This window comes from Hyperoodon ampullatus (assembly GCF_949752795.1).
Source record: "Hyperoodon ampullatus genome assembly, chromosome: 1".
Lineage (NCBI taxonomy): Eukaryota > Metazoa > Chordata > Mammalia > Artiodactyla > Ziphiidae > Hyperoodon > Hyperoodon ampullatus.
The window spans coordinates 177,410,342-177,549,544 of record NC_136914.1 but is presented as its reverse complement, the minus strand read 5'-3'; the positions used below and the strand labels follow the sequence as shown (position 1 = coordinate 177,549,544).

The following is a 139,203-nucleotide window of genomic DNA, read 5'->3' as shown; positions in this document are numbered from 1 at the left end:
ATACTCATTCTAGAAAGGAGAAAATCGAGGCTCAGGGGAGCTAAGAGACTTGCCAAAGACCATTCAGGTAGAAGGTAATGGAGCCAGGATTTTACACTCAGAATTTGGGCCAGATAAGCCATATCACACAGATCCGGCCAAGATTATTGCTAATTCACTCATTCAGCACGAATCAGACATTAGGTATTTGCTGGGTGGTCCTAGGCGCTGGGGATATGAAATAAATAAAATAGTGCACATCCTTCAGCTGCTTACAGTCCATTGGGGGACCTTCATTAGGGTCTTCATTGGTTTGAACTGTCTCCCCCCAAAAGATAATCTTGAAGCCCTAAACCCCAGTGTCTGTGAATGTGACCTTCTTTGGGAATAGGGTCTGTGCAGATGTAATCAAGTTAAAATGAGCTCACTATTAGGGCAGGCCCTAATCCGGTATGGCTGGTGTCCTTAAGAGAGGGAAATTTAGACTCAGAGCCACACAGGGAGAAGGCCCCGTGAAGATGGAGGCCTTCTTCAAGGCCTCCATCTTGGAGTGATGCATCTCCAAGCCGAGGAACCATAAAGATTGCCTGCTGTCACCAGAAGCTGCGAGAGAGGCGTGGAACAGATTCTCCCTATGAGCTCTCAGAGGGAACCAACCTTGCCAACACCTTGCTTTAGGACTTCTAGCCTCCAGAACTGCGAGACAAGAATTTTCCATCGTTTCGAGCCACTCAGTTTTTAAGTCTTTGATACTTTGTTACAGCAGCCCCAGGAAACACATACAGTCACCCAGGGTCCTGTCCCTAGCAACTTACATTTATTTGAATCTCACCTAAGGTTGCTCTGCCTGTGGCCCCCCCCAGATCCCCCCACCACCAGGGACAGGTCTCTGCAGCCAGGGAGTCCCACCTTGCCCTTCCATCACACCTTGCAGGTGGGATCCTCTTAGCCACAGCTCCCTGCCCTCTTTGCCACAGGTGTGTGAAGCCACCAGGTCGTGCAGTGCCCATCTCCAGGACCCACCCTTTGTGGCAGCTCTTCCCTCCTCTGTCCTCTGAACACACTCTGGCCCCAGTGGCTGCCTGGGGCCCCACTGTTTGCTCTGGATGGGCAAGTGCCTGGAGGCAGCGGACAGCTAATACCAGGGTGTTGCCCTTCCTTTATATTCCAAGACTGTTCCGTTTCCAGGATACGGTCTTGTGATTTCTCCTTTGTGATGAATGTTGAAGCCGTGTCTCTATGTACTCTCTTAATAACTTGGTGAAGGCACACAGCCTTTGGTTGGCAAATGTGGCAGCGCTTTTATCTGACCAGCCCTCACCCACGCCTGTTCCTGCAAGTCAGGTAAGCAGCACAGATGTGGAAGAAGATGCAAGACAAGGCGAAATGAAGTCTGAATTAATCAACGATTTGCCTAGGGTAGAGATGAGCAACAATTTGGACCTTTTGCCTAGCATTTTAAGCAATGGCCCAACTTCCTCGAGTTGCCAACTGCCTCGCAGTGCCCACAGAACTCTTCTAATAAAAAGCATTCAGCTGCTGATGTGTTTGGAGGGCAAAATGCCAACTCATTAAAAATAGTGACGCTCCTAGTAACTAAAGCTTTCCCTGTGGGTGAACTTAAACTTTCCATACTCCCGAAGAAGGGGGTGATGGCAGTCATAATTACTCCCAAATGGGTGTTCTGTCACTACATCATCAACACCTCAAGACCAAGGCCCCATCTTGCTTTTTTTCTGGTATCTTTAAGAACATCTGGGCTTCCCTGGTGGCGCAGTGGTTGAGAGTCCGCCTGCCGATGCAGGGGACATGGGTTCGTGCCCCGGTCCGGGAAGATCCCACATGCCGCGGAGCGGCTGGGCCCGTGAGCCATGGCCGCTGAGCCTGTGCGTCCAGAGCCTGTGCTCTGCAACGGGGGAGGCCACAACAGTGAGAGGCCCGCGTACCACAAAAAAAAATAATAATAATAATAAAAAAAAAAAAAGAAAAGAACATCTAACAGGGGACTTCCCTGGTGACGCAGTGGTTGGGAGTCCTCCTGCCGATGCAGGGGACACAGGTTCGTGCCCCGGTCTGGGAAGATCCCACATGCCGCGGAGCGGCTGGGCCCGTGAGCCATGGCCGCTGAGCCTGTGTGTCCCGAGCCTGTGCTCTGCAACTGGAGAGGCCACAAAAGTGAGAGGCCCGCGTACCGCCAAAAAAAAAAAAAAAAAAAAGGACATCTAACAGAGTGGGTGCTTCTGGCCTGCTGGTAGGCCTGATTAAGTACAGAGATTTAATTTGGGCCATGGTATCCCCAGTATGCTTTTTTCGGGTATGGTGGTTAAGAATTTGGGATTTGGGGCTTGGCAGTCAGACTGCCTGGATTAGAATGCTAGCTGGCTGTGTGACTTTGGGAAAGTTTGTTAACCTCTCTGAGCTTCAGCCTCTCATCTGTTAAATAAGCTGTTAGAATGAGTCAATGAGATATGTACCTGAAGTGCTTAGCATTCAAGAAAATGACAGCCATTATTACTATTATTAACTAGTGACTGACAGAGCCGGGACTTACCCAGGCTTGTCTGGCTCCAGAGTCCCCACCATTGCCCATTTTGGGAACTCAGCGTGACTTCTACTGGATTGCTCTCCACCACAGGGTGGAAGTCATAATGATGGAGGACAAGCAGCCTCTTGCTGTAAGAGCCACACTGGTCGCTGGTTGTTGCTAAATCCCTTCCACAGATGGCTGGGCACATATGCCACCCATCAACTCACGACCGAGAACCCCCATCCTCCCACCCCAGTTGATGATCCAGAAATCTAGGGAATGTCCTTGCCTCTTTGGGGGGAAATGGTAGCTTTCCAGGGTCCTTTAGGTCTCTCTCTCCCCCAGGGCTTGTCAAAGGCCCATGGTGTAAGGACAGGAGCTCAAGGAGAGAAGACCACTTTAAGGTTCTGCTTAGCTCTCTGCCTCCCCAGATGGGCAGGTGCCCATGGTCTCTCAGATGCGGAAGCAAGGTTGCCAGTTATCCATCAGTATTAATCCCCTAGGACTGCTGTAATGTAGTACCCAAAGCTAGATGGCTTAAAGGAGAAATTTACTGTCTCACAGTTCTGGAGGCTAGAGTCCAGCACTGAGGTGCTGGCAGAGCCATGGTGATGACTCCAGGGGAGAACCCTTTCCTGCCTCTTTGAGCTTCTGCCATTTGCCAGCACTCCCTGGCCTCCTTTGCCTTGTAAATGAACCACTTCTGTCACATGACATCTTCTCCCTGGGTGTCCTCATGTGGTCTTTCCTCTGTGCATATCTGGACATGTGTCCAAATTTCCCTTTTTTTTTTTTTTTTTTTCTGCAGTACGCGGGCCTCTCACTGTCGCGGCCCCTCCCTTTGCGGAGCACAGGCTCCGGACACGCAGGCCCAGTGGCCACGGCTCACGGGCCCAGCCGCTCCGCGGCACGCGGGATCATCTTGAACCGGGGCACGAACCCGCGTCCCCTGCATCGGCAGGTGGACTCTCAACCACTGCGCCACCAGGGAAGCCCCAAATTTCCCATTTTTACAAGGACATCAGTGCTATTGGATCAGGGCCCACCCCAAAGACCCATTTTAACTGAATTACCTCTGTAAAGCCCCTGTTTCCAAATAAGGTCACATCCTGTGGTACTGGAGGTTAAGACTTCAGCATATCTTTTTTTGGGGGAGATTCAATTCAACTCATAACACCATCTGTGATGGTTAATTGTGTGTGTCAACTTGGTTAGGCCATGGTACCCAGATATCTGATCCAACATTATTCTAGATGTTTCTATGAAGTTATTTTTCCAGATGAGATTAACACTGAAATCAGGAGATTTTGAGTAAAGCAGGTTACCCTCCATCTGATCAGCTGAAGCCTTAATAGAAACAGACTGATCTCCCTGGAAGAAGAAGGTATTCTGCCAGCAGACCACCTCTGGACTCCAGCTGAAATCCTTCCCTGGATCTCCAGCCTTCTAGCCTACCCTGCAGATTTTGGACTGGCTGAGCCTCCACAATCATGTGAGTGAATTTCTTAAAACAAATTCTCTCTCTCTCTCTCTCTCTTGCACACCCAGTCCATATAGATATAGACATAGATAGAAATATATTTATACATGGTTTCTTTCTTCGAAGAGCCCTGACTAATGCACCATCCAAGGGTCCCCGTCCCCAGACCCCTTCCTCCTTAGGCCTCAGGATCTTGGCAGGGCTAGCAATGCCTCACCTAGACAGAGCTGAATACCTGAGACTGCCTTTCAACCCACTTCATTGTAAACAAACTATCAATCACCCACTGAACAAGCATTTCTGAGCCTTCAATCTTTATTATTCCCTTGACAAAGGAAGGTTGAACAGTTCAGTCTCAGTGTGAATTGCTGTAAGAGATGATGGGGAGGACTTCCCTGGTGGCGCAGTGGTTGAGAGTCCGCCTGCTGATGCAGGGGACACGGGTTCGTGCCCCGGTCCGGGAAGATCCAACATGCCGCGGAGTGGCTGGGCCCGTGAGCCATGGCCGCTGAGCCTGCGTGTCCGGAGCCTGTGCTCTGCAGTGGGAGAAGCCACAGCAGTGAGAGGCCCCGCATACCGCAAAAAAAAAAAAAGGATTGAGATCCACTCCGCTGTAAAGCAATTATACTCCAATAAAGATGCTAAAAAAAAAAAAAAGATTGAGATCCACAAAAGTGAAACCTAACTGTCCTTTAAAAAAAAAAAAAAGAGATGATGGGGAAGAAGGGAGAAGAAATTCCTTTGCTTCACAAGTTAATACAGTTCTAGAAGCTGCTGTTCTGTACAAGGAGTTAGAGCAGAATCACTCTTTTAAAACAATGCATGAAATGTTAAAGTCTGTTACATGGTTCATGGTCTGGTGACCTATTGCTGTATAACAAACCATTGAGAGGCTTAAAATTGTAACTCTTTTATTTGTTCAGGACTCTGAGGGTCAGCAGTTTGTGCTGGGCTCAATGAGGAGGTCATCTGGAGTCCCTGAGGCAGCTTCTGTCACCCGGCAGCATGACTGCGTTCAGGCTGCTGTAACAAAAATGTCATAGACTTTGTGGCTTAAACAACAGAAATGTGTTCCTCACCATTCTGAAGTCTAGGAAGTCCAAGATTAAGGTACCAGATGATTCAGTTCCTGGTGAGGACTCTCTAACTGGTTTGCAGGGGATGTCATCTCCCTGTGTCCTCTCATGTTAGAGACAGAGACCATCTCTCTCATGTCTCTTCTTATACGGTTATTAATCCCATTCATGAGGGCTCCACCCTCATGACCTAATTACCTTCCAAAGGTCACACCTTCAAATACCATCGCATTGGGGATTATGGCTTCAACATGTGAATTTGGAGGGACACAACTCCATAGCACTGGGACTAGATGGTCCAAGATGACCTCACTCACACATCTGACAATTGGTACTGGCTGTTGGCTGTACAATCGAAGTTCTCATCTTCAAGATGGCTAGCTGGGTCTTCCTTACCTGGTGGTCCTGGGCTCTAAGAAGGTGAGAGCAGAAGCTGCAAAGCCCTTTAAGGCCTAGGCTCAGGAGTCACCAAAACATCATTTCCATCGTATTCCTTTGGTCAAAGCAAGTTACAAAGCCTTCCTACGTTCAGGGCAAGGAGGAATAGACCCCACCATTCAATAGGAGATGGTTCAAAGTGACATTGCAAAGGGATGTGCATGCACTGATGTGAGGATTTATTGCAACCAATTTTGCAAACAATCTACAATGTTCACTGAGCAAATTAAGCTAGTGAATGTAAAGGACAAGTTCTTTCTGGAGGTGACAGCATGATACTGATCAGAGCCAGGGATCAGAGGGCCATCTCGGACATGCGAGGGCATGGCTATTTATTATGCCATTTGATTGAGAACCCGGCAGGGAAGGTTTCTGGACTCTGCCTGATTCAAAGTCTAGTCTATAAATTTTTTTCCTGTGAAATTAGATATTTGCCTCATCTCTGTTACAGCACAGCCAGAGGCATCTGGTTGGGTCAGCTAATGTATGTTCTTAGATTTTCCTTGGCAGAAATTAATTTTTTTTCTTAAGAATTTTTTTTTCTTTCTCCAAGGCTGAGTCTTTGGGTTAATACCAGGGATCCACAATTCATAAATTTGCTCCTCGTGGTTCATTGTTTCAAAATGAGACTTTTAATAGATTCCAAAGACTTAATAAGAGTGCTGCCTAGTCACATAATGAAGTTACGGTGCACATGGCTGACAGGTAGTAATTTATTATTATCCTTGTCCCTGATAAGAGTCGTGCCATGCACAGTGAGTACCTAATAAATATTAGCTATAACAACGTAAGCAATGGAAAAAGTTTGTCCCTTTGTGTTTCAACCAACCATTCACAATGCATTCTTCCATTACCATGGTGTCTATTTTCCGTTAATTTTATCAGTTATATGTAGAGAGGAACCAGAGCTGTGTGTCTTTATTACTGTTAGCTTAAATGTCCTAATTTATCCTGTCGCCGTGTTTCACTTAGCATAACAAGTCACAATATTTTTCTGTCCCTGCAGTGAAAGACTGCAGTAAGTTGATCTTGCTAACAAGAGATAATTATTAGCTTCCTCAGGAATGTTACTGTATATGCATTGCTAAGCATTCCAGGACGATTAATATTTCTGTGAATTTTGGACAAGATGAGGTAGCAGCACAGAGCAATAGGGCTGTCTGAATATTCTTCCTTTCTCCATTTGCCTCTCCATCACTGGTAATTTGTTAATGCTGCTTGTGTTTCGTCTGCAGTCATGCCGAGAATTAATGCACCCCTACTGACTAATACACCCAGTTCCAAAGAGAGAATGAGGCAAGTCAGAACCTTGGACGATCCCGGCAGTCACAAGATTTGCATTCAAGAGCAACTTCTTCGCAGGGTGATGCTTTTCTGAAAAGTTGGCCGTGAAATGGCAGTTTAAAATCATGGTTCATTGATGTTCAACGGTTTCTTCCTCAGATGAGCAGAGCTATTCTGGCACTTGGAATTGCACACTTTTTTGGCTTTTTTTTCTTATTTGTTTGTTTTTGTTGTTGTTGGGAGCAGACAGGGAAGGCAAGGGGATTTAAAATTCAGCAGAGGACCACTGAGAGTTAGAGACCGGTAGGACTGGGAAATCTTTGATTGTCAAGCTCAGGGTCCAAAAGAAATGGAAACCTTCTGAAATATCTGGGCCTAGTCATCCCTTGATTATATTAGACACCCTAACCAGACTGCATATGTGTGTGTGTATTGAAGACATTGCATCCTTTTAATACATTTCCAGTGAATTCTTCTATCTAGGAAAACTTTAGATAAACCACAAGTAGGCAATGTTGACATATCAACTTGAAATGGGAATTTGGCTCTCACTAGTAAACTTTTATGAACTATCTAGTTCAATCATGCATCGGTTCATTTAGTCAATCAACAAATAGTTATTGAAAGTCTCATGTGGGCCAGATGCATGGTGGGCTTTGGGAATACTGGAGGGGTTTGCATTCTAGAGGAGGAGAAAGACAAGCAGGCAGGCAGTTCCAATATGAGGGGATTTATGGGAGGGGTCAGCCCAGAGGGCTGTGTAGACACACACAGATGTCTCAGGCCCGATACAGGCAGGTCTGGGTGGGTCCATCTGGAGGAAGTGACCTCTCAGGTGAGGCAGAAGGTGTGATGAGAAGTGAGGCAGGAGGGATAAACAGCACCAGGTCTGTGGGATTTAGACCCATGTGATGGAGTTTGGCCAATGGGAGGCATGGACAGTTTGTTGTTGTTGTTGTTGTTGTTTTTGCGGTATGCGGGCCTCTCACTGTTGTGGCCTCTCCCGTTGCGGAACACAGGCTCCGGATGCGCAGGCCCAGCGGCCACGGCTCACAGGCCCAGCCACTCCGTGGCCTGTGGGATCTTCCCGGACCGGGACACACCTGTGTCCCCTGCATCGGCAGGTGGACTCTCAACCACTGTGCCACCAGGGAAGCTTGGCATGGACAGTTTTAAGAAAAGAAGTGACAAGATCAGGCTGAGGTTCTGAAGACTATTCTGCTTGCAGTGGGGAGGGTGGCGTAGAGAGGTGTCCTAGGCTGGGATGCCAAAGAGCTGAGCCTGAGACTGGCTTTCTGGGCAAGCAGCTTCTTGGGGGGAGTGCTTTCAGGTGAAACCCGACAAGATGTGCAGGAAGCACGAATAGGGCAGGCGGAGATGTGGTCTAGCCCCAGCCTGATCCCATGGGGAGCTCTGGGACGTGAGGGCCTTGTGCCCCGTTATCAGGCCGTCCTGGCTGTGGTCTGTCCCCAGAGGGGAGACAAAACCTCCCAGGCATTTCCAGGTGAAAATGCCTGGTGCTTTTCTCCCAGGGCAAGTCTCAGGAGAAGGGAGCAGCTGTGAGCTATTAGCAGCTCCCGGTCGGGGGACAGGGGTAGGGCACCAAGAGCACCTACTCCCAGAGGGAAGGAAGAGCCAGAGAGGGGGTCTTGACTTCTTCCAAGGGGGTAGATTTCAGCTTGTCGTTGCTGGAAAGGAAAGGGCAAATTGGTTCCTCTAATGGAAAATGCATTAGGCTTTCTAGAAGGAGCTGCTAAGCGAGGGGTGAGAACAGTGAGAGATTACCAGTGGTTTGTCTAAGAGCAAGACCAGAGAAGTGTATCATCAACTAGGAAGAAAAGAGACCCACAGTCCAGAATTAATCAGAGGTAGGGGGAGTGGGATTTGAGTAGCATTGCGGTACATGTCGGGCAAGGCAGTGACGGGGCTATGCCAACATTCTAAAAATAAATAATTCTCTCCTGTTTCTATCCGAGGTGCTCAAGGTAATTTGCAAACATTTACAGGCAAGTTTTCACCAGGCTGAACTGAAGGCAAAGCTCCCGTTGACTTCACAGGGAGCTCCCGGGGGGACAGGCAACAAGGTGAGGCTTCGGTTCTGGGTAATTAAGACTTACAGCACCCTTGTTAATGATGAAATCCCTGTGCGCGTCATTGAAATGCAGTAGGCTCCGAAGCCCTATGACCCCTCGCCGGCTGTGGCCATCAGAAGCCTACTGGAGCCATCATTAATTTTGCTCTCCTTCACTTTCTGAAATCAAAGGAGGACATCACTTTGATTAAGAGGAACAGTCACGTTACAGACAATCAGTGGAGTCAGCCTGCGTTGGTCAGTGTCCTTAGAGCCACTTACTGATGGTGGGGTTGATGCTCCCAAGGGGAATGTGAGTTCTGCGAGATAAGCTGAGAGCCCACTGTCACCTTCTGAGCAGGCAAAATTCTCCCCAGACCCCATCTGCACTGCTTCCTTAGTTTATTATTTTCTGTTTCCCTTCCTATCGCCATCTCTGAGACACAAAGGTGCTCATTGGTGGTCAAGCCTGGATAAGAAGAAATGTCTCTAGAACACTTCAACACCCTCCTCTGGATCAGGGTGGAGGAGGGATGGGTAAATGAATGAGCAGGTGTCTGTGGAGCTTCACCTCATGCAGGGTGCTGTGCTGGTAGCTAGGAAAGATACAAAGAATTCTGGAACACAATCCTGACCCTCAAAGAGCCTACAGTTTTGCAGAAGGGGTACATGTCTACCAGCCAGGGTTAGCAGCACAGCTTTAGAGGCAGACAACTTGGTTTTGAATCCTGGCTCTGCCACATGGGCTGTGTGACCTTAGGCAAGTTATACAACCTCTAAAGCCTCAGTTTTCTCCTCTGTAAGATGGGGATAACAATAATACCTACCTCGCAGGGTCCTTGTGAGGAATAAACATATTAACAAAAGGACTTAAACCATGATCATTACTCAATAAATGTGAGCAAAGCAACAGACACTTGTAGAGTATTCAGTGTGCTGAGCTTTTTATGCTCTATCTCATCTAATCTGCAAACAGCATGTGAGATGAGTACCATTGTTATCCCCATTCTACCAACAAGGAAGTGGAGGCTCAGAGAAGTTAAGTGACTTGTACAAAGCTACAAAGCTAGGAAGTGATGGAGGTGGGATTTGTACCCAGAGCCAAGGGTTCCTATCAGAAAATCCATGAGGGCTTTAGGTATGCAGAGAATGAAGAGCTCCCTGGGAACTGGGGCAGTCAAGGAAGGTTTCTGCTGAGTCTCGCATTTGCATGGAAGAGGTTCATTTATTTATTCAGCCAATATTTGTTGAACACATAATATGACTGGGCCCAGAGCTGGGGATCTCTTGAGTAATGCATGGTTTCTATTCACAGTTTAAAGGGGAGGAAGTACACCATCAAATGCTACAACAGCAAGGAGGGGGATCTGTAAAGGGTGCCTCTGAGCAGGACCTTGACGGGGGAGAGGGATGGAAAGACATGGAAGAAGGGAGCGGAACAGGAAAGAATTCCTAAGGAGGTGAAGGCTTATGGCACAGTATGAGCAAAGGCTCAGAGGGATGAAACAGCTCAAGGAACCCCAAGTATTTACATGGCTGAAGCCAAGGGTGAATGTGGATAGGAAGATAAGAAATAATTACAATAGCCAACATCCTTTGAATACTCATAGTGTGTTAAGTACTTTGCACTATCTCTTATTCTTTCCCTGAAGTATTTAGAAGAACTATGGGCCAAATCTAGTCCACCACCTGTTGTTTTTTTTTAGCCCACGAGCTAAGCATGCGTTTTCACAGATGAACATTTGCAAAAGATTTTGATGATAGGGAACCCTAACTTTGAACCTAATTAAGCAAAATACTATCTTTTCCCCCCCAATAGAATTCCATTGTTCTCCGTATTATTAAAATAGAAGATCTATATTATTTTAAAAAGTCCTCAATTATTATTATATTTTGAATTTTGTCAGTAGAATATGTTGTGGAAATTTGTTCTCTCTCTAGTTATATAAGTACCTATATCGTAGCCTTAATTTTGCATCTTCACCTACAAAACCGGAAATACTACCTGAGCCCTTTATGGGAAAAGCCTGCCAACCCCTGTCTTTCCAAATGCCCACGGGGCATCATTCTAACTTAAGGAGGTCTGGGGAAGAAGCAAAGGACCCGAGCCAGAGCAAGGGGAGAAGGAATGGAGAGGCTAAAACTGCCTGGATGCGGAGACAAGCAGGAAGGAGGAGACTCCCCTGGCTATCCTGATGCGTATGGACCTGGGCTCAGGGCTGGGACACAATAGGAGTAAGGCTTGTTTACCAGAAAAGAATTCCTGGCCAGGGGCATTGCATTTCCTGCTTGGATGACTGGGCATACTCCCAACGCTGCAGGAAATGCCAGAGGAAGTGCAGGTCTGGTGGGCTGATGGTGGGACACACAGGTGGAGCTGGAGATGGCTGGGGATAAATATGTGGAGATGTCCAGGAGGAGGGTGGGTCTCAGGAGCCAAAGGTAGAGTTGGGAGTCACTAGCAATGGAGGCTGAAGCCTCAGAGAGTCAGAATCCATGCATTAAGGGAAGAAATTATTTCTTCCGTCAAAAGGAGTTAAAAGGTTCTCAGAATGGGAGCGGGGAGAGAGCACTTACGCATCTTTGAAGCTCTGGGGTGGAGGGGGGTGTGGCCAAGTTCCTGGGTTCAGTGGATCTGGGAAAAGGAATCAAGGCTTTTTTTTTTTTTTTTTTTTTTTTAAAGAAGATGTTGGGGGTAGGAGTTTATTAATTTATTTATTTACTTTTGCTGTGTTGGGTCTTCGTTTCTGTGCGAGGGCTTTCTCTAGTTGTGGCAAGCGGGGGCCACTCTTCATCGAGGTGCATGGGCCTCTCACTATCGCAGCCTCTCTTGTTGCAGAGCACAGGCTCCAGACGTGCAGGCTCAGTAGTTGTGGCTCACGGGCCTAGTTGCTCCGCGCCATGTGGGATCCTCCCAGACCAGGGCTCGAACCCGTGTCCCCTGCATTAGCAGGCAGATTCTCAACCACTGCGCCACCAGGGAAGTCCAAGGCTATTTTTGAAATGGGTTATCCATGTCGGTATATGATATCTCTTCTCTCTCTCTCTCTCTCTCTCTCTCTCTCTCTCTCTCACACACACACACACACACACACACACACACACACACACACACACTCCAAAGGATCATAAAGGATATATTTTTAAAACTCCAGTATGTGCATTAATTTACACAGAATTATCTGATTGCTTCAGAGGCTGTTGACTTGAAGATGTCCAAGTAAGAGCAGAGGGGAAATGCCCAGTGTGATTGAGAACGCAAGGGGAATTTCCTTCCAGTGAACTTTCAGAAAAACAAAAGGAGTAGCAGCCTCTGATTACATAATTCCAACTTGGGAAAGTAAAAATCTTTGATCATCTATTTATGCTCTGCCAAACTCAGAGCCCAGAGGAAATCAGGCAAGCCGAAAAGAAACTGATTTCCACCGCTTTTCCTTTTCCTCTCTCTCGTTTCGTGGCCTCTCTAACCTTGCAGAGCTCGCCTGCGCGGGCTTCAGGCTGCCGTGGCGCTCCAGGCAGGGTGGATTCTTCACTGCAGCCAGAGCGGCTGGTGAGGGAGAGACTGGGATGAAGGGAGAGAGGTGAGGATGCCATCGCCTAACCGGGGGCAGGACCAAGTCAACCTGGTCAGGTGCGGGGATTCTCATAGACCTACTGTTTCCCTAAGAATTTTTGGGGCAAATAAGGGGAAAAATGTGAGGCTGTCTGAAGTTTTACAGGAAGTGAGGGTTTATTGAGGTGTGGGGTGTGCTCAGTCTTCGGAATTTTTGCCTTGGTTTTCCTTGGGGCCAGTCCTGGTCCATAAGGTGCCTGTGTGTAAGTTACGAAAAGATGACCCCCTGCCCCTGGCCCCCCACCCTGGGCAGCCCAAGGCTAGGACTAATGTCAGGGCAGCGTGAATAGCCTCCCACTTGCCCTCTTGGATGAGCCTGGGGGTAGAACACACCTGTACAACTGCCCTACCTGCACCCCCAGTCCTGTGTGCCCTATTCATTAATTTGCAGAAAAAGCAGCATCTGGAAAGTGGGTGCTGCAGAAAACCTGATGACATGGCAGGGTTCAACTAAGTACTTAATGTGTGTCCATCTCAAATACCAATTTGTCTTTCCCTTGGAAAAATAATGTAACAGTAGGCCTGGGGACACCTGGCATTTTATGGGCTCTCTTCTCCCCTGGATTTAACCCTATGAGGGATCATCCAGGAGGCACTTTGAGAAATTGCAGCCACACTTTGAGCTGCTAGGATTCCCCTGAATAAATGATCATTTTAGTGTTCTAAATGGAACTGGAGAGCAAATCAACAAGATCAACAAATCAACAAAATCCATTAAAAGAAGAAAAAATGGGGGCTTCCCTGGTGGCGCAGTGGTTGAGAGTCCGCCTGCTGATGCAGGGGACACGGATTCGTGCCCCGGTCCGGGAGGATCCCACATGCCGCGGAGCGGCTGGGCCCGTGAGCCGTGGCCGCTGAGCCTGCGCATCTGGAGCCTGTGCTCCGCGACGGAAGAGGCCACAACAGTGAGAGCCCCGCGTACTGCAAAAAAATAAATAAATAAAAATTAAAAAAAGAAGAAAAAATGCAACATGGTCCCATATCTAATACGAGAATGAGATTTTCATGAGATGTCTTTCAAAGAGAAAAATGCCTGTGCAGAAACACACAACAGCTGTATAAACTCAAACAATCATCTTTCCTGATTTGAAGGGAGTGTATAATGTAGGTGGAGGAGAGATTCGTATATTTACCTCTGAACCTGACTTGATTTTCATGACATTCAGTCATTTATGAACAGTTCCCAAGTGCCTTGTCAAAAAGAGTTGCTTATTAAGCCACTGAAAGTATAAAAATACAGACAATCTAAACTGTGAATCATTTCACGAACCCCTGGTGGCCCAGACTGGATTCTGCACTGAGTTAAACAGTTGTGCAAACATGAACTCACCTTCCTTTGCATGGCAGATCCACTCCTAACTCCAGGTGAAGGAAGTTTCACAAGGCAACACCGTGTCTGAAAGTGTTCACAACCAAGTGGGGAAGAAGCAAACAGATTTAAAAAATACTAGACGAGACAAGGTTAAACCATTAGAAATCAATTAGAAGGGATCACTCTGAAGTTGCACTGAAGAATAGATTATGTATAGAGTGTGCTGGGAACATAGAAGTGGTGGAAATTAACCCAACCTAGGGGGACTGGGGAAATGTCAAGACAGAGACATTTGAACGGTGTCTTGAAGGATGAATAAGAGTTTGCAAATGGCACGGGGAGTCTTCTCCGCAGAGTAACAGCATGGGCAAAGGTTGGGGGATGTGACTCTGCCCAGCTAATGAGGGATCAGGAAAAAGGTCTGCATGGCTGGACAGTGTGGTGTATGTGAAAATGATGAAGGATGAAGCTGGAAAAGAAGGCAGGGTGGCTGGGCCAGGCTCCATGTGAATATGAGCCCTGAAGATTTTCAGGCTGAGAAAGGCACAGATGGGTGTTTTAGATGGTTTCTTCTGATGGCCTTTGATCTGCAGAGCAGAGCCTCTCAGTGAGATCCGCCTTAAGGTGATATACGGTGTTGTTTTATTCACTGATTCAGAAAATGAATCCACTTCCTAAAGTTCTTTGTTTATTCCCAGGGGGATGTTTATACCCTAGAACAGGGGTCTACAAACTATGGCCCACCAGCCATATCTGGCCCACCACCTGTTTTTGTAAATAAAGTTTTATTAGAACACAGCCTCATCATTTCATTCAGTGCTCTCTATGGCTGTTTTCCCACTATGGTTGATTTCAAAGCAGAGTTGAGTAGTTGCAACAGAGACTATGATTTGCAAGGTCTGAAATATTCATGATTTGGTGCTTTACAGAAAAAGTGTGCTGACCCCTGTCCTTTGGTTCTCCAAAGACTTTGCCAAATTTCCCATCAGACCAGAAACTTCAGAGATCACCATGAAGGTTTGCCTCATTACCTTATGTACTGCTTACCTCCGCCTTTATCAAGTGGCCAAGTTTGACTGTGCTCTTCAAGTCAGTAGCAGGAAACAGAGTGGAGAGTCACATACAAAAGAGGCAGCAAAACACTGAGCACCAGGAGCCAGGCAAGTCTGGTCAAACCACTCCATGTCTTCTCATCAGGAGTCCCTGAGTATGAGTCAGCAGCCTGCTAAGTATATTGTTTGAATCAGAGTTCAAAAACCTCCCACCACGTCCTTATAGATAGGGCAGAACTGATTAGGTGGTTATGTTGATGGTCAAACAATGGCCCAAAACACACAGATGAAAAGGCTGACATCAATCGTGGAGATCTCTAACAAGTACACACAAGACTTTGGACCCAACTCCTGTCCTGCTTAGCATTTTTACTGGCACGAATAAATCAGAAGCCATGTTATCAATGTGAAGCTTGCCCATAGCTGGGGGATGGGGAACAGCTAATAACTGGCATCGATATGTTGGCATCACTGTTCCAAAAAATTCTTTATAAGCTAGAGCAGTGACCAAAATGTGCTTCCCTAAGGGAGAAATGTGAGGCTCCTAAGGGTCCACCCCTAACATTCCAGGGCCCTGGGGTGAGAGTACAAATGAAGACCAGCATACCATATATCCAAATATTTAGAAGTTATAAATCAGTCTAACAAGCTTCTAGACAAAATATGTTCTATCTTCCTACCTTAACACCACCTAGAAGCCTAGATTCAAATTCAGATTCTCTGAGTCCTCAGAGTCTTAATGCTGGAATCATGGCAGCATGGGAGAGCCAGCCCTAGTCCCCCAGGTCCCAGCTCTTAACCCACCTTTCTATTTTCTGATCTCACTTAAACTCCTCAGCAACTTCTCTCCAGTTGTTTCCTCTTTACTGTCTCATTTGTTATAGCTGTCATTTGGTGCCATTTATCTGGCTCTACCCTCTGACTTCTATACTTAAACCCAATTCTTCTTGCATTGTGGATTAATCTGTTTCCAGTCTCTTCAGGTAACCCTGGTCTAGTGCTTACATTTGGCAGTCCCCAGGTGACAGTGTCCCTGATGGACTTCCCCCTAAGGCTAGGAAACAGAACCTGGCCAATTCCCATCTACCTTCCAGCTCCCAGGTCTTCTACGATAACCCCTCTCCCTTGCCAATACCTCTTGAACTTAATCACAAAGGATGAATACATACTTCAGCAAATTGGAGGCCCTGGGGATGGGAGGTAGTCCCACCCACAAGCAATATATTTCTCTGAAAGCTAGTGTTTTTATTTTCAAAGGGTCACATGTTTTAAGAAAAAAGTCTTAATCGTAGGAATATGATTAAATTAAATATGTATAACATACATTTCAGAAAGTACACAAAACATAAATAGACAGCTTAATGAGTTATCACAAGGGGTATGACCACCAGGTAAACAAATGCCCCCAGAAGACCCCCTACCCCTTTGTGCCTCACTATCTTCACCCTAAAGGAAACCAACTACTATTGTTGGTTTTGCCTATTTGGGGATTTTATGTAAATGGAATCGAACACTATTTATTCCTTTGTATGTGGCTTTTTCACTCAACGTGAGATTCATCTACGATGCTTTGTGTAGTTCTAGTTCACGCACTTTCATTGCCATGTGTACATTATGTGAGTATTCCACAATGTATTTGTATATGTCATGATTGATAGGTTGGTTATTATGACTAATACTTCCGTGAACATTCTTGTAAATATCTGTTGGTGCACCTGAGCACGAATTTGGGATTGTATATATCTAGAAATGGACTTCTGGATGGTGAGTTTTGCATATTTCAACTTAGTCAATACTCCCAAACAGTTTTCCAGAGTGACTGAACCCATCTGTACGCCCACCTTCAGTCTGTGAGAGTTCTTGTGACTCCACATTTTCATAGGTTTTTTAAAAAAAATTATTCCTCATGATATAGCCATGTTTGTTTCCATGTTGAAAAATGTTATACCTTTTTTGCCAAAAAGGGAAGATGACCCTTCCGGAAGATGTACCAAGTTAATTCTGTGGCTTCACCTGTCCCAAAGTGAAGAAGCTCAACCAAACTGACCTCTTGGAGATTCTTTATCCAGAGTCATGATCTTCTAGCCTTTCACCAAACTGTTTCATATTCAGGGACCAGCTTCCTTCCTTTGTCAGTGAAGAGGATCCACTGCTGATCTTTAGTTTATTTTTCCGAGACAGTACTTATCTGAATAATCTTATTTTGATCACACGTTCATCTATTTGTCACTTAGATTTGCCTCTAAGTCCTTTCAAGGAAACGGACCATATACTTCCTTAATACATACCTCCATTACCTGCAAGAATTCTTGGGACCCCATGGGGAGCAGTCAGGATTTGCTAATGGACTGCCTGGCTCAGTGTAGCTTAAATAAGGTAGTTTAAGTGATTTAATGAGTGGCTGTCACTGACAAGGCATTTGGGGACTGTGCATAAAATGACACAATAATTTATAAATAAAGCTTTGCTCAGAGACTAATACACAGAACTGCCTTCCACATACACCTCACTCTTTATCCTAGAGGAAACAATTCTTTCTTTGGTCAAGTGCCGTTTGTTTTCATTGATAAAAATAAGTAAATCCACATTCCCTTCTCCTGCCTTGTTTGAATGCTTACAAAATCAGGAATCATATATAATATTCATTTCAGCAATGAATATGCAGAAAGTTCTGCATCTCTTTATTTAGGGATTTTAAACATTGCAGTCATGTTCATCATGGTGACTGTAGGCTTTTATATCTAAGACAGACTCATTTCTCAAAGTTGTATTTAAATATCTCACATGGTACTGTTGGCCTCTTGGGTATTGCACAACATACAACTGAAGAAGGAAGGTTAACAAAGCAAAAAAAAAAGAAAAAAGTAAAGGAATGGTGCAGCTATGGATATTTCACTTTTAGGAAGCAGCAGGATCAGGGAAGAGAAGAGGAGAATTCTAGGGGAGCCAACTTTGCAATGAGAATCTGGATGTTGGCTTCATTTTAAAGCACAGTGTGGGAGTTGTTCTCTAACTCAATGACGCTCTAAGTGAGGTATACAATTTTTTCTCAGTTGTTTTGTAGGCAAGTTTTCTCTTCTGCTCCTTGCAATAATCTAAATACCAAATACTGACAATCCAGATGGTTACCTGGACCTAAGCACACACACAGTTTCACACCTATGGCTTTGCTGCTGATTGTACATTTTAGGATAGTTTCATTCATTCATTCATTTGTTGTTTCATTCATTTGTCCATTTGTTTAATTAAATAGTCAAGCAACAAATACTTCCCCAGCATCTATGATATGCCAAGTGTTGTGCTTGGTGCTCAGAGTACAATGATGTGTCCTAGCCAGACATTAGTCAAATAATTACACAAAGAGTTGTAAAACTGCATCAGTGAGCGCTCTGAAGGAAGAGCAAGGTACAGTGGAAATGTGTGTTAGAGGGATTTGACTTACGGAGGTCTGGGAAGAGTTCTTACAGAAGTGATAGGTTGAGCTGATGTTGGTTAAATGAGCAAGTAAATTAACTAAGTAAAGAGGGGGGAGTGGAGGGGAGCTTGAGGAAATGAGAACACCTTGTGCAAAGGCCCTGTGGTGGGACAGTATGCCTTACGTGAGGATTAGAATGAAGGCCAGTGTGGCAGGAGTGGAGAGAGCAAACGGAGTGGGTAGGACCTTGTGGGCTCTAAAGGAGTTTTGTCCTTATCTTTTTTAAAAAATTAGTTAATTAATTAATTAATTAATTTTTGTCTGCGTTGGGTCTTCGTTGCTGTGCGCGGGCTTTCTCTAGTTGCGGCAAGCAGGGGCTATTCTTTGTTGCGGTGCACAGACTTCTCATGGCGGTGGTTTCTCTTGTTGCGGAGCACCGGCTCTAGGCACACGGGCTTCAGTAGTTGTGCCACGCGGGCTCAGTAGTTGTGGCTCGCGGGCTTTGTTGCTCCATAGCATGTGGGATCTTCCCGGACCAGGGCTCGAACCCATGTTCCCTGCATTGGCAGGAGGATTCTTAACCACTGCGCTACCAGGGAAGTCCCCTTTGTCCTTATCTTAAGAGCAAAGTTGACACATGGAGAAGAATAGGCGGAGGACAGGAAGAGATTCGATTTCACAGTGTGAGTTGTGGGACTCAGAGGCATGTGAGGAAGAGGGTTTTTGAACTTCTTGTTCTTGCCTTACACAGTCCTTGGGCATCAACTTGATTCAATTGCAGGTGTCCCCTGACAGCTGTTAGCTGTCAGGCAGGCTGGTCTCCCAGGTCTGAGCGGATAATAGGGAGGATGATCAGGGGTGGTGGAGGGATATGCTCCAGTGGTCCGGATCTGCTCCCTCTACACACAAGGAGCCATTTGGGCAGGAAGCCTGTGCTTACTGCTGGAAGATCGGAACCTGTTGAGCTGTAACAGTCTGACAGGGAAGCCCAGTTTCAACTTGAATAGAACACAAGGCACCCAACCAACTGACATAATCTCTCCCCTGAAAGGTAATGTGTGGCCTTTGTGTGCTGAAGCTTCCATTTACAACTGAGATTAAATGTAGACAAATTCACAATATAACCGTTCTTGACCCCATTTATAATGCTAATCATAATTTACATCATAAATGGCATTTTCAGACTCCAGTATTCAACATCTGGAGATGCAAAAGATCTGGAAAAGTATTCTAAAGCAGAGCATGCTAAGACACAATAATAACAATAAGAATTCAGGCAGAATTCTGGGCGGGGGAAGAAAGGGGAGGGGCACCTACTTCCTGGGTGTTGAATGTGATTGTCAAAAAGCAGAGTTTCTCAACCTCGGCGCCGTTGACATTTGGGGCTGGATCACACTTTGCTGTGGGGCTGTCCTGTGCACTGTCACACGTTTGCTAGCATCCCTGGCCTCCACCCACTAGATGCCAACAGCAAAACATCCCCCGTTCCGGCTTGTGATAAGCTAAGCTGTCTCCAGACACTGCCATATGTCCCCTGGGGGGTAAAGTCCACCCACCGTCCCCACTTTTTTTTTTTTTTTTTGCGGTACGCGGGCCTCTCACTGTTGTGGCCTCTCCCGTTGCGGAGCACAGGCTCCAGACCGCAGGCCCAGTGGCCATGGCTCACGGACCCAGCCACTCCACGGCATGTGGGATCTTCCCAGACCGGGGCACGAACCCGTGTCCCCTGCATCGGCAGGAGGACTCTCAACCACTGCGCCACCAGGGAAGCCCCGTCCCCACTTCTGAACCACTCTACTAGAGGACCCATAATTAATACACTGGTATAGAGGCTTTTGTGAGATAAGAATACTCATTGCCAATAATCTGAAGATTTTTTCATCTAACAATGTTTACACTTTTCTATAGACTGTGCCCGGAAGATTTTCAATGTGAAATCAGTTTTACTTCTCAAACAATTTAGACATATAGCATGTATATGAAAATGACTGTACTTGAAACTCCCAGCTAAGGGGCAAATGCCTTTCCATTCATTGAGGGAAGTTGAGCTTTTGATTCTGTAAGTCCACTTTTTAATTTTAAGTCGGGAGTACAAAAACACCTGTGCCATTTCTTCCTTTGTAGAGGAAAAACAGCAACAAAAAAGAACCAGTTGTTCACTTTCTGTGCTCTTGAAACTTTAAATATTTCTCCCCATCTCAGTTTTGGTGGGAGATGGGAGAATATTAAAAGCTGTGATACCATCATTTGGATGCTTACCCATAGTCTGGAGGAACTGGAAAAGCGTTGTAAAATTTCCCAAGAGAGTGAAGTGCCCTGACAGGGGTCCAGCGCTCCCTGTCCTTTGCTGGAACAGACATCACTGTCCAGCTGGGACTGCCGCAACCAGGAAGATTGAAGATGTTTGGCTTTCAGCCTCTTTACTGTGCTGTACGTGAGTGACCTTGAAAATTGGTTAAATCTCCTTGGATCTCCACTGTCCTTTTTCCGAGAATAAAAATAAAAGCAGCGACTGAATTTCTCATCCCAGTGTTGTGAGTTTTAATATTACAGTTGGGGGATCTGGTATTATCATTTAAGGAATGTTACTTCCCACCTTGATGCTGCCGGGGCTTTCCCCTTATTTTGCCTATTTTTGTTAAATTGGTTAGGTAGGCAGATGTTTCTTTTATATAACTGGAGATGCAGGATTTAGAAATGTCATGGAAGTACCTGTCAACCACCCTAAATTTAAATCTGGTGAGTTGAGATTAGATATAGACAAATATAAACTTGTTTCATGTATTTATAAAATACATAGATTATATAAACATATATACAAAAGAAGTTTAAATTTGTCTCTAATATATAGTTGTTTGCTTTCTATATGTAATATACAAAATAGATTCAAACTGTATTATGTATATAGCAAATATCCTTGAATAGATTCCTAGTGTAAATGATAATAAAATATTACCTAAAATATTAATAATGCCTTAATAATACACCTTAATAATACCTTAATGGCTTACATGATTTGAAAAGGCTTTTGGTACTTTAGATTAGAAGTTATAAGCTATATCTACTGAAAATGTGACTAGAGTTAGTAAAATTTAGCTGGTCTGAATATCAGAAAGCGCTAGACAAAAGTCACCCCAGGCAGGCTTCATGTTTATCTTGGGGAAGAAGAATTTATCTACAGCTCCTGAAAGAATACAGAGACAGGGCTTGTTTGGTTTGGTTCTGTGGTCTGTGCTGCTGGAAGGAGGAGGGTTAGGCAGGAAGATGTTGGTCCATTTATATAAAGGCTGAAGACTGCTCCCTGAGGTTGAAATTCACCACATAAACTAGGGTGAGTCCAGGGGGAAAGCAAGTAATAAAAGTGAGACCAACATTGGGACTTCTCTGGTGGCACAGTGGTTAAGAATCCGCCTGCCAACGCAGGGCACACGGGTTCGAGCCCTGGTCCGGGAAGATCCCACATACCGTGGAGCAACTAAGCCCGTGCTCCACAGCTACTGAGCCTGCGCTCTAAAGCCCGCGAGCCACAACTATTGAGCCCATGTGCCACAACCACTGAAGCCCGTGTGCCTAGGGCTGGTGCTCCGCAACAAGAGAAGCCACTGCAGTGAGAAGGCCGCGTACCGCAACAAAGAGTAGCCCCTGCTCGCTGCAACTAGAGAAAGCCCGTGCGCAGCAACGAAGTCCCAACGTAGCCAAAAATAAGTAAATAAATAATAAAATAAAATTCTTAAAAACAAAAAAAGTGAGACCAACATCTTTGCAACTGGAGCATGATGTTGGAACATGCCAGGGGCAGCAGCATGGGATGTTTGTCTAAGGAAGAGGGTGGGAGGGAGAGACCTGTGAGGTTTTTATTCCTGATGCTCAGAAGTGTGTGCCCTGAACAGTAGACTTCATCTCTGTCCAAAATGATACAAATGACCCCACATCTGTGTAGTTTGCAAAGCACTTCTCAGCCACCATTTCATTTACCCCTCAGAACAATCCTGAGAGCGCCTGGCATCATTTTCAATGGATAAAGCCTGCTCAGAAGGGCGAAGGGACTTGCTCAAATGTCCTTGACTGGGAATTGGTGGAGAACAAATTCTATCCCACACACCAAGGAAAACAAATCCCCTTTTTAAAAAAGGTAAAATAAAATAAAAATTGAAAGCAGTCAGGATTCCAGGTGGGGTTGGGGATCAAGAGGATGGTTGTCTTTGTTGTTGTTGTTGTTGTTTTTCTTGCAGTACACGGGCCTCTCACTGTTGTGGTCTCTCCCGTTGCGGAGCACAGGCTCCAGACGCGCAGGCTCAGTGGCCATGGCTCACTGGGCCCAGCTGCTCCACGCCATGTGGGATCTTCCCGGACCAGGGCACGAACCCGTGTCCCCTGCATCGGCAGGCGGACTCTCAACCACTGCGCCACCAGGGAAGCCCTAGAGGTATATTTTTTAATGTGTGTCCAGTCAACAGTAGAGTGAGGATACAATTTTAGGAACTCAAAATATGTTTAAACACAACCTAGTAAATGTTATGGCTCATCATTTGGTGTTTGGCCTTTGCAGTTTCATTTTATTTAATGCCATATTCGATGTTCTTGATTTGAAATATTTACTTTTATTTTCGTTTTGAAAGCAGTATTTTTTTTAATGTTCTCCATTTGACTTTCTTCTAATAACAGCCTCTCCCCAAAAATACAGGATTTCTCTAGTAATTTATGTCTATTTATGTGTCTGTCTGCCTGTCTGTCTGTCCTTCTAGCATCATTGATCTACATAAACAAAAGCTGCTTAATCTGGAAGGTGCTAGGACAGACCACCGGAGTATCAGCCCCCAGAAGAAGTCTTGTGCTCTGTGGCCTCTGCTGAGTACCACGTGGATTTGCCTTTTCAAAGCGAGACATCTGGCCATCACTCACCAACCCGCTTGGCCTTTCCTGGAGTAATTTTATTGTCTCTCCACTTCACTCAGATTTGAGAGAGTTAATTATTTAATGTGTTTGCAAAGCACTTTGGGTTCCCTAGAGAAAGTGTGCCACATAAATATATATAAATGAATAATTAACTAAAGTTTAAGCAGATTACTTGGTGAGTTCTTCCTTACCTGCCCCATTTTTCTAATGAGGTATTTTGAATTTCCAGTCTGGGTTTGGTTTCTTGACCCTCCTTCACGGCACCTTCTCTTTCTCCTCTTCTTAATTTCCTTCTGTTTAATTCCTTTTCCCTTCTGCCAGTTCTATCAGTGCCTACCAGATTTTGCGGCCACTCAGTCAATCACAATGATTTAGTGCCTGATCTATAGGTAAAAGCCTTCATTAACTTCAACGGGGAGTCATAAGCTCCTCAGAACTCTAGGGTGAGATTAGTAATTAGATAATGATTCTAAGGCACTGTGAAAATGAGGAACCAGCCTCCTGAGGTGGCGATCAGTAGTCGAGAAAACCTTGTTTACTGACCCCTTTTCCCTGATCCGTTTCAAGTAAAACGAGATCCCTGATACTCTAAAAATTAATAGAAATCAAATCAAATCCCTCCTACAGCCTCTGCTCCTCTCAGGGACTAAAACAAAACGAGGAGATTGCAATTTAAGAGCACAGTTTGGCGGTTCGTTGGATTCTCTTTGAGGGAACAATGGACTAATTTAGATGGGGTCTAAAGGGGCGACATCATTGCTTATTGAATGTTGACGTCCAAATCCTAGTTATTCTTTTACCAGAGATTAAAAGGAATTAGGGAAGAGTTCACGTGCATCCTGCTAAACCTGACCCACTTTATTTACACTGTAATCTTACTTCAGAGCACGAGAGGTAAAATGAGATCTCTTATCAATTAATAGCTGAAGAAAAATTTAGATTTCAAGTTCATTGTAAGAGCTATTTATTCCAAAGCACTACAGAAATGAAGAGGCACTCTCTGTTATGCTGCGGGGAGGTGGGAGAGGAAGTGCTGAAGAGAATTTTCTTCTATCCACAGTTTGAATTACTGTGCAATCTTGGATTTTCTAGTAACCTGTGTTAAAGCCCTGGGGCTAAAACAGACCCATAATGGATCTATTTCTGAATTGTTCAGCAGTACTGGAGTTTAAAACAGCAGTCTTGGTACATGCGTGTAATGAGGCCGGTGCTTCCTTCTGCATCCAGGAGGGCACTGGTCACAGCGCTGCACGACCTCTCAAAGTACGGAGGAGACCCAGCTCTTCCTCAGTCCACTTCCAGAACTCTCCAAGGCAGCCAGCCTTATCCTGAGCAGACACAGAAGTTGCTTTAGGGATATAAGATAAAGGATCGGCAAAAGACTCTGTCCTTGGACTCTGCCCTTGCCTTCAAATCTCCCCGCCCTGCTTGGCCTACACCGCCCCCATCCCACATTTCACGCTCAGAAATTCCCTTCTCTGGGTGAAGGCATTGCTCCACATTCAAATACCTCTGGGAAGTATAACGCATTCTCTTTACCAGTCATTAATTTAGTGTTCATTCGACAGACAGTTGTTTGTTGAAGTTATTCATAACATGAATTAGTCAGAGTCAGGGAGTGCAAAGATGTGGTGGAGTCCAAGGCTGCCTTTCTGCCGGTGGCAAGACCCCTCTGAACCTTAGCGGGCACACCTGGAAAAACAGGAAGATGGATCAGGAGATCTCCCAAGTCACTTCCAGTGCCAGCACTGTCTACCTCTCAGCCAGCTGTGGGAACAGGCACACACCAGGTGGGTGGGGGGTGGCTGAGAGAGCCTGAGACACACGGGACCGTACATGGGAATTCCTCAGATGTCTCAAGGGCTCTGATTGGCTCTGTGTTAACCTATAGCCTTGTGTCTGGGTTCCAGAGCTCAGCACAGAGACTGGTACACAGTAGGGACCCAATGACATTGGATTAAAAAAATAAGAAAAATGATAACACCTGGATGTTAGTTTTCTAGGGCTGCTGGAACGTGTCACAAACTGGGTGGCTTGAAACAACAGATATTTATTGTCTTACTGTTCCAGAAGGTAGAAGTCCAAAATCAGCGTACTGGCAAAGCCATGCTCCCTTTGAAGCCTCTAGACAAGGGTCTTTCCTTGCCTCTTCCAGTTTCTGGTAGTCCCAGTCCTTCCTTGGCTCATGGCAGAAAAACTCCAATCTCTGCCTCTGTCTTCACATGGCCATCTTCCCTCTGTGTCTTCACGTTGCCATCCCTCTGTGCATGCCTACGTCCAAATTTCCATCTTCTTGTAAAGACAGCTGTCATGTTGGATTAGGGCCCATCCTATGATCTCACCTTAACTTGATTATATCTGCAAAGACCTTATTTTCAAATAAAGTCATATTGGCAAGTACCAGGGATTAGGACTCCAGCCTATCTTTTCAGAGGACACAGTTCAACCCATAACCACTTACTCCACAGGACTGTTGACACAATGAACTGAAACACATGTATGAAATGTATTAATGATTAGAAAGTGTTTATGCAAATGTAGGATAAGGAACTCAGCTGTGATTTGAGTCTGGCGCCTTCTCCCAACCATTAGGCTATCCACAAAGAGTTTCAACATAAGGACACTGAAATCCAACTGTGAAGACAAATGAAGGGGAAGAGTATAGAAAACGAGGTCAAGGGCCCAAAAGACAAGATTCGCTACCTTACAGGGCTGCCTGGGCCTAGTTCAGGTCCCAAGTGAGTGAGGTCACTTCAAATACCCCACCTGCTAACCCAGACTTCCCAGAATGTTCCGGGCGTTGATTGCCTGCTGGTCCCATTTGTCAAGTCCACACTGGAGAGAATGGAAATCACTGATTCACACTCATCTCCAGTCTTATCATAGACTTGGAAGGTCACTTAATGAAGAAAAGCTTTAATAAGCACGAGTAAGGCATTAAACATTGCACTATTCAGAAGATAGATATGGTTCCTGACCTTCCAGAGCACAGGTTCTAAAGGACACAAGGCACAAGCACATGTATATATTTTATGTATTTTTTTTTTCCTTCCCTTTTTGGAGGGTTAGCACCAGGGAAGCACTGCATTCTAGCTGATTAGGAACCACAAGTCTAAATTTCAATTCTGGGCTGAATAGTAATTTTTCCTGAAGGTTTGAATAAATCATCTAATCTTCTTCAGTTTCAACTATTTTCAGCATTTCTATTTTAATCATTAATTTTGGCTGCTTAGGACCCCGGAGTCACCGAGCCCGTTTGTGACTGAATTTGGGATGGGGATGAGGCAGGAGGCAGAAGATGAACTGAGAATCAAACAGGAGAAAATGGGTTTGAGTTCCATTCTGAAAGATTTGGGCCAGATGCAAGGGACATTTTTTCGTTAATGACAACTGCAATTCTTCTGTCTGCTCTAGCAAGGCAGATCATAGAATTTGCGCAACTGTAATTTTGGTACAGGTAGGAGAGATTCTCATGTAAGGAAGATAGTTTAATTTTCATTATGATTTGACTGCAAGGAGATGGGTCAGATGAACTATCCATTCAAGTAAATCATAGTACCTCAAGACAATAAGAAGTGCGTATAATCCACCCTGCTCCCTTTTTGCTTTGAATGCCAGGAAGCTCAAAGCCAACTATACTGTTCAGTTAAAACATTAAAATTAGCCTAGGGCACTGTTTTAGTTATCTATTGCGTTGAACAAACAACCCCCAAACTTAGTGACTCAAAACTATTTTTATCTTTCATGGTTCAGTGAGTTGACAGGACTCAGCTGGGCAGCTCTTGCTTGGAGATGCTTATGCAGTTTCAGCCTGATGGTGGCTGGAGTTGGAGTTATCTAAAAGCTCAACTGGGGTAAGCATGCAAGACAGTTTGCTCATTCACAGGTGTGTCACTTGGGCTGAGAGGGCCGGAATGACTGGAGGCTGGCTGTCTCTCTCCCTCCAGATGGCTAGCTTGGGCTTTCTCACATCATGCCAGTGGTCGCAGTTCACACATGGCCACTGGCTTCCCCCAGAGGTCATACTGGGGGGATTTATTCCTCCCCTGCAAGGTTATAATGGGAGATGTGGTCCCTGGGTGGGGTCATCTTTGGAGACATGTTACCACAGCTATTTATTAACCTTTTATTATTTTTCATGGTCTTATCAGGGATGTACCTTTCTTTGTGAGCCTTTTTTTTTTTTTTTTGAAGCAGGCGAGCATGAATAATATCTATATGATGCTTTACTCTGGTCTAGGGCTTGATAACTGACAATGCACCCACCTGTGCTACATTACCTGGCCTTCATGACACCATGTAAATGGGCAGATCCAGTGACTTTATCCTTATTTTTACAGACGTGGAGATGGTTTCAAAAAGGATTAGTGATTTGCCCAACATCACACAGCTGGAAGTGGTGGGACAGCACAGCTGGACAGTGGTGTCTGAGATGTCAATCTATGTCCTCAAGCACTGGGTGAAGCCAAGACAGAGCCCTAAGCCTGAAACTCAGGTGTGACTCCCCAACACGCTGCACAACACCTGCTTGCCTCTCCGTCACCCATTCCCAGCAGGAATTTAGTGCAGTGGTGCGAGCATGAGTCCCTGAGCAAAACTGAATCCAAACTGGCTCTGCTGCTTCCTAGCTGTGGAGCTGGGATCTTTCAGACGACCCAGCTTCTTCATCTGTAAAATGAGGTTGTTGATGATGCTGGTGCTTATTTCCTCTCAGGGCTGTCATGAGGATTAAATGAATTAATGCATCAAAGTCATACTTGATAAGAACTTTAAAAAGAAATCTCTCAGTGAAAAACTGTAGAGATAAGTAGCTATTAAGAAGACTCTGGTCTAGTTTTCTCTTCTTTATGCTTTTCTTGATTTTATATGGACCATACTAAGCGCCCCAGCTGATACTGACATTTTACTTTGCTGGATATTGCATATTATCAGATAGACTAAAAGCCCTAAGTCAATGTTATTGCCTGACTGAGTATCACGATTTCAGCTGCAAGATGTAGTTATAAAATATTGTCAGGACTTGTCGACACAAGCTGTTTTCCCCAAGCGTTAGTGTGCACTCACTTTCCCTCTGCAGTTATTTACACTGACATTCTCTCCTTTGGTGCCCAGTGGCTCTCTCCTCTCACTCTCCATCCCAAGCAGATCTGCACATTCACACCCAGCTTCTCTCCACTCTGCTGCTTTCCACACACATGTTCTTCTCAACACACTCAGTCAAAGACATCCTTGCACCTATGGACCTTCTGCATCCCAGGGCACCTTCCTTCCTCATACCCCCAGTGTACAAATATTTCTGTGCTCACTGAGCCTGAAATGTCCCCTCCATCCCAGGTCCCCCCAGGGATATGCTGGAGAGGATTTGCAGCCATGCCACACAGGGCAGGATGCAGACCTATGTATGAGTGAGGAAGCTCTGGACACTTGGCTGCACCTGTCCAGGGATGTTTGGCCCACACAGCTCTTCATCAGTGGCCAGAGAGTGGATTTCCCTACTGCCCACCTGGACACTGCACAGACATCCTGGGCGCAGTCCAGAGAGTAGATGACAGCTGCTGCTTAAGGGGACAAGTGTTCCCGACCCAGGAGGGAGGAGGCTTGGCTAAGGGAAGCTGCCTGTTTTTCCTAGCTCAGGGTTGGGGGAACATTGAGCTGAATATGCACCTATTCAGAAGGGCAAAGAGCCAAAAATAACTAGGAGCAACAGCATTTCATCTGACAGGCCCAGAAATAGAGCTCATTTCAGAGCTACAGACCGAGTGATTCCAAGACCTTCACCATCCCCATAGAAATACACCTTCAAATTCCCACAGAAAAATTCTGAGGTGACACACAAAATACCATCCCCTCTTCACTACAGCTTCTCAGAGTGAGGGCTCTGGGGCCCATAGGAAGAGAATCTGCAGAGTCAAAGACCTGAGGCTTGAAAGACAAGGTCTGGAGACCAAGACGTGAGGATGCTATCTGGTGGAATGTTCTAAGGTAGGAAGTAATTGATCAATATGGAGATTGCAAAACAGGAAGAACAGAGATAGAAAAGGGATGTAGGGAAGGTAAAGAATAGGTGTTATGAGAAAAACAGAAGTACTGAACATTAAGAACAGTGTGCAGTGGACTTCCCCGGCAGTCCAGTGGTTAAGACTCCACCTTCCAATGCAGTGGGTGCAGGTTCAACTCCTGGTCGAGGAATTAAGATCCCACGTGTCTTGCGGTGAGTATGTCGCCTTCTATTTTCTTCTCTTCTATTTTGATGTAAAAGGCAAATGTCACAGTTCAGTCTATATTCTGAATATCAGAAATTGCAGGAAGGAAGTTGGGGATGGAAGAGAGGAGAGGCTGCAGGATTCCAGAGACCCCTGATTGTGGGGAAAAACTGTGTTCTATTGGAAGAAGATTGGGGGAAGAGTAATGAATAAGAAAGGAAAAGGAGGAAGGAAGATAAAAAGGGACAGGAGAGGGAGGATGGAAGAAAAATTGAAAAAGGAAGATGAGGGGTTCAATTTTATTTAGCGAATTTGTCTAGGAACTTTCTATACAAGGCATGAAGGCATTACACAGAGCTGACTAAGAAACAATCCCTGTTTGTAAGGAGCTTATAGTCTATCTGAGGAGGAGAACTGGCCAGCAAACCAGCTACAAAATAAATAAAGCAGGATTAGATGGCTACAGGCAATGCTTGATGGGGCAGAGAGAAATGACCAATTGAGTTTTTCTTTTTCATATGTATATAGTTTTATTTAGTGGCTTTTTAAAATTGAAGTATAGTTGATCTACAGTATTGTGTTCGTTTCAGGTATACAGCAAAGTGATTCAGTTGTATATATACATATTTTTTCAGATTATTTTTCATTAAAGATTATTACAAGATATTGAAGTTTGTAATTGAGGTCATGAGGGGAGCTCCCTGGAGCTGGGGGCCCTAGGTTTGTGCAAGGCCTCCTGCAGGGCCTCTCCGCCACCTCTGTAACCCCTAGGTCAGCTCTCTCTGTAAGAGCAGATCTCTTGACCCGACACATCCTTAATATTTAGAAATGTGGTTTCCAAGTGCCCAGCAACGGGCAGCACTGATCTGAAGGTAAGTTGCTACTCGTCCACAGCAAAATAAGACCAAGACAAGTTAGGAGTTTTTCACAAGCAAATGATATTCAATTTAAAGGACTGTCTTTTATTATGATGTTAGGTCTTTCCTAACTTTTTGCTGGTAAAAATGCCCTGTCTTTTTAATGAAATAATGTTGATAGAAGATTGTGTATTGGGGGGTTGTTTTTTGTTGGTTGGTTTGGCTTAAATATTTTTACTTGGCAAGTTAATAGTTGGCCAACTGCATTGGTCCCTGAGATTTTTCTCATCTCCAACCATTTCAGAGTCTGAGAACTACTGGCCTCGGATGTTATTCAGTGCCCAGCCAGGCAAGCAGCTTCTCCTCAGCCCCTTTCCCTCTAGGTCCCTGGGTGCTCCTCCACGGAGCTTAGATAAGCGAGGCCGCCATCCTCCTTCCAGACTCCATGGCCTTTGTCCTTTCCCGTGTTCAGGTGTGGCATCATTTACCTTTCACTGTCTCTTTAGAGGGGACATGATGAACTGACTTATACTTCAGCAGTAATGAGCAATATACTCTCCCCAGGGGCCTTCACATTTCAGTGGAGTATTAAAGCTTAACTCAAACCAATGAATTGTAACAGTGGAATTTTAAGCCCTTCCACAGGACAATGGAAAAGGGGGCTGTTTTTAAATAAAGGCCCTCTGAAATCAGACCACACCCTTCAAATTACCGACACAAACATCTAGAGAGAAGGCAAGGGCAATAACGGATTCTGTCTTCTGGATCAAAATTTCACACTCCACTGTGAGTAGAAATTCTGACCTTCTCTTCCTCTACCCTTCTGCAATACAGAATTAGTCAATCCCATCACCCCCTGCCCTGGGCCACAGAGCAAGATGAAAGTAACTTTTAAAGGATGGAATTGTGTTTTGGTGAGTTTTCTGCATGACTGATGCTCCTCAGGATTCTCAGGGTCTGGGGTGGTGCCAGATGCACAGTAGGAACACAGTAGAAGATGAATAAGTGAGACATTGGCTATACCAGGTTAAAAATAGCCCAAGCCCCTAGTGGGTGCCTCCACATTGACTATAGTTAGGTAAATTCAAACCCTTAAAGCTCACAGGCTTGAAAACTCCAATTCCGTAAATCCTGAATACAAACAACCTGAGGGACTCAGTTCTCTGAAGACCAGCCCAAACCGGGTGCAGTGAAGGAGGAGAGAAAATCCAGAGGAAGGCCCAGGAAGACAGGTGGAAACCCCAGAAACACTGTGAAGTCCTGTTCTCTCTGGAACAGTTTTCCTTCCACACACATTAAAAAGTATAGTCTACCATACTGATAGAAAAAATATGGACATGATCTAGGACAAAGCCACCAAATCTTTTATCCCCTTGGACACTCAGTAGAATAAATGGAATGGTTTTCTACATCACACAGGAGAATTTTAAGAGCTTTGGGTCTGTGGAAGTGGGACAAGGCATTGTCAAAGAAACCCTCAAATTCTTTAATGTGGTGGCCTGTGGATGAGAGAGGAGCAGAGTGACCCTTTCTTATCAGCCGGTGGTTCTGGAAATGGGGTCTCTGGACTGGCAGCAGCATCACCTCCCAGCTTGTTAGCAAGGCAGATTCTCAAGCCCCACCCAGGACCAACTGAAGCTGCAATTCTAGCCCAGCAATGTGTGTTTTAACAAGCCCTCCTGGTGACTGGGATGCACGCTGAAGTTTGAGAACAGTTGACATAAGTCATGAATTTGCAGCCAGGAGCCTGACCCAGGGCCACAGTCCTTAGGTGACCTAGAAAAAGTAAGGGATGACTCAGCTGAGGTGCTGAGTGTAGCCAGGGCTGTACTGAGATGGCTGAGGGCATATCCAGGCACGGGCGATTCCAAAGCTGTTCTAACCCCACCCTGGGCATCCTATCTTCACCACCAGCCTCTCCTGACACCTGTCGGGACTTGACCTGCTATGGTGGCACCTCCACTGGGAAAGGGCTGTATCCTCTCAGACTCCCAATCTTTTATTAGTTCCAATCCGCACAAATCCACCAGTGCCAAAGGGAAGCTTCTGAGAACTTTCGAAGGTGGGTTAACTGTTTCAGAGCAGCCGCGGGCCCAAGCAATTATCTGAGTCGCTAGACACAGCCACTCTCTTTCCAGAGTGCCAGGGCTGGCGCGAGCTGGGAATCCCTCTGTCCAGCCGGGCCACTCGTCCTGGCGGCAGAATCCGGGTCGCCGAGCAGCCAGTCCCAACCTGTGTCCCCAAGGCCGAGGATGTGCCTGAATTTTCTTTTCTTTCTTTCTTTCTTTCTTTTTTTTTTTTTAAAGCTGTTTGTACACTTCAAGAGCCTCACCCCTTTCACTTGGGGCTTGAGCACAACTGAATTGGCCTAATTAATTCATTTTCTTTTCGGTCCAAAGTGGAAGCCAGGACACAGGGATGCAAATCAAATACAAACGCGATTTGGGCGCCGATACTCTGGACAATTAAAACAAAGAGCTCGGCGGCAGTGGCGCCGGCCCGGCACAAAACCCTCGGGAAGCATCCAGAACGTGCCGCGAACCAGCCGGCAGGGTGCGGCGCAACTCGGGCTAAAACGGTGCCCGCAGGGAGGAGGCCCCGCGCCTGCAGGTGGACAGGTGGAGGTCGGTAGGGGTCAAAATCCACCCTTAAAGACTGGAAGCTGGGCCACTGCGTAGCGCGACTCCACGGGGGCACACTCGCACTGCGCCCGACGGGAATGGCGCCCTCGCCAAAAAAGCAACCAAACAAAAACCCATTGCACGGGCGGGAACTAGGCTGTAGGACCCGCCAAAGGAGTGGGTGGGAGAGAGAGGATGCGCAAGAGAGGAATAGAATGAGAAGAGGAGGGAGTGGAGAGAGGAAACGGATTGAGAGAGAAGGAAGCAAGTGAAAAAAGAAAAAAGAGGGGGTTAGGAAGAGAGAGGTGAGAGTGAGAGAATTGTAGAGAAGGAAAAAAGGGAAGCGGAGGGCGGGGAGAGGGATCGCGGAGAGAAAGGGCGCGGAAGGGGGGTGGGGAAGGAAGAGGAAAGGAAAGAAAGGGAAAGGGGGTCTGTCCGGGAGCGGGGGGGCGGCGGCCAGGGGGCGGGGCCCGGGTCAGTCCCCACCTGCGTGGGCGCCTGCTGCCCGCCGGGGTGGAAGCCTGGAGGCCGGAGGGAGCGGCCGGGAGGCGGGCTGGGCCGGGAGCGGAGGGGAGGGAGGGGACGGGGACTGGGAGGCTGGGAGGAGCTGGCGCTCGGCTGGGGCTGCGGGGGCGGCGACGGCGGGAGCGGCAGTGGAGGCGGCGGCGGCGGCTGCAGGTGGCCCCGCGCGCAGCGGCCGGCCCGGCCGGGGGCGGGCGGGAAGGTGGCGCCTTGGGCGGGGGCCGGTCTCTGCACCAGGTGACCTGTTCCGGCCCGGATCCGGGCGGCCTCGCCATGCAGCGGCGAGGCGCCGGGCTCGGGTGTCCACGGCGGCAGCAGCAGCAACAACCCCTGCCGCTCGCGGCCGGCCCCCGGGCCGCAGCCATGGCCCCCCCGAGCGGCGGCGTCCCCCCGGGCCTCGGCGGGCGCCCTGTCTGCGCGCTGCTCCTGCTCTGCTACCTGGTGAGCGCCGGACCCTGCCCGGGTCCTCCCCTCCGCGCGGGGCCCCGGGGACGCGGGTGGGGGCGGCCGGGGGCGGCCGGGGACCTCCACCTCGCGGGCAGGTGCGGCACGGCTAGTTTTGTCTCTTCCTCGCCGCCGCACCCTGGGCGCTCCCGGCACCTGGGACGGGTACCCGGGGCGCGGAGAGCGGTGCGTGGACCGGAGTTGCGGCGCTGCGCTCTCGCCGGGGTCCCTTCCTCTCCCTCCGAGACCCGCTCCAGACCCGGGTCAGGTTCCCCTCGACACCCAGTCCTGTTCCCCACTCCACCTGGGAGCCTCGCCACCCCGCGTTTTCTCCCTCCCCGCTGCGCACAGCTCTCCAGCTCCCTCCCTGCCGGTCCTGGGCGTCCCTCACAATCTTCTCAAGGTTCCTTTCCTTCCCGTGCCCAACTTCGCCTCTTTCTCTCTGCGAATGCCACCCGCCTCGCCCCTCCTCTTAGTTTCCACCCGGTCCTCATGGCCCGGACCGTTTTGTGCGGACGCACCCGGCGATGAACCTCGTATTTGCAGCGCTCTTCAACTCCTCCATGGTCCCTCCAGCCAAGTTGCGGCTGCCAGAAAGAAATCTAGTTCTTTGTAACACGCTTACCGCCGGAGTGGGGACTTTAGCTGCGTCTTGAACATTGTCATTTCAGAGAACGCGTTTGGCTCATGCGTGTCCGTTTACAATTTGCACACTTCCTGGCTTTTGTTTTAGTCATCAACTAAATGGCAGTAACGTATTTTTCAAAACCAACTCATTTAAAATACCAGACTAATTTAGACCCTCGGAACAAGGTGGGGGAATATTCCCCAGTTCCTTTGCTGGCTTGCTCTTTTCTGCTTTGAATTCTCCTAAACAACAGTAAATTTACAGGAGTTGACACCCTTTCTGTCCAGCCTACCTTATGTTCCAGGGTCCTGCAGAAACCTTGGGTTATCTCGCCATATATTACTGTAAATAAATGAAATGGAAAATGCTGAATCATGAAACTGATGTAATAGGAAATTCACAGAATGCTGGAAAAAAAAAAAATTGAGTAGTGTCATTGTCCAGAATTCTTTTCATTTATGTGGCATTGCCATTATTTGGAGACTTTCTTCTTGGAGGCAAAAAACTGCTTAGGAGACACTGGCAGGATTTAGAATTTGATTCCAAAGAAAGTTGCCACTCAGCCCAAGTTTCTTTTGATACCCTTTACTTGTTGAATGTTTCATTTCTTGAAGCAAGAGGATGTAAAAATGCAAATTGTAATTCTGCCTTTTCATCTACCTGTTGAGCAATCCATGCTTTTCCTCATATTGTAAAATAAGCCAGTATCAGATTTTGTGGTTGGCTTTAGTTCATATTTTTGTAAGAAGTTGTCAGTTAACATGAATGGTTTTTTTCACCCAGGAGATATTATTATTTAATATTTATGCCACAGGGTTACAACACACAGGCTCATAAATAAAACTGCCATAACAGATGACAGGGTTGCAGTTTAAACAGATGATTCCCATCCACAAGGCACTGGTTACCCACAGAGGCAGAAATGATGTAGTAGAGCAGTGTGTGAAACATTAATGTGCAACTGGTCAGGAAAGTTCCACGTGGAAATACCAAGACCTGGCAAGCAGAGACTGCTTCTTGACAGTTACAAGAAATCAGAGAAACAAGAGCAATAAAGGTCTAAGTGGTCCACAGGAGCAAAGACAGATGATGGAGAAAGTATGAAAGTGCTGTATGGGGTTTCCCTGGTGGTGCAGTGGTTAAGAATCCGCCTGCCAATGCAGGGAACGCGGATTTGAGCCCTAGTCTGGGAGGATCCCACATGCCGCGGAGCAACTGGGCCGGTGAACCACAGCTGCTGAGCCTGCGCTCTAGAGCCCACGTGCCACAACTACTGAAGCCCGCGCGCCTAGAGCCCATGCTCCGCAACAAGAGAAGCCACCGCAATGAGAAGCCCGTGCACCGCAGCGAAAAGTAGCTCCCGCTCACCGCAACTGGAGAGAGCCTGCGTGCAGCAATGAGGACCCAACGCAGTCAAAAGTAAAATAAATAAAATTTAAAAAAAATAAATTTATAAAATTTCTGTATGGACCAAGGGGGATTTGAGACAACAGATCACAGAGAGGAGGAAAATGATGCTATGGACAGACTATGGTGAGTTAGTGGTGAGGTAGGGCTCCAAAAAGAGAGATTATAGAAAATACTGTAATGTGGAAAATAACTAGAGCATGGATGAATGTCTTGGCAGACAAGGAAGGGATGGATTTTGGAACTACCATGGAGAGGGAAATGTCAGTGCTTCCTGAGTATGTGTGTTTCCTTCAGATGGGCTTCAGATATGTTACTGTTAAAAACAAAAAACAAAAAAAAACAACAATTTGAATAAACAAGAAAACCATTTTTCAACTGAATGAGAAAGTTTTGCAAAACCCAGGGAAGCAAAACTGTGACTTGGAAGGTGGGCTTCACCTTTTGTTCTAAAGGTCTAGCCATTGGTAGGGATTTTGCTCGAGAGGTATGTGCTACCAGAGAAACTGCTGAAAGGTAAGCCTTCTTGACCTTGGAGAAATTCAGTTGCAAATTGGGGAAAATGTAAAACAGCTGCATGAACACATGAAAAACAAACTACTGAGAAAAATGCATAAGTGTGTGTCTTGTACATCAAGGAATACTTCCTAGAGAAAGTGCTTGGTCAGGGCAGGGGGGTGGACAGATAGAGGGTAGAAGTCGAGCAGAATAGCTAAGCAGGACCTCAGGAACAGGTAGACACTAGAGGAAGAAAGCTATCCCATAATTTGGAAACCTAAATAATAGTAATAATAGTTTGCATTGTGCTAGGTTATTTATATGCATTATCCAATATATATATATATATATATATTTTTTTTTTTTTGCGGTAGGCGGGCCTCTCACTGTTGCGGCCCCTCCCGCTGCGGAGCACAGGCTCCGGACGCGCAGGCTCAGCGACCATGGCTCACGGGCCCAGCCGCTCCACGGCATGTGGGATCTTCCCGGACTGGGGCACGAGCTCGTGTCCCCTGCATCAGCAGGCGGACTCTCAACCACTGCGCCACCAGGGAAGCCCCCAATATTAATCTTAACCATAACCTTGTGAGGTAGGAGCTAGTATGATCCCCATTCAGATGAGTTAACTGAGGCTCAGAGAGGTTAAGTTAGTTGTACTAGGCCACACAGGTAGTCCAGGTTTGAAACCCAATTCTGTCTCCTTCCAGAGCCCCAGTTCTAGCCATTCATTGCCTTCTGGATTTTGCTGCTTGTAACCCATTCCCCTTATTCATAGATGTATGGGCCATTAGCAAAGTTCTCAAAATTAGCAGCTTCTGTGAAATTGACCAGGATGTGAGGTCATGTCTAAAGTAGCCTAAAATATACAAAGCAGGAAGCCCAGGCCACAGAGTAGAAGCAGGATGTTAAAGAGGGGGAAAAAAAAAATAAGTAAAGCCAGAAGATATTTGCCATCACAATGGAGAGGTAAAGGATGGGGTTCTTGTATAATCCAGAGGCAGCTGGCAGAGTTTAGCACTTGAGTTTGTGTGAGCATGTGTCCAAGAGTATAGCCAAGTGTGCCTTGGAATGTATTACAAAGACAAATTGTCTGTGATTTGGGGACTGACTCCTGTTTTGTGTTATCCCTACCTATTTGCTGGTTCACAAGGGCTGGAGGTTGAGAGAGGCCTTCTAGACAGATGCCTTTAAGCCCCTGCCACCCTGATGGAGAACAGGGTCCTGAGGTGATGGCACATTCCTGCTCCATTGGCTGGGACAGAATAACCTTCCGTAGCAGCCCAAGAACAGCTCTGTGACTGTAGCTAGGATACTGCCAAAGCATGAATAATTGTGACGAGGCCTGAAAGATAAGTCACGGAACGATGCCAAGCAGATTTCTGAAAAGATGATCCCTGGTTCCAGCAGCTGCCCCCCAAATTCTGAAGTCACCAAAGGTCAAGATGCAGAGAGCCTCCTCAGAGAGGATGGGGCCTTGAAAGCAAAAGGTCACGGAAACCGCTTCCACTGAAGTTATGGGTGCTGAGTGGTGGGGTCCATGCTGGTCTTTCTCTGCTTCAGAGACCCCCTAGCCATTCTCGTCCATCGTTAACTCTTACCTTCCACCAGACTTGGCTAGAACAGCCTGAGACTGCCCAGCTCCATTTGTGACAATGGCACTTGGAGAAGGCAATTCTGTCTCTTCCGAACTCTGGTCTCGAAGTATAATTTTTTCCTAAAATGAGAAAATAAATCTCAAAATGGCTGGTATTGGTGTCAGCTGTAGAGCTGAAATATTCCGAGTGGACATTTGCACTTGTGAGACAACCAGAAGACAAAGAAACAAGAGGGCATTAGCGGCACAGATGTGTGTGGGGCTCATTGGCAGACAGTGGCTGTGACAGAGTCTTGTACAGAATTCTCTGTAAGCGACCACAGACCATCAGTTATCCATCCAGAAGTGTTCATTAACTCCTTGCTTTGTGTAACACAGGACCTAGGAACTTCAAAACGAGGTATAGAGATCTTCAATTATCCAGTTTGTGCAAGAATTATTATGGATATTTGAAATACAGAGACCCAACCTCTAACTTCACATCAGCCAATAGCTTCCACATTCATTCCAACCAGAGTCCCTAAAATCTCCCAACTGGCGGTGTTTGCCTCTTGCCTTCTCTTCCTTCCAGCTGCCTGTTGGCAAAAGTGTGGGAGCCATCAATTGGCTGAACGGGGCAGCTGGAAGGCAGGTAGAAGAGAAGGCGTAAAGAGGCCAGGCAATTCACGGAGAAGTTGGATAGACTGGAGTAGACCATAAATAGCCTGAAGTGAATTCAGTTACCCTGTTTATTGGCTCATCCCATTCCCTGGAGAAAGGAACGGAGGGGCACGAGGGCGTGCGGGATGTGAGGAATTGCTGAGGAGCTTCTGCTTTGGTGGCTTGTCATTTGCCCCCCAGCCTCACCCGAAGAAGGGCTGAACCAAGCTGGGGAGTCGGCTCAGTGCAGCGTGTGTGTTTGTAAGATAACATCTACCCTCCCGAGACGTAATGCATGGTGATCTGATGTGATTTTAGCCCCTCACCCCACACTTTCAAGACGGGAGTGAGCAAAGTCCCAAGATTTCCCCACCTGTAACCAGAAGGTAGTGACGGGTGTAGAAGTGGATGAGTTGAGGGCATCATTTTGGGTGTTTCTGGAAGGCAGCAGGCACACCATCACCAGCTGTGGAGTCAGCAGCTATGGATTTGAATTTTGGTTCTGCTTTTTTAGTAGCTGGTTGATCTTGTGCAAGTTACTCACCCTCTCTGAATCCATTTCATTTCCTCAGCTGTTAACTGGAATGCTGTGTGCCTCAGAGAGCTGTTGTGAGGTTAGAGGGGAGAAGTTCTATGAAATTCAGTGTGAGAGGATGAGGTTAGAAGTGAATGAGAAGACTTACTGCGTTTGTCCCCGTGCCTAGCACATAGTAGGTACTCAATGAAATTAAACTGCACCAAACTTGGTTACCCTCTCATAATTTGTGTTAGCAAGAAATAGCATATCAGGGCTTCCCTGGTGGCGCAGTGGTTGAGAGCCCGCCTGCCAATGCAGGGGACACGGATTCGTGCCCCGGTCCGGGAAGATCCCACATGCCGCGGAGCGGCTGGGCCCGTGAGCCATGGCCGTTGAGCCTGCGCGTCCAGAGCCTGTGCTCCGCAACGGGAGAGGCCACAACAGCGCGAGGCCCACATACCGCAAAAAAAAAAAAAAAAGAAATAGCATATCAAACAGTATTAAAAGGGGGAGAGGATCCAACACAGCAAAGAGTGTTGATCATTATTGCAATGGTGTTTCTCTAGCCAGCTCTCAGGTTTGGGAAGGCACACGGGTTGGCTGGGAAATGTTTCCCAAGGCTCATCTTGACCTCGAAGTCCATATTGATGTCATCACTCATTCTGCTTAATTGCATGCTTTGTTGACATAAACAGAATTTTTGCTTATTTCTAGTTGGCAGAAATCGGAAACGTAGGCCTCTTAAGCCAATACAATTACCTTTTGACCTATGGAAAGTTTGATCCAGCCAGTTTGGAGAGAGGGTGCTCAAAAGCCAAGGTTTCCTTAGGTGACTGTGGCATGGCAGAATGGACAAGGATGAGAAAAATAGTCAATTATTGTTTGCAATCAGACATACCCACATGCACACGTAAGTGTAAATGGACTTCCCATAGACAAGTGACGTGAGTTAAGATTTTCTGATGTCTCTGTTTCCTTAAATAAGTGGATCATATAGAGAAAAGAGCCAAGTTTTCTCACATCTTTGGAACAAGGGAAGGTTATTTGAATAGCGTTTCCTCTTACTGATTTTTAAAGGAATGAGATGGACTCATCCTAAAAAAAGTTCAGGTGGTTTTGATAGATTATTTTTTCCATCCAGAAGATACATTAAGTTCATCTGTTTCTTGATTCCCAGGCTGAACGGAATGCATTTAGAGTTCCAATTTTGGGTCTTTTATCAGGAACACACACGAAATGACACATTTCTGTCTTGTTTTTTTTAAAAAATGACAAAACATACACAATTACACAAAGGCAAAGGAATCTATGTTTTGTGACTGTGTGGGATGTTGTCAAATTTGACTTTGATTAGGGCTTCATTCTGGTATAAACAGATGTTTGAGGGCTCAGGCATCTTTCAGAGCCCAGCTCCATTGTGTGCGGAGTGGACCAGCAGCTTCCGAGGTGAAACATCTATGTGGTTGCCTAAATGGCATAATTTGAGGGGCACAGAGGTGCCCTTTACACTGCAACTATCTTGCTTACAGCTGCAGTACACTTGGCCTTTTTTGTTAAAGGCATTATCTCCATCAGGCTGGCCTAGAAATGCAGATATGTGACATTACCACAGTGTTTTTCATTATCACATTAACATGGGTGAACTCGCCAGATGAGCACGAGTCCAACAGGGGGTGGAGGAGCAGGAAATTTAAATTTTTTATTTTATATTTTTTGGTGTGGGGAAATGGAAAAGTTCTAGAATGTAGGGCCGTTGTCTGAAAGGGAGAAGTCCACCCTAAAGGGACAAGGTGGGTGCAAGTGCCACCTTCTCTGACCTCACAGTCCCCCGGGTCAACTCTGACCCCCATGGGCCCAGTGAAATGTTCTTTGGAAGGAGATTAATGAGGCTGGATGAAAAACAGAGGAGTGCCAACCCCCATCCCCCCACCCGCCCCAAAGAACTTGTGAATGTCAGGAAAGTTTGGTGGGGACTTAAGATTGGATCGAGGGCTTTGGTTTATATGCAGGTGCCCCCAGCGCTGTGGGGCAGTTGATCTGAGTTGGACCACTGAGGCACCTGGTAGAAATGTCCACACCTGGTACTTATTTCAGCAAAAAACCCTTAGCCAAACTCTACAATGTGCCGAGCTCTATCTTATAAGCCGGGGACGTAACAATGAACAAGACATGGACTCTGACTTTATAATTTCTAAACAAAGGAACGTTTGGGTAATTTTTAGCTTATGTTAATGCAACCTGGCATGTGAAAATGCCTATGAAGTTTGGACACGTGTCATGCCCGTAGCTGAAACTCTTCATTGCCTTATTTTCCTGGCAGGAAATAGCTCATAACACACGCATAACTTGAGCCAGGAAATCAGCTTCAGCTTAATCAATATTTAGAATGTGATGTGTCTCTAATCGGTGTTGGTTTTGTACATAACAGAGGTAGCCACGACTCATGGTGTAGCAGCTGCCCGCTGGGTCTGCTCCAATCCACGAGATGCCAGCTTCCTGTGTTACATAGGTGCCCATGAGAAGGAAGATTGCAAAACCTTCCTGAGGGATTTAGACCAGGCTCCTCAAATCACATACAGTAACTCTGAGGTCCTCTTTGGGGCTGGCATACCCCCATCATATAAGAACATCACCCTATCCCTGAAGTTGCTCTTCTCTTGTTCCCCAGCTGTCACTAATGTTTCTCTCACTTCTTTAAACATCTATTTCAGTCCATGAAATTCTCGTTGTTGTTGCTGTTGTTGTTTTTGTCTGCGCCAAGTGGCTTGCAGGATCTTAGTTCCCCCACCAGGGATGGAATCTGTGCTCCCTGCAGTGGAAGCGCAGGGTCTTAACCACTGGACCACCAGGGAAGACCCGTCAGACCATGAAATTCTACCTCTTTTCCTAGCCTAGCTCCAACTTCTCATCCTACTTAGATCTTTATTGAAAGAAACATTAACAAGGTGTCAACATACCCATGAGGGGCCCTTGGCAAAATAGAAAATCAAGCCCCATCAACCACATGTATAGGAAATGACGCCTGATTGGGTTATTCATCTTATTTCTCCTATGTGATTATTCCTTTAAAAAGTATATCTTTTGTCACTCTGTGTTCTTTAAAACTCTATAGCACTTTAAGTGGTCTTCTAATTCAGCTGATTATTGTATGATCTTGTCATCTTTCCAAATGGCTGTAATCCAAAATAATGACGAGAACACATTTTCATAAAAATGACAAAATAAATAATATCTAATAATACAAAAACTCTATCTAGAATAAAAGCTTGATAGTCTGTAACAGTGATCTTCAAACTATGGCCCCCGGGCCAATCCAGCCAGCTACATTTTTCTGTAAACAAGGTTGCACTGGACCACAGCCATGCTCACTGGCTTGTGTGTTGTCAATGTCTGCTTTCTTGATACCACAGTAGATGGACATCAAGCAGCTGAAAAACCCAAAATAATTACCATATGGCCCTTTCTTACAGGAAAAGTATCTGACCTCAGATCTAGAATAGCACCATTGGATAGAAATATGTGAGCCACAAATTCGAGCCACATATGTAATTTCACATTTTCTAGTAGCCACACTAAACAAGTAAACAGAAACAGGTCAAATTAATTTTAGTAATGTATTTTATTGAACTCACTGTATCTTAATCTTATCATTTCAACATGTAATCAGTATAAAAATTATTAATGAGATTTTTTTTATCCTTTTTTGTGTTCAGTCTTTGAAATCCATTGTATCTTTTACACTCACAGCACATCTCGGTTCAAGTGCTTAGTATGACTTGTGGCCACCATATCAGATAGCATACATCTAGGACCTGTCAACCTGGAATTTACTTTTACTTCACTTGAGACTCTGAAGCCAGTGAAAACAAAATGATCTTCATATGAGTATATGGAGATTTCCTTAAAAACAGAATTTCAAGAGAAGGTCCTGGAGAGAATACACTGTCAGGTGTCCCATACCTTCTTCATTCTCATCTGTCACCACCCATCTCCACAATGATGAGCCTGGAGTCTGGAAATCTGTGGGTCACCAAGCAAAAGTGAAACTATATTTAGCATGATGCTGTGCTTATTAACGTGGAAAAGTGGGCTGGGGCATTTTTAGCAATAAGATGTAAATGAATTAACTGCACTTTCCAATGAAATTTAAGGAAATCAAACAGCTCTGTTTAAAAGAGGTTTTCACTGGAGTTCCTAGCATCAGCAAAAAAAACGTGATTTAAAAAAATTGAAGTGGGAGAACAGGGCCTGGGTGAGGTATTAAGGTATACATGAAAAGAACGAGGAAGAGGTTTTAAGTCATTCTTTGAGAAGGGACACAATGTGATATTTAATATACCACAGCATATCCTGGACTCTGTTCCCTATTGTCTCACTAAATAAGCAAATGTCTCCTTCCGGGGAGCTGAGAAAGGGAAGCCTTGGGGGCTTTTGGACTGAGGAGCGCAGGTCACCCATGGGCACCACTCTGGTCCAGCTCCCATCAGCACCAGCAGTCTCTGGCTTCGGCTAAACGCTGCTATGGGCTTAATAGCTCGATTTGAATCTTGAGGAGGCGGCCACGTCTCGGCACATCTGGCCAAATGAATAAACCATTGCTTGTGGACAAATGCTGGCTGTATCTCTCTTCATATGAAAGCAGAATCAGCCTGGAGTTCCCAGGCAGCCATGGAACGGCAAATCTTTGGTTTCATGGTGTGTGCTGTGGGGTGGAGAATGTCGGAGTGGGCATGAGGAAAAGCAGCCAGGCTTCCGGGCCGGCCTCTGCTAAACCTGCAGCTGCGGGATGTTGGAGAACACACCCTCGGGGTTGCCATGTCCTCATCTGAAAACCGGGGTGGTCTGGCTTATCACCAAGGGCTTGTGACCCTCATATTCCCATGTCCTTTTGTGTCTTTATTTACCCCCCTTCTGTCCCCTGGCCAAACCCGGCTGCTTGCTAGACCCCCAGGACAGCTACCTGTCCCTCCTTTCATGTCTCTACTTAAGCTGTTCACACCACTTGCAGTGACCTGTGACCTCCCTTTGCCTCTCTACCTAAAGAGCTTCTCTTCATCCATCGAAGCCCAACTGAAATGCCATTTCCTCCATAAAGCCTTTCCCAGAGCCCCCAGTCAGAATTACTGTCATTTGGTGCTGTGTTCCCTTAGGGTTTGCATTTAGTTTGACTGGAGTTCAGGCCATGTTCTGCCATGTGTCTGCTATCTGTAAACATGATTCTCTGATTCCAGACGTCGCATGTTACTCACCTTTGCCCCTCCTACAGCCCTAAGCCAGAATTGAAGAAAGAGGTCCCTATTTCTTCCTTCTTTGGAGAAGACCACAGTGACCTTTTTCTTTAAACTTGTGGTTAAAATATTCATAGCATAACATTTACCACTTTAGCTATTTTTAAATTTATAGTTCGGTGCAGGTAAGTACTTTCACAGGGTTGTGCGTCCATCACCAGAACTCTTTTCACCTTGTGGAACTGAAACTGTTCTCATTAAACCACAGCTCCCCATTTCCCCTCCCCACCAAGCCCTGGTAACCACCATTCTACTTTCTGTCTATGAATCTGACTACTCTTGGAACCTCATATACGTGGAATCAGACAGTATTCTTTCTTTTGTGACTTTCATTTCACTTAGCATAATGTCCTCAAAGTTCATTCATATTATAGCATGTGTCAGAATTTCCTTCCTTTTTAAGGCTGAATAATACTCCATTGTGTGTATATACCACATTTTGTTTATCTGTTCATCCATCAGTGAACAGTTGTGTTGTTTCCACCTTTTAACTATTATGAATAATGCTGCTGTGAACCTGGTGTATGTCTATGAACATATCTCTTCCAAGCCCTGCTTTCAACTTAGATATAGACCCAGAAGTGGAATTGCTGGGTCATATGACAATTTTGTGCTTAATTTTTTAGGAACTGCAGTACTGCCTTCCACAGTGGCTGCACCATTTTACATTCCCACCAGCGATACACAAGGGTTCCAAATTTCTCTGCATCCTCTCGAACACTTGTGGTTTTCTTTTTTTAAAAAAATAGTAGCCATTCTACTGGGTGTAAATTGGTCCAAAGTAACATTTTTGCTATTGTGTTATGGATGTCTAAATCTCAAAGTCACATTTAGAACAGCTCTTAGCATCCATCCATCCATGCCTCATGATCAAAACATTGCCTTAATTTCAGGACCAAACTTTCCAGATTTCTTCTGGAAGGAAAGTCCACACTTGAGAGCGCTTCATCATCTAAAGAACTAGATAACTAACACAACATTGTAAATCAACTATACTTCAATATAAAATAAAAATTAAAAAATGAAGAACTAGATAAATAAAAATGCAGCTAAAATCTCTCTTGGCACCTGTGGCGCCATCCATGGTGAAAGAATCAGACAGCACGGTTTGTGGTCCAAGCCTGCCTGTGTGTGATTTGGAGCAATAGAAACCTCTTGCTGGCCCATTCATCATGCATGCTTGTCCTAGCTCAGAACTTATGGAGAAAAAGCACCCCAGCTGGCATCCCTGATATGTGTTCTCTCCGGTGCACTTTGAACTCTTCTCCCATCCTTTGATTTGGGTGCATTTGACCACCATTTGAAGTCAGGACAATAGTTTGGAAATGTCTGGGGCTGGATTGCCTCTTTTTCACTTTAAGGCACGTTCACTGCTCCTGGATTTGTTGTGAACTAGCTCCATCATTTGGAAACCAACTCTGGAATGTTTGCCACGTAGATTTGAAAGTCCCATCTTGATGAGCAGATGCTACTGAGTCTGGAGAGAGAGTTTAATGTGGCCTAATTTTCATTTGTGTGTATGTTGGTTTTTCTCCAATTATTCGGTAGTGCTTTCGACATCTTTTATCTTCCACTTTCATTGCATTATGTAAATGGATATTTTTTTCTTCCAGGAAAATAATGATTCACCTATCTGTTAATATGATCATTTTTAAGCTTTCTCTATTTTTTTTTTCTTTTCAGAATTTTGTACCATCTTTGGGTAGGCAGACTTCCCTGACGACGTCAGTGATACCCAGAGCTGAGCAGAGCGTGGCTTACAAAGACTTTATTTATTTCACTGTCTTTGAAGGAAATGTTCGCAACGTTTCTGAAGTCTCGGTGGAGTATTTATGCTCTCAGCCTTGTGTTGTCAATTTGGAAGCAGTGGTTTCATCTGAGTTCAGAAGTAGCATTCCCGTGTACAAAAAAAGGTGGAAGAATGAGAAACATCTTCACACCAGCAGGACACAAATAGTACATGTGAAATTTCCAAGCATCATGGTTTATAGAGATGATTATTTCATCAGACACTCCATTTCGGTATCTGTGGTGATACTACGCGCCTGGATTACTCACCGATATAGCGGTGGAGACTTGAATGTTAAATGGGAGGAAAACTTGCTACATGCTGTAGCAAAGAATTATACCCTGCTGAAGACCATCCCACCTTTTGAACGCCCTTTCAAAGATCATCAGGTGTGCCTTGAGTGGAACATGGGTTATATTTGGAACCTTCGAGCAAACAAGATTCCCCAGTGTCCTCTCGAGAATGGTAGGTCGTTTGCCTTGCTAGGAACCTAATTCTCATTTTTTTTTCAGACGGCTTGGATCATAAGAGGAGGGCAGGGGAAAATTCTTGTATTAGTGGTGGGGGACAAAGCAAATGGAATCTATAATTTTGGACTTTGGGGACAAAAGAGGAAAAGTGAAAAGGTGTTGAGACAGAGTAGCAGAGACTAGGATTGAACAGGGAGTTGAGAGAGGGACAAAGAACCATGGAAAGGGGAACCTTGAGAGGCTTGGATCTGCTTTACATTGGAAAGGAGCTTTAGTGCCACTGAAATGAGGATCAGGAGAATCTTCCTCCCCGTCTCCCTCAAAAATCCCACATGTGTCAGTTTTTGTGCAGCATTGGCTTTTCAGCCAAGCCTACCTGGGTTCAACTCCTGGCTTTGCCACTTTCTGCCAGTGTAACTTACAGAGTCTCAGTTTTCTCATCTGTAAAATGGGGGTAATAAATAACAATTCCCTCAGGGCAGTATTGTGAGAATTAAATGAAATGTGCTCAGCACAATAATCAGCACTCAGTAAAAAATAGTAGCCATAGTGATGATAGAATGCAAACTCTGTATTTTATCCTAAATGTCACAGGGTCACAGCCACTGAAGGATCAATAGAAGAGGCTCCTGTGCCCTTTCTCAGCCTCTTTTAAGCACTGGGGTTGGAGCTCTCTGGCTGCGTGCATTTAGAAGAAGGGGGCTGAAGTTCTCTCCACTGTTGCACAGGCACCTTGCTGTATGGATGCTGAGCGCCTGCCAGCTCCTCTCCATATCCTGCAACGGAAGACCTATCCAGGCATGCTCCCAGGCACCCGCCTGGAGTCGGGAAGTGTTTCCTAAAGTGGGAGCCTAAGACCACCTGCAACAGAATCACCAGGGCTCTTGTTGCAAATGCAGATTTCCAGTCCTCATCTATTTCCTGCTCAGCCAGGATCTGTGGGGCGCAGGGCCCTAGAATCCACATTTTAAATACATTCCCATGACTGATGCACCTTAAAGCTTGAGAACCTCTAGAGCAGGGATAGAGCTGGTGGGACTTTGAGTTGCAGTGGCTGGACCCCCAGGCAGGCTTGGTGGGTGGAGGAAATCCACAGGCCTGTGACAGCAGACCCAGGGATGTGCCTGACACCTCTTAGTCTCCAAGAGGAATGGTTTGGAGCAAGGCGACTTAAGGACACAGTGAGAACACTGGCAGTGAGTATTTCCTGGGGCTACCCCCAAACACCCCTGCATATAATGAAAACTGAAAGGGCCAGAGCCCACTTGCTGTAGAACCAACACATTTGGCATTAAAAACAACAAAACAAAACAACAACAACAAAAAAAACCCTCTTCATTTTGAAATAATTAGAGATTTGTAAGAAGTTGTAAAAATGGGAGAGAGTCTCCTGTATCCTTCCGCCAGCTTCCCCTAATTGTGACATCTTCCATAACTATAGTACAATGTCAAAACCAGGAAACTGACGTTGATCTAATACTCTTAACTAGACTGCAGACCTTATTCAGCTTACACTGGTTTTTACGTGCATTTTTGTGTGTGCGTAGTTCTAGACAATTTCATCCTACATTTTATTTTAATAGCTCTCTTCTGTGTCTGGCTTATGTTTGTGCAGTGCTTTACATACAGAAATATCTAGAAGAAGAAGACAAATTCCCTTTCTGTGTGTGTGTCTGCACATTGGGGGTAGGGTGGGGTGGGGAGTTAAGCCTCTGAAATCGTCGAGCTGCATGCGTTTTGAAGATCAGTGTGCATCCCTCTTCCAGGCAGAACCCCATGCTAGTATCCATCTGGAATGCCTTCCGCAGGGATATCTAATTTGTTAAGGAGAAGGAAGCATGGGGCACACGCAGCCACAGTTTTGCTTTGCCTCCGATTGATTTTGTCAGGGCTTAATGATTCCATTTCATGTTTGGCAAATCACATATTTCTCATTGAAGAATGACTGAATTATAAGCTGGAAGTTTTCAAATGAAGTCATTTATGAACCGGTTGAGTACTTAGGGCTCCTGAACATACCCTTAAACTGTGAAACGTCTTTTCTTTTCTTTTGTTGTTCCTTCCCCTATTCACAGGGCTCAGGAACAGCACAGAGGGATTTTTTTCTCCCAGCCTCCTTCAGACCATTACTTTTGGGGTGAGAACCAGTCTAATAATGCAGAGGAAAACCTTTTCTAAGAGTCAAAGTCACTGGAAATAGGCGTGGGGAGCTTCATCCACCCTCAAAACCAACTGTTTGTATGGCTAAGAAAAGGGGAGCACTTCCCCTCCCTCTCTTAAAAAGACAAATCAAAGAGTGTCTGCAGCAGCCCTGTCAAAGTGTCCACGACCTTTGCTCTTGATATTGTCTGCATGATGGAAGGGGGCCAGGTCTCTGGCTTGTTCCCAGCAGGGGCTTCTTTATTCGGCTCTTGAAGAACAAGAGTCTAGTGGGAACAACAAGGTGGCATCAGGGCGCCACGGGGGAGCTTTCAGGCCTGGCCTTGTCACAGTCTGCAGCCAGCCCTGGTGTGGGGTGGAGGGAGACATTTTCTGTGTCAAGTGCCTGATGTCATACAAGAGGTCTGCGTCTGAACTAAGTACCCCCTGACTCGCTTGCCTTTTCTTTTTTTCTTTATAAAGAGAGAGCCCAGTCCCCACGCACCGATGTTCTGTGAGTGTGGTTGCAGTGCCCCTCCATCAAAGCCTTAGCTTCGGCTCCCAGGGCCTGAGCTGTGTGTGCCCAGACACTCTGCCGCTTACCTCCTGGGCTGGGACTGTGCCAGGCCGGGCCGGTGGGCTGATTGTCGGTGGAGGTGCAGCGGCTTCTGTCCCGCCCCGCTGAGTAAACCTACCCCAGATCAGAAGCCGGCAGCCTTTCAGGACACGTGCGTGCCAAGGCTCGGCCACGTGCCCTTCTGATGCACCTGTTCCTGCTGCATCCTGGGCGTGTGGGCCATTGGCGGCTAGGTCCACCCTGCCTGAGGCCACTTATTGTCCATTCCCTTGGGGGAGGGCACCGGCCATTAGCTGCTGCCCCTCACCAGCCACACGTGTGCCTGACTCACCCAGAGAAAGAAATCAACCACACAGGCCGGTAGCTCTAGGGGCGCACCTGCACTTGACGTCCTATTTTGACAGGTCAGCTAGCCCTGCTGCCTCTATCTTCGGCCCATCACTGCATATTCAGTAGCTTCTCACCAGTGTTTGCTGTCATCCTAGTCTAAGCCATCACCGTCCCTGTCTGGACTCCGTCCATAAGCTGCAAATGGCCTCCCCACTTGCCCTCGTTCCTCACAGGGCAGCCGGTGCAAGCAGCTCACCGCACCCCCTGCAGGCGGCTCCTCCCATCACATCAGGAAGGGTCAGCCATGTCCCTTAGCGTGGCCTGTGGAATCTGTCCCTGTCCCCTTGCTGGCCTCATCTCCTGCCACGCTCACCCTTGCCCACCCGTCCCAGCCACACAGACCTGCTTGCTTCTCCCTTGATGTACCAAGTTCGCTCCCATTTTCGGACATCTGCATTACTGTCCCCTCCATCTAAGATGCTACTTCCCCGGATCACTACATGGCTTGCTCTCTTATCTCATTCCTACCTCTGCACAAATGTCGTCTCATCCGGGACAGCTTCCTTGACCACCTTATCTAAGGCGGCAGCCCCACCCCTGTTACTCCCGTCCCATCGATATCCACCTTTTATTTCCTTCACAGCCTTGGCACCGCTGGACCTTGTAATTAAATATATGTAATGGCTTATTTGCCTGTTGAGTGTCTCCATACTAGAACACAGGCTCCATAAGTCCCGCTTTGTCTGGTTCCAGTGCCCAGCGCGACGCCCTGCACACAGCAGGCTCGCGGTGACTGTTTGTTGATTGAGTGTTGAATGCTGTCAGCCAAAGGGCAAGGACCCTTTCTCTCTTAGCGGATGTGTGACCATCACACTGTGACAGCACCCTCACACGGCTATCGTAGGGAGCATGTGGGGATGGGCGGCAGCCCCGAGCCTTCCCTAGGGCCAGCACACTCTGAGGCTTCCCGGGTGGAGCCCATTTGGGCTGAGCTGGTTAAAGCTGCAGTGATTCTCCTTTGCAACCACACATGAGCTTACCTGCACCCTGCACATGCCCTCTAGTTTGAGTCTGTGATCTCCCACCCCTATGCCTCGGTAAAGAAGCTTCTTTTACAGGCAGCTGCCGTCCCTGGCTGCCCCCCAACACTCTCCCACCCCCAGTGCCATCTTTCATGTCTTCCTGGCAAAATTATACTCATATTTCAGTAGCCAGCTCAAATTTCCCCTCCTTCCCCCAAAGCACTTTTCTTTTCTTTTGATTCCTACATCAGAAATTAACTTTCTACCCTCCAGCCTCCCCTAGTTCTCTGTGGGTACCCACCACCTCCTTATGATGTGTATCATGTTCAGTTCAATAAAGATTGATTGAACACCTATCATGTACCAATTTCTTTACTAAGTCTGGAGCCTCAAAGATGCAGACATGGTCCCTCTCTTCAAGGTGGTTTTACAGGAAGTAAACACAGCTACCAATCATAATAGCTACTTTCCCTTACTGAGCACTTGCTATGTGCCAGGAACTGGGCTAAGTGCTTTGTGCGAGTGTCTAATTTAATCCGCCCAGTGCTCTACTGTCGTCATTTACAGAGGAGGAAACTGACTCAGAGAGGTAGAGTAATTTGTCTAAGGTCACACAGCTAATAATGGAGCTAGGACTTGAACCCAGGTCGTTTGGTTCCCAAACACCATGCTTAACCATTAAGCTATACTGCCAGATGACATCATGAAGCTATTTACTTATTTAAGTCACTTATTCATTGAAAAAAGTTACTGAGCAGTCTGCGTGTTAGGCACTTTGCTAGGGTTCTTCACAGAGGAAGTGCCAATTGAACAGAAACTTGAAGGAGGAATAGAGTTTTCACTGTCAGAAAAGGAATAAAGGAAAGGCATCCAGGCAGAAGGGAAAAAAAGAGGAGGCAACGCCGACTGATGGGGGAGTGGGGACGAGCCTACATCCCTTGGTGTGAGGGATGGCAAATGAGTTTCATCTTGCACGCCAGCTCAGAGCGATGGGGGTGGCTACCTAGAGCACAGTGCTGAGAGGGATTCTGAGGCCGAGTCTGTGCTTAGTGAGAAAGAGTGCCATGTGGATTGATTACCGATGTCTGCCACAGGTGAAGTGTAGAGTAGCAGCCCTTGAGCTATTATTTGTTCAGGTAAGAGTCTCAAGTGTGAGATAAGCAATTCAGGAAATAAGACTGGGAAGGCAGGTTGGGGCCACACTTTGGAGGTGCTGAAATGCCAGGGTTAGGTGCAGTAAGCATTCTGTCCTACTACTTATATGAACATTTTCTGACGTTCCCTCTTGAGTCAGAAACTGGGGAACCTGGAAGTTTCCTTCTTCTCCACTCTCTTTTCACTAACAATTCATTCTCATTTTCAGGTCCAAGAGATTGGAAGTGGAATTTCTTATAACAAAATTCCTTTACAACAAAATCATAGAAGACTAAGTCAAATTTTGGAGACAGACTTTACATGTCTCTGTGAAAATATCAGCTTATTCAGTGAGACAATTCAAGTTAATGACATGATAATACTTTCTGTAACTATAAGAACTACCCATTTGATACTTCTGGAAAAAAAAGACACAGTTCTTTACTTACCCCAGTTAATCACTGTAGACTGGATTTTTCAGTAATAGTGCTAATGAGTACCTAGCATCTACATTGCCCTTTATGATTTTTGAACCACTTTTCTTATGCAGAATGTCTCATTTAACCCTTAGTAGCCCCAGGGAAGGACAGTATTCTCATTCTCTCCTTACAGAGGGGAACACTGAGGCTCAGGGAATTTGTTAATGGAGTCCCAGTTCTTGATTCTTTCAACTTTGCTAAGCCACCTCTCTGAAATATGCTAATACAGTCCTAACCCAGCTTCTAAATGAGAAGGAATACACTTTTTTATAAGTTGAATTTTCACTGACATGGATCACCCTGTATTCCTCACCCACTGGACTTTGCCTCTTTGAAGTGGATTGAACCACCACAGCGCCCAGCACGGGGAGACCTCTGCATGTGGCTGGCTCCTACCCGCTTGCACGGAAATGCTCAGAGATGTTGTTCTCTTCCCTTGTAGCCAAAAAAGTAATACATGTACCTGGAGGAAAGTTCAGAGAGCATAAAAGGGTTTTAGGGAAGAGTAAATTCCCACCCACCCTATTCTTTTGGTCCTATTTCTAGAAGCAAACTCAATAACACTAGTTTCTGTGTCTCCTTCCAGAAATGTTCTCTGCCCATATAAGCATTAGGTTGATAGCCCCTTCTCTTCATACACACGTTGGAGGATACTATAGACTCGGCCCTGCGTTCATTAACAATACGGCAGAGATTTTTCTATGTCAGTACTTGCTACATGACCCCATTCTTTTCAGTAGCTTCTTAGCATTGTGTTGCCTGACACTTCATAATTTATTTACCCTGTCCCCTGCTGATGGTCATGCAGGTCATTTCTAGTCTTTTACCATTAACAACAAGGTTTCTCCAAGCATCCTTGTACATGCATCTTTGTACACACAAACAAATATTTTTGGAGGATAAATTACTGGGAGTGGAATTTATTTATTCTTAAGACTCCTATTATTGAGTATGTTACAGACTTCCTTAGTCACTCACTTCACTACGTAGTATCCTTTGGGGTGGAAGTTCTGACCTAAATCATACTTGCTAGAAGGTAGAGTTTTTGCTCTCAGGCTTTGGCTTTGAGGAAAATAAAACTCCAGATCACCTCTGCCTGTTTAGTGTCCTGCATTTGGAAAGCAGATTGAGTTATCGACATTCCAACTTTACTTCTCTGGGTGGGAAAATCTTAGCTTCTTTTCCTCCAGGTTCCCCTTACAAACTTTTAGCCACAGTTATTCCTTGCCTCAAGACTATCTCTAACTTCCCCACAAAGGGACTGAGGGTCTCAGCTGCATCATTGTGATGTATTTGAAGCTCATCCTGAATAGGGCTTTGTTATGTAGAAACGGGCCCTTCCCCAGAGCAGGTGTCCTGTCAGGGCTCTGATCACTATGCTGAACTGGAGAATGGGCTATGTAAGCACACCCCACCAGCCACTCCACTCAGGGTGATACTCAAAATACTTAACAAATAGTATGAGCTGGGGGCCCCAGTCAGGCTCCCCCGGGCGCTGGCCCTGGTGCTGAAACAGGATGGTGCTGGAGACCCTTGCTGAGCCAGGTTCTACTCTGAAAGAGAAGCCAGCGTGGGTGGGTAGTGGGTGGGGGCTTTGGAGGTTCAAGGCAACACCAATCATCTAACCAATACACTGACATGTTTCAGTACTTCAACAACTAGTACAGCCGCTCAGGGGCATGCCAGCTGAACACCAGTCCTAGCTCTCTCTGTGAGGACTTGTGAGATGTGATGTGGTTTAATAAAAAGCTCATTGTTTTGCAGTGGCAGACCAGGTTTGAGTCATACCTGGGTCTCTTATTAGTTATACAACCTTCAACAAGACACTAACCCTTTTCTTGTCGCCAAATGAAGGAGTTTGCACCATGTTATATCTAATGCCTCTTTTTGCTCTAGAATCTGAGGAAATAAAAGAAGCAAAATGACCAAGAGGGTAGGTTTCAAACCTGAACTGTTTTCCTGACATTTTGTGTTTATGTCATAATGATGCCTTTTCCCTACTTAACTTCCTCGTTCAAGATTAGCCAGAGAAATGGATCTGGGGGAAGGACCTGAAAAAAGAGAGACTTAATTTTTGGCTTGGGCAGCATGGGGCACATTATAAAATTATGGAACGTGTTGGGTGAAAGACAGGTTCAAACTCTGACTTGGCCACAACTATGTTCATTGGATCATTCATCCATTCATTCATTCACTCCCTAAATATTTATGGAGCCTCTATCAAGTGTTGGCCACTATTCTGGCTGAGGATGGAATAATGAATGAAGTAAAGTGCATGCTCTCTTGGAGCTTACATTCTATGTAAGTGAGCCATTTAACCTGTTTGGGCCCAAGTTCTGGACTTAAGTGTTCCTACCTGTAAATTCTTTAAGTTTTTTTTTTTTTTTTTTTTTTTTTTGCGGTACGCGGGCCTCTCACTGTTGTGGCCTCTCCCGTTGCGGAACACAGGCTTCGGACGTGCAGGCTCAGCGGCCATAGCTCACGGGCCCAGCCGCTCCACGGCACGTGGGATCTTCCCGGACCGGGGCACGAACCTGTGTCCCCTGCATCGACAGGCGGGCTCTCAACCACTGTGCCACCAGGGAAGCCCCTACCTGTAAGTTCTTTAATGGGGCATGGCACTGGTACTGTTACTTCCCATTCTGGTGCCTATGACAGCCATCACTAATCAGTTATAGCACTCCAAGCAGCCAGTCAGTTACTAGAAAATGTTATCCTGGGCTAGATGAATTCTGAAGTCCTTCCCTGCACCAAAATTTCATTCATATTAGTTATTTCTAATGAAAAGGAAAGACAGTATTATACTGAGGGAAAATTGTAATGGAACTCCAAATCAAAGAACTATTAAAGCTACTGATTTTACAAGAGAACCACCATCACTTTGGTTTGGTTGGATACAAAAGATATGTGTTTATAAAAATTATTTTAGATCTTTGTGTCTTAGATTTTCCCTCCACAGTCTTTTGCTGCAAGTTCTCCTATTCAGCTAGCTTTTCTTTGATCACTGGATAAAGGAATGGCTCATTAACATTCACTTTTAACTCCCTTCACTTTGGAAAACTCCTTATGAAGCCTCCTTTTACTGGAGTCAGGTTGGGCAGAATCAAATCCTGTTCATTTTGATAAATGTTTCTACTATACACTAGATAACTCAACAGCAATCACTAGCAGAAGGCTTCCCAGGGGGCTAACATGACCGTCTGGTCTCTTACGTTCCACTCGACATGGTGGAAGCCAACCAAGGTTGGCTGATATCAACCTCTTGGTGAATTTTTTCCTTGGATTCTGAAGACACCCTTGTAGTATTTCCATTTCTGATCCCCTCTCTCCACTCCCGTAACTAACCAGCAAGTCCAGTGTGCGCAAATTGAGCTCAAATTGCAAAGAAATAAGGTTTGAAGTATTTTTGTTGGAATTGATAACTCCACCCTTTTGGATTTCCAAATGCACCTCTGAGACTTTGAAAACATTGCTCTTATGATTTCCAAGTTGTAATGAACCAGAGGTACCTCTTTATATAATAAAACATTTTTCCCCATTGAGGAATGAGAGCTGGGGTGTCCAATATCCCAGGCTGAGGCTCCTGTAATTTCTTCCAATATTGGCATTCGGTAACTTGCGCAGAAGTCAACTCTAGGAAGCCCAGGAAAATAGATTATTTCCACCATTTAATTATGGGTATTTAAACCAAGGAACATTTTAAGAAAGAAAAAGGTGATCTTTATTTCTAGGTTGTATTGGTGAATTTTTTTCTTTGAAGGGGGGTGGGGTATTGGAAATAAAAAAATCCATATTAGCCTTGTAGGCATTAAATATAGATGAAATAACTCAGTTTTCCCTTTCAGATTTGTTACGGATGCTCCTCTTTTCTAGAACCACAGAATTCTCACACATTTGCAAAATAAAGTGGAAGCCTCCCTAGTTTTAAGGAGTATGGTTAGTAATATTTGCATAGGGTAACATGTTGAGGTTATGTGGAAAGTCTGCACGGACGGAAAAAAAAAAACTGTGTAATTTTAAGTGCATAGATTCTGAAACCAGACTGCTCGAGTTTGAATCCGAGCTCCACCTCTTATTATTCAACCTTCTCTAAGGCTCAGTTTAAAGGGGGACAATAATAGAATCTATCTCATAAATTGTGAAATTAAGCAAGATTATTCCTGAAATGTGCTTAGCATGTTGCCTGGCATATTCTAAGTGTTAAATAAATGTTAGTATTTTAGCAGCTGTGCATCTATTTCCTCATCTATAGACGGGGGATAATAATGAGGATTAAATGAATTTATATATAAATATATATACATATATTTTTATACAGTAGTGTGGACCATAGTGAGTGCTACTGAAGTGTTAACTGTTATTATTATTACATAAATTCAAAATGCTTTTCTTAGCATTAGAAGGGCAGGATGTAAAATGGTTAAGCACATAGACCCTGAGCTGGAAACTTGAAATTTCGCTCTACTACTTATTAGGTCTGTTACCTTAGGCAAGTTATTTTACCTCTCTATACCTCGGGCTTTTCATCTGTAGAATGGGACTAAGAAAGAATCTCCTTTATAGCGTTGCTATGAACACAAATTGAGATAGCTCTGTAAAGTGCTTCTCAGCTGGCTGGCATATATTCAGTGTGCAATAAATGTTTGCTAATATTTTCAGACTCTTCATTTAAATGTTTGATGGGAGCTAGGCAGTGGGTTCCAGGAAGAATGTGATGTTGGAAGCAGTGTTTTTCTGGAAATAATTAAAAGGCAGCCATCTTGCTGTTTACAGATGTGGTCACCCTCCTGGGCTTTCTCTTTGCCTCCAGTGGAGAAAACACAGGCATTGTGAAGAAGTTCCTGAGATTTCGGAATCGAGAGCTAGAGGCCACCCGACGCCAGCGGATAGATTACCCAGTGTAAGAAGAGGCCGGTGATGGGGGCCGGTGGGGCGGTAGTGCTCTTTTTATCTGAGGACCAGAGCAGGCTAGTGGAGCCAGTTAGGTAGACCTACCTTTGTAATATGCTTTGGAAAAATGGTGAGATCTACATAGCTTAGGTAGAATTTGTGGACCTGAGAACCTCAAAGAATTCTGAAATTATTCTTGCATTTAGCAATCAATCCTCGCTTGACCTTGTATGTTGGTCCTGGGAATGACCCAAGTAGGTGAGTCAGGTGTTGGAGCCTGAGGCTTTGCAAGGTGTCAGGTGCAGCCAGCCACAGTCCTGCCAGATTGCAGCCTTCACTTTGCCTTTTCTGTCTTGGAAGATTGGATGAGCTGCTTGAAATCTCACAACTTCTGATCTCCTCCACTGATTTCAGCAAAACCCAGATATATTTTTTTCCTTCTGCTGAATTGAAGATGCTGAAAATTGTTCGTGGTTTACCTCAGACTGGATGGATTTAGCAGAGTGATTTAATTCTTCCCATGCTGCTGGCTGTAGAAAGATCTTGAGTCACTTTACTAAGCGTATGTTCTTGCTAAGCTTCCTTGTAATAACTAATCTTCATGAGCTTGCTCAGCTGGGTGGGTCAGGAGGGAGCTGTGTGGTACCATCTGTTTGCATATCTTACCACCGATTTGAAGGCCAGTTTATAAAGCCCAGAATATTCTAAAGGTCTTGTTGGGTTGAGTCTCCAAAGAACCTGGGGCCGCTGCCACTTTAACCCAAACTGTGAATTGGTTACTGGGGGTAATGGAGAACATTCTCTGTACAGGTTTTGACCTTGATTCATGTTTCACATGCAAAATGCATGACTCCCAGCTTATCTTTGAACTACTGGTCACTAGCCCAATGTGTGGCATCAAGCAAATGTTCTAACAGCAAATATTTGCTGAATGATTGGTGGATCACATAGCTTGGCTAAATGTGTCCTAGTTAAGTTGACCATTGTTATTTTATCCTCACTCCACAAATCACAGATGGATAATATTTTTTCAACTAAAATAACCCTAGCCCAGAAATGGAACAATTAGAGTAGTTGTTCCACATTGGTCAGCCAGAACTGTGATACTGAATAACCTAATATGGGCATTAAAATTGTATCTGTGTGTCCTGATTAGCATATAGTGATGCCATTTGCAAATTATGGCATTTTTTCTGCCTTAGGGCTTTTATCTTTGAAAGAAACAAAATTGCTCAAAAAGCCCTAATTATGTTTTTTTTTTTAAGTCATTGAAATTAGAACAGCTTCTTATCAAGTCACCTCTTATTAAAATCCAGATTTTTATTCTGTGTCTGGCTTTATAAGCCTTAATCAAGGATTCAAATGGTGGGCCTGTGTGAAGCTCAGAAAAGGCACAGGAAGAGTTTTTGGTGCAAGGTACAATGTCTGCTAGTTTTGTACAGCGACGCTTAGTTAACCCCCGTCTTTTGCAGTTACTATAACTACCTCCTTTGTCTCAAAAATCAAGCTTTGCAAGCTGATCTCCCATGATAAACACGAAGGCAAATTCATCCCTTCATTGGAAAGAAAGCAATTCACTCCGTCATTGTTAACTGTAATTACCTGCTCTTGGATGATATCAATCTGCAGAAGTTTTTTTCTCCTCACTCTTATAGGTTTACTGTTTCACTGTGGCTTTATTTACTGCATTATTGCAAGGCCAATCTCTGTGGGATTCTGTATTTTGTTGATTCTAATGAGATGTACGGCACGCCTTCTGTATTTCTTACTGAAGAGGGTGAGTATGAAACAGAACCTTTAGAACGATAGTGTAGTTTTCTTATGCTCTGTCTACTGGCAGATACGTCTGTCTAGAATAAGGAATGTTGTTAACGTGGCAATTCAATGAGAATGATGGTTTCCAAATATGGGATTCAAGTTAAACTTTTTTTCTGGAAGCTTAAAACAAACATATACAGATGAATGCACATATGTGTTTTGTTTGTTTTGCTTTGCTTTGCTTTTATTTAAAGGAAGAAGGAAGGTGATCTAGTCTTATAGCTGTTTAGGACAGTCGCCGAAAAGATATAGCCACTTCATTCACTCCTAAGGATTTTCTGTCATTTTCACAAGCTTGCATTTTCCTTTTAGGCCACTTGCATATTCAAATGCATCTTGTCAAAGGAGAAGACCTTGCTGTAAAAACGAAATTCACCATACCCTTGAAAGAGTGGTTTCGCCTGGATATCTCTTTTAATGGTGGCCAGGTACTGAAAGCTCGCTCCACCGTGATTCATATCAGCATCATCACTTAGCTTTAAACATTGCTGTAAAGTCAGGGAGCTAGGAAATCTGCAAAAACAAATTTGTGGTATCTGATAAACTTTTACAACCATAACACTTTTTTAATCAAATTTTTATAGTTGGAAATTTAAATCATAAGAATTCTATCCCATTTAATTAACTTTTAAAGTGCTTCTTTCAACTCTATTGTGAATGAGTAAATAATATAGCCAGCTACATAACCACAATTATCTGAGCAATTGAAGCCTTTTCTCCTAGCGAGATAGGCTTTGGGGAGATAAATGTTAAGACAGCCTTGGCCATATTTATATAGTGTTATCAAATCTACAACTTTTTTACAGGAAATTTATTTGTTAGTTCAGCCAAGAAATGGTTTGACTATTTTGGGCAGTTAAAACAATTGCTTATGCTTGGCATTAAACCGACAAATAACCAACAAACCTAAGTGATAATTCTGGTGAGATGGAGGTTCTTTAACTACTTTGTACTATAAAACACTGCACATAATAGTTTCAAGCTTTCATAACACAGATTTTATGGATTATGGCACCAGCAGTGTGGATGTTTGTCAGCTTGCCTTCTGACGGTAAATCTTGGAGGAAGATTCCTGCAGCCACTAATGCATTGTGTATGATAAAAAAACTCTCTGGTATGACACATGTTCTGTGATCATTGTTAATTAGTGACATAGTGACATTGCTATAATTGAAGATAATTCCATTTCTTCAAATATACGATGTCAGTATGCTACTCCTTTCTGGTTACTTTATTTTCTCATCAGCTTTTCTTATTGATTTGTAACTTTCCGATAATAAAACTGGAAAAGACATTTTGCTTGTCTTGTGTATTAGATAATACACAGACTTCCCTTGGCGGTTAGGTCTATCACATTTCCTTTTTCTGAAGAGAAAAGAAATCAAGTCAGTCCTTGTAGCTTTCCTGAGAAGAGTCTGTAAGATGTTAGCTGGCAGTTTTTGTATGTTTGTTTCCTTAATTCTGTTAGGTGACATTGCTGTGGTCCATGTTTTAGCTTCTCATTTGCATGAGGATTATGGTGGCATAGCTTGGTTGCTGCTTTCTCTTAAGGTCAGCTCAGTACCATGTGTCACTTGGGTATCAAATCATGAGAGCAAATAACAGATCTTATTTTGCACCAGCTGTATGCAAGGCACTATGCTCAAGGAGCTTACAGACTATTTATAGAAGTCACATTAAGCAGGTGAAGGGGTGTCATAAGGCGAGCTTAATTGCCAAATGATTCGTATTGATTCACAGAAGAGAGACAGCACTTCACCACTCAGGGGAGGTTTCGTAAAGAAGGTTCCTACGAATGGGCAGAGTTTAAATGGAGAAGCAAGGAGGGGGTACTTTAGCACATCATTGGAGGTTGGCAGTTAAACAAGTTTGGAGTAGAAATTCGATGCCTATAGAATGCTAATAGAAAAAAAATGTCTTTAGGGCTAGAATGTGCGAATCTTGAATATCATGGAATTTAAATTTCTAGTTGCAAGGCAGCACAACATCATCGAAGCTTTCGGAGCAGAAGAGTAAATCAAAGTAGTTCTTTAATTAAAGAGACGAATTTAACGGCAGAGTACATGATCAAGTAAAACAGGAGAGAAGAATTAGGAAGACCAGATGCAGTGGAAAGAAAAAAGAAGTAGATTTTTTTTAGTAAACTTTTGCCATTTGCCCTTTCGTCTTTCCATCCCATCTGGTCTCTCTGATCACATAGGTTCCAAAATAGTACTTATTGTTTTTCTACACAAAATCCAGCTCTGTGGTGAGACTACTATATTCATTGCTTTGACTAAATGGACACATTGGCTTAAAGTAAATGGTTGGTTTAGAGAAACAACTGGTCTGAGTCATTTTCTTCGCTGAACCAACATGTTCTATATGGCTGAATTGGGTTGGATTTTATGGGTTAGCTTTTCTTTCATAGACATGGTGTTGGAGCCACATCTTTGACAATCTAGTTAAGCCAGAATGTGTTTTCTGAACACTGGTTCTGCGCTAGCACTGGAGGGAATAAAGGGAGTCCCTTAACCCCAGAGGCTTATGTTGTAGTCCCAGACACGAGAAGAATACACGACAGCTAACAACATTTGCGATGAAGACATTGTCACCATTGAAATGACAGCGACAATTCTCAGTGCTGAGGGAGAGAGGTTGGGAAGCCACAGTGCGTGAAGAACATTCATCCCCTGTCTTGTTTTTCCCCCAAGGCTCTCCTGGAATCAAAGACAAATTCCAAGAACTCCTTGTAATATCTTACACATTTCCTTGTCTTTTTATGCAACAAGTTTTCAAGCACGAATACACCAAATGAACCTTTGGCTGGTAGTGTGGAAGTGTCTACAACCCACTGGGGGAAACTGCACTATAGACGTTTTTATCACATTAAGTCATTTGGAGGGACTTTCCTGGCGGTCCAGTGGTTAAGACTCAGAGCTTCCACTGCAGGGGGCATGGGTTCGATCCCTGGTCGGGAACTAAAATTCCACATGCCGTACAGTGTGGCCAAAAAAAATTTTTTTAATAAATAAATAAAAATAAAATGACCGAAATACTTCTTTAAAAAAAAGTCAGGACTTCCCTTGTGATGCAGTGGTTAAGAATCCTCCTGCCAATGCTGGAGACACGGGTTCGAGCCCTGGTCCGGGAAGATCCCACAAGCCGCAGAGCAACTAAGCCCGTGCGCCACAACTACTGAGCCTGCGTTCTAGAGCCCACGTGCCACAACTACTGAGTCCCTGTGCCACAGCTACTGAAGCCCTCATGCCTAGAGCCCGTGCTCCACAACAAGAGAAACCACTGTTCGCCGTGACTAGATAAAGCCTACTCAGCAATGAAGACCCAATTCAGCCCAAAATAAATAAATAAATTTATTTTTAAAAAAGTCATTTGGAGAAATTAAATGTCTTAAGTCTCAAAATATACACAGGGCTAGTAAACTGCTCCTTTTATTTTTTGCAGAAACTGATCAGGTGAAAGACTATGAAGCCTATTTTACGAATAACTCATATCCAGGACTGTATTTATGATGTGGGGTCTTGAGGCATAACTGATCCTTGTGTATCTCTCCCAACATAGATAGTAGTAACCACCAGCACTGGACAGGATTTGAAAGACTACCATAATCAGACCATTAAGTAAGTGTGATTTTTCTTTTGATTCAAAATTTGCTGGATGAGGATTAAGGAACCTTCATATGTTAGCCCTTAACCCTGAAGTTATTCCCACCCTGTCTGATTCAGTTTTTTCAAGCATGGACTGTGGCTAGTCTGCCCTGTAGCTAATCTTTGTACTATTTTTTTTCTTTTTTAAATGTACAAAAACTCTCCATGTTTTCCCCACAACCTTTTTTTTTTTCCAAGCAAGAGAAACTAGTTCTTTCTCCAGATCTCACTGTAAATTCTTCCTTTCATGACACTTTATAATTTGTTTTCTTTGAAAATTATCTTCTACAAAGGATTCGGAAAAATAAAAGTATTAATGTTGCTTATTGAGAGGGTTTGGTAAGTTTGGCCTAGTATAAAACATAAAAGCAGACAGCCTTCATATTTATGTTTATAATGTAAATTTGAAACGTATGCAACTATTGATATTGGGATAACTTTTCAATCTTATATAACGATTCTCTACAAGAGTTACAGAAACTGAGAATTGGGTCTTTTTCCTCATTTGTCATATATTTTTAATTTGCTTCTACATCCCTGTTTAAGAGTGGGTCATATAGTGTCAGAAACGTGGGGCATGAGCTCTTCTTTAGGAACTTGGGATATCTCATCACAGCTAGATTTTATATATATATCAATATATATAATGTATATGTATATGTGTAAATTCAAATGCTTAAGAATAAGTAAAGAACAGAAACAAAAATTAGCAGCTTCATATGTATAATTAAAAAAAAATATATCAGGGAACTTCCCTGGCAGTCCAGTGGTTAGGACTCCACACATCCAGTGCAGGGGGCACGGGGTCAATTCCTGGTCGGGGAACTAAGACCCCGCATGCTGCACGGTGCGGCCAAAACCAAAAAAGTATAAAAAAAAAAATGTATCAGGACTGTTGGGGACTTTGGCTGGAGGATGGGGGGAGGTTCATTCCTTCATCCTTTAGTCATTTCACTACGCTCAGCCAAAAACCATCTCTCCAAACAGGCTACATTCACTCAGTCTCCACACAATCCAAATTTTCTTGGAAACCAATTATTAAAGAAAGGAAAGCAAAGAGGGGTGATGACAGCAGAGTAGGGGACATACACTCTACTTTTTTTTTTTCCCCACCATTTCTGTTTACATTTAAGTCAAACAATTTCTTTTAGGCTCTGGGCACATAGAACAATTCTTATTTTCATGACTGGATTAAAGGATTAGAGTTATAGCGAAAGGCTAAAGCAGTGTTATTCCTTAGCCTGCAAAGAGAAAGTCAGGGAGTGACTTGATAGCTATATTGAAGCATAGAGACTGAGGCCTTAGAACAGAGCAGAAGCCTTAAGTGCACCAGGTGGATTTAGACCAGTGAGGAAGAATTCAACAGATATGTGTTTTGTTATATAACCAGCGGCCATGGGATCTGCTATGAAGAGTTTGAGAATAGGAAAGGCCTGAGAGTTTGCTTTGGAGAAACAGCTGATGTGTGGCCCCTTTAGAAATCTCTTCGAGTGCCTGTTCTGCCCCAGAAATTAAGGGTTTGCATTTCAGGATGTGCGGTCTAAAATAATACCTGCCCTTTCTCCCCTGACACCCACATGCAACCTCAGACACTTTTGACAACCGATTGAATTTCATAAGCTTTTTTTCATTTTCTATGTCAGGGTTTCCTTTCCTCTTAAATCCCAGAAATGTAGATGCTGACACAAGCGGAGTGAATCACAGTAAGATCCAGGGCATATAGGTGAGGCAAGGGAGGCACCTTCCACATAAAATGTAAGGAGACACCAACAAAACTTAGTAATTATATTAGTTTGCCAAGGCTGCTGGAACACAGTACCACAAACTGAGTGACTTAAACAACAGAAATGTATTGCCTCGCAGTTCTAGAGGCTAGAGGTCCTAGAGCAAGGTGTCAGCAGAGCTATGCTCCCTCTGACGGCTCTAGGGAAAGATCTGTTCTAAGCTTCTCTCCAGCTTCTAATAGTTCCTTGGCTTGTGGCAGCATAATGCCAAACTTCACGTGGCATTTTCCCTGTGTGAGTGTCTGTCTTTGTCCAAATTTCCCTTTTTTATAAGGATACCAGTCATATTGGATTAAGGGCCCACCCCATTCCAGTATGATCTCATCTTAACTAATTATATCTGCAATGACCCTATATCCAAATAAGGTCACATTCTGCTGTACTGGGGGTTCAGACTTAAACATATGAATTTTGGGGGGGACACAATTCAGCTCATAACGATAGTCATGATAAATAACATTTAATACAGTATTTTTAAAAATCAAGATTAATGTAAAGAATCCATGATGAACAAAATTACAAAATTTTAAGTAAAGACGGAGTCAGTATGATCATGTAAGATTCCAGAATTCAGGACTGATTTTCAGGTACATACCAATTCAACATCCTGGTGAAAGCTTTGAAATGATTCCTTACCTGGTAATACGAGCAGTCCCCAGGCCCAAGACGTCCCCTTACCACTGTCTCAGCTGCCCTTCCCCTACTCCTGGGACCCCCTCCATCAATAGAACAACTAAAGAATTAATGTTGGGCCCACCTGGGATTCCAGTGGTTAGGTATTAGGAATCTCATTCACCAGAGAGATTTCAGAATGGGCCAGGTAGTAAACTAAACATCAATTTTTATTTTATTTATTTATTTTTTTGCGGTACGCGGGCCTCTCACTGTTGTGGCCTCTCCCATTGCGGAGCACAGGCTCTGGACGCCCAGGCTCAGCAGCCATGGCTCACGGGCCCAGCCGCTCCGCGGCATGTGGGATCCTCCCGGACTGGGGCACGAACCCGTATCCCCTGCATCGGCAGGTGGACTCGCAACCACTGCGCCACCAGGGAAGCCCTAAACATCAAATATTGTAGATGGTTATAGGTGTTCCAAGGAAAGCCTCTTAATCCTCCTTTTTATTTGTTCTTGTAAAGTAAACATAATGATAGCTGTTATCCCGCAAAAGTGGTGTACGAAGATCAGTGATTAAGTGCTCAGAAGTTCACTGCTGCACCGCATGAAAGCCTGCAGTAACAACTGCAGACTTGTCTAGTGTCGAATTCATTCATCTGTCCATCCATCCATCCATCCATCCAGTATATATTCATTCACCCAACACATTTACCACATGCCTGACAACGTGCTGGACTCTGGGAATAAAACGATGAAAAACAAGAATACAGTCCATCCCTGCCTTCATGGAACTAAAAAATCTAGTGGGGGGAAGACAGATCTTAAACAAATACATTCACAAATAAATTTAAAATTACAGATTGTGATGAATGCAGGGAAGGAAATAAATAGGTTGGCTTGAGAGGATCCCAAAGGAGCCAGAATTTAGACCAGGCCCTGAGGAAGTGACACTTAAGATGAGAATTACTTTAAGGGGTAGGAGGGACAGCTATTTTGAGGCTTTAAATTCCCCTGCTAAAGAACCCATGAGCAGGGACTTTCCTGGTGGTCCAGGGGTTAAGACTCCGCGCTTCCACTGCAGGGGGCCCGGGTTTGGCTCCTGGTCAGGGAACTAAGATCCCACATGTCCCTGCCATGTGTTGTGGCCAAAAAAAAAGAACCCATGAGCCAAAACTGTTCCCCAATTCTGAGTGAGGCCTAGTTAAAGACAGAGGCAGGCAATCCTTCCCCGCTGCTGGGTCCTCCACAGTAATAAACCGGGGCACTCTCCCACATCCAGATAAGAATAAAGATAGTTTGCCAGCTTGTCTGAGGCTTGCGGGAAGGACCAGCTTGGGCTTTTGAACTGTCTAGCTCAGCTTTTATGTCAGCAAAATTGATGACCATCAAACAACGCACAGTGCAAGGAATCTCTTGCAGTCTTGGTGCAGCCACTGTGAATTTTAGAGGAGAAAAATGTGGAGGCACCGATGTGGAGGGAGACTGAGCTGGAGAGATCTGTTAGTTGTATTATAATGATGGTAAAAAATTGCAATCTAGTACCATAGGGACCAAGTAATTTATTGATTAGTTGAGAATTCAGTTAAAGCAAAGATCCATAAAAAGAAGTGTGTAAATATTTTAATTTAAAATATGGAAATGTACATTAATTTGCCAGTCTTTCTAGCTAGAGCCTTGCCTTTGAGTATGGGTCTACTGATTGGAGTTCCCTGTGATCTTTCTTGCATAAACAGTACCCAATTTCTGTTTCTCCCAAATGAAAAGAAAACAAAGACACTTGTGAAACTATCAGAGCCCAAAATCCATCTAGATTTCTTCAGTTTCTTTTTCCAGCTGTCCTAATTCCACAACAATTTTTTTAGTAACCATTCTTTACTGAGTCTACCGAAAATATTCAACTTAATTTTTAAAGAATGAACATCTCTTTCTTCTCCATCCCTATTTTATTGGATCACATAAGATTGAATTACATTGTATGGTTACAATGACCATACAGTTGGCAATTGACAGGTTTGGGAGCAAACACATCTTCCGTCAGCATGCAACTCAAAGCATGGCAGCAGGGACTTCTCTGGTGGCGCAGTGGTTAAGAATCCGCCTGCCAATACAGGGGACACAGGTTCGATCCCTGGTCCAGGAAGATCCCACATGCCACACAGCAACTAAGCCCTTGCGCCACAACTACTGAAGCCCACGTGCCTAGAGCCCATGCTCAGCAACAAGAGAAGCCACCACAATGAGAAGCCCGCATGCTGCAACGAATACCCAATGCAGCCAAAAATAAATAAATAAATTTAATTTAAAAAAGTGGCAGCAAAAGTCCAAGTTGGACTAGGTCAATAATAATAACTGTAGTTAACAGCTATGGTGCCTGCTATGGTGCCTACCATGTGCCAGGCACTGTTCTAAATGCTTTGTTTAAATATTAAATAAATTTTCCCAACAACCCTGTAGATAGGTACTATTTTTATCTCCATTTAAAAATGAGAAGACAGGGAATTCCCTGTCGGTCCAGTGGTTAAGACTGTGTGCTGCCACTGCAAGGGGCCCGGGTTCGATCCCTGGTTGAGGAACTAAGATCCCACAAGCCATATGGTGCAGCCAAAAAATAAAAAAACATTTTTTTCAAATTAAAAAAAAAAATGAGAAGAAGCCTCCAGAGAGGAACCTCCAGCTGGCAAACATCCAGCGTGTTGTAGGGATGAGCCGTGAGGTGAGCTGGTGAGTTGATTGAGCAGAGTTCTATTATGAGAGCTTCTATGGCAGAAGCATTGCATTGTGTCCCCTGAGTGCTGGGTAATACCTCATGAGAGTAGTTGGAATGTTCAAATCTTTCGAAGGTCTTGAAAAATTTAATCAATTCACAGCTCTCAGAGATAATAACTTTGTGGTCCCACGTTAAAAAAAAAGAGAAGAGACCATCAACTTCTTAGTGCCCTTCAAGCCTGAGATTCCAGAGAAAGAAATAGCAGGAAATAATGCATTTCTTTTCCATGTTAGTTGCCTTTGTAGAAAGCTGATTTCTAAGTGTTCCCTCTTGCCACCATCGGTTGATGTTGTCAGAGTGCCCATTTCTTCACCTTTTTGTCTTCCTTCCAGCTGGGAGCACCTGCCCAGGGTTGGGTTTCTGCCTAACAGCCCATCCTCTCTCCTGGGATGATCCCAGGTTGCCTGGCTTCTCTGACCCAACCACTGGTGGCTGCTCTGTCCCGTCCGTGTCACCCTGGTCCATTGCTCTTGAGGCTGCCGGGCTCCTGGCGGCCTGCCTGACATGCTGTGTTCTTCCCTTCTGCTGCCATCTGCCCTCTGTGCTCCCTGGCTCTTTTTGTCTTTGCCTGGCTTCTCACTTGATGCCTATCTTGATCCCTCCTTGCTGTTCACATATGCTCTGATGGCACCTTGTCCACCCATTCCTATTTTACTTTCTAAATAGGTAATAAATGCACATGGTATAAAAAACCAAAACAATGTGAAAAGGTCTACAGTTAGATGTCTTGCTTCCAGCTCTGCCTCCATCCACTCAATCCCCTAACCTCCATGCCATGTGGAAAGACTTTTATTAGTTTCTTATATATACCTCCAGAGTCTTTTTTAATGCAAATACAAAAAAAATCCATTCTCCTCTTTCTTGGATAAAAATATATTTATTGTTCTGCTCGTTCATTTTTATTTTTTCACTGAACAATGTATTTTAGAGATTATTCCAGGTCAGTACACAGAGCCCTTTGTCCTTTTTTAAGCTGTGTAGATGTCCAGGGCCCATTGGATGGATGTGGGTACCAGTCCTCACTGACAGACACCTAAACTTTTTCAGTCTTTGGTGGATATAAATAATGCTGCCAGGAACAACTTGTGCATTTTATTCATGCTGACCCATTTTTTCCCTCCATTTTCCTTCCTGATCCTTTAAGTCTTTCAGGACAAAGTGGACTTCCAACAAATCACCTGTGCTGACCGCTTATCTTTGGCCAAGCCCTTTGACCTTGCTGTGGCCTCCTTCTCCTAACTCTGAATTTGACCTCAGTTCTTATCTAATAGGGTATGTTTTTATTTTCCTCCACATCCACCTTCTATCTACTCAACAAGTTTTCTTTTTTTCCTTTTAGAGCAAAATACTTCCAATTAAGATCAGCAATTCCAAATAATTCCAATGATGCTAAACAATTTCACCAATATCAAAAGGCAGCACGTATTAAGTACTTATGGTGGAATTTAGGATTACCAGAGGGGAAGGGTAGGAAGGTAGTTAGGGAGTTTGGGATTGACATGTACACACTGCTATCTTTAAAATGGATAACCAACAAGGACCTACTATGTAACACAGGGACCTCTGCTCAATATTCTGTAACAACCGGGAGAAGAATTTGAAAAAGAATAGATACATGTATATGTATAACTGAATCACTTTGTTGTACACCTGAAATGAACACAATATTGTTAATCAACTATACTCCAATATAAAATAAAAAGTCAAATAAAAAATAAATAAAAAGGAAAAAAAGGTACTTATGGTGGGCCAGGTGCTGCTAGATGCTGTACTTCTTTACTTAATCCTCTTATCAATCCAGTAAGAGAGGAATTCTCATTTTACTAATAAGAAGACTCAGTCTCAGAGAGGTTAAGCAACTGGTCCAAAGTCACACAGCTGGTAAATAGCAGGGTTGGGATCCTAGCCCAAGTCTGCCTGACCCCACCATGGTCTCATCTTCTAGAACTAGAGTGAAGGGTTTGCGGAAATTTGGAGTTCTAAGTCAAGGAGAAAGAGTCTTTAAAAAAAAAATCTGTTCAAACCCAGAACTCTTTTAACCCTTTGTTCTTCTCTAGCTTCCGAGAGGATTTCCATTATAATGACACTGCTGGGTACTTCATTATTGGAGGGAGCAGGTATGTGGCCGGCATTGAAGGGTTTTTTGGACCCCTGAAGTACTATCGCCTCCATGCTCTGCACCCTGCACAGGTGAGCCCAGGGGACCAAGGAGTTTTCGAATGCTTATGGGTAATGGGCATGTGGGTCAGGACTGTGGAACCAGTCCAGTGTAAACAAAAGATTTATCTAAGCCGGACCTCACATCGGCTCTGTCACCAAACATAAGTAATATTGAGGCTTCCCCCTCCACCCTGCAAACGTGATAATAGATTTTTGTTAAGGTTTGGTTCATTTAGTACTCATAAAATGGAAACCATTTACTTCCTCCGTTTTAATAACTAGTAGCTTAATTATAGAGTCGATTTTTATCAGGCTGTTGCCTATCCAGTGATTAAGCTAATGAAAGGAGAGAGTCTTAGCTATTTGGTAAAGCTTCTTTTATATGCTATTATTTAAAGTATCAGAGAGGAGACAGTCCAGCAAATAGGACTCTTGGTTCTGCTTACTGCTCTCTCCAGAAACGTGGGCCTTTGGCTCACACTGGGTGGGTGGGCTGCAGTGGTGGAGATCATAGAGGGCTTTGTAGTCAGCACTGAATTCTCAAGTCCAAAACCCACCCACAAATGAATGGAATTGTCGGAGTCTCCAGGCCAGCTCCAGCAGAGCTGGCGGGTATTAGAGGGGGGCTGCCCCATGAGGGAACCTTCACCCTGGTTGCTTTTTGTGCCTTGGTAAGGAGATCACCGGATACCTAAAAAAGGAACGTTCTTTCATTCCTGTGACCTTGTGGGATTTGTTCTGGGAAAAGCAGGAGTCACTAGGCAAAGTCAATTCAGAAAAATGGGGCACCTTGTTACCCATAGGTCATCTTAGAACCCCTGTTGAGATACCTCTATAAGAGGAAAAAAATGAAATTCTTTTATTCATGTGTGCAGCCAATACTTATTAAGCACCTACTATGTGCCAGGCTCTGTGCAAGATGCTGAGGTGTCCAAGATGAATTAAGGTGGTGGCTTTCAAACTTTTTTTTGAAGGTGGTCCACAGTAAGAACTCTATTTAATAGCATGAGCAGTACGTACATAAGCATATATAATACACATATACATACATACACACATAATATATGCATACATATATATATATATATATATATATAAAACACAAAACTGAAATAAGAATTTTACTAACGATATAGATCCTTGCTATGTTCAGTGTACTCTGATGTTCTGTGTTCTGCTCTATAAAAAACAAAATCACTGCTGGTTACAAACCACTGAAATAATTTCACAACCCTCCAATGGGTCATAACCCGTATTTTGAAAACCACTGAATTGAGATCAGGTCTCTGATCTTGAGGAGCTCCTTGCCTGGGTCTTAAACAGATAAGTCATGAAAGAATGGGGTACATGCTTTAATAAAGATGTGAGCACTGTGTCTGGCAGTGCCGAGGTGCGGTCCTCTGCATCGGTACATGTATGGGGGGGGGTAGGCTGTTAGGGAGGCTGCCCTGAAGGGATGACCTTGGATCTGGCTCTTGGAGGTTGAGTAGGAGCCTTCTAAACAGAAGAAAAGGAGAGGAGGCTTCCAGGCAGCAGGTGCAGCACTGGTAGACTTGGGGTCCTTTGGGAACTCAGCGGAGATAAATGTCATTTTCTGGGGATAGCACATAGCGGCGGGGAAGGGAAGAGGATGAAGGCCTGGTCTCTGGGAAATCCTAACACTTAAGAAGCTCTGCAGAGGAGAAGATGCCACAAAAAGAAGCTAGAGGGAAGCAGTCAGAGCTGGCGTGTCCTTGAATTACTAGTAACACCCTTCCTTTGAGAATCCAAAGCAGATGATCTGTGTACAGACAAGCCACCTGGTGCTATCAGTGGGAGAAGGAAATCCACCTGAACATAGCCTCATGGGTACCCATGGGTGTTTGATGACAATTGTTGTTCATTCTGTTTTCTTGCCCTCTTGTAGATTTTCAATCCCCTACTTGAGAAGCAACTTGCTGAACATATCAAGTTATATTATGAAAGGTGTGCAGAGGTTCAAGAAATAGTATCTGTGTACACATCCACGGTACAGCAGGGGGACAGGAGACAAGAAGCATGTAAGTATTGAACTTCAGGAGAGCGATTTTTAGCTCCAGGCATTTGTAGCAGCATGCTTGGCTTCTTTCACGAAGGGGTTGGAATAGAACATATGTGACTTGACCAATGGGGGCAAGTATGGCCTCCCCAGATGGATGCAAATGATAGTGTGCCTTCCCAAATTGCATTATTCCCATCCATAATGGGATCTTAGGCCAGTCTAAGAAAATAAAAATGAATTGGAAAATAAATTAATCATTAAAAATGTTTCCCCGTCGGTGCACTTTTGTCTTGGACCATTAATATCTGAATATTAGCCTTCAGAAATGTTGAACAATGGCTTTGTTGTTTGGGGCTGGGTTTTATTTTTCAAATCTTTGAAATTGACTCATTCTGGAAGACATTGGTAACTTTTCAACAGAAGGAATGAATTTCAAATAGACTGCTTCCGTGCCTGCCCGTATTTACAGACATCCTTTCATTCATACGGAGTGTGTATCTGTTATAAAACTCATCCCGTCTTGTCTTCCAATGTTCCAGCACTTATAAATTTCTCTAGCTATAGATCTTCTTGCATGATATGGTGGCACTAGAGTTAGTCACATATGTTCTTTCTGGAAGAGAAATTCCTGTGGGGCCTTTGCCATCAGCAAAAGTAAATCAAGTATTTCAGTCCTGCCTAAATAATCTCAACATCTCCAGAGCCGAGCTTCCCATTTCAGACCATGGAGGAATGGATACATGTTGAACATACCCCATTCTGATAGGGTTCACATCAAATGGTCATAGGAAGTGATTAGAGATGGTGATAGGTAAGTGTAGAAAGGCAGCACTTCTGCAATTTAATTTAAGAATAGGCTATACTAGTCTCCCAGCTGCTGCTCTCATCACTGAATCATCCAGAAAATATGATGCAGTCAGAAGAGGGGAAGATATATAGGAATAGTAATGTCCCAAACAGGAAAGAAACTGATTTTGAAAGCTGATGTAATTTCAGGAGAGATACCCAGAGTCAGAAGGCCGGTCTTGCATGCTGATCTGTTTGGGGGCATTGGGAAGATTCTCCTAACATCTTCTACTGCCTTTCCTCCCTGGGGGGGTCCCTGTGCTTTGTTGACTCACACTGCCAAGAAAATGGCCTAGATATTGTCCTCCTGGGGACCAGTCCGAGGCCATCTGCTCATTCTGTAGAATTATTCAACAGCCTTCAGCAACTTTGGCACATTTCCCTTGGACTTGGCTTTGAATTTGTGACCTCGAGGCAGAGGCATTGTAGCCAATTTCAAATCCCGGATGCACCCAAACCAACATCCAGTAATGCTAAGTCTGACCTCTTATTTCTAGTTCCCCATAGAGGAAGGGAGTTAGAGAGGCAAGGCTTCCCTCTAATGGTATCCTGTGCTTCCCTTTCCTGTAGGCGACCTCCGGAATTCCTACCTGGACTTGAAGCTCAGGTACGGGCGGCCCTCGATGTGCAGAGCCCTCCTCTGGGAGAAGGAGCTGAAAGCCAAGCACCAAAGCTTGTTCCAGGCCTTGCTGGAGATGGGTCTGGTGACAGGTAATTGAGTCTGTGCCTCGCTCGCCTTTGGACGCTGGTTAGGAAGGTCCCTGTTTTTCTGCTTTCCCTCACCCTCTTTAGTGATTTATGCCTTGAAGTTATTTTTAACCCTAGTGTTCTAGCTTAATTTCAAATTTAAATTCTGCCCTTAATGTGTCCACCACTCAATGTATCTGTGCACATTTTCAACCCTAAATACAAAAACTTAAATTTAGGAATCACTTGAGCAATTCTTTATTTAAAGCCAAGGCCACAAACAAGCTGCTGACAGCCAGAGATGGCCCCCAAATGTGGTTGCTTTGGCATACACATTGTTGTCAATTAAAAAAAAATTAGTTACAGGGATCTAAAAACTTCCATGAAAATGCAAATTTCTAGCTTTTCTCAGAAGATCCAAAGATCTGGCGACACCGGGCCTCCGTTCCTGAGTGGCAGCAATCCCAGAGGTGTGTGGTTGGGACAGGCAGGCTCTGTCCATCCACACCCCTTCCTGCCTCTGGTTGAGCACCTCCTGCCGACTTCAGTCATGGATCTTACCTGCCTGGGCCCTCGGGCCCTTGAACTTGAGACCTTTGATTTGAAGTACATTTTAAGCAGCATCTCAGGAATCTGTGTATATTTTGCAAATGTGTCCAGCTTAAGTCCATTGTGATTTAGGTTTGCATAGTAATTAAGTACATACTGTAAGACTACAAGGAATCTTGAAACAGTGTCTGTTAGGAAGAGAAGAGAAGCTGGAGGTGTTCAGCCTGGGGGAGGGAATGAGAAGGAGGGTAATGAGAACTATCTTAGCGGTCAGCGGCAGCCCATGGTATTCCTGGGCGTATGACCAAACCCTTGGGTCAAGGCAATGCAGAAACTGACTGCTGCTGCATATAAGAACTTCCTAAAAATGGCAGTGTCCAGTGGGATAGACTCTCTTTGCAGATAGTGATTCACCCTCACCCCATCTTGAAAGAATTCAAGCCATACAAGATATTTCCTCTTTGGTTCATTTGATATTTGCTGAGTGACTGCTCAGTTACTTGGCTGGACTTCAGAGGTAAGTAAAATAGTACAAGGTTTCTCTCTGCCCTTGAGGGACCGAATTGAAAGGAAAGAAAAATGGTAATGTATTTTTAAAAATAAAAGCTATGGGAGTAATTGGCAAAGGCACAAAGAAGGGAGTGGTCAGTTCTACTTGGAAGTCTAGGGTGCTCCAGGAAGGCTTCCTGGAGGAGGTGACACTGGGATTGATTCTTGAAGGGTCAACTGATGTTTGCCAGATAAGCAAGGTGGGGGTAGGTATTGCAGGCAGAGTAGAGGCAGAGGGATGGGAACAGCATGTCATTTTTAATGACATGAAAGGAATTTGGGAAGCAGGAGAAGGCCTGGAGAGTGGTTATTCTTTTTTTTTTAATTGTTTGTTTATTGAAGTAAAATTGATCTACAATGTTGTGTTAGTTTCAGGTATACAGCACAGTGATTCAGTTATATATATATATATTTATTTTTTTTCAGATTCTTTTCTGTTATAGGTTATTTCAAGATATTGAATATAGTTTCCTACGCTATATAGTAGGTCCTTGTTGGTTATCTATTTTACTTATAGTAGTGTGTATATGTTAATCCCAAACTCCTAATTTATCCCACCCCTTCCTTTCCCCTTCGATAACCCTAAGTTTATTTTCTATGTCTGTGGGTCTATTTCTGTTTTGTAAATAAGTTCATTTCTATCTTTTTTTTTAAGATTCCACATATAAGCGATATCATATATTTGTCTTTCTCTGTCTGGCTTACTTCACTTAGTATGATAATCTCTAGGTCCATCCATGTTGCTGCAAATGGCATTATTTTTTTTCTTTTTTTATGGCTGAGTAGTATTCCAGTGTGTATAGATACCACATCTTCTTTATCCATTCATCTGTCGATGGACATTTAGGTTGCTTCCATGTCTTGGCTATTGTAAATAGTGCTGCAGTGAACATTGGGGTGCACGTATCTTTTTGAATTATGGTTTTCTCCAGATATATGCCCAGGAGTGGGGTTGCAGGACCATATGGTAGTTCTATTTTTAGTTCTTAAGGACCCTCCATACTGTTCTCATAGTGGCTGCACCAATTTACATTCCCACCAACAACATGGGAGGGCTTCTTACTAGAGCTTAGACTCCATCCTAACAAGTTGGAGCTTTACCTTGTAGGTGACGGGGACCTGTTGAAGGGTTTCAAGCAGGGGCTAGAGGCGTGATCAGATCTGGGTTTTTGAGGTCACTCTTGTCAGCAGTGGGAGACTGAGGGAGGTAAACTAGAGTGCTGTGGAGCTGGAAGCAGGGGGGCCACTGCATGGCCCGGGGAGGAGAGGATGGAGGCCCGAATGAGACAGAGTGATGTAGATGGAGCCAAAGGATATAAGGGGTTGGCTCTGAGGGACTTCATCACTGCCTGGATCCGGGAAAGGGAGGCCATGTGGAGTCAGGTGTCAGCATAGCCTCTGCAGCCAAGTGACCTGATTCTGATATTAACTTAGCACTTACTAGCTGTGTGATCTTGGGCAAGCCACTTCATTTCACTGAGCCTCAGTTTCCTCATCTGCAAAATGGGGATGACAATAGTCCCTCTCTTCTAGTGTTGGGTTAAGGAATTGACCCTTAGAAGAGTATGGGCACTTAGTAAACTCTATGTAAACAGCGTTTCTCAATCTTAGCACTACTGACATTTTGGATAATTCATTGTTGTGAAGGATCTGTCCTGTGTATTGTAGGATGTTTAGCTGCATTTCTGGTCTCTACCCACTAGATACCAGCAGGACTCTGTCCCCTCCCATAAACCTCCACCCAAGGGTGACAACTAAAAATGTCTCCAGATATTGTCAAGTGTCCCCAGGGAGGTCAAATTGCCCCCGGTGGAGAATCACTGCTGTGTAAGTGTTACACTATTACTACCAGGCAGAGACAATTTCTGGGTTTTCGTGGGCCCTCTGGGAGGTGGTTGAACTGCCCCCTGAGACAGGTGAACGGAAGAGGGTGATGCATGTTGGAAAGTGTAGGCTAAACGGGCAAAGACCACATCACCTCAAAACTGGCTTTATGAGATTTCAGATATATTTAAATATAGTTTTATTGATTAGGAACAGGAGTGAATCATTTTCACAAAACATTCTTTTTCAAGCAAATACTCTCAATAAAGAATGTTTTTGCGTTATTTTTACTGCTCAGGAGTTTCTTTTAAAGAATGCAGAATGGGGCTTCCCTGGTGGCACAGTGGTTGAGAGTCCGCCTGCCGATGCAGGAGACACAGGTTTGTGCCCCGGTCCGGGAGGATCCCTCATGCTGTGGAGCACCTGGGCCCGTGGGCCATGGCCGCTGGGCCTGCGCGTCCGGAGCCTGTGCTCCGCGGTGGGGGGGCCGCGGCAGTGAGAAGCCCGCGTACCGCAAAACAAAAAATGCAGAATGATTTTATTCTCTGTGGAGGCCTAGAAAGGGAGCTAATTAACCCACATCATGAACCCCCAAACCTTGAGACTTGATGGGCTGCAGTGCTGGGGAGTTGTCACACTGCAGCATAGACACGTGTCCACCTGCCCTCGGTCAGGCTTCCGGGGCCCCATGCCTGGGGGGAGGGGAGCACAAAGCCAGATTTGCCGCTTTAGGGCCCACTGCTGGTGCCCGAGCAGCCGGTCAGGTCCTTCTGGTGCCAAGTCGGCTTAGATCAGCGCCAGGGAGCATACACGGAGGGGCCCCTATCTGCCTGGGCATGCAGCCACCTGCATCCCGCCTCTCCCTGCCATTTCCTGGGGCCCAGAAGCAGGTGGGGAGGGAGGGTAGTCAGGGTAGGCAAATCTCCAGAACCAACCTCAGGCTCCCATTCTGCCTTCACCCCCTATTTTTCTAGTTCACGTTGTCCCATCCATAGGGACTGGGGGCCTCCTGCAGGGGTAGGGCTTACACCCATTTAAATTCATCTCTACCTGGCACACTGCCCTTGCTTGGGGCCATCATAGTTAACTAGATAATCTCTGTGGTTAACCCTGGAGAGAGATTGGTGTCAGATATTGTGCCCAGTTTCTAACAATCCTGAGAGAAGTGCAGAAAATTTGATTTTGTAAATTGAGGGGGAAAAAAATTACATTATTTACATATCTTTACTCTGGTCTCCTATAAAAAGAAGAGTAGTCAGACTGGTGTGACTATGTATCTATTCCTGGTTCCTCACATAACTTTTGATCCAAGTTTATCCTGCTGTGAGTGTCTAGCTGGCTTTGCAGCGCTTTGGACAACTCTAGTCAATAGGAACTATGTTTGCATCGTGTTTTCTGCTGCTGGCCTGAGCTGTTTGGTCCTGTTGACCAGTAGACTTTACTAGAACATCCTCATCATGTTACATTTCTTGTATCTGAGATAAGCTACAAGAACAGACTCAAGGATCAGATGTTGGCTGCTTAGAATTCTTGCTGTAGGAACTGAGTAGGTGCAGTAACAGAGATAAGGAATGAAACCGTGTGAGTAGCTTAAGTCACTCGTATCACAACCTTCCATTCATTCATTCACTAGACAAGTATTGACCAAGTGGCCCAGGATAGGACAAAGATGAGGCCATGTTTTGAATGAGAGTGACTTAGGTTAAGTGCAAAGCATTAGGAAAAATGCTCCCGTAGCTCCCACAAAGGGAATTAATTGGTGGAATTATTTTTTTCCTGGCATTAAAAAAATATATACGACAGCATGAGACAATGGCCTGTAATTTCGGGTTCTTTGCGACAGACTCACCCTTTTCTTGGCAGCCTCTCCTCACATATACAGCCAACTCTACTGCCAGGCTGCTGCACGTGCACGCTTCAGACGGCAGCGTTTTCCCCCGACACTGTGTGAGTTTAGATGGATCATCTGCTCTCCCTCTGAGCCAACGATGTTCTTCAAAGGAGCCATGAGAACGGTGCAGGGAGTGCAGAGTCGGAAGCTTACAACCAGTAGGAGTGTCCTCTGCATTCCGCCCAGTGAGGTCAGGAGTGGTCACCACCTTCTAGTTGTTCCCAAAAGATTGAGCTCTATTTTTCTACTGCAAAAGAGAATCCCCAAATATTTACACCCACCCTCTGTAAGGACTGTAATTTTTTTAAAAATTTGTGGTAAAATGCACATAATTTAGAATTCTCCATCATCACCATTTTTAGGTGTACCCTTCAGTAGCATTAAGTACGTTCACATTGTTGCACAACAGATTCTAGAACTTTCTTATCTTGCAAAACTGAAACTCTGTACTCATTAAACCACAACTCCCCACCCTGCCCCTGCCCCCACCCCCAGTCCCTAGTGACCACCATTCTACTTTCTGTGTCTATGAACTTGACTCTTCTAGATACCTGATATGAGTGCAATCATACAGTATTTGTCTTTGCATGACTGGCTTATCTCGCTTAGCATAAGGTCCTCAAGGTTCATCCATGTTATAGCATCTGTCAGAATCTCCTTCCGCTTTAAGGCTGAATAATATTCCATTGTGTGTCTATACCACATTTTGTTTATTCATTCATTTGTTGATGGACACTTGGGTTGCTTCCCCCTCTTGGCTATTGTGAATAGTGCTGGTTTGAACGTGGTGTACAAGTATCTCTTTAGGACTCGGCTTTCAGTTCTTTTGGCTGTATACTCAGAGGTGGGCTTGCTGGATCATACAGTAATTCTATGTTTAATCTTTTGAGGAACCATTATCCTGTTTTCCATAGGGGCTGCACCATCTTACATTCCCGTCAACAGCATACAAGTGTTCCAATTTCTCCACATTCTCACCAACACTTGTGATTTTCTGGGTTTTTGATAATAGCCATCCTTATGGGTATGACGGGTAATTTATGTTTGTAACTTATATACCGGGGAAAGTCTGGTTTCATAGGAATGAAGAATGTAATGCTCTCATAAAGTGACAGTGTCTACGAAAGAGCTTCACAGACAGAAAGGTACCCTATGGATATGAGAGATAGAGTCGCCCGGATAGGGCTCGTCTCATCTGCCTTGACTTACAGCACTTTGATCCTATGGGTGTCTCCATTACTCGCTTGATTGCAAGCTTGTTGAGGGTAATGCGAGAGGTATAAGTATCCCACTATGCTTCCTATTCCTTCACAGTGTCTGCAACGGTGCTGGGCATACGTTAGCTGCTTAGTTATCAATCTTTCTTCCATATGACCCTATACAGTGCATTTATGCCCCCCTCCCCTCAAAGAACACACCTCAGCCACCCATGCTCTTCAATTTGCCTGCCTTGCAAGCAGCCTTCAAGTCCCAGCTCAAACACTGCCTGCTCACATCGTCTTTCCTGTCCCCCCAGGCAGTCAGCTCCATCTCCCCTGCCACCCTTGCCATTTTGTAGGTGTCCCCTTATCAGTACCTGTCTTACCACATTACAATATTGATTTGCCTGTCTGATTCCACAGTGGAGCTCAGACGTCTTCAAAGACAGCAACAGAATCTAGGTTTTCTTTGAAGACCCTCAATAAGTATTTGTTGAGCCACTGAACACGCTCCAGATGAATAAGTTATCTCATTGGAAATACTAAAAACGTCTTTTTGGGTCTGTGAATCAGTGAAGGAACAAGGAGTTTAACTTCCAGGAGATACAAATTCAAGGTCTGCGCTAGCTAAGCCATAGCACCAATCCAGACCGATGGAGTCTGTGGGCTTATTTGCCTTTCCTCCACATTTTTTTCACTTCTCTCACGCTTCCTTAGCCTGCTTCTCCCTCAGAAGCTGCTGTCCTGGCTCTGAAGACACCTTTGCAAATACAGTCCTGGTGCCAGGTCAGCCAGGATGCTGTCTCTCAACTCTCCCCTGACAACAAAAGTGGTCCAGGGGCTTCCCTGGTGGTGCAGTGGTTAAGAATCTGCCTGCCAATGCAAGGGACATGGGTTCGAGCCCTGGCCTGGGAAGATCCCACATGCCGCGGAGCAACTAAGCCCGTGCGCCACAACTACTGAGCCTGAGCTCTAGAGCCCGCGAGCCACAACTACTGAGCCCGCGTGCCTAGAGCCCATGCTCCGCAACAAGAGAAGCCACCACAATGAGAAGCCCACGCACCGTAACGGCAACAAAGAGTAGCCCCCACGCACCGTAACGGCAACAAAGAGTAGCCCCCACTCGCTGCAACTAGAGAAAGCCTGCGTGCACCAACAAAGACCCAAACTCAGCCAAAAATAAATAAATAAGATAAATAAATTTATAAAAATAAATAAATAAGTAAAGACATCAGTGCTCTTGGGGCACCCAGCTGCAGCGCACACAGATGTAGCAACCAACCCTTCCTGCCACGGCTCTGCATCCTGATTTCCTCGAGTGGCCCAGGAATGCTCCTGTGATGCTCTGTCCTGAAGTTCACTGCTGTCCAGGCTCTGGGGGGCATCTGACACAAGACCCCATGTTCAAGACTTCGGGGGGGGGAGGGTGGGAAGGAGACGCAAGAGGGAGGGGATATGGAAACATATGTATATGTATAACTGATTCATTATGTTATAAAGCAGAAACTAACACACCATTGTTAAGCAATTATACTCCAATAAAGATGTAAAAAAAAAAAAAAAAGACTTCAGGGGGACCATTCTGCTTGGTCAACCTCTGTGTTGTTTCCTGGGGAAACTCTAGTTCTTTAGGAAAATGGCTCTTGTCAGAGCATAGAAATTGCCCTATTTGCATTGGGGCTTTTTCTAATGCTAGGCTGGTAGTATTTTAGTATGCATGCCTTTTCATCCTTTAAGAAGTATACTGGCTGTTTCTTTTTACTCTCCTCTCACACCTTTCTTGACAAAATGGAGCGCTTTCAATTCAAAAACCCTCTGAATGGGGCTCTGGCATCAGGGAAGAGAAACGGTGAGAACCAGCTGGTAAGAGGTGGCAGGAATGGCAGAGCTAGGTGGGGCTCCAGGCCAGAGAGCTGGTATGGCAGGAAGGAACAAGGAAGGACACAATGGCCCACGTGCAGGGGGTCTCGAAGGTAGGGAGCCCCAGGGAAGCGTGACAGGTGAGTGGACCAGCACACCCTCCAGACATTTGCCCTGAGGCCAGAACTGTTTATTTCCTTTCTTCCTTTCATGCTGGACTGGGCACCTCTGAGCCCATGGTAGCTGATGACTGTGGCTACAGAAAGTCCAAGGTCTGCCAGCAAATGGTTCTCGGGAGGAAGCCAGGTCTGAGGCTGGGCTCCCCTCCCAGGGCTGACACCATCTGCATTGTTCCTTCAGGGCCACAGCCTGACTCCTGCCCCAGGCTTCAGAGAGCAGAGTGCAGGGGACAAGGTTCCTCTACACAATATGCAGACAGGTGCTGGCTGCACTATCGTCCCTCTAGCTTGTTTCTAACTCTTCTTATTTTTGCCAACAATTGCAATGTTTATTTGGAGACTAAAACGCAGAGCATGAAAATGGTAGAAACACAATGGGGTTATTTACTAACGCCAGGATCCTGTGTCCTTTAAGAGCTATGTTCACTGTTGTTCATTAAAGGACCTTTATCTTATTTTTTTTTTAATTTAAGAAAGCATCTTTATAGTTAAAAAAAAAATCCACGGAGAGAGAGAAAGAGGGAAAGGGAAGGAGGGAGGGGGCGAGGAGGAGGGAGGGAGAGAAGTTACATGTATAAAACCAGACAATGTGCACAGGACAGAAAAGTACAAGTAGTTTACTTTTGAGAGAGAAATAGGCCACTTCTTTGAGTCTCGGGAGCCCAGTGGAGCTCATCAAATGAGAATGCAAATGAAGGATGTGCTGTGTTTTTTTAAATCAGTAAACTTGGTGAAGATCTTTCCTTTTCTGGGTAAATGATATTTTCTCCTTTCACATTTTTTTCCCTTTTCAAACTTCTTCCCTGGATGCATTACACCTTTTGGAAGCTTGAAACTAAAAATAACTTTCCTGTTGTTGTCTCATTCCCCCCATAAGGAATAAGTCTGCCTTTCTTCTCCCAAATTCTCCATCAGAGGCAGCTCTGGTTCCTTCAGTAGGTGACTACCTTCTCATTTTCTGCTTTTTGCCTCTTTTAATGATGAGTGTGGGCTTCCCTGGTGGCGCAGTGGTTAAGAATCCGCCTGCCAATGCAGGGGACACAGGTTTGAGCCCTGGTCCGGGAAGATCCCACATGCGGCAGAGCAACTAAGCCCGTGCACCACAACTACTGAGCCTGCATGCCACAACTACTGAAGCCAGTGTGCCCAGAGCCTGTGCTCCACAACAAAAGAAGCCACCACAATGAGAAGTTCGCACACCACAACGAAGAGTAGCCACTGCTCGCCGCAACTAGAGAAAGCCCGCTCTCAGCAACGAAAACCCAATGCAGCCAAAAATTAAACAAAACAAAACAAAACAAAACAAAACCAATGATGAGCGCACAAATGGTGACCTTGTGGTATTGCTGGAAAAAGGAAAAAAGAGCAAAATAAACGACACTGTGCTACTCAGGGAGATTAAGAGTTAATGGTGGTGGTGCCTTTGTTTCCTTAGCTTCTGGTGTAGGAAGAAAGAAAAATGGGAAAATGGCTCCTACTTCTATTTTGTTTGTTTGTTTTTCATTACTCCATTGATCTCCATAAATAAGGCATGTTTTTTAGTTATAGATCTACTAGAAAAAATGCATATGCTAAACCTGTTGGGTGAAATTAATAGTTTCATTAAATGGATTTTTCAATTGCCAGTTTTACAATACCACCAGTGACATCAGAGCTTTGATTTTGTGCCACATTTGGAATTCAAACTTTAAAGAATGTGCAAAATGAGTGGTTTTCCTTTAGAAGTATTATTATTTTATTATTATACTCACTAGTGCAGAAAATTGTCTAGATTCTTTTGCAGAGAAAATACTGATTGGTAATGTCTGGGGGGAGTTAAGAATTTTAATACGTAAAAGAAATAATGAAGGTTTTTCAACCTGCCTCCGTTTCAGTCTGCAAAGTTTTCTTGTGTGTTTGCTAAGGATATGAACTTTGTGAAGGATCGCCCTCCTGATCCTTATTCTCCTGCAGTCCCAGCGATCTGGGCGATCACAGTAATGATTGCTTGGATTCTGTGCCAGAGGTCAGCAGGGCAAGTGTTTCATTTGGACGTGCATTTGGCTTGGAGTCTCTTTTCTCCTCTGAGCCCCCAAAGCCCATGTCTGTGGGTACTCAGGCAAAACTCATCATATTAGATATTTTTCTAATGCCTATTTTATTTTATTTTTTGTGTGAAATGGCTTTTTTTTTAATTAATTTTTATTGTAGTATAGTTGCTTTACAATGTTGTGTTAGCTTCTACTGCACAGCAAGATGAATCTGGCAGAGCAGGTAAGGCTGGAATGAATCGTTAACAAATTGTCAATGTTGCTTTGCTCAGAGTGTGCACAGAGGGGTATCGGAGATGAGTATGTATTTAAAAGTAAATATATGAATAAGTAAGAGTAGGATTTACTTTGCAACTCCATCTGAGTACTGCAGTACATACCAAATCTAGCAGAGAAAGTTCTTATCCTATCTAATGGTTGGGTAGGATGGAATTTTCCTCTCAGCTATGCAAAGGGAGAATCCAAAAGGAGATCCCCGGCCTCCTGGTGGAAAAGAGGGTTATTATTCAGATACATCCCAACAGATGAGCAGAGGGAAATGCTCGAGGATGTTCATTGCTGTGTTGCTGGTTATAGCAAAAGCAGTGGAAGCAACCCAAGAGTCTAAAAATAGAGAACCGGTTGGAAGAACGGCACTGCTATAGAATGCAATACTATTGAAACTTTAGGAAGAATGAGCTTCTGAGTGCTGTGGACAGGCATTCGTGGTATGTGGTTAATTTAAAAAAGAAAGTTGACAGATAAACGATTTACTGTCTAGCATAGGGAACTATACTCAATATCTTGTAATAACCTATAAAGGAAAAGAATCTGAAAAAGAATCTGTATATATGAGTCATTTTGCTCTACACCTGAAACTAACACAATATTTTAAATCAAATATAGTTTGATAAAAAATTACACTCATAAGGGAAAAAAAGTTGAGAGTCCAAACCTATAGGGGCTTTTTGGAAAGAAAATGTATATGTATATAGGCAGATAGATGTGTAATGAATTATTGTCTATGCCAAGGAAAAGTCTGGAAGTATATACACCAAGCTTTCAACAGTTTATCTTCACTATTAAAGAAGATTTGGGAGAGAGAGGACTTCTGTTTTTGTTTTATACAAATCTATATTATTTGATTTTTTTTTTTTTAACAACAGGCAGCTATTTCTTTAGGGATTAAAAACAAAACAGAGGAGCAAACTCCATGTGTTTAGTTAAGGTGTTGTTTTTAGCACCTACCTCTTGGGATGGAGAGTAAGTAAAAGCAGATCCAAGCTGCTGCCTCTCAGAAACCTGGAGAGGGCGGAGGTGAGGGGTTCCAGGAGCCAGGAGATGGGACTGCCTTAGCGCTGGGTGAGGGGGTAGGTGGGCTCCTTTTCCACAGCTCAGCAAGTGAAGGCATGTGCCCCCCTACCAGGGGCAGCCAGCCTGCCTGTGCGCCCAAAGGGATAGGCATTAGCTCATAATCCATGGTTTGGGTTTCACAGTTTCATCCGTGGATTCCACTGGCTTCTGTATTGATGCCTTGGAAGAGGTATCAACCTCTGCCGAGGAATTGCCCTTAAATCCAATCTCAAATCCTCTCATTGAGAGTTTTCCCGCATTGGAAACTCACCTCTGTTCATTCCTTGATGGAGCGCTGATAGAGTGAGTCTCTTGTTGCCTCCTGGAAGTTGTTAGTAACATTTTAATTTGGGATGGAATGAAGAAAATCAAAGAAAAATGTTGGGTATAATTCTTAGGGGGAGAAAATTTTAGTTTTAAATAAATTGACCACATCTCTTTAAATGGAAATTGTACCTACGCAATCCTATATAGCTGTTTGTAACATAGCATCTAGTAGATGCACAGAATAGAATTGTAAACATTCATTGGCTGAATTAATAAAACGAGAGATGAATAATGTAGATGGACTTTAAAAGACTGTAGCAGATTATAGGGCCATATAACTTGCCCATTTGGACTTAAGAGTTTAACAATTTATGGGAGAATTAGGTAAAAGGAAGTATCATAGCTTAAAGCAGTTGCGTAAAGAGGTCTCTACTCATGGTGGTAAGGTACCTATTAAGACAACTGGCTGCCCATTAATCAGGAGGTAGGTGAAGCAGAGTGAGTAGGAATCTTGCTTTTGTGACCTACCAAGCTGGATTCTAAGCTTGGCTCAGCCATTTGCCAGCTTTGGTAACTTTGGACAAGTTAGTCGACTTCTCCAGGCTTCAGTCTCCTCATCTGAAAAATGAGGACGCTAATAATAGTACTTACCTCTTAAAATATGTTTGGATTACATGACATAATTTGCATAAGACACTCAACCCAGTATTTGGCATTTTATAGGCCCTCAATAAAAGTTGACTCATTCTTTTTATTGTATTTAGAAACCCACAAGGAAAACCGGAAGCAAAAGATGATAAGAAAGCATCTCAAAATAAGGTTCTTGTGCTCAACTTTTTACAGCAGCACCTAGGAACTATTTCTGAGATAAAACACACCCTCCTTCAGAGTCTTAGAGGGAAAAAAAAAATCTCTCTGGCAGTTTTAGTGGTCCTGACTTGGTGGTGAGTTACACTGAGTAAATTACTCTCTTGAGGCGCTCTCTCAGCTATAGAAGGCACATCCTTTTCTCCAGGATACTAGGCTGTCATTTAGTGCCAAAGGAAAAGCTGTTTACAGAATGACACCCCCAACGGGTTTGATTTACCTCCCCAGAAGCTGGTATATATCAAGTCACTGCAGGACCAACCATATTAACTCAGGTGATTTAGTTGGCTGTTCCCACTTATTTTGTCGACCCCATGGTAGTTAATTTTGTGTTCTGTGAATTGTGTTATTTACAGTGCTGAGGAACCAAAGTGAATCCGTATTAGAAATTGGTGGGCGGATATTCGAGAAGGCTGTAAAGAGACTTTCCTTTGTTGATGGTCTTCACCAAATTAGCTCTGTCGTCCCCTTTCTGATGGATGCCAGCTGCTGTGGATACCATAAAGCATCCTACTACCTCGCAGTCTTTTATGAAACTGGATTAAATGTACCTCGGGATCAGCTGCAGGTAGAGTATTCACAGGCTCCAGGAACATCAGTTACCTGCCTTATATTTGCAGAGTAAGGCTCTCATGCCTCGGGTGGAACTGGACATGTTCATTTTCCCTGGAGTCCTTTAAAAACTTTACACTCGGGCAACCACTGGTGGCGCAGTGGTTGAGAGTCCGCCTGCCAATGCAGGGGACACGGGTTCGTGCCCCGGTCCGGGAAGATCCCACATGCCGCGGAGGGGCTGGGCCCGTGAGCCATGGCCAATGAGCCTGCATGTGCAGAGCCTGTAAAAAAACTTTACACTCAAGAAAAACAGCCTAAGGCTGTGTTAAATACGGGATCTCCCACTGTCAGTGAGTGAAAAAGGGCACTTTATCCATTTCTAGACACAGCATGGGGATATGATTGGTATACTGTCTAAGGAATAGTTTGGGCAAGGCTCACCAGAATCCCAGTCATTCAAGAACACGTGCCTCTTACCCAATTCTTGTAACTATTCTGGCTGTGGGTCCAGCATCCCATATGACTTTTTAGCTAAGTGAAATCATTTGGACCTCTAAGCAAAGTATTGTCACATCCAGCCTCCTGTCATTAAAATAAATGTCATACTAGACGGTTTTGTGGTATTGAATCCAAATTTATTATGCAACTTGCCTAACATTTGGAATCACATTTTTATAAGTGCTGCTAAATGGTCCCTGATCACTTTTAGTTTTTGTTTGTGCACATGGGATTGTTCATCCTGGATTTGAAGAGACACAGACTGTTTAGACCTTCCCAGGTGGCTCTGTGTTCCTTTCACTTGACTTCTTTGTGTGTGTCTCTGGCTGTAGAAGCTCATGATTGGTGGCATGCTTTCCCAAGTCCCTGAGGCAGTCCCCACCAAGGTGGAATAGGGTAGAAGATTCTAGCCCCGTCTCTGTCACAAAATGGCTGGTTGACCAAAGACATAGGACTTCAACTTTCTGAGCCTCTATTTCCTCGACTCTGAAATGAGATGGTTGGACCAGTCAATCTCTAAAGACCCTTCCCAACACTAACGTTCTGAGAGTGTGAGTTTGGGACGTGGCCCACTATTCAGATCATCTGACTGTAGGTGATGTAACTGAAGTGGACCAAGATCCTTAGAACAGTTGTCAGATACACAAAGAGATGCTGTGAGATAAGTCAGGGGAGGACTCCCAATCTTCACTGAGAAAAGGACAAAGGAATTTTCAGCTGTTAGACATTGAGAAGGACAGATAGCCATTAGAAAGCTCTTGTGTCTTCTTTTCTAACGTTTTTAAAAAAGACATGTTAACTTGTTTCTGGAATGACTAGGCTCATATGTAGAGGTGAGGCCAGATGACCTTTCTATGTTTAGGATTTTATGACCCTTTTCTATAATCTTGTGAACACTGTCCATTTCTTCTTAACAGGGCATGTTGTATAGTTTGGTTGGAGGCCAGGGCAGTGAGAGGCTGTCTTCGATGAACCTTGGGTACAAACACTACCAGGGTATTGATCACTACCCCCTGGACTGGGAGTTGTCCTACGCCTACTACAGCAACATTGCCACCAAGACACCCCTTGACCAGCACACGCTACAAGGAGATCAGGTACGAGACAGAAGTGTGTGGAAACGGTTATGGCCCTGCTTACTAGAGCTTCCTGAACAGTTTTGTTAAGTGTCTGCACCTGTGGCTGGGTAATTCGCTGGCCTTTAGAGTACAGGCATAATCCAATGGAGAGAAAAGCTTTCTTGCATTCTCCAATTCATATTTCCTCAGTGTGTTCTCAGGCTGAATGCAAGGACCATCCTACATCTATGTGTGAAAAGCGTGAAAAGCTTTTCATGAGTGAGAGGACCGGTATGGGGAGGGTAGATAACGGCCCTGGACAGATTTTGATTTTGAAAAAAATGTGTACCAGAAACATAGGCATTTTGTATTTGTTCCAAAACCATGTGAAAGTTGTGGGGTCTGGCGATGTTAGTCAAATTAAGCGAGGGCAGTAAGCCAAGGGCTCCTCAATACGTCACAAGCAAGTGAGGTCTACATAACGAAGAAGGTCCATCCCTAGCTGTGTTCCCGCTGCTGGACACCTTGAGAAGTGTCTGCCCATCGCATGAGCCTCAGTGCTCACAAGTGATGGACAGCAGGAGATGTTTGAAGACCCTGCCCCATCCTGGATTAAGGACTGGATGAAGGGCACTAACTCCAGCCCCTAATTTTGCAGGTTCCCACATCTTATTGACTCATTAGGCAAAGAAATCAGTGGTTCACATCTGCCCAAAAAACAACATGTTACATTGGACCAACTGATGGTTTGTTTGGGGGACCATGAATAAAAGGGTGTATAAAGGTGATAGTGTAAGAATAAAAAGAAAGCTACCTTTAGATGATGTAGATTTGCATCGAGCAGGAGTAGATTATGACATGGTTGGCTTCTTGGCATGTATTTTTCTGTATCTCTTTCTTCAGAATGGTTTTAAGATGTTTTGATGGTCACAGCACTTGAGGTAGTTGAGTTAAGTGCAAGTAGTCTGTACCAGGAGATGGCAATTTTTTTCTGCAAAAGACCAGATAGTAAATATTTTAGGCTCTGCTTTTACAGTCACTATTGCAACTACTCAACTCTGCCAAAGACAATATATAAACCAATGGGGTGCCTGGGTTTGTGCAGCCATAGACAGGAGGTTACTGCATGGTCAGATTTGGCCCTGGTTTAGGCCATAAACCCTTAATTTTCCCCCTTATGCTTGGTGAGTCTGGATTGATAGCAGGATTGTGGAATCTTAGGCAGAGCAGCTAACTGGGAACCAGACCGTTCACTCTTCCCTGTGCTGCTCCTGTATTGCACTCAGAAACCCCCAGTGGAGGAAACTTGTGCTTTGATCATTGGAAATGAATGGTTTCTGGAAAAGAAATCTACAGTGACCACTGTATAGTTATGATACATGTTGTCAGTGAACATTAAACATGAATCAAGCTATAAAATGCCCAAAGGCTGTCTGTATAGACATTCTAATTCTTTTAGAAAATAATGATTTCTTCTGAAAAAACTTACACACTCTTATCATTGTCATCTGTATTCTCTCAGCGTATATAGGCTATGTGCAAAATCTGACCTCAGTTTGACAGGAATTTATTTATTAATTGATAAAGGTTTTTTTTTAAGAATTCTTCTGAAAACACATTCAAACAAAATCAAGCCACAAAATAATATTTCCATTGTTCTGCTAAGCCTGAATGTGTTAATAAAGCCCTGTATGTATATATTATACTTTTAGGAATTCTAATTCAGCATAATTTAGCAAGGGGAGACGGTTTGTTGCTAACAAGCTCCTTTTCTTTTGAAGATTTGGCCCATGAAGTGTTTATGATTATGAAAGAAAATGTTTAATTGGTCAGAACCAGAGAAGATGAATAGAGAAGATCCATCTTGCAGCTGGAAAGTCGTGTGATTAAGAGCCATAGATAGGAATTATACAGTTAGAAGAGTTGTATCATAGCTCATTTTCTTAAGAATGTGTAATTAATGGTTTCTTGAGAATTTAAGCAGGTGTCATACATTGATTTAAATGTCCTTTTGTTGAGAGATCTATTAATTCACCAGCAGCACATAACAAATGAGGAGATATGGAAAGCCAGACCCCTAATTAACAAACCAAGGATCCGTCAGTAACTTCTTTCTTGATTCTTGTTTCATTTTCTCTTTTATGTAACTCGTGGTTCCCATCAACTTCATCTTCTTTATTCATAATCTTGCTTCATGTCACTTCTTTATGATTTAGGGGGACTCTGCTTCAGGTTAAAGAGAAAGAAGATGGTAGAGTTTTTTTTGATTTTTGGTTTGTTTTTGTGGCTTAATCACAAATGGATTCCTTTCATTCTCTTCACACCTCAGAATTTGCTCTTCTGAAAGGTTTGGTCCTCAGCCTTCTCTGTCTACACCTTCTAGAGGGCAGGGGGTCTCATCAACATCCCTGGTTTCAACTGCCCTCCACATACGGATGACATGCACATCTTATTCTCAGGCTGAGGTCTTTCTTAAAACCCCCATCTGCAATCGTAACATACCACAAAGGGAACACACCACCTCCTCCTCTCTATTCCCCACAGACACCTCAACCAATGGCACCATTGTCCATGCCAGCAACGGGGGAGTCACCTTTGATCCCCCCATCATCCTACCAGCTCTAATCCCCAACAGCGTTACATGCAGCTCTCCTTCATCATCTCTCCCCTGAGTGACTCTGACAGCCTCCTGTTCTACTCTGAGTTATGGAATGAATTGACCCCTAAATTCATATGTTGAAGCCCTCACCCCCAGTACCTCAGAATGGGACACTGCATTTGGAGCTAGGACCTTTAAGAGAGGATTAAGTTAAATGGAGTCATTAGTGGCCCTACTCCAGTATGACTGGTGTTCTTACAAGAAGAGGAGATTGGGACGTAGATGAAACAGGGGGACAGCCACGTGAGGACACAGCTAAGGAAAGGGGCCTTAGAAGAAACTAAACCTGCCACCATCTTGATCTTGGACTTCCAGCCTCCAGAAGTGTGAGAAAATTAATTTCTGTTGTTTAAGCCACGCAGTTTGTGGCGTTTTGTTATGGCAGTCCTGGCAAATGAATTCACCTCCTAACTGGCCTTTCTGTTGCCAGTCTTGCCCCTTCCCATTTTCTTCCCACGGAGGCCAAAGAGGGCAGTCAACAGTGGAGGTTCTCAACCTGACTGCACATCAGAATCACATGGGGACTCAGAGAATACCTCTGCACAGGCTCCACCCCACAGTCTTATTGAAGTGACAGAGGGAGGGTCCAGGCATGTAATAGGCGTATATATGTCTATGTGCATGTGTGTATTTAAATAGCTCCTCAGATGGGCGTAACGTGCAGTCAGCGTTGAGAAGTACTGACCCGGAAGCACTAAGTCCAGCTCATCACTTGGCATAGGAGATGTTCCTTGATCTGGTTTCTCTCTGCTTCCCCAACCTCAGCTCTCAGCGATTCCATGTTTGGCCTGCCCACCCTGGCAATGCCAAGCTTTTGGTCACACCATGCTGTCCACAATTCCTGGCCCTGCTCAGTCTCCTCTGCCTGGTTTGCTTTCTCCACTCCCACCCCCTTTTCCTGCCTCCTGACCCCCGCTCCTACTAGGATGCTGGGCTCAGACACCACCACCTCCTTGGATCTTCCCTTTGCTGCGCCGCCATGGCACCCGGGCACATCCCCGCCATTGCTCTATGATGGGTGCTGTGTACAGGTCTCGGAGCCAGCTCTCCCAGTAGACTGTGAGCTCCCTGAGACAGGCACCTTGTCTGTTCACGTCGGTGACCCCAGTGCCCAGCCCTGTGCTTGACATGTAGTTGGCACTCACTGTTTACTGATGGGATGGTGGACAGCATGAGAGTGCTGAGTATCCAGTGATGAACACAAAGCGATCACGTCTCCTTGATTCTCTGGTGCTTTTTGATGCAACCAGGGTTCATTGTTGAGGGCAAGCACCCAGGCACTTGGCTTTCAACTCTGCCCCTCTTGCATTCAGCACCGCCTTTGTATGAGGAACACCCCGTTTGGGGAATCTTGGGTACTTGCTTCCCTGTCTCTCCATCATTACACCTGATATGCCTCCATTCTTACTTTAAAATCCCTAAAATGTTAAATTTCAACAAAGAAAACTTACCCCCCCCATTGGAAGCCAAACATTATAGCTGATTTTTGTTGTTGTTGTTGTTGTACCCGGGCCTCTCACTGTTGTGGCTTCTCCCATCGCGGAGCACAGGCTCCGGACGTGCAAGCTCAGTGGCCATGGCTCACGGGCCCAGCCGCTCTGCGGCATGTGGGATCTTCCTGGACCGGGGCACGAACCCGTGTCCCCTGCATCGGCAGGCGGACTCTCAACCACTGCGCCACCAGGGAAGCCCTATAGCTGATTTTAAACACCCGAAGAGGCAGGTTCCTCATGGTGGTGTCTACAGGCCCTGACGGAAGGAGTGGTTTAAGTGTAGGCTCTGAAATTGCCCTGCTCCTGAGTTCCCAGGAGCACTGGCTGGAGCGTTATAGTTCACGACTTGAGAGAATGCAGATGCTCCAGAAAATGGGGGGCCGCTGAGAGGTTTTTCTCTCCAGGTCCAAATTCCACCACATCCTTCGCCCTCCCTACTCCCTCCCGGCTCTGCGCTCCATCCTGCCTTTCCTGTGATTCATTGCAGACAGCTGATATGATGTGAACACTGCCCTTGCAGCCTATAGGCTGAGCAGAGAGAAAGGAAGTAAAGCGTATGAAGAGTCAGGGTCTGTGGGACAGTGTGATGCCTTCTCTGACACTGGGTCCAGGGGCATCTGAGGACTGTAGAGTCTCTGGACATTGGACCTCCTCTAACCTGGTCAGCTGGTTTTAACCCTACGGTATAGGCTATGAACTGCTCATTCTAGAGACGTTGATTTTACAACACAGCAACAAAAGCAATCCACCTCCCCGGGAAGGCACAGAAGATTCCAGAACAGGTCAGTCTGGGACTCTGGGTCCCTGTCAGCTTCTCCCCAGCTCTGCCCCCCACCATGGTCCCCACCGTTCCTTCTCCACACTAAAGCTTCTTCTGGGATTGGTCACTTTCCCATCTGAGGCATCATTCCCTGGTCTCAAAATGTTTGATGATGAACAACCCAACACTGCTCCCTTTTAGGGGTTGTTCCTTCATCAGATGTCTTCGTAGATGGTTGGTTTTCATGGAAGGCCTTGGACACGTGGCTCTGACTGGTGCTGGATGCCACTCTGGGGACCCCAGAGCTGTGAAGACACAACCACCGGCCCAGGTGTGGCAGGCAGCTGTGGTGTGGCTCCAGGGCCAGTTTGCCTGGTTCAGGTCCCAGGTCTGCATTCACCGGGTGTAAAATCTTGGATAATCGCACTCACTTTTCTGTCTCTGCACAGCTTTTTCACCTGTAAACACTGCCATGACTGTCTGCACCTCACATAGCTTATAGCATGTATAAATTAATCGTATGATGTGTGTTGAGTGGACCTCAGCACACAATGTGGATGCTCTCAAATGTTTCCAGCCCCAGCACTCCCTCCTTAAATCTGTCCCTTCCATCTTCAAAAGCACCGAATTCTCTTAGATAGATCTTCATCCCCCCAGTGTAAGGCTTTGAGCTGTACAAAACTGCAAATACCAATAAGAGGGCTAACATTCTAAACTCCTATCAGCTCTTTACATGATAGAATGAACTAAAGACCTAAAAAATGATGAGTTACCATTCCTGAGAGCTTCCCATATGCCAGATGCTCTGGTAAGATCTTCACAAACAATCTCATTTAATCCTCATGCAACTCTGTGAGGTCAGTACAAGTATTGTTCCCATTGTACAGATGGGGCAACTGAGACTCAGGGTAGCCAAAGAACTTGCCCAAAGTTGCACAGCAAATGAGCAATGCAGCCTAGATTTGAACCTGGATGTTACTAACTCTTCACACTATAAAAAATAATGGCTAATAGGTGGAGTGCTTTTGATGTAGCAGATACCATTCTAAGCTTCATTTTTATGGATATAGAAACTAAGGCTCAAATAAATAAAGTCAGTGGCCCAAGGCCCACAGGTAGTTAGTGGTGAGTTAGAATTCATGTCCACTGGGTCTGATGCGAAAAGTTGTGCTCTTAATGGCCCTGCCCTACTGCAAAGCTCAATGGTACTACCCAGGGAAGCAGGAAGGGGCTAGGTCAGGAGACAGTGAGATAAAAGACAAAAGAGTTCCTTCTTCAGAGTGATGCATGGTTGCCCAGGTGCCCTGCAAACGTGGCCTTTGCCAAGACCCCTCTCACGACACTGTTAGATGGAGTTCATTATGTATAAGGGGAGACAATGAAACAGCCCCCATCTGCTTCTCCCAGATGCATGAGTCATTCACAGGGTGGTGCAGCTAGGTGAGGACTATGGACCCCACAGCCAGCCAGCCTGGGTTTGATTCCAAAGTTTGAAGAACATAGGTAAGTTACTTAACCTTTCTGGGCCTCAGTTTCCACATCTGTGAAATGGGGATATTGATGGTGAATGTCTTGTAAGGTTGCAAAGATTCAGTGAGTCATTCTGGACCAAGCAGTTGGTCGCCGCACACAGTTCTCGCTGGTGATTATGATCTTACCACTGCCAGAGAGTAGCAGAAACACCTAAGAGTATAAATCCTTGCAGGATAGAAACTCTGGTTTCACGTGTTCTGTGTTTCATTCAAGTCCCATGACAAAGTTAAGGAAGAAGAAACAAAATAAGGAAAAGAAGGAAATTAACCCCAAATCAAAACACCCAAACTCTCCAGTTGAACGAAAAACTTCTAGCTGAGAATTCTATTGTTCTAGCAGCCTGGGCTTCAGCCCAGGATTCCAGAGCCTTCCCGCTAGAGGGCGACATCATGGGGGAGCCCATCAGAGCCTGTCTTTGGAGTCAGACCAACCTGGCTTCCAGGGCTAGCTCTACAGCGTGACCTTGAGTTCATGGTTTCACCTTCTGAGCTTCAGTTTCTTTACATATAAATTGAGGACACTGATATTTGGGCCACAGCCCTGCTGTGAGGATTAAATGAGAAAAACATTTGTTAAACACCCCGCACATACTTGGTTTCAGTCAAAGGTGGTGGGCATCATTATTCCAATTGTTGCTGTTTGCTGGGGGGCGTCTCAAGGTTAGACATCCAGCAGGAATTGATACCACTGGGTTCCTAGCTCTGTCCCCAAGTCTGTCTGCTACTGCCCCTGAGAGGGACCTTTGGCTCCACATGGCCACAGCTGGGTGACCCTCTCAGGAATGGGCTACAGGCTAGTGCTTGTGAATCCAAGTCGTTTTCTTCACTGACAAACAGAAAGGGTCAGCAGGGAAATCAGGCCTGGCTCCTTGTTCTCTAAGGCTTCTTCCCAAACGCATGCAGATTCAATTTTATCACCATCTGCTTGTGGCCTTGAAGCCCTTCCCAGGCGCTCCTGGTACTGTTAGACCGTTCATCATGTATAAGGGGAGACTGTCAAACAACAAGGCCATTTTTTGGATAAACAGCCAAAATTTATACATAAAAATGAGTCTTGGGGCTTCCCTGGTGGCGCAGTGGTTGAGAGTCCGCCTGCCGATGCAGGGTACACGGGTTCGTGCCCCAGTCTGGGAGGATCCCACATGCCGCGGAGCGGCTGGGCCCGTGAGCCATGGCCGCTGGGCCTGCGTGTCCGGAGGCTGTGCTCCTCAACGGGAGAGGCCACAACAGTGAGAGGCCTGCGTAGCGCAAAAAAAAATAATAATAATAATAATGAGCCTTATTTTCTTTTTTTTTTTTTTTTTTTTTTTTTTTGCGTTATGTGGGCCTCTCACTGTTGTGGCCTCTCCCGTTGCGGAGCACAGGCTCCGGACGCACAGGCCCAGCGGCCATGGCTCACGGGCCCAGCCGCTCCGCGGCACGTGGGATCTTCCCAGACCGGGGCACGAACCCGTGTCCCCTGCATCGGCAGGCGGACTCTCAACCACTGCGCCACCAGGGAAGCCCGAGCCTTATTTTCTTCAAAGGAGGCAGATACCTGGGAGGCTGTGTGCAAATTCAAAACATTTTGTGAACTTTCCCTTGGATTCCTCTTTAGAGCCTCTGGCACATTCTTGCTCACATCCTCAGAGTTAATATGCCCTCCTCTTTTCAGTGTAGATTTCATTTTGAAATAGCCGAAAGATATCGGAGGCTGAGCCTGCTAAATAAAAAGGGTTGAGTCATGCAGGATACTGACACTTTGGAATAAAAAAATAATAAGGTTATACTTAGAAAATATTGATTTACTTTTTTTTGATGCCGTGTAATCTGACTCTGCAATCAGCAGCACAGAGGTGGACTTCTGAACCAGCTTGAGAGATGGAAGAGGAAGTGGGATAAATTTTGTCCTCCGAAGGAAAACACTTTGATAGGAACAAAAATACCCATTTAGATATAGGACATGTGATCCATTCATTTAAAAAAGAATTTGATCTCATGGCTCTGTGGACACACCTCATATTTCAATTATTCATATGGTTTTTACTTGAGCAGTTGCTGCTTTAAGAACAATGTCATGCCTTTTGCATGCCCATATCATTTAGATATTTTCATTCTCCCTTCTTCTCCCCTCCTTCCCTCCCTCCCTTCCTTCCCTCCTTCTTTTCTTCCTTCCTTCCCTTTTAGGCATACGTTGAGACAATTAGACTAAAAGATGATGAAGTTCTCAAGGTACAAACCAAAGAAGATGGAGACGTCTTCATGTGGCTGAAGCATGAAGCTACTCGAGGCAATGCGGCGGCTCAGGTAAAAATGCATTCCACAGTTTTGGAAAGTCTCTCAGCCACGACAGACCAGGTTACACCGTGATAGTAAAGTATCCCAAACCTAGTGGCTTAACACAACACCAGTGTACTGTTGTTCTCTGCTGTTCTCACTACATGTCCAATGGGGGTGGCATGGGCTGTGCTCTCATAGTCCCCTAGGAGCCCAAGCTAACAGAGGCTTCACCAAAACATGCTTCCAAAGCCATTGCCGCAGGATGACGCTGCGACACATCACAGGCTGAGTCTTAACGCTTCTGCTCAGAAGGGGCACGAGTCATTTCTCACATTTCATCGGCCAAAGGAAGTCAGCTGGTCACTCTTGACTTGAGTGAACCGGAAATGTAGTCCAACCGGACCCAGAGGAGAGAGAGCCATGATATTTATGATCAGTCCTAAGACTACCATCAGACATTTTAGTGCATCAGATAGAAATAAAAAGAAGCATCTTGGAGTGCAGGAGAGATTAGGTGGGCATCGAGAAGGCCACAAAATCAGCTAGGGGAATAATAGAAACTCTGTGTTGCATGTAAGACCAAAAGGATTGACCTTGTCACTTGAACATGTTTTGTCTTTTGGATAGACCTGTAAGAGGTACAAGAAAGGGCAGAGGGCTGGGAGGACCCCCCCACCCCATCTGACTTCTTGCCCTGATTTCACTATGAAGAAAAGTCCTTGTGGGAGCCAGCTAAGGCTGATTGCACTGGAGGAAGGAAACCTCCTTCCCTAAGGATGGATTTAGCTTTTGCTTTGTGTTCCCAGTGAGCACAGTGTCAGGAAGAGCCTCTGCTCTGGGTCTGCCAAGCAGGCAGAAGACCAGAGATGGGAAGGAGAAAGAAAACCAAAGAACGCATTGACAAACAAACACTTCAGAGACCCTGTAGTAACGGGTCTCCCATCCCTCCTTAGAGGTCTTCCTAGCATCTCAGAAGATGCTTTCCTGGAAGTTATAAGGTTTTCTTTTCGGGGGTGGAGGATGGAAGAGAAGGAGATGAGAGGAGAAGTAGAAAGAAGGAAAGAAAATCAGGGCCCACAAGGGGCCAGAATGATAGCAATGTTGCCTGTGCCTCCGTCTTGGGCTCTGTCCCAGCCTGCAGTCTTTCTAGTTCAGGAAGGAATTCCAGTGCATAGTTCAGGAAATGCTGCTGCCAGATTTCATGAGTGCTCCAGAGCTTGTGTGAACATTCCTAACAAAGACACTTCTTCCCTCCTTCATTCAGCAAATCTTTGTTGCGTTGCTTCTATGAGTTTCTGTTGAGTTCTGCTGGGTGGGAGCTGGGGGCACAAGGGCAGACAAATAATGTCTTGAGATTCCTACACCAAAGACCCCCAGCTTCGACTGAGTCTAATGGTGGAGCCAGCCATGTAGACAGATGCTGGGATAGTGCTGTAGGGAGAGGCCCTGATATGGATGTGCACAGGCCTCCATGCTGTTCACTGCGCCAAGAGGACGCACAGTACCTCCCAAGGAGAGGGCATTTCACGAGAGGAAACAGTGTGGTTGTTGATCCATCAGCTCTGGCCTGGGCGCAATAGATTCCTTCACATACACACACACACACACACACACACCCCACACATACACACACACACCCCACACACATACACACACACACACCCCACACACACATGCACACACACACCCCACACACATACACACACACACACCCCACACACACATGCACACACCACCCCCCACACAAACGTACACACCACACACATACACACCCCACACAGATACACCCCCCCACCCACATAAACACACACACACACACACACACACCACACACATACATACGCACCCCACACACACCACCCACCCCTACCCCCACACACACCCCACACACATACACACATGCACACACCACCCACATACACACACAGACACCCCCCACACCCCCCCACACACATACCCCACACACATACACCCCCCCACACACACACACCCCACACACATACACACACACGCCCCACACACACACCCCACACACACCACACACACACACCCCACACACATACACATACACAAACACACCCCACACACATACACATACACACACATACACACACACCCCCCACACACACATGCACACACCACCCCCCACACAAACGTACACACCACACACATACACACCCCACACACATACACATACACAAACACACCCCACACACATACACATACACACACATACACACACCCCCCACACACACATGCACACACCACCCCCCACACAAACGTACACACCACACACATACACACCCCACACAGATACACCCCCCCACCCACATAAACACACACGCACACACACACCACACACATACATACACACCCCACACACACCACCCACCCCTACCCCCACACACACCCCACACACATACACACACACCCCACACACATACACACACACATATCCCACACACATACACACATGCACACACCACCCACATACACACACAGACACCCCCCACACCCCCCCACACACATACACCCCACACATACACACACACATACACCCCCCCCACACACACACACACCCCACACATACACACACACGCCCCCCACACACACCCCACACACACCCCACACACACACCCCACACACATACACATACACAAACACACCCCACACACATACACATACACACCCCACACACATACACACACACCCCACCCACATACACCACACACACACCACACACACATACACACCCACACACACACACACACCCTGTCCACATACACACACACAATTTCCAACTTGTGTTAATGACTTGTATTTACACCAGTTCATCTTCAGTGCTCTTGTACCCAGAAGGAAGATAACATGTGTCTACTTAAATCTTGGTTCTCAATATAAAAACATTGTAAACTAGGTTTGCCTTCCCCCCTTTTTAAAGTCTTGTTTATTAAGCATAACACAGGAAAGTCATTATTCTAAATTGCTATTCTCTTGAAGCAACGGTTGGCCCAGATGCTGTTCTGGGGCCAGCAAGGCGTGGCCAAGAACCCAGAAGCGGCTATTGAGTGGTACGCCAAGGGTGCCCTGGAGACTGAGGACCCCGCGTTAATATACGACTATGCCATCGTGTTATTTAAGGTAAGAATCACTCAGTTTGTGCCGAAATTGCACAATTTCTATCAGACTTCCCAAGTGGTTTCCTGTAGGCATGCAGTGAATCAGGGAGCCTGTAACTGAAGAACCTTAGGACATGCTTCTGTCAGTCTGGATGGAAAGGGGTATGAAAAGGCAAAGTCAGAAGCAGTTCCCTGGTCTCGTTTTTAATCATTTGTCTTAGGTTTGACACCTGGATTCTCTCTGCTTTTGCAAGAACTGACATTCTGGAGCAGGCACCCATATTTTACAGATTGGTACACGGCCAGCAGCCCCAAAGGTGCTGCAAGTTCTCTATCAGGCAGAGTTATCATTGAATTATAGCTAAGACCAAGTGCATGTTTGGGCTGGATCCCAACAGTCCCATTGATCGATACAAAGATCTTGGTTTTAAGCCAACAGGAGAGCAGTGGGACGGATGGGAAGTGCATTAGCCCAGGAGATAGAGGATGGAGTTCAAATCTCTCCTCTGCAACGATTAGCTGCATCCTTGGACTTATCCGATCTCATGAGACACTGGTAATGACCACAGATGGAGTGAAATAACCTAAGGAAGGGGCTCCAAGAACTGTAAAATGCTTTACAAAATAATAATATTTCACATTGATTGATGCAGTGCTTATTACCTGATGTACATGTATTAACACATTCAATCCTCGAGACAACTTTGCAAGGTAGGTATCACGGTGTATTATGATAGCTGTTCATATGTGTGGAGACAGAGGCTCAGAAAGGGTTTGTAACTTGCCCAAGGTTGAACAACTGGTGTGTTTCAGACCTGGGACTGGGATGCTCTTCATCCCTGAATGCAGAGACATCAATTCACCAATCTTGGGAAAGCTGTTGGCTCTAGTAAGGAAACCCTTGGTCCCTATGTCCAGACCCAATGGAGGCAGCTGCCCACAAAGAGCGAGTGTCTTCAAACAAGGACGTGGATACACGTGGCTGGGCTCATCTCCAGAACCACAGCTGTGGCCACTCACTAATTAACAACCATGACTCTTGCTACCTTTCTGGCCCTCCAAGTCTTAAAAACCTATTGGTTGTTACGGTTTCCAAGTTTAGAGCCCAGACTTTTTCTTTGTAGTCGTTAAATCAACATAGAAATGGTTTGACTCTTAGCTATATGCCAATGCATTCGTATATTTATATAATAAACACCCATTCTGGGTTGACAAAATGCCAGACTCTGTGCTAGATGGAGGGACATATGGATGCATGAGCCTCATCCTTGACCTCAGGGGTCTCAGATACTCGTGGGCAAGACAGAGGACTGAGACAGGCACAGAGGAGAGGCACCAGTCCACCAGAGTTGGAGCTGGCCACTGCCCAAAGTACAGAGAAGAAAAGGCATGACTCAGACATTACTTCTGCCCACCAGGAGCTTGAAATCTAGAGGGAAAGCAAAATATATAAATAAATGATATGGGAGGTGACAGGATGTTTCTTCAGGGTCTGATTTCCCAAACCTTAAAGCTTTTTTGGTTTTCCTGCATTCTAAGTTATCTCTGAGCGGGAGGAAGGAAGCCCTTTATCTACATCTCAAGGCAGATTTTTACCTCTGGCCAAAGGTGTCTTTAAGTATTTTCAATGTAAAAAAAACCCATACAAAAAAATGAACTTTCCAAACATGAAGAATGGCAACATGCTCTCGGCTTGTTGTCTTGTGTGGATGTTCGGCTTATTGTATTCAAAGATGGCGCCATGATGACAGCTATAGTTTGTCCAAGATGGTCAGATACATCCCATTTCACATCCACATGAGGATGGAGCTTGGACTTTTACTGCAGCAACTGTCCTCCATGGATTCATTCAGTGGATGAAGTTATTGAGCACTTGCTATGCATCACGACTTTATACTTCTCTCACTTTACAACTTCCAGTACTACTCAGACTTGTGCATAGTGTGTAGTCTTTGTGCAAGAACTCACCCCACTTCTGATTATATAATTACACTGGAAAATCCCTGGCCTAGAACTCAGAGTATCTGAGTTCTGGTTGCAGATCTAACTGTGAGGTTTTGGGTAAGTCAACCCCTCTGGGCCCCAGTTTTATTCCTTGAAAACAAAGAAGTTGGAGAAAAACTTTGAGTGCAACCAGGTTCTGACATTTCGTCATCCTGGTCGTTCTGTTGCTTTCCCCGAAATCCAAAAAGCTTGTCTCATTGCTTCCATCCAGTTACTACAAACAGCCTTCATGTCCTTTTGTCTTTCCTCTCCCTCTCTAATTAAACGAAGTAATGGTGCACTTCTGAAAAATATTTTCATCTTCCACTTTGCTTCAGCTCATCGGTTTTATGAAATAGGTAAGTTAAAATCAAGTAGAAACTCATTGTATGTAATTTAACCTTTATTTGGATTCACAGTTTTATTTTGGGTCCTGGAAAACTACAAAGACAGATTCTGCAGCATGTTTTCTGTATCCTGTAAGGAGGTTACAGATCATTATACTTTCTCAGCATGGGAATTTAAATATATAGGAGAAAATACAGCATGGCAGTTATAAACTTGGACTCTGGAGCCTGGGTTCACATCCTGCCTCTACTCCTTGCTCACTATGTGATTCTGGGCAAGTTTCTCTGATGAGAATGATAGCAGCACCCCAGCTGGGGTTGGGAGGATTTGATATGGCAGGAGAGTTCTTGGCCCACGTTAGTTAACACAGGAATGTTTGCTAGTGCTCTCTTCATTTACTGTAGAGCTAAGAATTTAAATAGAGTTAATAGCTGTATTCATTGCAAAGCCCTCTAACATTATATCACATGTGACCCTGTCAAGCGCTGAGTCTGAGACCAGGAGGACTCCATGGGCTGTGTAGGTCAATAACAGACTCTAAGTGAGCTTGGAAGCATCAGGGTTTTCATCCGGCTCTTCTCACTTGCCATGTGCATGGTCAGCGCTATGTTGAGAGAGCCCTCAGGGTCACCCCCCCACACCCCGCTCCACCCTCACACCCACCATTTTCCCATGTGGTCCTGCAGACACCCCAGCATGGTCCCACGGAGTTCTGCTCTTGTAACAAGAACTCCAAGGCCACATCTCTCTCTGTGATGCACAAACCACCTCTGCTGGAAAAACTTGATTTTGCTAGAGGAAGCTTGTCAGTTTGGTAGCGTCTGAGGGAACAGATTCTAAGGGGTCCTGTCTCCCTCACCACTGGCTCTCGAGCTGTTTCTGAAGCCACAGTGCTCCACCTTGGGGACTCCCACGAGGACGCTGGAAGGTTGCAAATGACAGGCTAATAACTCTTGACTGTCCGATGCAGATAAAGTGCTCTGTCTGCTCGCATATTAGGCAATCCCCAGAGAAACACAACCAGGATGACCAGACTCAGTTAACCTTTTTCATGGCTTCTCCCAACAGCACCTGCGGATTGACGGGAATGTGATTCCCTGGACCATCAATGGGGGAATTTTATGGATGCTAAGCTGGGAGGGTGAGGTTTATTGCCTCTCTTCTACAAATCTATGCAAAATAATGATGATGATGATGATGATGTAACAGCTCTGTATATAGAAATCTTCAAGATTAGATTTTTAATTGAGAAGGCTTGGGCTTTAGTATCTTCTATTGAACACTGACAGATGGGTGTGATGGTTTTGCGTGCAACTCTGCGTTTATTTTCTTCGTGATCATTGCTGTTTATCATTGTTTAGGGTCAAGGAGTAAAAAAGAACAGACGGCTTGCCTTACAGCTGATGAAGAAAGCAGCTTCCAAGGTAACACTTGTGCATATTGTCAGAGGGAAACATTTCCGCCACACACACCCATACTCTTAAGTCGAGGAGAGTGAATGGCCAGCCTTCTGAAGAAGGTAGAAATGCAGTGGGGAGGGAGGGGTCGCTGGCATTGCAGTGATTAGTCATTTTTGAGCTACAACATATACAGAAACCTGCACAGTGAGGACGGCAAAATTCGAAAGCCAAACTCACTTTCCAGTCAATAGAATTCAGACCGATTTTGTTTGAAGGCTAAAATTATAATCAAGGGCTGCCCTAATAACAAGCAGCAGCAGGGGGGCTCTTTGAAACTGAATGGGTATAAATGCCATTGAATTAGGAAAACCTAAAGCCTGAATCCTCTAAGTTTAACCCTGTTGTGTCCAATGCTCATTTGCTTCTCCGTGCTTTAACAAAGGGGCTGTTTATCAAGTTTATTGCCGAGTTTAGGAATTATTTTCCTTTTGTCACTATTTACTCTTCAAAGTTGTCTTCAAGCCAACTACTTTAAATATTGCACTACAGAATGGAGGTTATAATATCACCTGTGAGGGGACACACACACACACACGCACACGCATGCACACAGGCATGCATGCATACATATCCCTGTGTGCAAACCCCCAATGCATGCACATCCACACGTGCACACTCACATGTGCTTGCATACAGATTTGCAAATAAACGGATTGGTAGAAACCGTAATTTTACAACCTTGACAGGGCCCTTTATAGCCCTTCAGGCTCTTGAATGTGCCTCCCTCCCCAAGGCTGATAATATTTGCCCTATCAACAAAGACTCCTGAAGTAACCATGCCATTTTTTCTTCCTCAATTCCCTTTCTTTAGGGAGCTCAGAGTGTCTTTTTTTCTGTAGAACAGGAAGTTGGAGCATGGAGTAAGAATGCCAAGAGGCTTTTTCTCCACCTGTGTGGTTTCTAGAGGACATGTGACCCAGGAGAAGGGAACCACTGAAGCGCATGCCAGCTCCTGACCCTGACACAGACTATAGAGCAGAAATAGAAAAGCAGCTTAATGGTGGTCATTGAGGGCATGGTTCCAGAGCATCCTAAAATGGGGAAGTAATGGGGATTCCTGGCAGGTGTGAAATTTGCATCTCTTTAGCATGCTAGTGGTGAATTGTTGTCTAAGGTGCTTTATTCTGAATGTAGTTTTGGCAGAGCTGAGATGAATATTGGAGGAAATGCAGTTTTATGGCCTGGAATACTCGCATTCTTAAAAGCATTACATGATTCTCACCCATTCATTCTGCAGGGAGTTATTAAGCCCTTCCTCTTTGTCAGGCACTTGGTGAAGCATAGAGTTTGATTTTTGGAATTAGCTAAAAGTCACTTGGATACAGCTGGAAATGTCCGGAATAAGGTGTAAGCGTTAAGAAATAAAACAAGATTTCTTGTGGTGCTCCTGATCTGGGTCCAAATACAATTTCTAAAGGACATTCTGGGAATGTTTTGAGTGATGACAGGTACCTTTGAATAAACCAGTGTGTCTGGAGGTGAGCATTGCACAAGCCATTTTGATATGTATTCCGTACACTTATTCCAAAGCTGGTTATTGCCACTATATATGATGTGGTCTATTACTTCACGGAAATGCATTCATCCTGCAAATTCTCAGGAGGCCGCCTTGCATCTGGTACCATGCAAGGCTCAAGAAGAATGCCTCTATGACTGATCCTCGGCCCTGACACCATCCCAAGTGTTGACTATCTTGAGGGCCTACGAATCTGAACCCTACTCTTGATCCTCAGGGTGTAGGATTTGGATTCTGTTTTGTGTGTCATAGGCATTCAAAAGATGGCTTTCATTCATTGGCCAAGTATTTATTGAGCACTTACTCTACGCCAAGTACTAACATAGGTGCTTGGAATACAAAACAAAGATCCCTGCCCTCATGGAGCATCTGTTCTAATGGGCCTTGTCAGTTTCTTTCTCCTGGTCTTCCTGGCACCTGGAGTCCAACGTGAAAAGTAGGAGGTAGAGCATTTTAGGAGTTGTTGCAGACTGAAAAGGCTGCAGGCTGGTATCTTGGCATCCATTATTGAGGGATACCTGTCCTTCACTTCTGAAAGGGGAGGCAAAAGAGATTTGGTTCCACACTTGGACCCTAACTTAACCTGTCTCCCAGATGCAAGGGCACTCACTGTTTGCTTCTCCAGTCCTTTTCTCCCCTGCTTGTCCATGGTCTTGTGGATCTGGCAGGAAAGGGGGAATGAGAGCACCGAATGCCCAGGTTTGCACACTTACACCCCTGCAGGGCTCCTGAGCCTTCATCAGCCAGACTGGAGCAGGTGGGAGCATCTGGGGAGAGCAGAGGCAGGGCCCTGAGAGCATGAATCAGCAAGAACAAGGAGGCTTAAGACTAGACTCACATGAACCAGGCCTTCTGTGGTACAGTCCCAATTTAGACACAGTTCTGAGACCACCCCACTCCCCTCTGCCTCAGCCCCAACCAGACCCTACCTGTCGGAGCTGGGATGCCAAGCAGTCCCACAGCACCTGTGCTTTACAAGTAGGCCATTGCGGCTGCTTCCCACAGAGGATTTGTTGGTGTTCAGGGCAGAGTAATCAAAAGATAGGCAGGCAGGTCACCTAGAAATCATCCCAGCCAGGGCAGGTTTCCGGCCTCCTGTCACAGTTGAGCGGTCATGAATTTCAAGGGCATTGTTGATACTGCAGGGCAGTAAGAGGCCTTCTGTAGATGAGGGCATTGCATAAGAGCCCATAGGGGCTGAGAGATGATTTGGGGGCCAGCATCACTGCTGAGCTGGAAGGCAGAAATCCCAGCAGCAGCTCGGTGAAATCCTCCTGGGAAGGCGCTGAGGCAGCCTCATGTTTTCCAGCACTTAACTTTTCTTTAATGCCATCTGCCCCCAAAAAAGAGACAGGAAAGGTTTTTTTCAGACTCAGGCAGAATACTTTCACAACAGTTGATTCTCTCTGGGTTTGGTTTTGTTTTTGTTTTTTTTTTAAAAAAGGAATTCCTTTCTTGTCGTTCTAAAATCCAGGGATTGCATCAGGCAGTCAATGGCCTGGGATGGTATTACCACAAGTTCAAGAAAAATTATGCCAAAGCGGCTAAGTACTGGTTAAAAGCAGAAGAAATGGGGAACCCAGATGCATCGTACAATCTTGGAGTCCTGTACTTGGATGGCATTTTCCCAGGAGTTCCTGGAAGGAATCAAGTGAGTAAGACTTGAGACCAGCTGCGCAGCTGGTCAGTCACTTAGTCATGAAGCAGGTGTACTGTATGCCCAGCCCAGACAAGGCCCCATGGGTGGTGCAGACACCACCCAAGACGCAGACCGTGATCTTGAGGAACTCAAGTGCACAGTTAGGAAGACAAGATGGTGAAGAGCAAAGGCTGGCGTTAGCCAAACGCCAAGTGTGTGCTAATTGCTGTGACCCAAACAGTTCTGGAAAGGGGAAATAGTGAAGGCCAAAGCAGTCAGAAAGGCTTCATGGAGGAGGAAGCCTAAGCTGGGGAGAGGAGAGGGAGATGATGCAAGGTGACAATGAGAGAGAGATGGTGCAGAGACTGATGACTGATCTTACTGGAAGCAAAGAAAACTGGGTCCAAATAGGGTTGCCTGGTATGAGACCAGATTTAATGGTAATGTAAATAACAATAACAATCTTCAGTGTTTGCCGAACACTTCCTCTAGGCCAGACACTCACAGACACTTTCTGTGTGCCATCCCATGTCATCCTAACTACCCTCTGGGATAGTTACTGTTATTACAACCATTTAACAGAGTAAGCAACTGAGGCTCTGAAAGGTTTCATAACTTAGAGTCATACACTTAAGTGGAGTCAAGACCTGGTCCCCATGTGAAATGGAAACCCCTTGTTATTATTAATAATAATATTGATGATGGTAATAATAATCTGAGCACCATTACATTCAACACATTAATTGAATGCCCACCCTATGCCAGGCACTCTTCCCAGGCAGTGGGGATACGGCAGCAGACAAAACAGTCCCTGCTTTGGGGAAGTTTACATTCCAGTGGAGCAGAAAGATAATAAACAAACAAATATATAGTATGAGGGCAGGTGGGATAAGTGTTATAGGGAGAAATAAAGCAGGATAAGGGGGACCGAGAGGGTAGAGATTGGGGGATGCTATTTTATAAGGGAGATCAGAGAAGGTCTCTCTGATAATGTGACACTGTACAAACTCCTAAAGGAGTCTTGTGAATGTCTGGGAGAACAGCCCAGAAAGAGGGAATAGCCAGGGCAAAAGCCCAGAGAGGAAAGCAGGTTTGGTGTGCTTCAGGGATAGCAGGGAGGCTAAACTGTCAGGATCAGAGAGCAAGAAAGGCACGAGGAGGTGGAAAATCAGGTCAAGGAGGCAGCTACGCTGAGCAAGATGGGACGGCTCTGAACAGGGCGGGGAGACGCTGTGTTTTCACAGGTTCCTCCTGGATCCTGGTGGAGACTGGGCTTGAAGGAGACCAGAGCAAGAACAAGGGGGTTAATGCATTGAATCCAAGTGAGAAAGGATGGGCAATATCAGAAGAGGTGCTGAGATGTGACTAGATTCTGGGTATATTTTGAAGGTCAAGGCATCAGGATTTGACGATGATTGGATGTGAGGTGTGAGTCAGGGAGAGGAGTCGGGATGACTCCTGAGTGTTTGGCATTTATTGAGATTGGAAGAAAAGGTAGCACTTAATGGGATGGGCTAGCTCTAGCAGCAGAGTTGGGGGTCGGGAATCAGAAAAAAAATTTTTTGTGAAGCGCCATGCCAAGCCTCAAATACATGTTATCTCATTTAATCCTCACACCATACTTTCATGCTAGCTACTATCAGAAGCCACATTTTTCAGTTGCAGAAATTGAGTCATTCTCTTAGTTGGAGAGATTAACTAACATGCCCAAGGTCACGCAGCTAGTAAGCAGCAGAGCTGGGATTTGAACCCAGGCCTGTCTGACTCCAAAGCCCATACTTAAAAATGGCAGTTAACTGCCTGGGAAAAATAATAGGAATCAGTGGAATGTATACCTGTCTAAGCGTTTGTTTTCTTTTTTCCCTCCACCTCTCTCTGACTACTAGGAAGCTGTATATTTTTATGCATTGCAAATGTCTTTTAGCCCTCCCACACATCTGCCAGAATGGATTTTTTTATTGTCATATTCTAATTCTCACCTTCCTACTGGAAATGAAGTTTTTGTGTCTGAGTTTGAAAAAAGGTATTAAGCAAGGTTAGGGAAGCAAATGCCTGAAGTTTCACCTGGTGTGACTTTCGATGCTGTCTTCTGTCTGGCTGGCAGGGGTTATGTGAGGATCTGATAAGGTGATAATGATATTCGTAGTGTCTTGTTATCTTATTTATTGGGTAAACTTAACAGAATAGCTGCGGTCAAGGTTATCATGTAGTGGGGCCAGCTTCTGTGATTGGCTGTCTTCCTGGAACTTGACTTGGTTTTCTTAAAGATGTTAGAAGTTATAAACCTGTGATGATATCAGACGTTAAGTGCCTCAGGACCTTAGCTCTGATGAAACCAGCCCAGAAGGACTTCTCACTAATGAGACTGACGTTTGCTCATCTCTTTACAGACGTTAGCTGGTGAATATTTCCATAAGGCTGCACAAGGCGGACACATAGAAGGAACCTTGTGGTGTTCTCTCTACTATATCACAGGCAACCTGGAGACATTCCCTCGAGATCCCGAGAAGGCTGTTGTGTAAGAACCTGCCAGATATTGCGTATGAAGGGAAAGCCATATATTCAATACTATATTCACCATGCCTGAGAAAATAGAGTTTTCTTTTATTCTTTTTTTCCACATTAAAAAAACATTTTTTTAATTTTAGGCTGCGCTGTTTTCATTGCTGTGCGCGGGCTTTCTCTATTTGCAGCAAGCGAGGGCTACTCTTCGTTGCGGTGCGCGGGCTTCTCATTGCGGTGGCTTCTCTTGTTGCGGAGCACAAGCTCTAGGCGCGCGGGCTTCAGTAGTTGCGCCACGCAGGCTCAGTAGTTGTGGCATGCGGGCTCAGTAGTTGCAGCATGCAGGCCCTAGAGTGGGTGGGCTTCAGTAGTTGTGGCACGTGGGCTCAGCAGTTGTGGCACACGGGCTTAGTTGCTCCGCGGCATGTGGGATCTTCCTTGACCAGGGCTCGAACCCGTGTCCCCTGCATTGGCAGGCGGATTCTTAACCACTGCACCAGCAGGGAAGCCCTTTCTTGCATTTTTAAAAATTCATCTTTATTTTAATCAGTTACACATGCACATAAAAAGCCAAGTCATTTGAAAAGACAAAAATTAAAAACAAAAATTTAGGGGCTTCCCTAGTGGTGCAGTGGTTGAGAGTCCGCCTGCCGATGCAGGGGACACGGGTTCGTGCCCCGGTCCGGGAAGATACCACATGCCATGGAGCGGCTGGGCCCATGAGCCATGGCCGCTGAGCCTGCGCGTCCGGAGCCTGTGCTCCACAACGGGAGAGGCCACAACAGTGAGAGGCCCGTGTACCGCAAAAAAAAAAAAAAAAAAAAAAATTAATTAAAAAAAAGTAATAATTTGACAAGAAAAAACAGGAAATCTCTGCCTCCCTCCCACACACTCCATTTCCTGCTCCCTGGAATAAATCACTTTTCATCTTTTAATTATTTCTTTTTTATTTGCCTCTATGTCTAAATAACATGCTTAAACCACTATTTCTTGTTATACTCATTATAGGCATTGTCTAATGAAGTCTCACTGGGAAAGATAAAGAGATATAGTTTTTTCACTCTGCCACCTCTTGCTACCCTGCATGTTCATGCTTCCTGACCTCTCCCATCTTCCCCATAAATATATCACTGGTTTGGTTGGATTGGTATCAGGGTTTACATTATTATGACAATTGAACGCTATTCACAGCTGAGCCATGTAGTATACTGTGACTACTCTTTCTTTCTTGCATAACTTTTTGTTTTCTATGGAATAATAATTATTTTTTATTGTTATTTATCTGCTTAGCTCTCTTTGTGTATTTATCATTTCTATGTACTCAATCTCCACATTCTCCTTCCATCGTCTAAATCTCCTCTTGGTATGTCTACACCCATCAGGTACTCTACTGATTTAATCTTTTTGGCAATGTCTCTGTTGGAGTCTTTGTTTAGGAAGAGCTGTCCTTCTGAAATCAACTTGCTAGAACTCTTAATAAAGATTATCTTTTTCCATGTTCGTAGACATTTTTCATTAGGTACTTTTCACATCTTTTTTCCCCCAAAGTGACAACTCCTAAGCATTCATTAGAAAGGGCATTGAATGCAAGGCTCTCAAAGTGTATCTTTCTTTATGTTCTTAACATTCAGTTCTGGTTTGTTGCTCCATAAAAATTCTAAGAAGCAAAATATTCCCCAAGTGGGATTTATTGAAATCATACGAAGTAAAAAGCAATTATTTAATTTGCCATAGTTTGTATATTTTCTCTTCTGTTTCCTTTTCAGATGGACAAAGCATGTAGCCGAGAAAAATGGCTACTTGGGCCACGTCATTCGCAAAGGCCTCAACGCCTACCTGGAGGGCTCGTGGTAAGTTAGATTAAACTTTCTTAGTCCTTACCTTTCAATCTGTCAGTGTAGTCTTATGAGATGGAGTCTTAAAATGAAACCGAAAAAGCAATTTGCAGGGAAATCACAGCCTCCCGGTAATGATATTCAGAGTATCACCGAATGATTGGCTGTTGATTAGAAAACACATCATTTCCATGTTTAATTATACACAAAAATTAGTTCTCTAGAGGGAGCATCCACATTCATCAAATTGAGAGACACATGAATACGTTGACTTCTCTTCCCTTCAAGCTTGCTCTTCTTGCTTTCAGAGTCTGGAGACAGCACAGGGGATCCTAGCTGACCCTCTGCCTCTCACTGGCAGGCCACAGAAAGTCCAGGATTTCCACCTTGTTTGTGGGAAAGAGCGAAAGCAGTGTGTTTAGGGCTCAGGCTACATCTTCCGGTAGATATTTTATCGCATCTTCCCTAGGATTTCTGGAAGTCACTCACCAGACCTCCAGTGTCACAGCCAAACAGACTCACTCTTTCTAAGCTTCTTCTGGTGGAGTTAGCAAATTTCATCCTGTGCTGAATGGGATGAGACCCCGCACATGAGGACTTGTAAATGCCCCCTATTTGCAGTGACTTGATTTTACAAATAAGGGCACACTTCTCCAAGCTCTACCTGAGTCCGTCTTTCTGTTTTCTTCTGTCAGCCCTCGAATTCTGTCTTACTTTTCCTTGGGCCATATTTTCTTGGCCCGTTTATTGCCTAAATGATCTGGGTATTTCCATAATAACTAAAAAGGATATGCAAATCAGCACATATCCCATCGGTCCACTGCCTCAAAGACATTAGAGCAGATCTACCACTGATCATACTTGGATCTGAACCTTAATTAAAAATTAAAATATAAGTCCAAGAGAGTGCCATTTTCTTCTTTGGTCCATGCGTGTCCACATAATCAACAGATAGCACCTCAGTGAATGAGAATCTCAAATTAGGGAATTCAGGGAAAATGAGCCCAGGGAAAACAGCACTGAATAACAATGTTTATTATTATCATCCTTTAAAAGTTTATCATCTGTAGCCTTACTTTGCATAATCAGAAAGAAATTTTTTAATGAAATGATCATTTTCCAGTTGATACACCTTACAATTTGTGGGCTGTTTTATTTGTTTCCCAAGTAAGCTTCAGTTCATGAAACTCCCAAATTTGACTTTTGCCCATTTCTACTTTTCACCCTCCAAATTTCCCACCCTTTACTCCCCACAACTTCTTAGGGGAAACTAAGCATTCAAATATCAAAATGTTTATATGTGGGGTTTTCCCAAAGGGAGAGCATATCTGTAAACACCCCCCAACATACACACACACACACACACACACACACACCCCAAGATGTCTGACACTTTCCCACAAAGAGAGTATCTGCTAATAGCTTATCTTTCTTGCCAACTTTTGAATTTAAAATCACAAAGCACTTCAGGGAGTGCATTTAAAAATTTGCTGTGAAGGTCAAGAGGAATTAAGATTTCATGGCCTGCTATCTTTCTTAGAATATTCAGCCACATCACATGATTGATTTTGGGGGAGGGGGAGCTAGGGATTACATGTGTTCTACACTGTTGGTGAGTCTGGGTTGAGTTCATCAGATTTTAGTGGGTACATTTAAATGCAGGGTGCCTTGCCATAGCTGCAGGGGATGCCACAAGTAGGGCTGGGGAAGCCTGCTGCCTCATCTCTTCCTGGTACTAAACTACCTGCAGTTTCTCAGATGGCTGATATTCTCTCTGACCTCTGGGCCTTTGCACTTGCTGTTCCCTCTGCCCAGAAATCCTGCTTAACTCCTTACTCCCTTTTGTCCTTGGATGGGTCATGATGGCTGTTTACTTGTTGATTGCCCTGTGATGTGTATCCCAGTGCCCAGCACTTAATGGCAACTGGGAAGTACTCAAAAACTACTGAGAGAATGAATTAAGGCAAATAGATGGAACAACTGTAACTCAAGAGCCATGAGCAGTATGTAAAGAGCATCAGGGATTTGGAGGAAGGAAAGATGCTACCTGGTTTGGGGAACTTAGGTCAGCCTTTATAATGGAGGTAATAGATGATATGGCCTTGGGGGATGGGTGGAATTTCCACTCAGTCATGCAGAGAACAACACTTCTAGTGAAGGGAATCGCAGGAACAAAAACAAAGAAATAGGAAAATTCAGGGTATGTCTAGAAATTTTTAAGCCACCAGTTTACCTTGAGGGTAAAATTTGTAAAAGGGAGTGCTATATGACAAGACCAAAGAAGTGCTGCATTATGGAAATTTAAATAGCAGGTCATATACTTTTTACTCAGCTTGTGGAGCAGTGGGGAGCCCTTGATGGTTTTGGGAGAGGGTAGTGACATGACAGAGCTGGGTTCTGAGATTCCTAACCAAACACCTGTGAATGATGGTGAAGAGAAGGGAGAACCTGAAAGGGGGAGCTAGTTCAGAATCCAGGTTAAAGGAGCTGAGCTTTTGAGCTGGAGCTGTGACCTGAGCCAGGTAAGTTGTTTTCGCTTCTTTTATCACACAGTAATTGATACATACCAAATAGTAGGTGATATGTATGTAAGTTCCAGAGCATAAATGAACAATAAAATGAACACCTATAGCCCTACCACCCTATTTAAGAAAATGAACTGTTGAAGCCCCCTGCATGTTCCTCCCATATTAAACCCACCTGTGGCCCCAATATCCAGAACTAACCACTGTCCTGAATCTTATCTTTTCTCTGCCCCTTGCTTTCTTTATAGTTTTGCTATATATGGATATATTCCTAAGCAATAGATTTGACTTGTTTCTGAGCTTCATATCATTAGAATCATATTATATATAATTCCTCACTGCTTTTTTTTGTTATTGTTTACTTCACCTGATGTTTCTGAGATTCATATCTTTTGATACATGTACCTGTAGGTCATTCATTTTCACTGCTGTCATATGCCACAATTTATTTACCAATTCTCATATTAACTTGCATTTGGGTTGTTTCCCATCTTTTTTTAAGAACAATGTGGCCATGAACATTTTTTATGCATATCCTGCCACAAATAGGAAAAGTTTCTATAAAATATGAACTTAGGAGTGGGGTCACAGGCTAACCATATGTTCAACTTTACAAGATAATGCCAACTGTCTTCCAAAATGTTTTACCAAATTACAGTCCTATCAACCACATATAAATATCTGTTTCTTCATATCCTTGCCAATTTTGATGCTGTTGCTAAGTATTGTTAAAGATATGTCTTAATCTGGACTTGAGACCATTTCCTATCAACAGGAAGAAACACTTAGTATCCATTATAGTGGGACTACCTTTGTCAAAATATATTTGAGACAAAGTGCTTTTCTCTCTTCCTTCTCTCGGTGCCTCCAAATGCCTCAGGGGTTAAATTGGAAATATATGAGCGTTGGCTTCCCCACACCGCTACGTGGAATTTTTTGGGTCCCATCTATTTTGTTATAATAAAACTAAGTCATCCATCAATGTCCCAAGTCCATCCCCTTTTTTCATTTTCTGTGAGTGAATTTATTCTGGACGTTATTTTCAAATTACATGTGTCAGTTTGATGAGCTTGTGTTTTTCTGTGTTGTCCCAAGATTTATATGGGATAGTTTGAAAGAGGAGCGTGAATGAAAAAAAAGGGCATTTTGCTGTTTAGGCAAAATACTGAAGACAATGTTGTCATGCCCGAGGCTATCCTTGGACACCAGGAGAAGTCCGATAAGGAGAGGTCGCCTGTCGTGTTTCATTTCTCTCTGCCTTACCCCTCTGTGTGTTTCATCTGTGAGCTAAGTGTTTTACTGTCCTTTGTCTTAAATATACCCCAAATACTTAATTAACCCAGGAGGTTAGCCAGATTCTAGTAAGCTTGAGGCAGGACAAGCAGGCATGCAAGATTCCACTTGAAAGAGATTCATCTTTTTGCCTTAGAGCAGGGTCCTAAGTTCCACTGAGACCCCAGGATTCTTTTTTTATCCTTCCAGTTTGGGCTGCTTTAGACATTGGCAGAAAAGAACCCAGAGAAAACAATAGAATTGTTTGAGAAACTGCTCAGAGTTACTCAAATTCACAATTCACAGAAAGCAGCCAAAGGATTGATTATTAAGAAGTATCATTATAAAAGTTCTATAAATGGATGTGCTGAGTCTGAAGTGGGAGAGTAAGAAGTGTGCCCCTACACACATCCTTTACTCTAAATCCCCTCCTCTCTGCATCCCTGCCCAGCCCCCCACCCCCCATCAGAATGACTGACTGGGGACTATTTCACTTCAGTGCATCGGAAATAAAGCTAACCTCCGGTCGCTTCCTAAACCTTGAGGAAATTCACAGAAGGACAGTACAGCTTTGTGGCTTTGGTCCTCCTGCGCAGAGCACATACTGAGCAAATGTTTATTCCATGAATATAAGGATAGAAATATCTGTAATTAATATTTTCAGGCAGACTCAGTTGAGACACAAGTAAGAGCAAAGTGCTAGGAGGCTAAGTGCAGATAGGGTTTCTGCAGAAGTGTCATGTCTCCGAAGTCTTAAGGTGAGAAAGTCTGTTCTTCAGTGTTCTGACCCTTGCCTAGAGTTCACACTTAAATATATGAAAACAGATGGTGGTGGTTTTGGAGTCTACGGCCTTTGCTGATGGATTCTGCAAGATGGAAGACAGAGGTGGATTTCTGTTCAGTGCTTCTATTGACATCAATATTTTTAGACATCTCTTTGGTGATTTCAGTGCTTCCTCAAAGGAAATACTTGAGAATTCTGTGAAATTTCCTCCCAGGTTATACAATAATTGGTCAATTGAAGTCTTCCTATAAAATGTGTTCCTCCCTTCCCTCCCCCATCTTCCAAGTAACTTTAGAGGCAAGGTATTGCCTTTATAAAATTTATCGTAGTGACTGTTCTTACAGGAAGTGTCAACCTTGTGTCCTCCACTCCAAAATTCTAACAGTCTGCCCAGCTGCTATCTAAGAAAACCTCATTTTATTACATTGCACTTATATGAACCCCATTTCATCCAGTTATGGCAGCAGAGAGAGCTGACCTGATATTTGACCTTGGGCCGGCAAGTCTTCACCATCTCCTTCCCTCATCCATCCAGTGGGGGAAACTGAGGCACTGGGGCAAACCTGAGTGTTTGAGATTATAAGACCTTTGGAACGGGACCTAATTGTAGAATGATGGCGTCTTTCTGCTGAACTTCCCTCAAATTTAGTTCCCCCATTTGGGGTCCGCTCCGAGGATTCTTGTAACCAAACATGACACTTGCAAGCTATGTAAGAAAATGCCTGGGGGCCTTTTGTGTTGTTGCAGTTACAGTTGTGGTTCTCTCATGTGGCTTGTCCTCGCAGAGGAAGCTGCTTAGCCAGCCTTGTCTCTTTAGCATGAGTCATGCCTAATTGGTCGGCTGCCTTGGGTATCTCAGAGGCCAGGAAGCAGCACGCTCAGCAGCCACATGGCCGTGACCTGCAGTATGTCTGATGGAAGGTCTGCCTGTCCTAATTTGACCCCCCAGTCACCTGCCTCTGTCCCCACGGGATGGCCTGCCAGGAGATGCTTCAGCCATGTAGAAAAGATGACTTCTGGGTCTGCTTACTTATTCCCCCGACCCAACCTCCCCCCACCCTTTCTTAAACCATTTCCTAGATGGACCTAAAATTAAGAAATAGCTCTTAATATTAGCTACTGAAAATGAAAATAAGCTTTAGAAACAACAATTTATGGTTAAAATGGAGGAAATCAGATAAGTAAGAAGAAAATAAAAATCACTTGCATTCTCACCACCTAGAGATAAGTACCGTTAGCATTTTGGTAGATCTTTTTTTTTTCTCCTGCATATATGTATTCGCGTGTGTGTGTACATGTGTGGATTCAGTTTTATTTTTGTTTTACGAAAATGAAATTGCACTGTTTTTTATCCTTTTTTTTTTTTTGTACACAGTGGAAACTTTGGCATAGACATTTTTCTACGTCTTTGAATACTCTTCTTCAACATCATTTTTAAGGGCCTCATCTGAAAGTGGCTGTACCATGGGTTAATTGAACTAGTCACTGATTTTCAGATATTTGTTTCTTTTTTTCCCCCAATGCATAGAAACAGCTCTGCCATGACCTCTGTTGCCACAGAATCTTTGCACATATTTCTGATTGTTTCTTAGAATAAACCCTCATGAGGCAGAACTGTTGGGCCAGGTGGTATGTACATTTGTAAGAGTCCTCACATTTAACTATCACATTAATTGGCTTCCCACTAACAGTGGTTGTAGGAATAGGTCCATTTTTCCCCAAGCTCTTGCCGTTATCTGTATTATGAAGCAGGTGCCAGTCTCAACAAATGACAAGTGGTCTCATTGTTTCGCAGTTATTCAATTACCAGGGGTGTCGAATATTTACTTTTTTCAGATGTGTTTTTGGCCATTGGTATCAAGCCCCTTGCAAACTGCCTCTCCTTTGCCAAACTTCTAATGTACCACAGAAGCTCAGCTTTAATTAAGCTTGTTCAGAGTCATAAGCCCCATAAAGCCCTTCACAAAACAGGACCCAAAAGTGCAGAGCTTTTTCTTAATACCGCTTATCTCCTCTAAACGAGGATGGAGGATGGAAGGATTTCAAGGACCCAAAGCTAATAGACAGCTCCCCAGCCAGCACGCGACGTACCATTCGGCCAGTAGAGGTAGCTGTTGTATCAACTAGCTCCCCAACCTTATCTGTGAGTTCAGCCTTTTAAGAGAGAAAATAAATCAGTGCATGCAGTATTTTTAACAACAGTATTTATTTAAAAAAAAAAAACCTCATGATTTTGTGGTTTTAAAAAAACTGCTTATTTTGTGCCCTCTTACGTGTGAATATAAAGCTCTCTGTGAGTATTAGTAAGAGCCACTCTATGAAATTTATTATTAATCATCTATTTTTAGGCACGAAGCTTTGCTGTATTATGTTTTAGCAGCAGAAACTGGAATTGAAGTGTCACAGACAAATTTAGCTCACATCTGTGAGGAGAGGCCAGTAAGTAAATGTATTCTCCTCAGACTAGAAGCTCTAAGGTTAAGGATAATGAATTGGGTTTTATGGAGGCAAAATTAATCACTTGGCGGAAATATTAATGAGTTAACTTTCTCCCCCTTCATCCCCTTAGGACCTGGCCAAGAGGTACTTGGATGTTAATTGTGTTTGGAGATACTATAATTTCTCTGTTTTCCAAATCGATGCTCCTTCATTTGGTATGTATAGAGAAATGGGTGCTAACTTGAAGCATTGGAGGCTTTTAATCTTTAGTAACAGGGAACATCTAACAGCTTTGTGTGAAGTGTAGCATGTCTAAACAATTAAGAAACAGAGTGAAAAATCTCAGCTATTAAGATCTTCCCTAAACTCTGCTCTCAATCTCAAGCAATACATTTCTCTTCATCCATTGTCTATCAAATGCTTGGACCCACCATTTCTAAGGAATCAGAGAGAATTCAAAAGAAGCTTTTCGGGAGAGATTCTCTGGGCCAGCCTTTTGCCTTTTTGCCCTCAGATGGATTCCCTGTCTTCCTGGCTCTGCCCTGTGTGATAGAGGGCTGACCCTCAGTAACTACAGTTCCCAGACCCCTTTGCCCAGTGACATCTGATTATTTTCAGCCAATGGGAGGCGCTGGCAGGAAATTGCAGGGTGGGAGGAGGTGAGAAGCGCAAGTACTTCTCCCCTTCTCTTTCTGCTTTGGGCTGTGTCTCTGGCAATGGCTGCATTTCCATGGTTCCAACTCCTGCCTGGCCGTCCATCCTCTGTGGTCTCAGCTGGCCCCCAGGCCTAGGAAGGTAGTGGCTTCCTGCATTGCTAATCTCTGGGTTGCCTACTGTTCCCCATTTGCCCTTTCAACTCTTCCAACACCCTGGTAACCAGTTCCCAGTGTTAAAATCCCTTTTTTGAACTACCTGAAGAGGATTCTATTCTTCTGATTGGACATTGAGTGATACATACACTCAAACAAAACTTTTTCCTCAGAGGAAAGATAACATATATGGCTTAAACAGAGTAAAGAAATACGCATCAGTCATCAAACCCGGGCAGCAAAATCTCGGTGCCCCAAACAACCTTGGCTGTTGGGGCTGTGATGTTGCAGACTATGATTCTCACAAACAGACCCATTTAGGAGAACTACCCAGCGAAGCAAGAAAATGTGTCTAGAAATGGGAGTGCTCAGTGCAAAAATATTTTTTTCCCTCCCCACGTCAAGGAAGCCTAAAGATGTATCCGTATCCAGATTCTGGTGGGAAAAACTCGCAGTCATGCAAATGGGCCAATCATTTAAAAGGTCCGTCTGAAATAAAACTACTTGTCCTTCTTGTCCTGCAGCGTATTTGAAAATGGGAGACCTTTACTACTATGGCCACCAAAACCAATCACAAGACCTTGAGTTGTCTGTGCAGATGTATGCCCAAGCAGCGCTGGATGGAGACTCACAGGTAAACGGCAACAGAAATGAGCCCCTGGTGATGCTTCTTTGTGAGGTTGCAAAGTCACTTCTCACCCGTGTTCACGAGCCCCTCACAAAACCTCTCTGAAGACACTAACCAGAATGGCGAACCTTTATTGAGCACTTACTACGTTTCCCCTGCCATTCTCACAGCAATCTCGTGGGAGTGGGGATAATTAGACCTATTTTATAGTAAAGAATATCAAGATTGTGACAAGGTGGTAAGTTGCTCAAGGCCAAACAAGCAGGTAGTAGGTGAAGCAGCCAGAGCCTAAACCCAGGTCTCCTGGCTTCAAACCCAGGAGTCTTTCTACCAGATTCCATCAAACTAGCTCACCAGGTAAGAACTCAAGAAATTGGAAGTGGTCAAAATGGGAAGTAGTTTGCTTGCATAGCGGAGCCAATACTTTAGTGATAGGACTTCGCTCTCAGTGACCTTTTTTTGGGGCGGTGGGGGAGACTTCTTATTTTGGAATATTTGTAGAGTTATAGAAAAGTTGCATAGCCACAGTATCATTATCAAACTAAGAAATCAGTGTTGGTTCAGTACCGTTAACTACATTTCAGACTTTATTTGGATTTCACTAGTTTTTCCACTAACATTATTTTTCTGTTCCAGGATCCCACATTGCATTTAGTTGTCGTATTTCTTTAGTCCTCTTCAATCTGGGACAGTTTCTGTCTTTGCTTGTCTTTCATGACGTTGATACCTTTGAAGAATACTGGTCAGATATTTTGTAGAATGTCCCTCGATTTCGGTCTGTCTTCTGTTTTCTCGTGAATAGACTGAGATTATGCATTTGGGGCAAGGATAGCCCAGATGTTATATGTCCTTCTCAGTGTATCATATGTGGCATACATAGTGTCAATATGTCTTATTACTGGTGAGGCTGATCTCAATCACTCGGTGAAGGAGGTTTCTACTAGGTTTCTCCCATGTAAGGTTAATATTTTTCTCTTTCTAATTTATAGATATCTTGGGGAGATAATTTACAATGATGCAAATATTTGATTTCTCCTCCAACTTCTGCCCACTGATTTCAGTATCCTTCAGTAAATCTTGCCTGCAACAACTAACTGTAGTGTGCCAATAATGATTTTCTGTTTCTCTCCTTCCTTCTACATTTGCTAATTGGACTTCTCTTGTGAGGATCTCAGGGCTATTTCATGATGGAAGCTGGAATAGTTGTTACCCTCTTATGCCACAGGTTTCTTGTGTGATTTGTGATCTGATCACAAAGCAAAAGTTGGAAACTCATCCCTATCTTAGTCTTTTTTTTAAAGGAGGTACTACTTTTACTTTTACCCCACGTCTTTGTGCCTTCACAGCTATTTGTATATGGCAAGTCACTCAATCACTGACTCTTTGTTTTCTCATTTGTGAACTGGGGATAATAATAACATCCACCTCATAGGTTACAAGGATTCAATGAGATGCTGGACGTAAACCACCAAGCCCAGGACTGAGTATGCTTAGTGGATATGATCTATCCTTTTATTATTATTTCTCCTAGAATGAAATAGGAGTTGGTACTAAAAGGATTTGCTGGTGAGCCAAACTCCCCTAGATGATATATGTTGTTACTCAAAATTAGGCCTGGACCTAATTTTTTTTTTTTCAGTTCTGATTTTTTATTTTTTCACAAGACGATGTTATAAAAATGTTAAAGAATAATTTTTTTAAATAAACTTATTTATTTTATTTATTTATTTTTGACTGTGTTGGGTTTTTGTTGCTGTGCATGGGCTTTCTCTAATTGCGACAAGCGGGGGCTACTCTTCATTGTGGTGTGCGGGCTTCTCATTGTGGTGGCTTCTCTTGTTGCGGAGCACAGGCTCTAGGCACGCAGGCTTCAGTAGTTGCAGCACGCGGGCTCAGTAGTTGTGCCTCGCGGGCTCTAGAGCACAGGCTCAGTAGTTGTGACGCGTGGGCTTAGTTGCTCTGCGGCATGTGGGATCTTCCCAGACCAGGGCTCGAACCCATGTCCCCTGCATTGACAGGTGGATTCTTAACCACTGCACCACCAGGGAAGCCCAAGAATAATTTTTCAAGAGAAAACAAATCAAAGAATGCACCCACAATTCCATGTCAGGGGCTTTATTCCTTTGTGTTTTCTTTTTTTTTTTTTTTTTTAATCCCTTCAGTCTTCATGTCCCTTTCTAGTCCCAGCCACAGGCCAGTGGGTCTCTTTAATGGTAACTAGAGCACACGGGCCACTTGAAAAATCTGCTTCTCACACATTGTAGGAATGGGTGCATTCTATTGCATGGTCTCTGTAATTATTACTCTTAACTGCTGCCCCATATCCTGCTGAGCTGATAGACTGTAATTTATTAAGTTTTATCTTTTGATGGACATTTATTGTCTTGTTTGCTAATGTATTGATTGATTTGACACATGTTTATGTAGTCCTGCCATGTCTTAGACACTGCTTAGTGGTGGGGACACAAGATTAAAAGATAGACAATATTTTTGCCTTCATGGGATTTATAGTCCGTTAAGGAAGACGTGAAGGTCATTTCCCATTGTGTTGCAATTATAGCAAGTGCTACAATGAACATTCTCATATTTCCATCTTTTACCTCCGTTTGAATAATCTCTTTATAATCTGAGGGATGGCATTGCTAAGTCAAACAGTCTAAATGGTTTCATGGTTACATAATAATTGTATATTGCTGATTTGCTTTCTGAAACTGTTTCCCAATTAATGTATCACCAAGCAGTGCTTAGTATAAAAGGATCACTGAAATCTTGTCAGCACTGGATGTTTTCGTGACTTAATTTTGCTAATTGAATGATTATAAGTTGATCCTTCCTTATTGTTTCAAATTGTATGTATTTGACTACTACTGGGGATGGACACTTTTACATATACTCATCTATGATAATTTACCCTTTATATTTTCTTATGTGAATTCTCTATTCTTACTCTTTGTCTGCTTATCTATTGGAGTTTTGATATTTTAAAATTTAGATTGTAATTAGTTCTTTATACATTTGCCCAGTAGATAATGAACCTTAAGCTATTACATTGCATACAAATATTCCCCTAGTCCATTTTCCCATTTATTTTAATCTTGTTATTTTTCCATTGTTCAGAGACTTTAAAATTTTATAAAGTCATTTTCTTCTTTTCTTCTAATACCTCGAGTTTTAAGAGAACCTTTCTTTCAAAAAGTGGAGAAACAGTCTATTTTCTGCTTGTGTGTGTGTGTGAAATTTTAAGACAACTAATACTTGTATCTATTTAGAGGTTATTTAGCAGCAGGGTGGAACTTAAGATTTGAGGCTCTGAATCCTGTCTGCTTACATTTGAATCCCCTTTCTAACTGTATGACCTAGGGCAAATTCCTTACCTTCTCTGTGCCTCAACTTCCTAGCAATAATAGTATAGAGGATAACAGAATCTATCTCAATTTGTTGTTGTGAGGATTAAGTGAATATATATATAAAACAGAACAAAGCCTCATATATAGCATCACTCAGAAAATGCCAGCTGCTGTTATTTTTATCATGATCATCACATAGCCTGCTTGTGAGACTCCTGCAATTTTACAACCTGGGGGATGGTGATTTTTATTTAGAATCAACTAAATGAAAGGAAAGGGAGAATATAAGTCATTAAAGCATGACTATGAATTCTTTGAAGGGCAACAATTCAGTGGAATTTGTAAAGCCGTAATAAGAAGTGACACATCATGTTTTGTTTATTTCTTGGTCTGGCCACATGCTCAGCTCATGATGCCCAGTACATCTCCTCCAGGTCCTATAATAGTTTCCATTCTCTATGAAGCACTTCAACCATCAGCCTCTTAACTGTGTTATTTTACTGGACCTGCACAGCCCAGTAAGGCAGCTCCTACCTCTGTGGGTCAAGAACAAGATATATAATGAGCAGGAGGTGGGGAAGCATACCAGAGTGGAGGGTCTGTACCAAGAGGAATCAGGTGAGGACGTTTTCCTCGCTGCCCTAGGAAAGACCGGACACACACCTGCACGTTACTGTGCACATCAGAGGCCCTCTCCTCTTAGAATGTCAGCCCCGAGCACACCCACGGCCACATTTGTTAGAATTCTGACATACCGATGGTGACCCAGGGTATAGTCTGTAAGCGACGGACACTGCCTTTGAGTTGATATTCTGGGTTTGTTGATGATACAAGGGCACGTTTTCCAGTGAGTTCTGTTTTGAGAGAATGAGCAGGAAAGGACAGATTCCCCCGGTTGACTGGCTTCAGAGCAGATGGGACACAGCATCCTCTGAAAGCCTCCTGGTTCTCCTGCAAATAAGTTTCTCAGATGCATATATTTAGGGAAACAATTCATCAGTGAAGACGACAAAAGCATCTGGCTCTAGGGACTGAAAAAAAAAAATCTAGAGGTTGTAAAAGTTTACATTCTGATGAAGGGTGTCCATCTAGGCTTTATTATAAGGAGTGAATGAGCTTGGTTTGTGGCTTGTTTTCAGGGATTTTTTAACCTGGCCCTGCTAATTGAGGAAGGTGCTATAATTCCACATCATATTTTGGATTTCTTGGAAATTGACCCAACTATCCATTCTAATAACATCTCCATCCTCCAAGAACTGTACGAAAGGTGAGTTCAGAGCCTCTTTAATACTGTAGCAGCTGGAGGAACCCAAGTGGGTGGTGTTTGCTTCTTGGTTAAAGTTAGCCTTGGTCTTATTTTCTAATGTCAGTGGTTATAAAGGGCTCAGGATTTGTTTTGATTAGAGAACACTCAGTTGGACCCAAACTTAATTCCCTTTTCTAGTATCTGAGGATTAAGATATAGAATGTGCTTGATTTGAAGTTAAAATGCTGACTAAGTTTTTCCACGAGAGTGGAAAAAATAAAGTGTCCAATAAGATGATGCTTTTCTGCAAGATAGGGAGGCATCCCAGTGTCTGGACTTTGGACACAGACACTCAGATAAAAATGTTACTTGGCAGCTCCTATGCTACAAGGTCCTCCTTGACCTGTCTTTTTATGAAGGACAAGACTGACCTTTTTCTGAGATTTTTGCCAGGATCCCAGAATTTCAGCGCAGGCTCACACCCCTCAGAACTGGTTTTATTTCTTTTTTCTGTCATTTTACATTTGGCGCAAAGCAGAAGGATGTGGGTTTGAGGATCTGTAAATATCGGTCGTAAGTAGTGCTACCAAAGTTTGGCAACACTGTGCTTTTTGTCTGCAGGTGCTGGAGCCACAGCAGCGAGGAGTCCTTCAGCCCCTGCTCCCTGGCCTGGCTTTACCTTAACCTCCGGCTTATCTGGGGTGCTGCCCTGCACTCTGCCCTGGTAGGAACTGTCTCCCCTCAGCCCTGTCCTCATGGTCCCTACCCTTTGTCAGTCATCTGACACGTGCTTTGGATGTTTGCAGATCTACTTTCTGGGAACCTTCCTGCTGTCTGCATTGATCGCCTGGACCGTGCAGTATTGCCAGTCTGTCTCAGGTAAAGATTTATAAAAAGCCAGGGCAATATAAAAAATGTAGGAGGGACTTCCCTGGTGGCGTAGTGGTTAAGAATCCGCCTGCCAATGCAGGGGATACGGGTTCGAGCCCTGGTCTGGGAAGATCCTACATGCTACGTAGCAACTAAGCCCGTGCACCACAACTACTGAGTCCGCATGCTGCAACTGCTGAAGCCCGTGCGCCTAGAGCCCGTGCTCTGCAGCAAGAGAAGCCACTGCAGTGAGAAGCCCACACACCACAAAAAAGAGTAGCCCCTGCTCTTCATAACTAGAGAAAGCCCGCGTGCAGCAACGAACACCCAATGCAGCCAAAAATAAATAAATAAATTAATTAATTTTTAAAAATCTTAGAAAAAAATATAGGGATTCTTTTTCCTTACTAGAAAAATGACACTCTCCCTCCTTAGCCATTCTACTTCCTTTCGTTAGGAGGATCATTCACATGGTGTTTACCCCTAGGACTGTCTTATAATCTCTGGCTGATGGAAGGATCCAATTATTGTTACATTTTTCAAAGTAAGCAAGGATTTTTAAAAATAAGGTGCTTAAGAAATTGAACAAAAATGTCTTCTCCAATTCAAAATACATCTGCTATCAAAACTATACCTTGTGTGTCTTAAAACCCAGTTCTGAGACCCCCTCCAGCACGAAGTCTTCCTATTTGTCCCAGTCGAGGAATCAAATGTGTAGGATGATAAACAAGCACTTGTGATGAGTAAAAATACCCAACCAATTAGATTCAGAGGGAGGGGCCGAGGGCGACAATAGAGCCAGCAGTTAGTCTAGTGAGGATTCCACTAGTCACTATTTCTTTTCTGAGCTAGTGTAGGGCAGTAGTTAAGGACATAGGCACCCCAGTCCTTTCTAGCTAGGTTTAGAGTCCAGGCTTAGCTCTTCATTAGCTGTGTGACTTATGGCCAGTTACTTCACTTTCCTGATCCCCCAATTTCTCATCAGTAAAATAAAGTTATAATAGTAGCTACTTCTCAGGGCTGTTAGGAGGGTTCAGTGAAAAAAATACACATGACAGCAAAATGACTACTGTAGTTCAGTGTTAGCTGTTGTATTTATTTGGCATATATAACCCTCTCAATAATGTTAACTGTCATGTTTATCTTCCCTATGAGACCATAAGCTGAGTGAGAGGAAGGCCTTAGTCCCATCGTTTATGATCTCACACTTAGTAGGTACTCAAATTTGCAAACATCTCTCAGGGGAGAATTCCAATTCCCAACCATCTTGGAAGCTACAAAAGGACAGAATCACTCACGAAGACCAACAGGGACATTTACAAATGGATACATTAGGGCTGGACATGGCATTTGAGCATTGGCACAGCCGTTATTTGTGTAGCAGATAATGAAAAGCAAAAGAAGTGCATTTCAGCACAGATTTGATGGTGAGACAGAAGCCACTGTTCTGAGAGGCTAATACGGAGTCATTTTCCCCCACTTACCTGAGGAGGTTAACAAGGACCCATCAAAAACCGTTCCAGGGCTTCCCTGGTGGCGCAGTGGTTGAGAGTCCGCCTGCCGATGCAGGGGACACGGGTTCGTGCCCCAGTCCGGGAAGATCCCACATGCCGCAGAGCGGCTGGGCCCGTGAGCCATGGCCACTGAGCCTGGGCGTCCGGAGCCTGTGCTCCGCAACGGGAGAGGCCAGAACAGTGAGAGGCCCGCGTACCGCAAAAAAAAAAAGCCCTTCCTGGGTTGATGCCCTGTAGTACGCTGGCTGATCAGTTTTCCTCATTGCAAATTCTGTCCCATTCCTAAATTTGTTCCCAGGTATAGCGTATTTATTTTGCATCTTGTCAGTGTTTTCCATTTCAAATTATCTTTGTCTTTTTTCCTCTGTAGAAATATTGTTATGATTATTACAAATGCATTAGAGGAGCTGAAAATTGTCTTTATGATTTTATGCCAGCTGGTAACCATGAAAATTTATGGGCTGGTGGAATGGCTTTTATCAGAAGTCGTCTTTTTTTCCTTTTTCCATAGCTTCATTATCAGTCCTTACACATTCCCATCTCCCTGTCCATCCTGCCTTTTTTTTTTTTTTTTTTTTTTTTTTTTTGCAGTACACAGGCCTCTCACTGTTGTGGCCTCTCCCATTGTGGAGCGCAGGCTCCGGACGCGCAGGCTCAGCGGCCGTGGCTCACGGGCCCAGCTGTTCCACACCATGTGGGATCCTCCCGGACCGGGGCACGAACCCGTGTCCTCTGCATCGGCAGGCGGACTCTCAACCACTGAGCCACCAGGGAAGCCCCCCTCCTGCCTTTTGATATACTTTCCCCTTCCTATGTATCCTTTGCTCTTTCACTCATTTGTTTTTCATTTTTTTCAAACCCTTTCACTTGCTTCTTCCTGTACATACCTCTTCCCTTCAGTGAGCATTGGAGAAGTCTGGATAGGATCTTAAAAATAATTTAATTCTACGCCCTTCATTTTACAGATGAAGAAATGGGGCTAAAAGAATGCCGTGGTCTGCCCCAAATCACAAAATAGAGTCCGTGAAAGGATGTAGGGCAGCAGACTTCTGAACTTTTTCACACTTCTGATGCTCTAAAACAGTGGCTACCATCTGCCTCTGTCCCCTTACATAAGATGTATTTTTTAACACATTTTTTGGTACCTTGAAATGAATGACAAGTAATCTGCCTACACACTTAGTTTTAAAAATAATGCCCTAAACAGCAATATAAAGGAGAAATAAAAAGAAAGTAATTATAATAAAATAATATGTATTTCAATATGTAAATTCTAGCCCCGCACTTCTTTTTTTTTTTTTTTTGCGGTACGCGGGCCTCTCACTGTTGTGGCCTCTCCCGCTGCGGAGCACAGGCTCCGGACGCGCAGGCTCAGCGGCCATGGCTCACGGGCCCAGCCGCTCCGCGGCATGTGGGATCCTCCCGGACCGGGGCACGAACCCGTGTCCCCTGCATCGGCAGGCGGACTCTCAACCACTGCGCCACCAGGGAAGCCCCGCACTTCTTAATTTCAGTGTGCACAGGAATGACACAGGGATCTGGTTAAAGGCAGATTCTAAGTCAGTCAGTCTGTGGGCAGCCTCTGAGACCCTGCATTTCTCACAAGGTTTCAGGTTACATTCACGATGCTTTTCCACACACTTAGAGTCGTAAGGGCATAGAAGTTAAAAAAAAAAAAAAGGAGTCTCCACATATTTCCAAAACGTGCCCCTACAGTGGTACATACCAGCCCTGTTAGGACTAGTGTTGAATTAAAATATGTAATAACTTATTTTCACATTTTTAAAGTCCTCCATATAAGCGCAAATGTGTCGATGACTTTGAAATAAGAGGGTACTCCATCAGTGATTGGACAATGGGGCAAGGGGTATGGAAGCATAGAAAAGCAGGAGAGAAGCACTGCAGGGGTCCCTCAGCGGGCAGAGTTTCTACCACGGGCGTCTCTCCGAGGAGCTGGTGCCCGAGGTCCATGAGCCACCCCGTGGGAAGGTGACGGATGTCGTAGATGATGGTGGCATCCCTGGCCTCGGTTAAGCCAGCCCAGGAACGCAGCCTAGGTGCTGACTGCCAGAGTAGAGAGGGACAGGATTTGAGAGTTAAGAGCCTCCCTTAAGGTGCTGGGTAGGAGGAGTGTGCTCTAAGCTAGGGATCTCTGTCATTTTGTGATTTGCATTTTTTCCAGTCAGTTGTTTTTAAAAACTAATGATTTATGGCCAGACCTTTAAATTGAGCTGTCCATCCATTATGCGTTCAGCTCCAACTACCTTCATTTTCCTCCTGAGTTTATATGCTTTGTGATATATAGTCAACACTTCACCACACTTGCCACAGTAAACTGTCCTGCGTTCAGAAGGCTAGCGGTGTGGGACAGTAGCTAACAGCACAGACCGCTAAGATGCTGGCCTGTCACTAGCTGTGTGACCTTGGGCGAGGGAGAGACCTTCTCTGTGCCTTAGTTTCCTGTTCTCTAAAACAGCAGAATTAGTAGAATAATGTTGTATTGTAGTTGAGAGAACCCAATGAGAGAACACTGAGTAAAGTATTTAGAACTCAAGAAACGTTAGCCCGGTAGCTCCTAAGGAGTAATGCCCTCTAGGGCATTTTACTTGCAATTAAAGCACGCTGACACCAGGTAGCGCCTACGCTTAAAGAGCTTGGTTTACCTCAGTAAGTAGCAGACACCACTACCAGAGCCTAGCATGCTTTGCTATGCTATTAGACTCTTTCTAAAACATAAAACTCTTTTTTAAAAAACAGCTAAACAAAAATACTGACTAGTCTAGCTAGCGTCCCAAAACAAGTCCACAAAAAATGTTATGTATGCAAAAAAATCTCTTTTATTTCCTTTGAGGGAACTTGTTTTTGATTCCTAGCTTGCATACTACCAAGCAGCTCAGTCTTTCTTGAAGCTGATGTTTCCCAGGGACGTGCAAAGGTCCCTGGGTTTCTGGTAGCACTAACCACTCAGATGGTCACCAGTCTGATAGCAGAATACACATTGCCCTGGGCCTACGCCATCCTTTCAGGTCCATTGGCTTCACAGCTTCTGGGTCACCTACAAGTCCCATTGTCTTTGCCAAAGCTGAGCACCTTAGCCTTTTTTTTTCTGCCAGGTCTTCCTTTCTCAGATTGCTGAAGGGCAAGGTGAGGGCTCCGCTGGGGTACACCCACAGCCAGGCTCAGCCACTTTCCCACACTCCAGAAACCTCCTTTCCCTGCCTCATTGCCTCTCTAAAGCACTTTCCTCTCCCCCTCCCTGTCAAGGATGCCAAGCATAATTGCTTTAATGGACCCAGGCTTTTGGAAAAACAAAAAATCCCAAAGTAAAGTATGTCTAGAACCATCTCCATCTGTCCCCGCCATAAATCTCCCCTGAGACTGAAAAGGCATGGAGCCTGGCTGGCTGGCGGAAGGTAAAGGGAAGAATAGAGGGAGAAAATGTAAAAGACCGCTTCAGAGAGAGAGTCCTGCCATCCTCGTGTTAGTGTAAACTTTATGTCTAAATAGAATACAGAGTATAGAACAAGATCTGCAGAGCTACCAGCTCTGGGCATGACGTGTCACCTTTTAAACCAATGTCAGCCTATTCAAAACATTCATAATTTAAGCCAACTCATCCTTTTTGCCTAAGTGGTTAGCCAAGTGGTCTTTTAAAAAGAGTAAGATGATATGAACAAGATCAATTAAACCTTTTCCTACTCTTTTCCTGTCCTCTACATTTCCAGTTAATGAGGTACTAAAATTACAGTAAAATGTCACAAAGTGGTACTCATGCAAAAAGCAGCAGCCTTAAAGTCAGAGTGATTTAATGGTGAGATTTTACTTTTCTCCTATCTCATTACCCTTGCTGCCCTCCCGGTATCTTTACTCATAAGAAATGTTTAAATGACATGGATCTTATACATGAACTGGTCCCTGCTGGATCCAGAGGCCCAAATGAAGTAGATTAGATCTTATTCATAGTATATGATTTCCAGAGCTTCCCTCCTTACCCACCCCCCTCTTCATCTTTGTAAATAGTCTATTATCTCTGGATTCACCCAATATATTCTCTCCTATTCGCCTTTGCTTTATGCTCCCATCTGGTCAACTGACAAGCAGATATTTCTCCTGCAGTGGTCCACAACAGAGGTTGGCCAATTTTTTCTGTAAAGGGCCAGATAATAGACATTTGGGGCTTTGAGGGCCATCTCTGTCACAACTACTTTCATTATAGTGCAAAAGCAGCCATTGACAATACAGGAAAACAAATGATATGGCTGGTCTCCAATAAAACGTTACCATGGACATGAAGATTTGAATCTCATATGTTTCTCACATGTCACGAAATAGTACTCTTCTCTTGATTTTTATTCAACCATTTCAAAATGCAAAAACCATGCTTAGATTGCAAGCCATACAGAAACAGGCAGCGAGCCACCTGAGGCCCATGGGCTGCAGTCTGCCAGCTCAGGGCCAGCTCTTTATTATTCTCACTAATGTACAGAAAATGGTCCCTCAAGCAGCAAATAATCCAAAAATCGCTTTTGACTCAGGAATAGACTCTGTAATTTTTTAAGCAGCACACTGATTTTCCTCATTACCTTGATTCTAATCCGGTAATCAGATTAGGACAGATTCCAGGTGATTGGAGACAAAGAGGCCACTTTAAAATTATGATGGGCTGTTGGGGGGTTTGTCCAGTGATTGCAAACTGCTGCTGGAAATGGGAGAGTTCTCACATGGATAATAACAAACTTACTGCCAAAACATTGAGCATTTTTGTTATGCTCTGACAAGAAGATTTCAGTGGTGGAGATGCTAATTATGCATTCCTTCTACATTTACACAGTGGCACTTTTTTTGTTTTAATCAGAAAACTGATTGCTGATTTATCTTGTTACCATGGTGATTTAAACATTTCCCTGAGCTTGAAAAGGAAAAATATGTGCCTTAGTACTTCATTAACTTCCTCAGAGAATCATCAGAAAGATAACTGTTAGGGCCCAAGAAGTCTTGGACACCATTTAATCCAAGCCCCTCAATTCACAGATGAGGAAGCCAAAGCATATGAGATTCAAGCATTTTAGGACTGAAATGTCTGCCATTCTGTATCTACCCCAAAGTCACCTATTAGTGGTAGATAAATGAGACTTGCCCAGAACAGGTCTCCTGACTCCAGCAAATGGTCTTTGTACCGCGTCACTGGGTCTCATGGTCCCTGCCACGGTTAGATCACCTGCCAGAGTGATGGCTTTGACCTAGAAGCGTCACATCATTATGCAACACCTGGGTCCCCTGTGCACTGCTACCACTGTCCTGTTCTTTCAGAACAGTATCTGGATTCACAAGGTTTTCTGTAGCTATTGGAAGGGGTTCCTTGGAGAATTCCTTTACATATTCAAAAAGGTCAGAGGCTTTGGAGCCCATTCCAGAATTTCCTAGTATAGCCTCTTGCAGGTGGAAATCTTGAAGAGCTTATCTAGAAGTCAGATGGTCAACAAGTGATGACATCTTCTGTAAGTCGATACATTTCAGGATGGACATTTGGGAACCTTTAAAAATAGTCCCATCTACTGAAAATTGTATGAGACTCAAGGACTGCTGAGCTTAAGAGCACTGCTTAAAGGCAAACTGGCAATTGTTCGCACAAACCATGGCCACTGTGCTAGCTGTATGTCACACACCCCTGCAAACTGGTACCGCCATTTTACAGATAGAGAAACTGAAGCTCAGAGAGGTTAAGTAACTTGCTCAAGATCACTCAGCTGGTAACTGTAAGGACCATGTGACTCTGGGCTTTCTGGCTTCAAAGTTTTGGCTATTTTCATAGGCTACCGGGGTCTAAAAGTGGACTATAAGCATCCCAGAAACAAACGCCCCAACTCTTTCATCAGTCCTGCAAGCGAGGGCCCAGAAATTGATAAATCAACACATTTCCATGGTAAACCAGGTCACTAGTAGTAAGAGCTAACATCTGTTGAGTACCTAGGCAAGCCAGACACTGTTCTAAGAACCATATATACATTAACTCATCTAATCCTTATAAGAGCAAAATAAGGTACAGATATTCTTATATTCTCCATTTTTTAGAGGCAGAAGGAGATTAGGTAACTTGTCCAAGGTCACATAACTGATAAAGGGCAGAGCAGCCGGGTCCCAGAGCCCACAATCTTATGGACAGGATACTTCGCAGCCTTAGTACATAAAGCAGGTGTGTGGGCCTCAGCTCTAGTGATATTTGGAGCTGGATCATTCTTTGTTCGGGAGGGGGGCTGGCCCAGGCATTTTAGGATGCTTAGTAGCATCCCTGGCTTCTACCCACTAAATTCCAGTAGCACCCCATCCTCCAGCTGTGACAACCAAAAATGTCTACCGACATTGCCAACTGTCCCCTGGGAGTCAAAATTATCCCCACTTGAAAACTATTGACATAAAGTATAAAACTTTATAAGCTTCCCTAACCTTTATTGTGGTTCAACCTCCTTACTAAAGGTAGGTTGGAAAACAATTAAACCTAGCAATTATGTTTTCCAACATGTATACACATTTACTTAAATAATTCAATTTAAATCAAATTTGGCATATCATCCAAATGGAATCAGAATGTGAATAAAACCAACACTCTGATTGATTGGTGTAATCCAGAGCTTGCATTGCATCAATACTAGGTGAAAAAAAAGAGATATGACCATAGGAAACATAGACCAAGGAGTTCCTTCTTCTTTCCTTCCTTCCTTCCTCACTCCCTCCCTCCCTCCCTTCCTCTCCCCTGCCTTTCTTTTCTTTCTTTCTTTCTTTCTTTCTTAATATTTACACACCCCTGTAAAGTTACAGAATAAATGCAGGACTTAGAATCCCAGAGATCTTTGCACATCTGTTTCAACCTGCCATTTTATTGGAGGGGACACCAAAGTCCGAAGAACCTAGATAATGGGTCCAAAGTTGCTCATCCAGTTAGTGCCAGGACCACTAGTCTAGAAGCATCTCTCCTGGCTTGCAAGGGTCTAGGTGTGGTTGTGTGTCCTGCACATACTGTTTTGAATATTCAGCACTTGTTGTACATGTGTCTCTGCAGCCAGTGGTTCCCATCCGACACCAGCCCGGGCCCCCCCAGACCCTACTACCCCCACTGCAAGTCCAGCTGTGACTCCAGCTGCAGACGCCTCTGCTCAGGACCAGCCCACCGTCACCAATAACCCGGAGCCACGTGGGTGAACTGTGCACTCCATGTCTCTCCAGCTGAGAGAGAATCCTTTCAACAGCTGGTATTGGATAGCTGGGGCTGGGGCTTTATACACCTTAAATGTCTTGTCAACTGGATGTGAATTTTGTACTTGGTGTCTTTTTTTTTTTTTAATCAAAGAAATACACAGAGCAGACAGTGGTTATACCAAAGGTTATCAAACAAATACAAGGAGCATCCTGATCACAGGGACATGTGGGTCATTGCAGATGTCCATTTCTAATGACTGTGTGTATGGGGGAGTCAGAGTGTGCCTTGTGGCGTATCCGAATCCTTATACACTGAGATGTATTTTAAGAATCTTAGCCCCTTGTTCATTCCCTTTTATTAAAAAACAGAAAATTGTGACTTCTCTACCAGTTAGATAATATTTGGTGTGTGTGTTTGCCACTGCCCTACCCCTCGCAGTCCCATGGACAGATTTCCATGTGACATCCAAGACCCAGCAATTCTAAGGCACCTTGAAATAAATGGGTTAAGCCTGGAAATACAGGGAAGGCGATGGCTTTGTAGATTGGGTTTACATTTTTCTCCTTGAATTTTTCTAGGGTTGTAGTGCTTCCAAATCATTTAATGACACTGTTGGATATCATTTACCTTTCAATTGCAATCCATAAAATAACATTTAGAAAATTCTTAGTATTTAGGTCTAGTCTTTTCCATGAATTACCCATTAGAATAGACTGGCAGCAGTGGAATATGCAGGAAACAAGCCTTTAGCTCATAGTCTCATTCCCCACCCTATATGCCTGCCTGCGTCTGCATAGGGGCATGTGTGTGTGTGTGTGTGTGTGTCTGGGGGGGGACAGATAGAGAGGGAGGAAGGGGAAGAGCAGACTGTCTATGCTGTATGCTGCTAAGGTAGTAAATAAATTGCAATACTGTGGGTCCAAACTACTCTTTGCACTACTTTATTTACAGTAGCAAATAAAAATTATTTTTATACCATTGTCTCCTGGGAAGTGTCTTTATTTCCTTTTTCATAGTTACTGTTTCCTTTTTCATAGTTACTGTTGTCATCACACAAAGTCCTAAGGTCCATGCATTTTCCTCAAGGAGGCAAAAAAAGTCCCCTCATCAGAGGGATTAATTCTGGTAACCATTAACGTTTTTGGATAGAGAGGTGGCAGGAGGCCTCTCTCCAGGAAGCCCGAGCTCAGGGTCTGGCCCCTGAAATGTTTGCACAGTATCAGTCATTGTTTCAGGGTTCTGGCTGTTGTAAGGCTGGATTTCTATCAGTTCTGGGTTAAGTCTGTGGCCCATCCTCTTTCTCCTATGTATGCTATGTGTACCGCTCTTGTTTTAGGAAAGGTTGCCCTTCCTGCTTGCGAAAGAGCCAGACTTTGGAGTCGGACAGCCCCGGATTCAAATTCTGGTTCGGTAGCTTACTAGCTCAGTAATCTTGGGTGAGTGATTAACCTCTCTGAGTCTTGGATTACTGTTTTACAAAATAGGGGCCATAAAGTCCACCTCTTGGGCTTTTCGTGAGGCTTAAGAGGATAACATATATAAAACTCACAGGACAGTGCCCTGATCGTGGTTGGTTGTTATCGTTATTAGAAAGAGAAGTCTGAGGGGCCAGATCAAGTGCTCTTTGGTCTGCCTAGATCCTCTTCATGGCAAACACAGCCATTCCCCAGCTGCTGGGAGCAGAGGCTGCTGAAAGTTCACAGCTGCACCCCTCACTGGGAACTGCCATCAGCAGCAGGAGTCTGCCCAAGGTTAAATCCTGGCCAGAGCAGCTCAGCGCTTGCTGATGTCAGGAGGCTTTTTCAATCTCAGCACTATTGACATTCAGGGCCAGGTGGCTCTTTGTTGCGGGGTGACGGGGTGGGGGTGGGGGGGCGCTGTCTTGGGCATTAGGATGTATGGCAGCAGCATCACTGGTCTCTACCCACTAGATGCCAGTAGTGCATGCACCCGCTCCCGCAGTGTACATGCACACACCCAATCCCCTGGTGTGATAGCCAAAAATGTCTCCAGACATTACCCAATGTTCTTTGGAGGGGCAAAATAACCACCCCTCCTTCACCTTGACAATGACTGATGCAGGATAACAAAGGCCCCTTTCCTCGATTTGGAACAGTCCTTGAAGGGCCATCCCAGCTCCAGAACACCACCTTGGCGGCACACTCATTATAGCTCAATTTCTCCCTCTGTCCAATTCTGCCTTCCTTGTTTTCACACGGGATTTCCTGACATTGCTCCTGTAAACCTTCACACTCAGAATCTGTTTACAAGAACACAACTATATTAGTCTGCTAGAGCTGCCATATCAAAATAGCACAGACTGGGTGGCTTAAACAACAGAATTCATTTCCACGCAGTATGGAGAATGGAAGTCCAAGATCAAGGTGTCAGCAGGGCTGGTTTCTTCTGAGGCCTCTCCCTTGGCTTGTAGATGGCTGTCTTCTTCCAGTATCTTTATACAGTCTTTCCTTGTGTGTGTGTCTGGGTCCTAATCTCCTCGTCTTATGACACCAGTCCTATTGGATCAGGGCCCATCCTAGTGACCTCATTTTACCTTAATGATCTCTTTAAAGGCCCTGCCTCCAAATACAGTCACATTCTGCATTCTGTGGTACTGGGGGTTAGGACTTAAATATATGCCTTTTGGGAGGACACAATTCAGCCCATAATACCAACCTAAAACACCAGGGAAGGTTGGTTCATGTCCAGAATGTGGACTTGTGGGAGCCATCTTGATCTGAGACAATTGCCCAAACATGCTCACCCCAGCTGATGCTGGAAAGAGCTGTGTGGTTCCAGTGCCAAACCACTTCAGGTGAAGCTGGTAGGTCACCTATCGAGTCCTGTTCCAGCTTAGGCTCCTGTTCTCTTGGGAGTTCTCAGGCAGTATGATGTGGGTCCAGCCTCAACCTCCATCTTCTCTCCTCAAGTTCTAAACTCAGTTCCCACAAGGCTGATGTCCAAGCTAGCTGGAATAGAACCCTGCACAGTGAAGACAATGGGGAAGGGGTGGGGGAGGAAAAAGGGAATGGGAGGATGGGGTCCAAAGATGATATTCAGTTACTTCCCTATTGTCCCCTCCCCTTGGGACATTCTTAGACCAGAGGGTGCAGCCCTGTAAATGTGAAACAGAGCTAGCACATAGATGTGATCTCTTTGGTCCAGCCAATATTTTTAAAAAATTGATTAAGTTGTTATCTTAAAATCAATGATTTGAGGCTTTTCCTAGAAAAATATACAGATGTGAAAAAACTGGGCTTTCATTGCTGCATGGTAAGAATTAGCTGAAGCTGAGTAGGTCTGCTCCGTTTAGACAGAGCTTGTGCTTTCTGCTTTGCCCCAGTCTCCACTATTCCCTGCTGTTTAAACTTAGCCCACGTAGGTAATTGAATTTATTATCCATGCTTTGGACTTGCTTGTCTTCATTCATAATGACTTTATTTTGGCAAGTTTGAGAGAGACCCCCAAATTCATCTACTGCTTAGTCACTGTAAAGCCCCTGGGAACTAGGGAAATGGTAGTCTTTCTTTCCACTCTCTGATAGAGGGAAGTGCCAAGTTGTGAGTCATTTGAAGTCCCAATAAAGTGCCCAAAAATGTTGCAGGATAAAATGTCAATTAAAAAATAGTATTTTCAGGAATTCCCTGGTGGTTCAGTGGTTAGGACTCCGTGCTTTCACTGCCAAGGGCACGGGATTGATCCCTGTTCAGGGAACTAGGATCCTGCAAGCCACGTGACACAGCCAAAAAAAAAAAAGGGAAAAAATAGTATTTTCCTACACCAACAAGTAACTAAAAGATAAAATATTAAGGAATTATATTTGTTAAAAACAAATATTTAATAAAATAGTAAATATTGTAAATTAAATTATTTCATTTACAATAGTAATACAGTTATAAAAAGTCTAGTAATTAACCTAACAATGAATTCACTTGATTTTACCAAGAAAATTTTTTAATTTGAAGTATGTAGAGGACTTCCCTGGTGGTGCAATGGTTAAGAATCCACCTGCCAATGCAGGGGACACGGGTTCGAGCCCTGGTCTGGGAAGATTCCACATGTCATGGAGCAACTAAGCCCGTGTGCCACAACTACTGAGCCTGTGTGCCACAACTACTGAAGCCCGCGCACTTAGAGCCCACTCTCCACAGCCAGAGAAGCCACCACAATGAGAAGCCCATGCACTGCAATGAAGACTAGCCCCCATTCTCCTCAACTAGAGAAAGCCTGTGTGCAGCAACAAAGACCCAATGCAGCCAAAAATAAATAAGTAAATTAAAAAATAAGTAGAGTTAGGAAATTGGCCAATCATATGCAGAAAAATAAGACTGAAACGGTACCTCATGTCCTTTATTTTTAAAATCCCAAAGAAATTAAAGATTTAACTGTGAAAAGTAGACCTGCAAGGCTGGTAGGGGAAATAGTAGGAGAATATTTTACACATTTTGAATGAGAAAATATTTTTTTAAACAATATATAGATTTTCTCTCTTCAAAAATGAAGGATTTTTATTCAAAAATCCTACCACAGTCAAATTTGGTGGATTGGTGACAGACTGGAAGAAGGCATTTGCAACATCCAACACCACAAAGGGTCAATATCCAAAATGTACTAGGAATGCATGCTAATCAACCATGACAGCAAACAGAATACCCAGTAGAAAAAATATTAGAGACCTATGATCAGGTAATTCATGAATGGAGAAAATTTAATGACTTACAAATAGATAAAGAGCTGCTCAACCTGGCTTGAAGTCAAAGAAATATGAATTAAAATCAAAAGTTATAACTTCATATCCATCATTTTTGCAAAAATGAGAAAGACACATAATACCCTGAGGATATGGGGAAATAGTTACTCCCATGCCTAGCCACTGGCAGGGCGAACTGGTGAGTAATATGACAGTAATGGTGAAATTAAGTATCTATGACTCAGCAAGCTGTCCTGAGTATGGGTTCCACAAACTGCACAGGTCCAATATGAGGGAGGATATTTCTCACAGCATTATTTGAGAGAGCAAGGAGATGGAGCAGCCTGGATGTCCATCAGTTGGAGAATGGATATGGTGGATGGATGGAGTGAAAAACAACACACAGTCTCAGATAATATAAAATACCCAGGGGTGAATTTAACAAAAAATTCATGAGATCTGTATTCTGAAAACTAAGAGCATTACTGAGAAAAATTAAGCAAAGCCTAAATAAAATGGAGATATATACCATGTTCATGGATCAAAAGACAATATTTTCAAAATGTTGATCCTCTTCAAATTGACT

At 44.4% G+C, this 139,203-nt stretch overlaps 1 protein-coding gene across 2 annotated transcripts; it reads left to right on the top strand.

Moving 5' to 3' along the window:
* Nucleotides 1-32,922: 32,922 nt before the first annotated feature.
* SEL1L3 (SEL1L family member 3) lies at nucleotides 32,923-133,929 on the top strand (the record flags this gene model as incomplete). 2 transcript variants are annotated; one of them, XM_079701660.1, is made up of 24 exons in its annotated part: nucleotides 32,923-32,979; nucleotides 46,045-46,615; nucleotides 57,075-57,201; nucleotides 58,847-58,968; nucleotides 59,322-59,437; nucleotides 62,571-62,629; nucleotides 69,880-70,012; nucleotides 71,889-72,021; nucleotides 73,419-73,559; nucleotides 86,439-86,650; nucleotides 88,053-88,232; nucleotides 96,804-96,923; nucleotides 99,897-100,037; nucleotides 103,708-103,770; nucleotides 106,797-106,973; nucleotides 109,352-109,479; nucleotides 111,230-111,313; nucleotides 118,228-118,318; nucleotides 118,449-118,533; nucleotides 119,652-119,761; nucleotides 124,242-124,369; nucleotides 124,970-125,072; nucleotides 125,155-125,227; nucleotides 133,790-133,929. In XM_079701660.1, 24 exons carry the CDS (start codon nucleotides 32,923-32,925, stop codon nucleotides 133,927-133,929), a joined length of 3,294 nt encoding a protein of 1,097 aa, XP_079557786.1. The 2 variants fall into 2 exon arrangements, with proteins under 2 accessions (XP_079557786.1, XP_079557785.1); XM_079701659.1 differs by lacking the exon at nucleotides 32,923-32,979 and adding an exon at nucleotides 33,620-33,787.
* Between the last annotated feature and the right edge of the window lie 5,274 nt (nucleotides 133,930-139,203).